The sequence below is a fragment of the Homalodisca vitripennis genome, chromosome 8 (assembly GCF_021130785.1).
Source record: "Homalodisca vitripennis isolate AUS2020 chromosome 8, UT_GWSS_2.1, whole genome shotgun sequence".
Lineage (NCBI taxonomy): Eukaryota > Metazoa > Arthropoda > Insecta > Hemiptera > Cicadellidae > Homalodisca > Homalodisca vitripennis.
In genome coordinates, this window is record NC_060214.1 from 113,500,798 (window position 1) to 113,644,976 (window position 144,179).

Below are 144,179 nucleotides of genomic sequence, written 5' to 3' on the forward strand. Positions count from 1 at the left end.
TAATTTTTAAACTCGGCTTTGGTACTTTGAGTAACTTGGCTTTATAGAATTAAAAAGTCACATCAAACCTACTCTACGCTAAGAATAGAGTTTCCAAACTGTAAAACGTTTCCTTGAATCATTTTTGTAAATAAAAAAATCAGTTACTTATAATTTTTTTAATCACATAAGCAATTATTAATTTTTATTTCATATTCCACCCTACATTGCTGTTGTTCAAAATTGGATATAAGGTTTAGTAAAGAATAATTTGAATAAAAATAAAAGTTTATTTACAAAAGCAACATTTTGTTTGCGTATTAGTGGGATCAGTTTCCAATTCAATTAGTTCAAAATAAAATTTGAGAAATTGTGCGGTACATTTTTTCTTTTAGAAACCCTTACTTGTTTAAAATATGATTTTTCTTGTTTAATAATGCCCAATATGACCTGAATCATAAGGTTTATTGACGAGTTCTAAAATAAAGCTTGATAAAGAATACTGTACAGTATTTCCCCAGCACGCAATAGAAATAAAGGCCAGTGGATTGTGAAAGTTCCCTCTTGATTATTTGTTACCACATGACGTGGGAACATTTACATTTTAGAAGGTGGTAATAACTGCAGTTAAACAGAAAATTAAACTCGGGAGTCTCTTCATCACAGCTCAACTATGACAGGTGCCTCATCATCTTCATCTCTGTCCAAATCTTCAAAATCCCATTCGAACTTGTCTGTGAGCCGCTGCTGAAAACGTTCAGCCTTGCTCCGCAGTCGCCCCTCCACCTCACTGTCCGTCTGCATCGTTCGGAACAGCTCCCTGCAGAACATCGCATTGTAAAATATCATCCTGCAGAACACTAGCATTGTTAATACTACATATCATCGAGCAGAACACTAGCATTGTTAATACTACATATCATAGAGCAGAACACTAGCATTGTTAATACTACACATCATCGAGCAGAACACTAGCATTGTTAATACTACATATCACCCAGCAGAACACTAGCATTGTTAATACTACATATCACCCAGCAGAACACTAGCATTGTTAATACTACATATCATCCTGCAGAACACTAGCATTGTTAATACTACATATCACCTTGCAGAACACTAGCATTGTTAATACTACATATCACCCAGCAGAACACTAGCATTGTTAATACTACGTATCACCGTGCAGAACACTAGCATTGTTAATACTACGTATCACTGTGCAGAACACTAGCATTGTTAATACTACGTATCACTGTGCAGAACACTAGCATTGTTAATACTACATACGAGGTCCAATCAAAAAGTATCCGACCTTGTCGTGTATCGCGGCTTCTGCTGCTAATAATGAGATAAGATTTGTTGCGACAATAGTTCCTACTATGATAAGGAAAGGTACAAAGTCTTATCTTGATCCCCCGACTGGTTCGCCGGAGACGGGTCAGTATGTACTGATAAGTCAAGTGCACGTATCGGTTTTCTCTAACTGTGAAGATGACGGAAAAAGTGGAACAACGTTATTGCATTAAATTTTGCGTGAAATTCTGGGAAAAACAAAGTGAGACCATTCGGAAAATTCAGCTAGCATTCGAAAATGAGGCAATGAGTGTTACGCAGATTAAAGAGTAGTATAACCGTTTCAAAAGTGGTCGAACCTCGGCAGAAAGTGACGCGCGTTCGGGCCGACCAAAAACTAGTCGAACTCCGGAAATCATCGAGAAAGCAAAAGTTTTGATCTGTGAAAATCGTCGAATGACTGTGGAGGAAGTAAGTACTGAGTTAGATGTCAGTTTCGGATCAGCTGAAGCAATTTTAACGGATGACTTGGGATTGCGCCGGGTAGCCGCAAAATTTGTGCCAAAATTGCTGACAGACGAGCAGAAGCAACGGCGATTGGATGTTGCCGAGGACATGCTGCAATGTTGTGAGGATGATGCGGACTTTTTGACATCGATAATAACTGGAGACGAAAGTTGGGTCTATGGATATGACCCTGAGACCAAATTTCAGTCATCACAATGGCAGTCTCCCCAGGATCCTCGGCCAAAAAAAGCAAGGCAAGTTCGAAGCAATGTCAAAGTGATGCTTACTGTTTTTTTCGACCACCGTGGAGTTTTGCACCATGAATATGCCCCTGAGGGTCAAACTGTGAATGCACAGTACTACTTAAGTGTCCAACGTCGTCTCCGAGATGCGATTCGCTGCAAAAGACCTGACTTGTGGGCGTCTCAAAATTGGCGGCTACACCACAACAATGCGCCAGCTCATTCTTCCCAGCTCATTCAAACTTTTTTGGCGAAACACGGCACTCCGCAAGTTCCTCAGCCTCCGTACTCTCCAGATATGGCTCCATGCGATTTTTGGCTCTTCCCCCACCTCAAAAAAACCATTGAAAGGCACCAGATTTGAAAGTCGAGAAGCAATTATGAAAAAAACGACGGCTGATCTAATGGCGATGCCGAAAAGTGATTTTCAAGACTGCTTCCAGAAGTGGAAACGTCGCTGGAATCGTTGTGTTGCTTCTCAGGGTGCTTATTTTGAAGAAAATTAATGCCAGCTTTTTTCAGGTAACTTCAGTTTTACGTTGCACCAAAAGGTAGGATACTTTTTGATTGGACCTCGTATCATCGTGCAGAACACTAGCATTATTAATACTACATATCATCGTGCAGAACACTAGCATTATTAATACTACATATCATCGTGCAGAACACTAGCATTGTTAATACTACATATCATCGTGCAGAACACTAGCATTGTTAATACTAGATATCATCGTGCAGAACACTAGCATTGTTAATACTACATATCATCCTGCAGAAAACTAGCATTGTTAATACTACATATAATCGTGCAGGACACAAAATTCTAATAATTATTGTATGTCATTTTGCTGAACACTTAAAATAATTACTAACAATAAAATGATCTTCTGCTGCTTAAAGAGATTTAAAAGAAAGCACATAAAATGAGTATATCCTGCCTACTGGGCACTTTTTATCAATGGAGAGATTCTGTCTGAAGTATCCAGTGTTGCCAAATTGTAAACACTAAGTGACTGTACTTTCACCAAGTTTTTTGCAGCCTACACAATATTATATCATATTAGACACTACTAGAGATAGTATTGTGTGTAAATTAGACTGTGAAAGTGGAACCTCTATGTTTATAACTGGGCAACCTTGGATAACTCAAACAGAATCCCTGTATGGTTGACAAAATGCCTAGAAGGCAGGAATATTTCATTTTTGTATGTTTTTTTTAACGTCTATATGAATGTAAGCCTGCTCTTCCAATCCTATAAAAACTTATATATTAAAGCCTGACTGTTTTGCCCTCTTAATCTGTAATAATAACAAAATTTAAAAAAATTAATTCAAGGAACTAGCATTTAACGGTTTTGAGTTCCACATGGAAATTTTCAAACATGGTCCTGCCATATGATTTATTCACACACAAAAAAAAATCTGGAACTATCTGGAAATGGAGTTTTCTTCTGTATTTTGTGAAAAATATAATATAAATATAAATTCTAAGCTTAATCATACTAATATTAATATGCAAATGTCAACATATTATTATAATATGTTCCTATATTACCCTGTTATTATTTGATAAGAATAATATCAAAACTGAAGAGAAAAAATAATGCAAAATATTGTTGAAATAAGTTTTACTTATTACTCGATTATTATTTTTGAGCAGCTATTAGACTTGGGGGTGTGGAATTCTGGAGTGCCCAGAAGGTCATAAATTCCCACTCTCGGGAGGGTACTTAGCTAATCCAATTCAGCATCAATGCAATCTTGCGGATTTTGGATTTTTGAACAAGGAGGGAGATTATATTAAACGATCAGAACAGACAACTGAGAAAATTGGGGAAGAGTTTAGTAATGCAATTAATTCTACACAAGTTTGGAGTTGATTAGGGGTTTAGTTAAGTGCTACAATTCTGCGGCAGGAATTTCTTCTTCTACACTGACCTGAGGCTGACGTAGACAAGATTCACTGAGGCTACAATATCCACCAGGAAGTCCTCGGGGATCTCGGAGAGGTGTAGCTCCAACACGTCCAGGAACTGAGAGTACAGCTGGGGTCGGCGACAGACAGCTGCCTGGCAGCTACACAACAGACGCACTAAACGCTTCCATTGGTCCAACGCCTCCAGACAGTGTCCCGTCAGGAAACAGATGAAACAAAACTGCAGCTCTCCCAGTAGATCACTGGGCCTGTTACAGTAAAAAGTTCATTTATATTATTTCATAATGTCAAAAAACACAAATTTATCACTATCTTTTCATTTCATAAACATTAGGTTCAAAAGTGTCACAATAATACACGTAATTTTTATCACTGGTACTATTTCAAAACTAGATTAATCCTCTAACTGGCCGCTCATGTACTGGCACTGGAATGTTTCGGAAATCGGTTACTATTTGCGTATTTTCAGTGTTTCGGTTTTAAACTGAATATAAATCGATGGCAGAATGATTGAGGTATATTATTATACAATAAATCAAACTTTATTACTCTTTGTATGGTTAGAAGAAACGTCTTGTGCGAACAACTGTTTTGACTGTGACCAGCTGACCGGGCCGACTGTCTTATTAGTTACGTCTGCTGTCATTGTGTTTTGGTGTCTAACTAATTGATTTATTTTTAGTTTATGTTTTCTTTTGGTTATTAGTAATATTAATGTTAGGAACAAATCGAGTGGTTTGAGAGAACTATTAGCTGAATTGGTACCAGCATCCTTATCAGGCTTGTTCAAGGTTAAATTTTTTGTAAATAAAAAAATATAGCAATGATAATCATCAAGTATTATTATTCCTTTAGTTTTCCTGAAAACAATTATATATAATGAGTCATATATAGGTTGAATTTCAGTGTTGTAAAGCAATAGTACAAAAGTGCTGAAAATACAATGTTAGAGAATTTTGCCCTACAGTTAAAGTCTTTTCTTGGTAAATTCCACTTACTGTATACATCATTGCATAGAATATACAGGAAGGGGCACAATGAGTATTCACAATTTCTTGAATGAATCCCCACAAGAATCTCTTTGTTTCAGTGTAGTTAACATCAGTGTACAATGTTTTTATAGGACAAACACTCTGTAAATTGCCTTCTCATGAGTTCCCAGCGAATTTGTATTCCTATGTCAGCGTTGTGTACCCACAACATGGTTCTAGTTTTGTAATGTTCACACAACTTTGAGATCAGTTTTCTACAAATATTGTTTTGCCAGTTTTGTTTAATTTGAGATGATTCAGTGCAAGCTTATGGTGATAACTTCAGGTGGTTAAGTGAATGTGGTGTAATCTAGTAAAAAAAAAAATTAAATTATTAGTGGATAGCCACTAAATGAGATAAGACAGTGAAAAGAAAAGGATCAGAATTAATTTATATTAATCTGAATCAAATAAAGATCAGGTTATCAGACTCCTAGATTAATTTTTCAACACATCCATTTTTTTTTTTGCTAGCTGTCTATTTTTTTCTCACACTTACTTGGTTTATTGTCAACCCATTTTCTTACACTTATTTAGTTTATTATCTGTCTATTTTCTCACACTTGTTTGGTTTATTACATGTCCGTTTTCTCCACATTTTTAGACTACCTTACTATTATTTTTCTCACTCATGCAATGGGACTTGTCATTTATTTTAACACTATTTTGTACTATAACAACTCACAGAGAAGGCTTAGTAAAGACTGCCAAATTTTCTCCTTTTGTAAAAAAATTAGGTAACAACCATTAATTAAATTACTAACTTTACACTCAAAGCACTTTATTGCAGCAGTTTTCATATATTAACTTTATTGAAAAAAGATATCAAAGAAGCGTGAACATCTTATGTCAGAAAACTTGACAATTGCAATGATAATAAAACTATTTTATTACAATAACAGCTTCGCACGCTTTTCGTAAGCTTTGCCCATGTATGATCACTTCTGGTTCAAGTGAATTATATTTCCAATGCTGATGTGTAGTTTCCTTGTTGCCACGATCAAGAAAATCTGTGTATATTTATAGCCATTGTACATGTACATGTACTTTATTATAAAGTGGTATAACACTCAAGCTTTAAGTTCAAATTTATTTTAAAGACAAATATACATCAATAGGGCCTTCAAATAATGATTGGCTATTAAATATAAATAACTGTCTCGTGATTGAAGTTTATAATGTGCAGGCACTTTAATAACTTTCATATTTGGCAGCACCGCCTGGTGGTGAGTTACATCAATGGGCATAGCATGTAAACCTTCTAAGTGGAAAAATACATATACATACAAATTTGCATAATGTTCGGTCAAATAGTTTTTGAGTCTATAAAGGATAACCAGACAAACATTAGATATATAGATTATCAAGTCCAGAAACACTGAACTATTGAAATGATTATGCAGGACGGATTGCAACGCACTTTGTGTAACTGGTGAGCAGACTGTCTAGCGTGTACGTGGGGTCCAGAGAGTGACGTGTGATCTCCTGAGGGCTGGCCCCGTCGGGGTAGCTCTGCGAGGGGTACGGTGTCAGCCTCAGTTCTGTACCAGGTGTGGCACTCAGCTGCGGTAGCAGATCGTCCTCTCTCTCCTCTGCGGTGGAAGGTCGACTGCGCCTTTTCCGCTCAGTGACTGGCGTGCTAGGACTCGCTGTGTACTCCAGTGCTGACCTGATCTGACCCGACAGAGGCACCAGACGGGACAGCAACTCCTCTATGTAAATCACATGGAGTTTCAATAATCTTACTGGTTCTTAGACTGGTGTCATAATAATATTTAAGTTTTCCGGTTCACACCACGTCAAAACTTTGCTAACACAATTATTAAACTTTTGAAGTATTTTGGCCATCTTCAGTCAACAGATGTTAAACTGAAACTGCCTACAATACACAACCACCAATACAGGTGAGTTGAAGAGGTGTGGAGCTGCACTGTAATTGGCTGAAGCTTAACAAATCAATAACCATTGTGACCAACCGTATGGATAATGCCAATATGACAGCCTGTGATAAAGGAGCCATACAGATTGCTGTTGGTGATACTGGTTATTGGTTACCTTCACAAACATACAGGTTACAATAGGTGTTCTCGCAGCAATAACCACCCACTTAAAACTGGCTGTATTTTTTAGTTCAGTTTAAAATAAAATTAGTATTAGCTTTATTAAGTGCGTGTCTTTATAATAACTTTACTTCATTAGGATCCATGGTAAACATAAACAAATAAAAGAGTAGAAATATGAAAAGAAAACAGTTATAGCTTCAGGGATTGACATATATTTTTTTAAATTATTTGATGTAAGAAAATTATATTTTTTAATCAAATATTATAATTTAATCATTTCTTTCTAAATGAAATAATCTTTTTTTTTTAATAAAAAATATGTCACTCCCTGAAGCGATAATTCATGGTAAAGATACTGTAAACATGTACAATTTTTCTTCAACCGTTTGTGTTTGGGCCTGATTACAAAACTGTATGAATTTCCTACTTTAAATTACAATACAATGCAATTTTCTTTATTGCAAATTCGTTAAGAATTACAATGGTGTCATAAATACATAAAATTCATGTAAAGAGTGATAAAAAAATGTCTTTTTCTGTATTCAAGGAAGTTTTCTTTAAGGGCTATGAATTTAGCAAACGGATATTTTTCAACCAAAATCAATATTACTGCCTTAACCAGAACTGAAAGTGACCGAAGGAGAGGACCAGACTTACGTGATATGTAACTGTTTAGTTTCAACCACCTGCCATACATGTCATATGGGTAGACTCCCAGACAAGGGTCTAGGTTTCTTATATCGGACTGGATTCGTGAAACAGTCTCTTCGGGGAGTTCTGAAAAAGATCAAATAGTTCAGTAATACAAGTTTACAAATTAAAAATGTAACAACTTAAATGTTTGTCTTTTTTTACAAAACCTGTAACACAATCAATTAATTTTTGCTATTAAAACAAATTTCTCATTAATTTCATAGACAATTATTACTACATTCAATACTATTTACTACTTTATTCAGTGATTTGGCAGTGCCGTGACACATTGATTCACAGTATGCAACCAATTATTATTATGTAAATTAAATTGCGAAGATCTACAATTTATCATTTTCAACTAAGGTGTGATGTGGGTGGCATTAACGTTTTCATTTGATCGCACAAGGACTTTCTTTGTTAGATGAAGCTTCTATCTGACATCGTCCTAAGACCTAGTCAGAACACTATTTGATAATTGGTTTAGGTAGAAGGTCTAAAGCTGCCATAGCACTCTAGGTAGTTCTGTTTCTGCAACTTAGATGATGCTAATTTATTTGTTGACAGCTACTGATATTTCGGAAATCCATAAATCATATTGGTCATTCCTTCAAATAGCTTTGCACCTTCTGGATAAATCCTAATATATTATAAATGTGAAAGTGCCTTTGTTTGTTTGTTTTGCTTTCACACAAACTTTTCAACTGATTGAATGGTAGGAGGTTTTTAACGAGAAAATTTAGGTATGAGTTGATACTTTGAAAATATTGAGTCTGGATAGCCAAAATGGTAGGTAAAGAGGTTATTTTCAGAATTTTTTTCTGAATGATTACTGTTTTCAGTGATCAAATTACAGGATCACAAAAACTGTTAAAAAAGGGAATTAATGAAGTTTATTGGAGATCAGCACATATGTTTTGCACGATCTTTAAGCCTTATCAGCCTAAGTAATGGAGTGAGAACGCCATACTTGGGAGTAAATACTGTACGCACTGATGTGTCCTTATTGTAATATAAGGCTGTTGACCAGCTACATATAAACTCATAATAATGACAAAACTTATGTTTTAGTAACATAATACATGTATCAAAACAATCGGAAGTCAAATCTAGTCTTAGAAAAATCTACTTAATCTGTCCAGTGGGCTTCCTAGTTGTCAGATATTGATGCTTAAATAAAAAGAAGTTAACATTTACATTTAAATAAAACTTACTTTGTATCTATATAATTACTGACGTGAAACTAGCCATAGATTCCATCCGTAGAAAGAATGAGAACCCGGACCTAGTTCCTAACTAAATCCTAACCTACTGTAGTTCCTGAACTTAACCGATACAAAATATTAATTATTAGTTTAATAATGTGAAAATAAATACTACAATGCAGGTTTTTCATGAAAACCCCCAAAGTCTACTTTTATTATAATAATCTCCATTGTAGTTGCTATTTTTGGGACTATAGGCTACTGATTTTACAAGATATTCTGAGAAACCCCAATAATGGTCCTGTACCTCAAAAATGTACAAACTGATTTTGACAAGATTAAGTATACACATTCAACACATAGTCTACTATATTATATAACAACCCTCATTCTTAGGTCACACCTATTTTCAGAAATATATCAAATTTAAGGCCCAAATGCGTTGTCTGTGTAAGTTATGAATGGTCCTGTACCTCAAAAAAGTGCAAACCGATTTTGATAAAACTCTATACACATTCAATACATAGTTTACTTATACAACCCTTATTTTTAGACTGTGCCAATTTTCAAAGTTATATCTAATTTACGGCCCAAATGCAGCATCTGTAAGTTATGAATGGTCCTGTACCATAAATCAATATAGTAATACCCAAAAATAGGTGGGGTCTAAGAATGAGAGTTGTATTGTAGCATAAAAGACTGTGTCTTGAATGTGTATAAACAGATTTATCAAAATCGGCTAGTACGTTTTTGAGGTAAAGCCATCCATAGGTTTGTTTTATCAGAATTTGTCCTTAAAAATCTATATAGTTCCGAAAAAAGGTTCAGCCTAAGATTGAGGGTTTTAATATCATATAGTAGACTGTGTCTTGAATATGTATAGAAAGTTTTATGAAAATCGGCTAGTACGTTTTTGAGGTAAAGCCATCCATAGGTTTGTTTTATCAGAATTTGTCCTTAAAAATCTATATAGTTCCGAAAAAAGGTTCAGCCTAAGATTGAGGGTTTTAATATCATATAGTAGACTGTGTCTTGAATATGTATAGAAAGTTTTATGAAAATCGGCTAGTACGTTTTTGAGGTAAAGCCATCCATAGGTTTGTTTTATCAGAATTTGTCCTTAAAAATCTATATAGTTCCGAAAAAAGGTTCAGCCTAAGATTGAGGGTTTTAATATCATATAGTAGACTGTGTCTTGAATATATATAGAAAGTTTTTATGAAAATCGGCTGGTACATTTTTGAGGTAAAGCCATCCATAGGTTTGTTTTATCAGAATTTGTCCTTAAAAATCTATATAGTTCCGAAAAAAGGTTCAGCCTAAGATTGAGGGTTTTAATATCATATAGTAGACTGTGTCTTGAATATGTATAGAAAGTTTTATGAAAATCGGCTAGTACGTTTTTGAGGTAAAGCCATCCATAGGTTTGTTTTTATCAGAATTTGTCCTTAAAAATCTATATAGTTCCGAAAAAAGGTTCAGCCTAAGATTGACGGTTTTAATATCATATAGTAGACTGTGTCTTGAACATGTATAGAAAGTTTTATGAAAATCGGCTGGTACATTTTTGAGGTACGGACCTCTACATGGTTTATCAGAACTTATCCTGCAAAATAAGTATAGTCACTTATTGTAAAATAAGTATGGGAATGGTGATTATTATAATGAAAGTATTACTTTGGTCATTTAAAACCTGTATTTGTAGTTTTGGAATTCTAGTTAAGCAGAATAGTTCTATATATATTGTTTTGTATTTGTCATCAAACAGTAAAATAAATTTAGTATTGTTTAAAGGACTGGTTCAGGAACTAGGTTATTACTAGGATAGAATCTATGACCAGTTTCACACTGCTCCATAATTAGGACTGACTTGCAATAATCTATCTCTGAAAACTAAGTGTTTTATTTCTTCCCTTTTATTCCAAGTAGTTCAACTATGAATGATTCAATTTTTTCAATATGATTTCTATTTTACATTACCACAATTAACCAATAAACTTGATCCACTCTTGTTCAATTAAATATTGCCAGAAAATAGTATAGGCAGTGTACCTTTGTCACTAATCTCTTCTTTCTCCGAGTCCCATCTTCGAACTAGAATTTCTGATCTCTTGAAAATATGCATAAATCCAGCTCGAGGAGTCACATCTCCGTGTCTATTTGTGCCACTGAAAATGTGTTAAACCATGAGAAACGAGAAGTTTTAAAATAATACATTAGTATTCAGTATACAAAAATCTGAAGTTATTATAATGAAAAAGCTCCATATTTTATTTAAACCTTCTTCAGAAAACATAATAAATATGGCTGTAAGAACAGAAACATCAACACAGAAAATATAATTAAAGAATCAGCTAAGCCAATTTCACTATTCAAACTTGATAGTAACAACACATTTTGTTCCAACTTTTTCTACAATCACAGAGTAAGAGAATATTCAGATAAGAAAGTTAAGAAGTTACTTATGGAACAAAATGTTTAGAATATGAAAATGTGTACAGAGTTAGTACAGATGATTTAGTTAGTGTTTAAATTAATTCATATTGGTTGATTATATCAATAAGTATAATAATTAAATATAGATTTATAATTTCAATATAAACCGTACTACCAAAAGTACTAAGACCAAAATAAATTACAAAAGCCATAAATATACTCTTTTTGACATATTTTCTTGATTATGGCAACAAATCAAACTCAACATTGGCATCAGAAATATAATCCTCTCAGAATCAGAATTATCTTTACTTATAATCATCAAGATTACAAATGGTGTCAACGTTTTAAACAATTACAATAGCCTTTTATTCTGAGGTGGCTGGTTCAGTTCTGGAATGTTCCTTGTAGTAATTCCTCGAGAGAATAAAAAGGGAATAAGGTCTTCATTCAGTGCACGCTCTTGTTCAAGCTTATTTCGGAGAGATGATAATACTCTCTAACCAGAAATGCTTATACACATGTAAAGTTTACAAAATTGTGTGTTGAAGCCATAGGTAACTGCTACTATTTAAATAAAAATATGTTTCAAGCTTTGACTTTTAATGGACCTATTAACTTAATTTATTCAAACTGGATAATAAACCTGATGCTTTTTGAATTTCAAAAATTATTTCCATTCACAAAACAGCATCAAAATCATCCAAAGATATGAGGTGTATTCAAAAATTATCTGACCTTTTCTTTGTCAACATGAAATGTTTGTAAAACTATCTTCTGAAAACGCAACCTCAAGAGATTTATCAAAGCCTGTGGCAAGACATAACTTCTTTACTTCATGTTTCCTCAACCTACACCGGGAAGGGTACTATAAGCGGACCCCGTTTTATATATCGAAATTGGCAAACAATATTACTTCATCATAAACATTGATGAACGTGCTCCTCATTTAAGTGAAGTTTTGAACGGGTAAAACAACATATTCCCAATCAAACTGCACACCACATCAAACTGTAAGTTGTAGTAATATTCACTTACCTCAAGAAAGAAATTCTACTATCATAAAAACCAAAAATTACTTACTTCAAGAAACCCAAGCAAATGTGAACACTAAGAACTCTTATGAACACTCATGTAACCATTGTCAAGCAAGACAATACAATATATATATATATATAGATATATATATAATATATATATATATATATATATAATATATTATATGTATATTTTAGCACATTTAACAACTCACTACTGACTAAGGGGACACTCTGATTAAATTAATAACAATATATTGAGAACTGTCTGGTACCATATGGTGACAACTGGAAGTAGTGCAGTCAGTGTTGACATATCACATTCCACACCTGACAAAGCCGTCAGCAGTCAGCAAACAGATCAACTGCCAACAAGTGGGTTACTGCTGACACTGCCAGCTGTGCAAATCCCATCACTGACCTTTCTCATTGGAAGCATTACACTGCATAGTTGGACACTGTCAAATTATATTACAATTAATCAAATAAATTTAGCGAATTTACCAAATATGACAAGTACAAATTTTAAGTTAGGAGACATTGTTTTTGCAAAAATAAAAGGATATAGACACTGGCCAGCTAAAATCCTTCAAGTTATCAGAAAAGAAAATAAACCATTAAAGTTCAAAATATCATTTTTTTGGCGAAAATACAACTTCAGAAGTAAAGGAATCTAGCCTTTTTTCCTACTCTGAACATCTTCATAGTTTTGGCATCTCACAACCGGACAATTTTTAGGAATAACATTTTTAACAAAGCTCTATTAGAAGCAGAGCAAGCTTTTAATTGTATAGATAATAATCACTCATGGAACAAGTAGACCACAGTACCTCAAGTAACCAGCAGGATAACTTAGACAGCGTGTACTGACCATTGGTTGTGGCCCACCTCACAGTCCAGACACAGTTGAATATGTTGAGAATAAAATTAAAACTATTAAAAAACATTTGTGACACTGACCTTGAAACGTCACTTACTTTGGCAGCAGAGGTAGGTTCCGCTCTCCTTGCTGAAAATAGTAAGCTTAAGCAGGACTTGTTTGAAATTACCTTAAAAAACTCTGAACTAGCTAAACATATTACTGAATCAACCGATTTTGTCAGATGAATTTCGAAGCTCAGATTGAAGAACTGGAGAAGGAAAAAGAAGCGTTAATAGATAGAACCATTTCTTTGGGTGATACCATAAGGCAACTTGAACTGCAGCTCTTGAAAGAAAAGGAATTACGTAATGAACTCGAACTTTTATACCTAGATCAAGACACTGAGAAAGAACGGATTATTCATAATTATGAAAAAGAAATGGCTCGTTTACAGACCCTTATAAACCAGCCAAAAAACTCATATATTAAGTGACGTCAATCTTAACAAACCCTTAGTTAGAGACTCAGAAAACACAAACCCTCTCTACTGACACAAACAGTATGAGTCATCCCTCGTCAATCCTGCTCCAATTAGCTGAGCTAAAGGGTTCGCCAGGATCAATTGGAGCATCAGCTGACTTTACATATTCACACAAAACCTTGTATTCATGCGACATCTTATGACAACTCGACCGCAGAAGTCAGCCAAATCTGCGATAAAAACACTGAACTTCCACTGACCAAAACCAGGACTCCACCTCAACTCGACCGCAGAAGTCAGCCAAATCTGCAATAAAAAACACTGAACTTCCACTGACCAAAACCAGGACTCACCTCAACTACTCGACCGCAGAAGTCAGCCAAATCTGCGATAAAACACTGAACTTCCACTGACCAAAACCAGGACTCACCTCAACTCGACCGCAGAAGTCAGCCAAATCTGCGATAAAAACACTGAACTTCCACTGACCAAAACCAGGACTCACCGTAACTCGACCGCAAGAAGTCAGCCAAATCTGCGATAAAAACACTGAACCTCCAATGACCAAGACCAGGACTCACCGTAACTCGACCGCAGGAAGTTAGTCACAAATCTGCGATAAAAACACTGAACTTCCAATGACCAAAACCAGGACTACATCGTATAAGAACTCGACTGCAGAAGCTGAATCTTCACTGCCTAACATCAAGACTAAAACCATTTTAGTGCTTCTCACAGGGCATCTAAATACAGGAAGAAAAACTGTAAAAAACATACAACAGTTTTCACTAGGAAATAAGAGTCCAGCCCCAACTCCACCCTAGTCAAAACCCGCCCAGCAGATCACCTCTTACAAACACTAGTCCTTTAACAGGGTGTAAAGGCCCACCGGTGACAGCACTGAAACAAGGAAATGCAACATATGAGGAATTCTTCATAACTAACATTGACAATTACAAGAAAATAAACTTAAATTTCTCCATACATCCTACAAAAGTCACAACAAACTCTCCACTCTCCATCCCCCCCTCATACTACAACGAGACCACCAGCGAGCTCTGACAATCCAACTGCCCAGGGCTCACCAATTATTGCCGACAAAGAGAAATCTTTTTTAGGTCATACACAGCAGGGGAAAACCACTGCCTGACAGTGCTGCACCAAAACATAAGAGGGCTATCTGGCAAAGTAAATAGACTCAACCACCTGCTTAATGAGACATCCCCCAGCATTGTAGTTCTAACTGAGCATGGTCCTTTGCCAAAATGAAATCCTTAATACAAAATTACATGGTTATACTCTTATATCCGAATTTAGCAGAACTCAGCATAGACCTAGGGGGTACAGCTATTTACTGTAAAGACAATCTTACAAGTAACACAGAGGCTATTGAAATAAATAACTTCTGTGAGGAACTCCTCTTTGAGGCAGCACTGATACGTATCACGCTAAGTTGGGAAGCAAATCTATGTTTTAGGAGTATACCGACCCCCGGCAGGAAACATAAGAAATAGCCTGGACGCCTTATCTAACATTCTAGACCATAACCAAGCTCATAACAAATTGTTCTTACTAATGGGTGACATAAAATATTGACAGTCCTTAGAAGTAACAATCCTGGCAGTGTATATGTTTAATGATGAACTGACCATGGCAAAATATGAGAAGACTTGCACTCCCTGCAACTCGTGTCACAGCTGAAACAAACACCTCTATAGACTGCATATGTACTAGTATCTCAGAAAGAAAAAGTTGCTGCAACCATCTTACAAACTGGTCTCTCTGATCATACAGGCTAGCTTTGTAGTGTGGACTTTATTCATGACAAAAATACATCCATCAGTCTTAAGCGCAAACTAGGCAAACAAAATCTGGAAAATCTCAAATCTTTACTATCCATTAAGAACTGGGACATTGTCAACAATGCTGAAGACGCAGAAACAGCCTACAACAACTTCAACGAGATACTCAGCATTGCCCTAGACATCGCCTGTCCAAAGAGGAAAAGCAAAACCAGAGTTGGCAGTAAGCCATCACATTACTACGACTCAGAGTGTGCAGAGATGAAAGCCTCATATATACGAGCTCTTAATATTTATGAAACAACAGGAAACACTAGAGACAAAGAAGAAAATGGTGAATAGAAAAGAAATTTTATGACCAAAAGCTAAAATTGCTGCGTCAACAAGTTAACCTTCAATATATACAAAACTCTGACAACACAACAAAAGCACTATGGAGTGTTTATAAAATAGTGAGAGACTTAGCAATAAGACTAGTCAAACATGCCCTAAGCTTAACATTAACAATATAACTATAGATGACCCAGAGGAAGTAGCTGAAAACCTCAACACCTATTTCACCCAAATAGCAGATATCACAATAGAACAAAATAATTTACTTACCAACTGACAGAATAGATGAGGACCAGAATCTCCTACACACTCCTCCGATACAATCATTTAAACTAACACCTACAACCTGGATAGAAGTACAAAAAGGTAATATCAGAATCTTAAAAATAAATCATCCAGTGGTTTAGATGAATACTCTTCAAAAATTGTTTAAATACTGTGCGCAAGAAATCTCCCATCCTCTCGCAGCCATAGTCCAACAAGTCTTTTGCCCAAGGCCACTTCCCTACAAAGCTCAAAGTTTTCTAAAGTCTATGCAAAGCACAAAAAAGGACTAAAATCAGAGCCCCAAAACTATAGGCCCCATCTCACTGATATCGACTTTCTCAAAAGTTATAGAGAAACTTGTGCTGAACAGGCTGATGGTTTACCTTAAACACCATAATTTAATAACAGATAACCAGCATGGATTTCAAAAGGGCAAATCTACAATTTCTGCAATCATAAGCCTGGTTGAATCAATTATTGACAGTATTGATGAAGAAAGGTATGTAACAGCTCTTTTCATTGACTACAGCAAGGCCTTCGACTGCCTGGGACACGAATCTTATTTCCGAAAAGCTCAAAACTCTTGGTATAAGAGGTAAAGAGAACATGTGGTTCATAAGCTACTTACAAGGAAGATCTCAAGTTGTGTGGAGGTCCAGGATACCAAATCTGGCCTTACTAGCTCATATATATCAACTCAAAAACCACTAACAAGAGGAGTCCCTCAAGGATCCGTGCTCGGCCCCCATACTTTTTATACTATTCACCAATGACTTCCCAGCTTTTATTGAAAACTATAGTACTGACTGTATAATGTATGCAGATGACACTACACTCCTTGTTAAAAATGACTCTACGGAAGAACTATCTACTAACTCACTAACAGCTTTTACAAGGAGCTGTTAAGTATAGTGTATCAAATGACCTGGCATTAAATACTGAAAAGACAACACAAGTGCACTTTAGCAAGAAAAAAGGAATACCTGCAGATGTCCCCAGATATAACTGTCCTCAACCAAGTCAAATTTCTGGGCTTAACACTTGACAGTGGACTTTCGTGGACTGAACATGTAAACACTATCTCCAACAAGATATGCACTGGAATTTACGTTATGAAACGTATAAAAACAGTTTGTACTCAAGCAGCAGCTAAGGCTGCGTACTATGCGCTTGTTGAGTCTCATATAAGATATGGCTTAATCATCTGGGGTACTTCTAATGGAAATCTGAATAAGATTCTGATACTGCAAAAAAGAGCAATTAGATCCGTTGCCAATCTTGAGCCTCAACAAAGCTGCAGAGAAGCATTCCAAACTCTGGGGATACTCACTGTACCAGCTCTTTATATTTATGAATCTATCATACATGTTTCCCGACTCAATCTGCAAACCCTTGGAGATGTCCACAACTACCCCTACCCGCCACGCCCTCTAGATATATACTGCCTCAGCATAGAACAGCACTTTTTGAGAAAAAACCATCCTATGCAGGAAGAAAATTTAGAAATCTACTACCGGAGAACTTACAAAGTCTAACTGGAAATGCACTAAAGGAACCACTTAAAAATTTCCTTCTTAAGAAGACAATCTACAACATAGAAGAGTTCAAAGAAGCTGCATAAACTCTCTCTCTATATGTATAATATGTATATCTTACTTTATATATTCTATTGTAAAAACTTGACAAAATTACTGTACTTAATGTTCATGTAATAAAGATATTTGAATTTGAATTTGATATAGTCAATCGATACTGATTAATTATTTTGAATTACTAACTGAAATAGTCTATATCAACAGCTGTAAACACTTTAAAATAATTCACGTAGGGTAATATTTCAATTTTACATAAGTAATTTTAATTATTAAAAATGGCAGTCAATTTTAGAAAACTACACAACATTGCTTTGAAAGACGATAAGACATAAATAAAATATATTGTTTTTGTGGCTTCAACATGTTGGACTCGTACCAAAAACCCCATTATGTGAAATTTGTGGGAAAGAAACAACTGCAACTGTGAGAGAAGCAAATGTGGTCGTCTTCAGTTTTCCTAATTTTTGTTATAATAATTTGTTTGATCACTGTAAATATTAAATTCATATTTTAATTTAAAACATGATTGTTAATGAGGACTATAAATACTTTTATATCGATTGATAGTCTAGGATTTGAGATGCGAATATTAGTTATTGAAGACTACATTCTTCGATATAAAAAACCGGGTCTGCTTATCGTACCCTACCCCCTACACCCTCCCTTCTTACATTAGTACACAATAAAGGATGAGTTCTGAACAATTAAACAAAAATTGGGTATTCCAAACTTATACCTATACACACAGTCTAAATAACTTAGAAACGAAAAGCTATCCTACCTGTAATAAATAAAGTGCAATCCAGGTGGAATCATTTTCACACCTTTAAACCTTTCAGCAGTTTCCCAAGATTTTAAATCAATTCCAAATTCAGTTCCTAGTGGAACATCCAGGACGACAAAACAGGCTCCTTCAACAAACAACTTTTTAGCTAGCTCTTGATCCATTTCAATGGTTTCTTCAGTAATGTTTGCCACAGCCATTTTAAAAATGTATGGCCCTCACTTACAGCTACACAGAAATACACTTTTGAATAATTCAATGAGACAATCCTACTAAAACATAATATAAAGGTTATGTTGACAAAACAACAAACTAAATCAAACATAAACAAACAGCTGTAGGAAGAAGATGTCGACAAGGTCTTGGACATGTTTTACACACCATCATTCCGTGACATAGAGTATAGAATCAATGTTAAAAGTCAGTGACAATATATAGAAACAAGATATCCTGGACTACTGCACAAACAAAAAATGTTATATAAAACAAATCCTTCGCCCATTCGTTCATACTATACACACTCAAAAACACAATTTTATTTAAACACAACTATTAAATACCTGTGAAATAATATATTCGTTTGGAAATATTCAACAATATAAACTCAAAAATTAACAAAACATATTAAATAGATTTAAAAATAAAGATTTACTTATCTATTAATAGTAGACCTACTGTTAAAAAAAATACTCGTATCTTACTCGAATTGTGGTGTAGATACATCGAAAATATATGGCCTGATTTAATTAAAAATAATGTTTGTTTTTTATCAATACATTGAGAACACACCAACCAATATTAATGTTTGTATCACAAAAATAAAAAGTTATTAGTATTGGTTGCTGTGTTCTCAATGTATTGATAAATTACGAATAGCCAATACAAAGCTCCATATTCAACTAAATAATTTTGTTTAATTTATTATTTATTTGTAGTGCAATTCTTGTCCGTAAGAACTATGAGGAAAATTATTATATGGTGCAATTCTTGTCCGTACCAACTATGAGGTAAATTATTAAGAATTCAATCTCCCGCTCTCCTATAAATACAGTGGAATGTCAGTGTTAGTGAACATACATGCGTTTTCGCCCAACCGTGTTGTCGTTATACCACTAGGGAGTTAAGTGTGCAGTGATGGAAAGATTCGTGGGGAATTCATGCAGGTGCTCTGAACTGTTTTAGATACAGAGGGTTTAATTAAACCTAGTCTGCTTCGCAACTGACCAAACATGTTTAGCTGGTGACACCTGTGTTGTACCGTGGATAGTTTTGTATGGTAACAAAAATTAATTTAACACTAGGGCTACATTGTCTTGAACCTAAGGTATGTTTTAGTAGTTTTTTTTACAGAATTTTCTGCTTGGCCATTGCTGGCTGGATGATGCAGTGGAGTAAGCGTGCGGTGAATACAATTTACTTCCAAGAAAGAACTAAACTCATAGAAACAAAAAGGTGAACTTTATCCGAGAAAATTTGTTAAGAAATTCTAAACCTTGCAAATAAAGGTCTTACTTTAGATATTGTTTGTTTAGCTGAGATTGACGCAACTTTTTCTACTTCTAACCATCTAGTGCGAGCGTCTACTATTATGAGATACAGTTTGGAGTTAAGGGGTTCTAGAAAATCTATGTATAGTCGTTGACACGGTTTTTTGCGGATAGTTCCATACATGCAAAAATGCTTTTCCTGGTGCTTGTCGTTCCGTAAGACAACTTACAGTAGGCAAATATCTAGCAATAAATTCAATTTCTTTATCAATACCAGGTTACCAAAGATATAACACAGCCAGTGCTTTAATTTGTATTACGCCCAAATGTCCAGCATGTAATTAATTTAAAATATTTTCCTTTAAAATTTAGGTACAATAACGCTATACCTCCTAATTAAAATGTTTTGTTCCACAGTTAGTTCACTTAGTCCTTTGTCTTAGGAAATATGCTTTAGTGCACTGTTGTCATAGTTTACTGACCACCAGTGTAAAACAATGACTAAGATTTTACTAATCCCTGGATCTTTATTGGTTTCTTTTCTAACATCATGAAAATGTAAAGGTATTTAATTTGTCTTTTAATATTGAAGGTTAGTACCAATACAATATATCTAATCGATTGTGCTATACGGTTCATTCAACTCTTGCACAATTAACGGTAACCTAGATAGACCATCGGCATGATCATTCGTTCCAAATCTTACATATTCAATGTTAAAATCGCAACCAGATAAAAATAGTGCATATCTTTGCAATATGCATAACAAGAAACCCTTTCTTAGGACCAAAGATAGATAAGAATGGTTTGTGGTTCGCTAACAATGTAAATTCTTAACAAAACAAATATTGGTTGAATTTCTTAATAGCAAAGATAATCACTAAGGCTTCCTTATTAATGACTGAAAACTTTAGTTCAGCTGAGGTTAATGACCTCGAAGCAAAGTAGATAGATCTCTCAGTACCGTTTGCTTCTACTTGGTTAAGAACACTACCGAGGCCATAGATTGAACTATCTGTATACAATCGTACCTCTGGATAATAATTTGCTAAATAGGTGAAGTCACTATTTTTTTCTTAATAGATTCAAACGCCTGTTTAAAATCAGCCAGCGAGGGGTGTGGCTCCTCTCCAAATTTTTAATTACATTTTTTAGTGAACGATTATTATTACTTAAATAATTCAGTATAACTGACATGTACTGCTGAAAGATCCTTCTCAACAAAGAAACGGGTCAAGAACATTTTAAGGGACAAAGTGGGGCCTTACTTTCTTTCCACTCCGGGAAAATATCAGTTTTCTGGAATCTCCCCAAAATCATTCCATGCTACGTTCTTGCAAGCAGCGTTCCGAATATATACAGTAGCAATAGTTTAAACAATGGAACAGCAAAGATAGACAAGTTTGGTGCAATCTTAGCATAATAATTTACTAAATCTAAAATCCATTTAGTTTGGTTACATTCTCCGGTTCTTGAGCTTTCAGAATCGCTTACCTTTTACTAGGTTATGGGTAAAATGTGTAATAATTAAATGTGTTATAAGAACTGGCATAGGCGAGTACATATATATATATATATATATGTGTGTGTGTGTGTGTGTGTGTGTGTGTGTGTGTGTGTGTGTTGTGTGTGTGTGTGTGTGTGTGTGTATACGTTTCTCTTTTGTCGAATAAAACTAATGAGCAATTAAAAATAAAATAAAAGTAAATTTACTAATAAGATTAAAAAAAAAATCATTTCTATATATAATAAATTTTTAAAAGTAGAGTTAATTTTGTGTATCTATGCTCATGCTCAGCAACTATACATTTCGCAAGTCTTTGGATATTTTTTAATTTTAAATTAAAACGCCAAGTTTCCTATGTTGTCTGTTGAACGAAATTCGTCTTCAATGTTTCTGAACTGAAAAATATGTGCTAGATAAATAAAAACAAATAAATTATTATATTTTAATAAAGATTTTGTTTTAAAATCGTAGGAAAAAGTTAATGCATTTGAGAAACATTATTAACATTTTAAATTTAATTATTAAACTTATAGTTAATTAGGAATAGGCTAATTACAAAGGAAGGATCATTAACACTTTTAAGGTAAATATCTTGTCTTGTGCAATTTAGATGGAACTCTATTATTATTATTATTAAATTTGTATTTCATTATTTACAATAATTGATAGTAAGAGTTGGCTGTTGATTGTTCTGATTTTTATTAATTGATTGGGACATTATATTTAGTTCTTTGGTGGTATATATTAACTGGTATTATCAGACTTTGGGATGAGGTTAGGAAAGGCTGTGTTGCAATAATTTACAATAATTTGTTATTTTAAACCTAGCTATAAAAAAGAACACAATGAGCTGCAGTAATTAATTGCAAAAGAGTGTTATTAGAATAATTAATGGCTCAGCCCCATTAGATCATTGCAAGCCTATATTCATTACTTTAAAAATTAACACTGTTGTCAATCTTTACATTTTTGAATTTGCTGCTTACTCCTTAAAAAAAGTACCAGAAATGATACTTAATGAAGAACTACATCCATACAATACACGTAATAAAGACAATATTAGTTTTCTACAATGCCGATTAAGTAAAATGCGTACCAGTAAGATTAAACGCCGGGGCGGCAAATCACGAATTTGACGTTACCAACGTATTCTGCTCACCCTCCTGAACAAAAAATATATATAGTACTATGGGGTGCAAATGACAAATAACATGATTTTAGGGGGTATATTGATAAGTGGTTAAGTTCCTAATGTTTTAATGTTCAGTTTGTGTGCTGTGTCTGGATAATCTGTTTACTTGAATATTATCTGCGGCCGGGACTGATAGCAGCCTGATAACGTACCTGTTATCTGAGTTCTCCGGGGCATGGGTCAGTTCTACACAAGATATCGTGTTCAGTAGGTTGGATTGAGTGAGTGCGTTTACAATGATGAATCAACCATCCACTAGTTCAACCAACCCTAGTGAATTGTGTGTGTGTCGGAGTGTTTCGTAGGGCACGTAAAGAGTTTACGTTTTAACCGAAACGAAATTATCTCTTTTTTAATTGAACATGGAATTTTAAAAAATGAGTGTATGTGTTCGTCGTGCGGTCGAGTGGTGTTTTTAAACCGGGAGACTTTGTCGTTTCGTTGTGATAGACGACTTTTTTGTTGCTGCTTTTCAGCTGTATCCGCCAACACACTAATGGTATGTGTTCTCTGATCCATCTATATATTTGAGTTTTTCATGATTTATATAGTTTTTTAACTTTACATAATTGCCTTTGCATTACATTTCAATTTATATTTTTGATCAGCCCCTCTAGTATTTTATATTTATATAAAGAAAAACATCCCTCGAGATAGTACCTATCAGTAAAATATATACTGATAGGTATACTATTTATATATATTTACTACTTTTTCTATATATATAAAAATGAATGTTTGTATGTTTGTCCTTTATGGAATCGTGAACTATTGGACCGATCATGATGAAAATTTGTACGTATATGTATTTTTCCACGGAGAAGGTTTATAAGCTATGCCCATCCCTTTCCCGATTCAGGATTCCGCCCCACTGGTTACAGAAATACCCATAAGAAATGCATTGCAGCAAACATATGTTAACGTCTTTTCAAATTTTTAATCAGCTGTTCTTTGTAAACATATATTACACTTATAGTTTTAAAGCATAGAGTAAGCTTAAGAGAAACGACAAATTTTGTTTAAACTGTTTTTGCAATCACTGTTAAACATAGACTTTACTATCCAGATAATACAATTCAAATTTGACGTAAAAATTCACCTTTAACTGCAATATTTATTTAATATAAACCATGCTCATGCTTGATCAGAAGAGTAATGCAGATATCATAATTACTATCTTACGTTGGCTACAAATATAAAGAATGTTATAAAATCAACCTTAGTTGTTTTTTTTTGACAGAAGTATGGTTCTCAAAACTCCGTGTGTACATATTCTCTCGATCGAGACAACAAAGCAAGCTCAATCGTGGCATCGGAGATATAACTAATTTAATCTAAACTTTATTATAGTAAAAAAAAAAATTTACTAAGTAATATAAGGACTTCGGTTCTTAAGATTTGCGTGCGAAGCCGTGGGTAACAGCTAGATAGAGGCAGGAATATGGTACATACCTTCATAATACGCCCAAGAGGCTCACGATGGAACGACTATCAATTATCTCAGCAATGTTTAGAATGTGATAGAAAAAGAATAAGTGAATATAGTGTACTGTTTTCAACGGGAAATTGCGTGCGAAGCCGCGGGCAACTTTTGCAAAAAATTATTGAAATGCGCAGCAAAGCGCGCCGGGCCCGCTAGTACTATATATATTTTTTGTTCAGGAGGGTGAGCAGAATACGTTGGTAACGTCAAATTCGTGATTTGCCGCCCCGGCATTTAATCTTACTGGTACGCAAAAAAGTCTATAATATGTTAAGTTATTTTTTTAAATTGTATAGCTGTAAGGTTTTTCTTAAAAAACTCAACAGCCAGTCAGGCTGTTAGCAAATCCTTTTTATAACATTGAGGAATTCCTAGAACACCCTGGCATAACTCTGTAATGTATTGTTCGTTGATCAGTACCGTTTTACTTTGTTGATTCTTTAAATAGTTTATTTTTGTTCTTGTTCACTGTTCTTACTAATAGTCTTTATTTTTTTGTTAACTTGTTGAATTTTTTATGATGTTATCTATTTATATACTTATTTATTTATCAATTAATTATTATCAATTTTACATTGTTTTTACAATAATTGTTACATTCATTACATACATGCATTGTTACTATTTTATACAGCTAAGTGTTTTTTTTTACTGCTCTAGTATGACTAAGAACAATGTAGGCTAATGTTCAACAATTCTGACATTGTATATATACATGTATATATGTCCATGACAATAAAGTATTATTATTAATATTAATAAGCGGCCACCAACACAGCCAAATCGACTATTAACTTTCGAATGAACATACTATCAATTAGAATGATTTAAATGCTGTCAGACATGTTTACCCTTTAAAGTATAAGTGTAAAGAGCTACACTGCTTAAACTTGGTATAAATAAAGTTGTATTATTTGTTATAATCTTAAATGCTTATATTTTTTTACATATAAAAATTTTGCTTCACATAATACAATCTTAATATTTTATAACAAATTCAGTTCCAAATTAATTCAAAGTTAAATCATGTGTATTCCTGAGTATTAGTCACTAGAAATGAGAAATGTTGTAGTTTGCCAGTAACCTATTAAAAATAAGATGTTGATGTATTACATTCCAAGTAACCTGTTCCCGTGGTAACATGTTAGTATACACATTTTTGCTCACTGTAAAGTAACATTTATACTGATAAATTATAAACAGTGTTCTCGAAATAACACAATTAGTGGGTACTACTCAGTCCTTATAAAATCTATTTTTGTTATTAGTGTGTACATATGTACGTATTATAAAATTACACTCACTATTTTTTTTTTTTAAAAAGGAAAAGCCGATCCCCTTTTATGCCTTATTCTGCCCGTCCTCATGGGCCACTGGCCTGTGCGAGGATCTTATCAAGCAGAATAAGAGGGAGAGTCGATACAATACAAGGTCAATGGTACTGATAAAAAGTGCAACGGTCACAGATAGGATTCGAACCTGCGCTATCTCTAACTCAGACTCGGGCTATCGGCACTCCCACCAGATATATATATACCCCCCCGGTTACTATATATTATAATAGCGCTCACTTGTGCGCTTATTTTGGTAAATAGGTTAAAGACGGGTATTTCCCGTCTCTAGCAACCATTACTCAAATATAATTGATTTTATTTTGTTTATATAATTTGGAAGAGTAATGTCGAACAGACTTATGTCATAGGCTTTTAAGATTGTATTAAACAATATTGTTAGTCTATGAAATGAAAACAGCTGACAATTATTAATAATGAATATCTATAGGTCAAATGTATATATTCAATAGGTAATCAAAATATTTCTAATCAATATTTGATTCAGTTGTCATGGTGGCCACTTATTGCACTGCATCCTTAAAGTGTTCTAAAAGTGAATTTTTTTAGAAAAAATAAACATAATTTTAAGTATTGAATACATTTCTTATACAAAATAAGTAAAAGTGAAATGTTTCACAATGTTGTCAAGTGTATTGTAATCTACTACTATGTGAATTTTTCTTTTAATTTTCCATAACATTACTCTACTTTTTTTAGATGGCCAAAAAAAGGCGTATGACTGGAATGGCGAGTCCAAGCTCGTCCAAGATGAGATATGAGGCGCGTGGTAAGTTTTCAGAGAGAAGTTGTCTGGCTATCCCTTTGACGACTTTATTATGTTAATTATGTTCCACAGTATACTGATGTGCAGTGCCCCAAGTGTTTAGTTGCTAATTAATATTTTAAATGTTGGTAGAGACAAGAATCTGTTTCCTGACATGTTAGTAGCGGATTACATTGCAAATAGTATAAAAGTTATTAGATATTGTCTGCTTGTTGTAACAATGGTTGAGTATGGAATCCGGCTTTTGCATCATACAATATATAACTTCTTATAGTATTTATATGACCTCACTATCATAATAAAAATAGTAAATGTTAAAATTTAGTTACACACTGCATAGGCTACATAAAAACTTTTTAGACTATTTGAACATTTTATATATAGTTTGTGTGCATTGTTATGTGAGAGAGCATGTATGCTGATGCTTCTAGGTGTCGAACGAGGCGACTCATCTCTTGTGAATTACATTACTGTATTCTCACCCCAAAATGTTGTTAATTAAATGATTATGATTAATGATTATGATATAATGATATATAGTCTAGTTTGGCCTTTTGACGGTGATCTTCTGATATAGCCTATTGGAAATCATTCATAATTATACCAAAACATAACACATTTTGGTGAAATGTATGTGAAAATTTGTAGATGGATAACAAGATTAAGAAAATATGCTTTGTAAGTAATGTGTGATTTCAAGTATGTATTTTCTCTGTCTATGTTCATAATTATGTCTTTGGAAGTCTGCTAACATCGATGGGCAGACTAGCTGCTCTGTAATAAATAAACAGTAAACAGATGTGATTGTTGAGTTCAGCTCCATTTCACCTTCCGCCCAATGCAGCATCCTGACTTGTGACTCCTGGAATTTGGAGTCTATGTCCTGACTTGACCCCTGGAATTTGGAGTCAATGTCCTGACTTGAATCCTGGAATCTGGAGTCAACATCCTGACTTGTGACTCCTGGAATTTGGAGTAAAAGTCCTGACTTGACTCCTGGAATTTGGAGTCAATGTCCTGACTTGTGACTCCTGGAATTTGGAGTCAAAGTCCTGACTTGACCCCTGGAATTTGGAACCAAAGTCCTGATTTGACTCCTGGAATTTGGAGTCAATGTCCTGACTTGAATCCTGGAATTTGGAGTCAATGTCCTGACTTGACTCCTGGAATTTGGAGTCAACATCCTAACTTGACTCCTGGAATTTGGAGTCAATGTCCTGACTTGACTTCTGGAATTTGGAGTCAACGTCCGTCTGATGATATAAAAAAAAGTAGTGACGAAGAAGCTCAAAATGAACAATTAGCATCATTTTGATATCAGAAACACCTAGACTACAAAATAAAGTGCAATATAGTTGAAGAGGTACACTCATTGTCTCATAAGGTGCACAACTGAGTGGATTATGATCCCAAAGCAGAGTGAGGCAACCGGGGTTTCAACACATAACATAGCTATGGTGGGAAATGTTGATTCAATGGAAACTGAGTGTGTGTGAACTCAGCTGAGAATGTCAATTGTAATGTAGCTGAACTCAACATTCGCATTTAACCCTTTGCACGCCACTAATAAATCCATTAACTTTCCTGTAACACCAAGACAAATAAACAAATTTTGTAGTTTCTTTAAGTTCAAAGCTAATTTTTATTGTAACTAAATTATAAAAGGTAAAAGCAAAAAAAGTATAAATCAGGGCATTTTTATTAAAATTAGCGTATTTATTGATAAAAATAAAATAGAACTATTTACAAAAATGTTATTGCAAATAAATTTCTATTTCATTGTAAAATGTAATTGTACTGAAAAGTTTAATTTAATTTTACTATAAAACAGGATAAATATTTCAAATTAATCACAACACTACTACACGAAGAATAATAATGAGATACGTAGTAGAGGCGCATGCTTCTAACAACCAAGAAAGCAGTAATACACGCAATGGATATGTTTGGTTATGGCTCTGTAGGAGATGCATAACTGATGAGCAGGTGGTCAGAGTTAGACAAAGGGCGCTCCTCTCCCTCTGCTGTAGAGTGAAGGTCGTTTATAAATACTTCCTTGGCAACCGCAATAAGCACGGAATATGCACCAGGCATTTCAAAAGCCTTTCGTGAATTAATAAACTCTAAAAGAGACATAATCTATAATATCGGATATAACTGTATTTGGCGTTTTGGTCAAAGTCTACCATTCCAATATATCCGTCTAAGATGTAGGAAGGATTAATTAACCATAATTATGTGTAGTAAACAGTTGGTAGTTAGTTTTTGTTTACACTGTGCTCTATGTATCTGTACATTAATATGTATTTATATAAATGTAAAAATGTTATATAGCTTTATATTTTGTTTCATGGGTAGGAAAGGTGGTTAGAATTTAAACATATTAAGTTTATGGTACGTACTATAAATAATACAAATGTAAACATATATTTTTAATGTGTTTTTCAATCCAGTAGATATTGAATTATTTAAGACCAGTGAAGTGGAAACCCTGAAACCTGAGTCCCCACTGTCCTCATTGAGTTCTTTAATAGAGAATAGATGAGTTGAAAAGGCCAGGACTGGAAACTGGCCCTGATAAACGATATCTCGTAGTCCGGAAAACACTGTAAAGCTCACAAGTGTTGTGTTGGTTCCACTGGTAGTACATTGTAATGTTATACAAGAAATACTAAATCAATAGTCCATAGACTATATTTTGCTGCTGACAATGTGGTTGGTGCATTGGTGCTTTTGAGCAGGTGATGACGTGATGATGGCCAGGGACCGGTTGAAGGGTGCTCTGCAAGAGCTTATCAACAGCGATGAAGACTCAAGTTCCAGTCAAGAGGAGATAATTTCTACACCCAGCAAACCTGTTCAGATAAAGAAGTTAGTTGAGTTTAGATTCACTCATTAAATTACTACATTAATAGGGGTTAAAGGAAAGCCTATTAGAAAAAGAAAGAGGGTGGAAAAATTTTAACAAGTTTTAACATTGCGTTAAAAAGTTATAAAATAATTATAATACCAAAAACATTAAGTCAAAGACTCGTTAAATTTTTAAAAACAACACTTCAGGTTTTGTCACACCAGATTTAGGATTAATTTCCAAGGAAATCTTGCACGGTTTCAATTTGAAATACAAATAAGTAATATGTTAAATTATTGTTTTAATTAGCCTTAGAATGATGTTTAATATAAACTTAAAATATAAGCTGACCGAACTATTAAACGGTCACAGGCCGATATACTGGCTCAGGAATTATGTTACCAAAATGGCCGTGAGACAAGATCTCCGCACCCTTCATTTGATTACATTTTTCTCTTACTTTACTTTTTTTGTTTGTAATATAATATCAAATGAAACATAAATAGATATCATTTCAGATTATTATAATTAATTTGAAGTTATCAAATATTTTTTGGCTCAGTAGAGAGATGCAATTTGGAAGTTGTATCAAAGAAGTACGTTTTTGGAAATATATAATAATAATAATGGTTTCCTTACAGTATGTTTTTACCCAATTTTATAACAATTAAGTATAAAAAACGAATAATAAAAAATAATACATTAATAAAAGTAAGTTTCATAAAAAAAATATTCATATGCTTTTATATATAATACTAAGTCAAACAAAACAAAAGTTATTAAGATACTACGATTTATAGGTTTATACTTTTATAGGAGTATACCAAAAGTGCCATTTTGAGGTTGGCTGTTTGGGTAAATAAACTGAATTTAATAACTGGGGTGTTTATTGAGTTTATTGAGTAGGCTTAATACAAGATCTTCAAGATCTGAATTGGTGTCAAACAGTATAGGATATAGGTGTTTATAAATAAAAATAAATTTATGGCCTGGCCTTCAAAAGGCCAAAAGTAACCTATAATTATAACTAATAAACTTCATTATAAGAATCTTTTACTTGTTCAAGTGTCTGGATTGTCAATTAACACCTTTTTTATTGTATTTCAATAAATATAAAGATTTTAGGTACAGTATGTTATACTGATAAAAATTGATTTTGAGTTTTACTATTCATTGTATTTATAACAAGTCATTCAAAATGTTTATGTTAGTATGTATTCCTGTAGTTAAATTTTCTTAGAAATTAAAATGTAAGAGAAATATATGTTGTGTTATAACAATGCATTGTAAACTACCATTCAGTTAATAGACTATACTGATTCCTAAGGATCAATATTGCTAAGGAATCAGATCACCACTTTATATTGATATACTTTTGTGTAATTATTTTAAAATGTTAAAAAATTGTACCTGTGCAGAGAAATTAAGCCCACGATTATACGTCGGCGCAAGCGCAAAGCAGCCGTGGATTTGGAGATGGGATTCCACCACACATTTGTCATGAAACTCTTTGATCGTAGCGTAGATCTTGCACAGTTCAAAGACGACACGCCACTCTATCCGATCTGTCGTGCTTGGATCGCTAATCAGCCACGCGTACCACTGCCGTACCCCCCACTGTGAGTATTTTGTGACTTGTAAAGGATAGCCTTTTTCAGTATTAGGGGTACTAGTTGGATGGTGAGTATAAAAGTATTTCTACAGATGAATAAATGGTTCAAAGCAAATTGTCTTGCACTTACTGGACAATCTTGGACTATTACTTATGCAAATTATAACAACAGCTTTTGATATTTCTTCTTCCTTGCTGCAACATTTAACATAAATTGTTGCCTTAATTCTTTCTGGTCGGTAATTTTTTAACCTGTTTGCCCCCTCAGCTCATATTTATTTTAGCATACTTTTAGTGAAAATCCCATTTTTAAGAAAACAATCTTTATAAAAGTCTATGCATTGTTAATATGTTTACTATGCTTGTTTAATTTAATGTATCATGGTATAAAATATGGTACGCTGATAAATTTTGTGTTATGAGATGGTATATCTTTAAAACATTCTGCAGGATGAAGACCAGGATTTTTTTGAGTAGGTTTTAAAATAATATCATGCTTCTGGACGTTATAGTTACTTCACTTCTACTTCGTATTCAGCAAGTCTGTGACAGTTGGATAACGATTGGTTTACTGGTTTTTGTTGTGTAGTCAGTTTCCTAACCTGATGTAGTTTATCAGATCGTCTTAGCCAGGAAAGTTTTAGTAGTAGAGATTAGTCTCTTACACTGGCTGAGATGGCTCGCATGGGAACCATGTGTTGAGCGGAGTAGACACTATGACTAGTGAAGCTGTTTCAACGTTTTTTCGTCTCTTCAGACACAGATTGCAGGTGTCATTACACCGTACTTAGTTGAAGAGTAATAGTCAATAGTCAAACTACTTTATTCTGTAATATGTACAAGGTACAAAGAATAGCGTCACTACAATAAAACTAAATACTAATATTAATTTAAAAATATAAGTAAAAAAATACAATTGTAACATCTTAACAATTTATCTTCAATTCTTCTTTAAATGAATTAATTGGTTTTTGTATTGAAATATTCCTCAAAAGAATATAGAGACAAATTAGTTAAATAATATTTAACTTCTTTTTTAAATTTTAACAGATCTGTTTCCATTATAAATTTTGTTGGTAAATTATGTAAATATCTAACACCTCTGTAATATGTTTTCTTTTTGTAAAATTCAAGATTGTGTTGATCAACATGTCTATTAAAACGAGTATTATATGTATGTTTATTGGTTTGTAGTATCGGATCAAAAAATTGTTTTACATAAATTATTGATTCAAATATGTGTAAACCATACACTATCAGAATTCCAAGTTCAGAAAAAATATGTTTAACAGAATCTGTATATCTTAAATTTTTCATGATTCTCAAAGATTTTTTTGTAGGACCAAAAGCCTATCTAAATTACTTATTGTTGTTGCTCCATAAATGTTTATTCCGTAAGCTAAATGTGAATGGATCAAAGAGAAATATGTTAATTTCAGTGTATGTAAATTACTAATTTTTGCCATTTGTCGCAATGCATATAGACCAGTAGACATCTTCTTAGTAACATGATCTACATGTTTATCCCAAGCTAAATTTTTATCTATTATAAGTCCTAAAAAATTTGTGTGGTCTACTTGTTTAAGTCTGTCATTGTCTAGAAAAATGTCACAGTTTAAATTTGATCTGGATTGCTTTGTAGAAAAAGAAATATAATTAGATTTATGTGAATTTAATAAAAGATTATTTTTGTCAAAAAAATCCTTAATCCTACTTAGTCCAATATATGATGAAATTTCAATATTTTCAAGCTTCTGACCAGAAAACAAAACATTTGAATGTTTAGCTTAGCAGTAAGAGCTTAGCTGTCTCTTCGAATACCATCGCAGCCAGTGTAGAAGACTAAACTCTATTACTAACTCAAAATATTTGTTATTGAGTACATATTTTCTTTCTGATTTCAAAGTTATTATTGGGTCAGAGAATAAGGATGATTCTTGTACTGAAAAATACACAAAGTGGTGATGATGACATTTTAACAACACTGAAAAATGTAACAGACTGTGACAGTGATAGCCTAGGCTTAGGCCAAGCAGCAAATATTGATATTGGTGAAGATAGATTGTACAATAGCTTATCTGTTTATGAAAGACCTGATTTATCTAATTTTTCTTCTTTACTCATAGTTAGGTGGGAAGTCACCTAAGATACATGAATGTGTAGAATGATGTGCGATTATAACACCAATCGGACATCGCAGATCGGCTGAAAATGAAGTAAAAGTGACATAATTATACTGTTGGACGATGTCTGATATACAAATCATTTCATAAAGATAGCAACCTCAACTGGAAAGAGCATGACCATTTTTTAATTAAAAATATAGTCAAGATGTTCTAAATTTTTGTTATCATTGTAAACGCTGTTAACATGTTTATATATATATTGAATATCGAGGTGACTTGCTAGAGGTAAATAGATTAGTCATCAAAGGTAAGATCGGGCTAAGACAGCTAATTACATGCTAATTCACGTAAAACTTTTTATTGTTTCTTTCTCTACGTTACAGCAATGAGATTTCAAATGAAATTGTTTGTTTATGGAGTAAGTGAAAACACCATGTTTCAATGTCCTTAACCGTGGAATTCAACAATTTCTTTTTGTGTTTCTATTGTTGATATGAAACTGCTAATATATTCAATGTTATTCCGCATTTGTGATCTTCCGTGAGCATTCATGGTACCCATTGCAAATAGCATATCTTACAATAACCCAGTTGCTTAGTCAAAAACTGTTTATAAAATTTAATTAAAAAATATGTAATTATTCAATGTGTTTCGGCATATTGAGTTGTTTATAATTAAATGGTTTTTCTTTTCAGAGAGAGTCCAGAGATAAAGAATGAAGTGGAAGGTGCCTTTGAATTTGATACAGAGGTTGTAAGAGAGATGGAAAAACTTCCCCCACCCATCTCTCCACCTTTGGGTTGTCGAATACCTGCTGTTGCACCTCCCCAGCTCACAGGAATCTCCTTGGATTACGTGAGTGGTGATTCTTTAATACTTTTACAAAGTGGGGACTATGAGATAGTACCAACTCTCCCCCAGGAAAGTTCTCTTGTGGTTGGCAACTCCATGGATGTCCAAGAGCCATATTGGGATGGAAGGGTGGATTGAGAGGTCTAGTCCTCTGCGGAGTTTGACTATTGGAGTTGGTGGGGCTTTCTTAGCGTCAAAGGCTCTTTCTAGCCTTAACATGAGGGAGTGCGTTCCCCTACCTGCTTTGACAGGAAGAAAGCTAGCCTTCTCCTTCTTGCAAGGTGACTTGACTGAAATATAAAGCCTGTGATAACAGGCTCCTCGTGATCTTGATGAGGAGGCGGCCTCAACCACAAACATCCATCCTGAAAATACTGTCACTTCAGAAGCAAGCGTGTATACCCTTTCAGGACTAAGAGCAATGGAGGTTTTCTCAACTCCTGCATAAAAAGAAAGTTAAATTTGTCACTATCATTGAAGGGTATTTTTTGAGAAAAATACCACAAAGGTCGGTACAAGTGGTGGGAAACCAGTGAGATTCTGGCAAAGTTACATGTAATGAGTAACGATCTTTATATTTATCTTGTTACTATTTTACTTGCTAATTTGTGTTAGTTAGTTTTAGTGAGGTATCTATGGACATCATTGAGGATCGAATTTTAACTGATCTCCTAATAACTTTGTTTAAAATAAATTTTAAATTATATATAAATTTCTCAATGAATTGTGATAAAAATTAGCAGTGAACTTGGCTAATAGAAAAACCAGCATTAAAAGGTTAATCATGGTTTCCCAAAATAATTTCTAGAGTGGAGACAATTTACCGACAGCTGAAGAATTGCTCAAGGGACATGTTTCGAGATGGACAAACATCCGAAAACAGTGGCTAGACGCAGCTCAAATCAATGAGTCCAGATTTCAGAACAGTGGGAAAGTACTCTCCAACATGTATAAAAGGTATTTATTTTACAGTGTTATATATTTATTTTAGTAAAGATTCTTAAAAAAGTAAAAGTTATAAATTTAAAAAAAAACCCGGTACTTTGGTATTATCCTGGGGCCACTCTGTCCCTATCTACTACACAGCACAAATAAATTAAGTTATCTTTTTTTTCCCCTTGGGGTGGCCTACTGCCATGCACTGCACTTAAGCCTCAAGGGCTTTTTGCGCACCCCGGAAACACACCATGAGGCCCACCAGTCTACAACTTCACCAGTTCAACAAACCGCCGAAAACAACCTATCAAGTCCTCCTGGGAAAATTCACCACCCCTGTCCAAACTACCAAAGATGGCATACCGCTCTCTTGCTATTGCAGGGCAATCAAAGAGCAGATGCTCAGCAGTTTCCTGAAGGATGCCAACTCTGTGAAGATGCTTCCTCAGGTGACCATGCCCCGTAATGAGACCAATGACCTTAGAAGACATTGATCTGTTTAATGAGAGAAGGTCCGAAGCCACCTTGGAGGAAGGTGACTGTAATACCATTCTACTCACTCTCAAACCCGGATGCAACCTCCACCTTCTCCCATGCTCCGCGCGAATCCATTTCGAGACAACCCTAGAGGATTCACACCCTGGAACACCGCAGAACGGTTGAGGGCCCGTCATAATTGTCGCTGAGCCCTGGTTGGCCAGGGCATCAGCTCTTTCGTTCCCAAGAATCCCCTCATGACCAGGAACCCAACAAATGGTTACATTGTTGATTCTGGCAAGGGGCAACAATAATTATAAATTATTGAATCAAAGTTATCATTAATATATTACGAGCTGTACCAAAGTTCAAGTTAACCTTTACAAGTGCTCACATGATCTGAGCTTGAATTTGTGTATTATCTCCAAGTATTTTTTTTTGTCAAAATTGCTGTGTGAAAAGGTGCCACTTAAGTCCGAACTGATGACCAGGGGCATTTCTGATTGGTGCTTTCCTGACCTCAGATCGTCCAATGAGATTTAAGGTCGAGAGAGTACTCATCGGATATGCTCCTGGTCATCAGTGCGGGCTTCAATGGCACAGAAAAAGGAAAAAACATCCCTCGAGATCTACTTAAATTCAAGCACAAATCACTTGAGTGTTCGTAAATGTCAAATTTAACATTTTATTTTTATAATACTTGCATATGTATTTACTTCCTTACATAGACTCTAACTAGTAGTAGATAGGAACAGAGTGGCCTCCAGATCATATTAAAGTACATAAAAACTTCTCAACCGATATTTTTGCTCTCGCCATCATCATCTTTAACCCTCTCAGTGCCAAGTATTTATTGATTGGGTATACTGGGTACTAGGTATTTTTCTATTGGGTGTACCTAAAAGTGCCAGTCCTTTGAAGGCTTTTTGCAAGGTTTCAGTTAAGAAGTCACAGTTTGATTACTTAATAAACTATCAACCTAATTTTTTTATTTTTCTCTAATAATGACCCAATTAAAATGAAATAACAAAGTTACCATAAAATAAAATTTAGGAATCCATAAATGGATATACCTAAAAAAGTTTTAGAATTTATTTAAATTTAATTTTTCAACCAAATGATCATTACCAAAAAATTCATATCCTTTGCCCATATCATTGGAAAGGGTATTAAATTTTCTATAAATCTTGAAAAAATGTCTATCATTATGTTCAATAATGAGTGATTTATACAACTTTTAAAAACTAATGTCACATTGTTGTTTCTGGTAGCCATGTCAACCAAAAATGTTTATAATATGTGAGTTCTAGATTGATTTTAAAGTCAATTGATTGGAAGTGTTCTATAACAATTTATTTTGAAAAGAACAGTTCTTCACAAACAATTTAATATGACATTAGTTTAAAAATATAAAGTTTTTAATTTTCAGTGATTTTTTTTTCTGAAATTGAACGTTCACTTTTAGGCCAACTTTTGATGTCTGGTAGAATCGGACATTGGCACTCAAAAGGTTAAATAAATATAACCAAGCTCCTGTCCATTTAGCTGTTCAATCTCATCTTGCCTGTTTCCTCATACTTTTAGTCTTGTCCACTGATTTTTTTCACTCTTCTATCTTTGTGTACTGTGATTCCTCTTTTGGTAGGCCTAAATGCCTAAACAATTTACCTTATGTTCAGCAAAAAATTTGTTGTAATTTGAGTACCAAATTATGTCTTAAACAATTTAAAATTGATAAATACTTTGTTTGACTTTGATGGCACCTTCAATAGAATCAGTTCCAGTGTGAGCAATTATTTTAGTGAGAACTAAAAACAAAAATCTTTGGTTGTAACGTTTCAAAACGCTGCCTCTGAAGTACATAGCTCCTTTTAGAATCGTGCATTTAATAAATCTTCAGTAGTTTCATCTTACGATGGAGGCAAAACCATAATGGACACATGCTAAGTAATCAGCTGACTGACGATGCAAAGCGAACAACAATGCAAGCCAATAAGCGTTACCATGTAAAACAGCCTAAGTACTACAACATTCATATATTTAGCAGTGAATAAAGAAGTCTTAAATCTTAATAGTATTTAGAATACTTAATGGTTTTTATTGTTCAAAAATTGTAGTGAAAACATTTAACAAAACGAGCACTTTTTTGTGAGTGAAATTGTGTTGTGGTTCCTGAATCTAGTATGATGCAGCACTTTGTCAAGATTTGTTTACTAAACCTAGTTCGACTACATGTTAGCTTACCGCTTCAGGAACAGACTAGATTTCAGAACATGGTAATTCTGTTTTTACAATGCTTGTTTGGTAATATTGAGTAAATTATCATCCTCAGTATGGATTTAGAATTTAGAAAACATTTCTGTTTGATAACCACTTTTTCTTTCAACGCTTGTCAGTAATTTTCTTATCTTTAATTAAAATCAAATCAAATCAGTTTGATTGCAGTGACAATAGTACGTTGTATAGCATCATGGATTTTAATCTAAATTTTTTTACATTCATATAATAAAATTCTCATTCACACATACAATTTTATAACTAAGCGCCTTTAATTCTTCACCAATATAACATAACCCACTTAAAACAGTAGAATCAGTCGTATAATTGGGTTGTCTCCCAGTCAAATGCGAAAAACTCCCCTGTATTATAAAATGCTTGTGACGCCAAAAGGCGTTTAAGGCGCATTTTGAACACCTTGGGCGTTAGGGAATTTTTAATTGCATTTAGCAGTCTGTTAATAAAATATGCCTGCGAGGGCAGATGTTCAAAAACCACCGTTCTGTCTCGCAGTTTATAGTAGTTCTCTACCTTGTGTCTCATGCATATGTATGTCCCGGCCTCTGGTTAAGGCACACTTTTACATACAAAACAAAGTGGTTTCCAAAATGTAAAGACTCTGGAGAGTTAACAACTGCAATTCCTTGAAAGCTTGCCTGCACGACTGAATTTTATTTTTGCGATTATTCAAATAGCTTTTTTTTTGCAGTTTGAATGCTCTCTGAAACTGTGAGTAAGCACACGCTCCCCACAGGACCATTCCCTCCGATTTCTACATATTTACTAATACATGTGATCTTTTTCAGAGCACAGAGTGCATTCTTAGGCTGAGTAATCACCTATGAACTGACTACAGTAATCACCTATCATCTAATTTTGTACATAAAATAATCTTTTATAAAACTATGTACTTGTGGAAAAAGTAAAATAAAATATTATAAAATATCAAGGCTTTGTATTTTAATCCAAACAAAATGTTTTTTCATAATTTACCAGAACGGTGTCACACAACTAACAAGTCGGGTAAATGCCTGATGTACACAGGCTGTTTTTCAATATAACCACAGTAAACCCCGTTAGTGCCACAGATTCATATATTTATCTTGATGATTACATCACCTCATTCACATGCTGAAGTCGTGCTGTATTTGATACAGTACAGTTTTGCTATTTTCCCACTGGCCTGCAGCAAAAATAGACACTTCAGCCTACAGACAACCAGCAGATTGTCAAAAAATAAAATTTACTTCATAAAAATAAAATAAAAATGTAAAAAGTGTACTTTTACAAAAAATTAGTGTTTGGTAAGCAACAATCGATACATCCAAAATATATAATTGTTGGCTGAGAGTGAGTGAACTTTTGTAGGAGGTCGAAGTGGGAAGATATCATAAAGGTTATAAAACTTAAATTATGATTTTTTCTCACAAACATATGTCACACTTAAACACCTGTTGAACTTAGACTGTTGACACTTAGACACTTAAATAAATGTTGAATCACCATCAACTAACAATATATAGGCCCTTAAAGTGAGGTCCTTCCATCTAATTACTTATTTATTTGGTGATATAAATATTATTTATGTGTTTGATAGTTGTTTTAGTGTATCTAGCTAGGGAAAATATAATATGGGAAAAATATTACAGTTTCATATTTTTAAACCTTTTCATAACCTCCGATTTATACCTCCATTAAACGAGGCTGACGATTAATTTTTTCCTTACGGAAAATCCCTCTACTGATCTCAAGAGAAACTAGGTTGTGCGTCTATACAGAGCAAATTAGCTTGTGGTACTAAAATGTTCTAATTATAACTTAAAATATGGGTTTTTACAATATTCTTTTGAATTTTTTTTTATGTTCTTTAATTTGACTAAAAATAATAGTGAAGATCAAACTCAATATTTTGTCTACAATCATTAGTTGTACTAATATATTTCTGATCAATATACAAATATCGTGGGAAAAATAAATAAATAACACTTTAGGAGTGTTTTTTTATCAAATATTTTGAATCAATTTGTAAATCACATAAACATAAGTAATTTTTTGTAAAACATACTCGGTCTTGAGCAGTTATAAAACACACTTATAAAACTAGAGCACTACAAAAGTACAGTTTATTTAACATTATTAACATCTTAAGCCAGAATTCCAAACATTTAGCAGGAGTGAAAAGGGGACTGGTACTCCTTACTGTATGAGCACACACATATGCGGATTTATTTCTATAAAAGCATTATCTAAATATAAAGTGTTTGATTCCAAACATGATTCTCACATCAAATAACTTCTAATGTGGTTTTTTATTACGTTTTGTAATTAGTTTTGCAGATGTCCAGAAAACTGGATGATGGTAGTGAAAGGGTTAAAATTTCAAAACTTGAATTTGTTATAATATAAATTTACAAAATATGGCCAGAGATATAACTTTTAACCCTCCAAGTGCTACTATTGCACTGTGCGATATGTTCATTTTTTTAAAATTGCCGTAAAAACGGTTTATTTAATTATTCCGTGATTTTCGTATAACAACGTAGGAGAGATTTCTCTACGCACTGGCTCTACTTTGTAAGCCTTTGAGTAGAAGGAAAAATAATGTTTTAAAACGCATTTACAACCTCTACAACATCTAAAAAAAAACAAAAAGAAAAAATATGTTGTACCACTCATCAAGACTTTTTTTTAGAGAAAAGGTAATTGTTTTGAATTATATTTATTTCCTAAAGCATGTTTTTCTGAAAAGAATGATATATAACACATGATCTTTGAATGTATATTTGTATCTTAAGAAACCATGCATTTTGATTCAAAACAGCCCAGCACTTTAAAGTGATTTAATTACCACTTGGAGGGTTAAGTTAACATGACCATATATGTGATAAATTGCGATATCTTAGATGAATTTACAGAAATGTCTGAAAGTATCTACTTACGGCCTGAGGCCGAGCCAAAACAACAGTAAATTTATAATATTGCGTGTTGGAATTCCTGCACTTAAAGAGTTGCTATTTACATAATTACACTTATGTACATAATGTTCACTTAAGTCTCTCATTAGCAATTTTGTAATCTTCATCCATGACTTCTTGAGTATGTTTCAAACCAATAAATCCTTTCGTGCAAACATCTCATTTCACTCATCATCTTCATTGTTTTCAATTTCCAGGTCCGCTTTGCTCTTCTTGCTTCTCTGAGATTTTTCTAAAACAAAATGTCACAGAATTTGTAAGTTTTATACTAAAATAATCTGAAAAAATTTTGTTGACAAAATGGGCCTTATATTCTTTAAACAAGGTATTTCCAGGTTAAAATTATTAGTGGCATCTTCTGTAATAATTGCAAGAAGTATGAAAGGAAAATACTGACAGTAGATATGAGAGAACCAAGGCCGAGCGGTTTAACACGTTGGACTTTGGATGTAGTTAGAGATAGCGCAAGTTCAAATCCTGTCTGTGACCGTAGCAATTTTATCAATACTATCGACCTTGTAGTATCGACTCCCCCCCTTATTCTGTTTGATAAGATCCTCGCACAGGCCAGTGGCCCATGAAGACAGACAGAATAAACCTTACAAGGGGATCAGTCTCTTTCTTTTTAAACAATTATTTTAAAGAAATATGTTATTAAAATATCAACTTCCCTTTCCCATTACTTTCAAACCAAATAAAACACAAAATCCTAATTTGATCGAAGGCATAACATCTACACTGAAATTAATTTAACAATCTTTGACAGGATAGTCTATTATTGAGAAATTGGTGTAATGAATTCGGTTCATGTTTATAATAGCAATTCACAGTAGTGCTGTACATAACCAATGAAATTATTTTGAACTATAACCTTCATAGTGCATTATAATGCACATTAGTATACACAAAAAATATCAATTAATAGTTCTTATAAAAAAGATGTTCATAGACGTGGACTCCATATTCAAGTCTCTGTCAGTAACAGATTGCAGATGCTGCACTACGTGGAAGGTGAGATGTAGCTAAACTCAACGATCTCACCGGAATTGTTGCAAATCTAATTCAAATCCGTATCAAAGGACTTGTAGTGGTATTAGAACTAAAACTCTAACTACTTCTAACGTGTTTAGATAATGCTCTACGAAAAAATTATCCTTCGGAACTGGTTTTATCCAGTAAAAAGCTTGCTCTACCATTGTCATTGACTCCCAGAACTAAATGTAGCATGTACCTGGACGGAAGTTGTCTGCTGTCCGCTTGCGGAGCTGTTCAACTGTTTCTTCCTGCTGCGCCCACTCCAGCACCAGCCTGCGCCCGAACAAATGGGTGCTCTGGCACAATGCCTGCATTGCTCTCTGGAACACCAACAACGTGATCCAACCAATTCTCCAAAGGTCATTCCATATAAAATCACCCAGGTCATGTCACCCACTACTTTATGTTTACATGAAACTACTCATTGATCTATATTTATGCCCTAAGAAGACCTGTAAAGTTTTATTATTCTAGGATTTATACTTTTTTTACTAGAATTTGTGAAATAACAATATTGCGATAATTTGGTTTTACAGAATCCCTTGCAGGAAATGAGTAATACATACAGTTCGTTCCAAACGAAATCAACACACTAAAATAAAACAATTTACTTCACCATCTCCAGAATTTGATGAAATTTGGTATGAAGGTAATCAACATATACATTAGGAAAATTGCCAATTTTCCCTTAAATATTTAAAATGTTTCAAAGTTATGGATAAGTAAAGTTTCTTAAAATCTACCAAAGAATCGGATCCAACACATTTTGAAATCACTATAGTTCCTGATCAAGCTAGAGAGATGGAAGTGGTATCATTTTACTCTGTTTTAAATGCACTTTCTTTTGATATACAACGCAACATACTTTGTCATAAAAAGTTTTTCTTTTAATCAAATTCAAAATTTTGATTTCCGGTTGGATCCGGGTTTTTGTTGGATTTTAAGAAATTTTATATAGCTGTAACTTTGAAACCGTTTCAAATATTTAAGGGAAAATTGGTAATCTTCCTAATGTATATGAAAACCTACCTTCATACCAAACTTCATTAAATTATGAGATGGTGAAGTAAAATTGTTTTATTTTAGTGTGTTGATTTCATACGGAATGACCTGTAAATATTACACATTTCCTGTAAGCAATTCTGTAAAACCAAATTACCATAATATTGATATTTTTAAAAGCTATAAAAAAGTATAAATCTTAGAACAATAAAACTTTACAGGTCTTCTTATGGCAAACATATAAGCAAATGTGCAAAGTTTCACGAAAATCAGAGATGGTGGGTGACATTTCATTAAAATATCGTATGATTTGATATAGAATGACCCCGAATAATAAAAAGACCTCATGCGTAGCAAGAACAGAACACTTAATTAATTTAACATGACAGTGCTCATACATTAAACCTCAAAATATCTAAAAATTCAATTTGTGTATTAATTAGATTCAATGTATTAATGAGGTGTGAAAACTACATACTTAGGACCCTGGCCACACACATAGGCCTTAGAACTAAATCCAAGAAAAAAATGTTAAAAGTGGTTCCATAGAAGTTCTAAACACTCTGCAGAAGAGAAATGTTTTTGTGCGCTAAAGAGATTTCATTCCATTTATAACGTCTTTATGAGCTACTTCATCCTTAGACAACATACCTTCGCATCGTGTTTGGTGTGGAACTCCACAAATGCAAATCCTCTATGAGGCCCTGTGCCGACCATCTTCCGAGGCAGTCTCAGCGCTTTGATCTCTCCAAACGTCCTGTAGAAAAACATTATTGAAATAACAATAAGAGTCAAGAGTCAAGAATATGTTTGAGTGCGAAATAACTGAGCGCACTAAATGATCAGATGAGTTTCTCTCATGTTCCTGTTAGATGATTATAACTCGAGGAACTTTGTAACATCCAGATGACAAAGACAAGTTGGACTGACAAATACAGTTGAACAATCACTTAATATTCAGTCACCTTAAGTTTAAGTATTTGCTCACTAACTTTATCCTTTCAGTTTATTGATTTGTAGTTTGTGTGGACTAAAAGTATAATAGACCAATGTGTACTTTGCAAATAATTGCTGTAATAGATGATTCTTTTTTGAAGGAGACAGGATTTTTCCAGACATTGACATCGTTCAGTGATACAAAAAATTTAGTATCACTACGTTTCGAGATCTGCAATCTGATCTCTTCTCCAGGTAAATAACTAACCTAACACATAATTACAAATTAGGTTAAAATAAACAAATACACACTACACTAGCTTTCACCAGAGCGTTGTGACACGCGTAAGTCAGGAATCACAATCACCATGTTGTGTATCAAACTCACTAACTCTAAAACATGCACTTAATAAAACTAAACACAACACTAATTATTAAACTGAAATACAGAATACAGGTCACAATAGGTCTGCATTCGTCGACCAACCACCTACAACACCAAATGAACGATAGCAAATGTCCGGTAAAAATCCTGTCCCCTTCACAATCCTTCCATTGTCAAAAACAAACTTCAAACAAAGGATTATTTTTTACTGATCCGCTCTGTGGAGGGTGTAATGAGCAGGAGGAGACTGCTGAGCACCTGCTCTTTGATTGCCCTGCAATAGCAAGAGAGCGGTATGCCATCTTTGGTAGTTTGGACAGGGGTGGTGAATTTTCCCAGGAGGACTTGATAGGTTGTTTTCGGCAGTTTGTTGAACTGTTGAAGTTGTAGACTGGTGGGCCTCATGGTGTGTTTCTGGGGTGCGCAAAAAGCCCTTGAGGCTTAAGTGCATGGCAGTAGGCCGCCCCAAGGGGGAAAAAAAATAGTAGTTTGTTTCCTAAACAAACATATAGTGACAGTTTTATCCTACAGTTCCAATAGAAATGTGGATTTCAAACTTTCACATTTCTATGCAGGTGACACAAGAGCAATTCTCAAATCCACTTCTAGTATTGACCTTCATAGGTTGATTCAAGACTCTCTTTTTGAATTATCAAGATAGTTTACAGCAAATGGTTTAAAATCGAATTCTACTACAACTCAATTAGTCAGTTTTCAAACTGTTCAAAGCCAGAACCATCTTGAATTTAACATCAAGTTAGAGAGTCAACGCATTGAAGTTTTGAAATCAGCAAGTTTTTTAGGAATCCACATAGACTCAAATCTAAAATGGACTGAATATTTTCAAATTTTGGGAAGAAAGCTCAACTCAGCTTGTTTCCAGATGTCAATCTTAAGAAATGTTGTTGACTTAAAAACAAAACTTATGATTTATCAAGCTATGTTTGCTTCAGTCATGCAATACGGCTTTGAAGTTTGAGGAAGTTCTGGTAGGCTGGCAGACATTTTCAAAATCCAAAAGAAATATTTAAGAATTTGGACATTTTCCAAAAGAAGAACGTCATGCAAAGGAATATTTAAAGACTGAAATCTGTTAACCTGTCCATTGGTTTATGTGCTGAGATGCTTATTGTTTTTAAGGCAGAATTTCTAGCTTTTTTTGCAAATCACTACAACCATAATTACAATACAAGAAATAGAGATATGTTGCACTTTCCAATCCATAGACTTTGTTTGTTTGAGCGTCCACTACAATATTTTGGAAGAAAATTATACAATAAGTTGCCTACTAGATTTAAATCAATACAAAAAGACGATTAATTTAAAATAAAAGTTTCAGATATGTTAAAAGAAAAAAAAATTACTCTACTGAAGGGTATCTATGTGATACAATAAATTAATAACATTTTATTTTTGATTTTTATAATATTATAATAACATTGTACATATTTAATTGTATAACATTATACTTGATTAATTACATTTTTGACTTTGACGATGTTTCATAACTGATATAATATTAAGTTCTATTTTATATCTTGACAATGTCACCCGTTCTTCTAGCTGTGCCGGATTAAAAGAATATATGTTATGTAAACTGTTACAATAAAGAATTTGAATCTATAAATTGAAAATCATTTTCAGGAGATACAAGAAAGATTAGAAATATAGTTGTTTGATCTCTTGATACATGGTACCCAATTTGGATTACACTATCAAAACATATAATATACTTACTCGAACAGTTGCTGGACCTCTTTCTGTGTAGCCTGGAAGGGAATGTTCCTCACCAAGATCTTAGTCCCGGTTTGTTTCTCCACATTACTCTTCTTTCTATTAGCATCTGCACTCTCTCTGTGAAACAAAACCGAATGGCATTGTAAGTCAGAATAAACACATTCATCATCCTCAAATTAGAGGATATCCATCTTAAGGCAGTCTACATTTGCAAAAGGAACACCTCTTTAATTGGAAGTTCCAAAGCTATGGATACTGGAACATGGCCGATATGACTGATCCTCACCTGAGAGCCAGTTGCAAAGTCAATATGTTTGCTAGTGCTACTGAAATCCACCGAATGAGTAGTTTATAGCGAAAACTTTATGAGTGATGTCAGTGTACATGAACAGTGTCAAAAATTTAAAAAGAAGGGTGTAAGTCTTGAGAGTCTTGATTAGATAGCCCAAGGAAAATGGAAATTTACGATAAGTGCATTTTTTACAGGATTTCTTGAAATATCAACATCAAGCAAGAGTGATCCAGAAGAAACAAAGAGACATGTTCTGGTTGGGTGTGGTTATAAGTATATACAGTGTCCAAAAAGTCCTAAACTAACCCAAAACTGTTTACAATTAATTTTTGTTGTAGAATAATAAGTTTCATTATTTCTGAGAGGGATCGGAGTTTTGGGTTACTAAAGTTAAAATCAAAAAGCTCATCAGTTTATTTTTTACATTAACCTAAGTTGCAAATTCAAGCCATCTTTGAACGGCTGCCATTTTTGACTCGGTTATCCGTTTTGAGGTCGGGTTTGCGGCTCTGTACTCTACTAATAAAAACCTTTTATTTGATATGCATATCAACCTATGCTTACATTTAAGATTTTCTTCTGACTCCTAGCAGGCCGCCCCCCTGAGGAAGTAGCGGATCACTGAATATGCGATAAAATAGATTTTTATGTCCAGTAACTTTGTGTAAGGTTTTGTAGCTCTATTTTAAATATTTTGAAAAATATTTAACTGACCCGGGACTTTTTGGACACCCTGTATAATATATCTCAAATAAGTAAATCTGGCACTTTTCGATCATCCGTTGTAGAGTCTAGAACAGTTTAGGCACTGAGTCATCAACACCTCTCTCAAGAATTGAAGAAATTATGGGGTAGATGACGATTTGCCACCAACAGAGAATTTCCAAATAGTGTAAAATTCAATTACAGAGTGTAATTTACTAAATGACCTCATTGTTGGCAAACTTCTTTGAAGGCGACAACAGAAAGCTATGTGGTGATATGGACTGTTATTTTGCCCAGGGCTTTTCCTAGGGTTGGTGGCGTTCAGGGCAATCGTAGCCTCGTAGCCCTCTCCCCAACCAACATAAATATAAAAAGTTAAATTGACATAGTTATCTAACCTATGGGACCTGTATCTAATATTTGGAATATCATATTTATGCCTGTAAGCTCAATGCTTTAGCCTAAAACTATGGTGAAATGAAATGAAAAATGTCTTTATTGAACAAAAAAGAAAAACATATTCAATTGGTGAGTTTAGGACTATTAAATTCTCTCTTATACCTAACCATAAATTTATAAGCCATATTTTTAGTGTAAAACAAAGCCACAGTATAGTCTACATTACTGGTTTACATTCAAAAATTATAATCTATATTTATATAAAATAAGCAAATGAAAAGAAGGTTATTCATGAAATTATGAAAATATGGTGCTCCCTCTGTCAGAGCCTATAGTCGCTGCACCCAGGGCAGCTTATCCCTCTCCCTTCGTCTGGCCATGGTTTTTTATATAGCAAAATAAGTTACAAAACTTAAATTGTAGAAATAAAATAAACTTGTATACATCTGGTTAAAACAACAGTTCTCATGTATTGTAAGGTATCAGCAAAACCTAAATTTATAATAGTTTAAGTTATAAAAGAATGTTGAATTGAAATAAATGTAACGTTATTGATAAAAACAAGAACGTGCTTTTGATGCTTCCATTTTCAAAGGATTTACAATGTGCTGGTAACTCTGATAAAATTGTAATTTCCGATTTTATTCAATTGTAATTTCAATTCCCAATGGAAAGTAAAAATAAAAAATAAAGAAATGTGTTTTTCAAGTTTTAAAAATTGATAATATACCCAGCAAGGATGCCTTACATTCACACACTAATAATAAGTAGCACTCACTGCAATGTGCGATTTGAGCGTTTGAGTTCCAGCTGGTGATCATCGAGTGTGGAGTGTTGCAGTTGTTTCAGCGCACGGTTCACCTCAGCCTGACGTGTCATCTGTACAAAGCCGAACCCCATGCTGAGGAGCTCACCCGGTCGCGAGGGATCCTTCTTGCGTGCAATCGTCACACTCGCTACTCGGCCACACTTGCTGAAGTGCTACAATAACACAACAAACAAAACAAAATTACAAATGTCACAATATATTGATGACATATTGACAATTTACGACAGTTTAAAAGCAAAGTGCTTAATGCTACCTATCAGACTACTTAAAATAGTTGCAAAAAACTCAACTTTTCCATTTAAACTAACCACAATGGAACTAAAAATTTTAAAGTTTAGAGTTTTCCTTTAGAACAATTATCTTTTCAACCATAATTCATAACTTTTTTAACTTTAGTTTTTGTGGACTGGTAATATTGGGCTTGAACTGAATCGAAAGTTAGTTTGTTAACGAGAAAAATGAGTAGTGTTAACAAGCGTTGTTCCCCTGTTCCTATACTTAATCTGTTATTCTTTATTAGGGTTACGAATTTTAATTGCTATTTATAATAGCTTGTGAGCAGTGTCGTAATTAAGGGCAAGATTAGGGGGATAGAACACCCCCCCCCCCAAAAAAAAAACAAATCCTTAAAAAATAAGTATTAATATACAGCATTCAAACTTGTTAGAACAGTGGTTCTCAACCTTTTCAACGCTGTGACCCTCTTTTTAGGTTGAGAATTTTGGCGATCCCCTTCTTGTAACATCGTAAAGTAAGCCTTTGTATGCAAAAATACAGCAATAATTAGTTTTAAAAAACATAAAAAACACTATTCAAAACTATATAAAAACGTTAGTGAGCACTGATTTCTTAATAATTAATAAACGATCCGGTAATAAATGTAACGAAAGTAATTTTAATCATTTTTAATTCTTCAATATCAAAGCAGGCAAAGACTTTGCGCAGTTTATTTACAGAACTGACGCGTGGTGTATTTAAAGCAGCCATCGCACGGCGCAATTCGTCCTCCGACAAGCCACTGTGCCAGTGTGCCAGTCGACTGCCTGACGTTTTGAGAAATAGTGCGTACTTTGATCTTCAAATTGAACACTCAAGTTTTAGTATTAATAATGGATAAGTTTTTAAAAAGAGAAGCTTCATGTAGCGAAAGTAGTTCCGAAGTCTCAAAACCAAAATGCCGAAAGTATGATAATGCATATCTACAGTTTGGTTTTACTGAACTTGAAAACAAACCTCAATGTGTTATTTGTAGTGAAGTTTTATCAGTTGAAAGCATGAAACCTTCAAAAATGAAGCGCCATCTTGAAACTAAGCATTCTGCGCTGAAAAACAAACCAGTCGAGTTTTTCCAGAGAAAACTGCTGTCCCTTCGCAGTCAACAGGTAAATATTAAAAGTCATACTGATGTTAGCAAAAATGCCCTCAAAGCTTCGTACGAGGTAGCGCTAAAGATTGCTAAAGTGGGGAAGCCACATACCATTGCTGAGGAATTAATTCTTCCTGCCGCAATCGATATGGTTTCAAATATGATTAATCCTCAAGAAGCTGACAAGCTAAAAAATTCCACTATCAAATGACACTGTGTCACGATGAATATCAGACATGGTGAAAGATGTTCAGAACCAGTAAAAGATGCAAATAAAAGAAAGCACGTTTTTTCGATTCAATGCGACGAATCAACTGACATTGCTATCTGTGCTCAGTTTATGTGTTTTATTAGTTATGATTGTGGTCACTCTATTAAGGAAAATGTATTATTTTGCAAATCTTTGCCAGACCACGCCACAGGTGAAAGTCTTTTTAAAGTGTTCATTGAGGCAACTGAACCATTTGAAATTGATTGGAACAAATGTGTTTCAATTTGTAGTGATGGTGCAAGAGCCCTTTCGGGTAAAAACAGCGGATTGATTGCCAGGTTGAAAACGTTAATGCCAAATGCAAACTGGGGGCATTGTTTTTTTACATAACCAAGCTTTGGCAGCTAAAGGAATGCCGGATGACTTGCGTCAAGTTTTGGCTGAGCCTATCAAAGTTGTTAACTACGTCAAGAGTTGACCATTGCAGAGTAAATTACTTGAAAACTTGTGTGAAGAGGTAGGAGCCCTGCACAAACATTTGCTATTCCACACCGAAGTGAGATGGCTGTCCCGGGGTAACGTGTTGAGTAGGCTGTTTTCATTGAGATCAGAAATTTTGCTTTTTTTAATGGACAGTAAACATGAACTTTCCCATTTTTTTCAGCGATGAAAAATGGTTAATAAAGCTTGCTTACTTAGCTGATATTTTTTCTCATCTCAACATTTTGAACTCATCCCTACAAGAACCAGAAACAACTATTTTGTGTGCTCAAGACCGAGTAAATGCATTTGTAAGAAAACTTACTCTTTAGAATACAAGAATAAAAGATGAAGACTTTGAAAATTTCCAACTTACACAAGAATTCAAGGAGTATGTCTCAAGTATTGGTGACACATCCATTGACACATCATCTCTCTCATTACTCATATCATCACATCTTGAAGCCTTGATAAAGCAGTTGAATGATTATATTCCTGTTAAAGATACAAGTGGATCTGTGTGGATAACAAAACCATTTTCCGAAAAAGCTGTTCAAAAAGCTGAATTTAATGCTGGCCTCCACGATGAACTGATAGATATATCAAGTGATCAGTCATTGAAACTTTTGACGATGTTTGTCCCGACAAGTTTTGGCTAAGTATAAAGAAGGAACACCCAGAATTGACCAAAATAGCATTGAAGATTTTGATACCTTTTTCTACTTCTTACAATTGTGAAAAAAAATTTTCCACAATGGTGAATTTAAAAACCAAATCAAGAAATCGTTTGGCACTGGAAAATGATATTATTTTGTGTTTGACAAAAATCAACCCAGACATTCTACAGTTAGTTAATTCAAAGCAAGCTCAAGTTTCTCATTAAGTCATTCTGCTGGACTTTAAAAAAATGTATTTTTTGCAATGTATTTTGTGTAGTGTGCCTTTTTTAGAATAAACAAATTTTGTCTCACAACAATAAGGCCTACGTTACGATACAAGCGGCGCGGCAGGCACCATCATTTTTAGCAGCGATTTTGAGTCATTTAGAGCTAAATTTGTTCCTTTTTGTTAATTATAGTTTTATTTTAAAATAGTATTTATTAATTTTAAATTGATTAAATATACTTATTGTATTTAACAAGTGGACTCAACTCAGTTTGTAAATAAGTTCATGTCGCTTCATTTGATATTCGCCGCTCATATGGTATATATGGCCTGAGTTTTTTAGTTTTTTTTTTTCATTTATCACCTATCTCGCGACCCCCCCAGACCCGTCCCATGACCCCCCTGGGGGTCGCGACCCACCGGTTGAGAACCCCTGTGTTAGAAATAAAATAGTTTAAATGAACTTTTAGTCAATTCTGTTTTTGAACTAAAACCAAATAAAAATAACTATGTATCACCACCCAAAGCAACTGACATCACTCCATTCTTTCAGCAAACTTCTGCAATGAATAAAATGGCCTTTGAAGCAAATATTCTTATAATTGTTTTTTAAACCTACTCAAATTTGGCTGTAGCAAAATATTACTCGGTAGTCTGTGTATAAACTTTGTTCCAGTATAACAAATCTGTGTAAAATTTTGTTTTGATAATGCAGAACTACTTTTACACCAAAGTGTGTGATGCAGTGACTATTGTCGGTTGAAGAGGCAGTATAAAACTGCTTAACATGACAAACTGTCTCAATACTGTATATAAGTTAAAAACAGTTAGAAATCTACACAGCCAGGTGCAGATTCATCCCCCAAAACCAAGTCTTAGTTACGCCACTGTTTGTAAGGTCTTAATCTTGGATCATTTCTGATTAATTATTATCTTCAATATCATCCATGGTTTATATACTGTTAAATACGTCTGTCTACTTTAGTATTCAATTATCATACATCTTCTGGCCAATAATCATATTTTATATACCGGTAATGTTAACTCACAGTTTCTGTAACTGGAAACATAATTAATAACAGTTTGCGGTAAAAAAATAAAGTAACTAAACTGGAAATGACTATGTTTCAACTGTAAATGCTACCTTTTTAATGCTCTCCTCTGTTGTGTTGAAGTTGAGATTCTTAATATAAAGCACAGTGTCAGGCTCGGGTTCAATTTCATCTTCATCCTCATTTTCACCCTTATTTTCTCCCTCTTTTTCATCTTCTTTTTGTTTATCATCATTATCTTCTTCCATTTTATCAGGGTTCTTTATATTTCCTAAAAATAAAAATAATTTAATTCGCATAAACATTTCTTTATAATTTTTCTAGTATATTGACATCCATTTAAAGATTATTATGCTATATATAGCAGTGTATGCAATAAAATTTAACTCTTATTTGTTTAAAGTTTGTTATTGACAATGGAAGGTTTGAAAGGATAATAGGATTTCGGACATTTGTTATTGTTGTATGTTATATATACATTACATTTTGTAATATAATATAACATTTAATTCTTATAATGACACAAAATTGTGAAAAATGTTATCAGAATCTTATTTCCTATAAATGTTGTAATAAAATATTCATTCTATGAAAATAAATATTACCAATTCTATTCTGAATTTGAATTTATTTTTACATAACATTTACATTGTTTACAAACATATTACATTTGCTAAAGTAACAAAAAATAAAACCTATTACAAGGATATTTATATATTCATGAAGTTTTATTTAGGTTACTCAGTATAAGAGATGGTGTGTGTGTGTGTTGTGTGTGTGCACACACGCACGTGCGGGTGCGTGCACACAGAGTATTCAACATTGTATAATAAACTGAGTATCAATCATCGGACAGATGTTTCCGCTTCATTGAAGTAAATCTTACTGGTTTATCTTTCTTATTGTGAGAACTTGTTGATTTCGATTTAACTTTTTCGAATTTGTGTGTAAAGTTTCATATTACTGTGAATTCAGACCTCAATCTCAAAATAAAATACAAACACATTTTGTAATCATCCTTTATAACAGTCATAACGAGTTGAATCAGTGTTATATGACCACTCTGTATTTAAAAGTTTGATCTTACCTTTATCGGTGAATGTGTCATCTGGGGCCCACTCCAGGTACAGAGGCAGATTCTTGAATCTGGTGTAGGCCAGAGAGTGGAAAGACTTCTTGGCCTCCGATGGCTCTAAAAACTCTACAATCGCTGAAATAAAATATATTATTAATACAATGGAAAAAATGAGTTCAGATAAAACTCATAACGAAACCTTCCAATTGTAAAGAGATTAATGTAAAACTATTTTATTTAAAGTTAAATAATAATTAATTTTCACATATTGTGAAAATAACAACTTTTATAACCGATATTAAAATATTCATCAGTAGGATTTCAATTTTAGATGAAAGTTCATTTCTACTTCTACAAAGACAAAAGTAAGGATTTTGCTTAGCACCATTGAAGATTATCATCTTATCACTTAAGAAGACATATCACTTAGTAGATATTAATATATTCATGAAGTTTTATTTAGCTTACTCAGTATAAGAGTAAGCCTTAGTAAAACTGGCAAAATATTTTTTCTGCCTGCCTAAAGCAGTTTCTTTGCTGTACGATTGTGTGTATGTCTGTTCGGATATATCGAGTATGAAATGAGCTACAGACTTGAAATTTTGCATGCAATCTCGGTGAAGCCTGTGTGAGGTGCTCCTATATTGCAGTAGTCCGAGGTGGTACAGAACATGCGAATGTAGTTACCAGTAACTCCACTGGGAGGCAGCAGTATCCTCCCCAGTTCACCAAACTTGCAGAAAATCTCTCTGATTTCACTGGCTGTGGTTTTTGCTGGCAAATTCTTCACAAGTATCACAGTCTTCGATCGCACTTTGGGGGCCTGGAATAACCCATCAGAATTTTAGTACCAATTATACATTTTTGTATAATTTTTAAACATGCACTTGATAAAATTTAATTTATTACATTATTAAAATTTCAATTTACTTCCATTCATATAATTTCAACCATTACTGCTAATAAACCCATTGAACTTTTTTGATGGAGCTTTTTTTTGGCAGACTGCCAACACTGCAGTTGGAGAAGGGAAAAATAAACAAATGGCCGACTCAGTGACAACCTGGCTCAAGTAAAAAGAAAAAAAAATAATTATATCTGTACAACATAATGTCTTGGGCTGAAGATATATGTATTGGACATTCTGTTGAGAGTAAGAGGTTAATTTCCTCATTTGTTCAGTACAATTATGGCAAAACTGTAAAAATTGAGTTTGTTTTAGCAGAAGAGATGCATTTTATTTTGAAATTAACAATAACATGACGTTTTTCTAAGAGACACTATTAAATTATTAGAAAAAAAAACAAAACAATAGTTTCTGCCTAAAAAAACTTAATATCCTTAAATTAACAAAAATAAATATTAAATAAAAATTTTTATTTATTACTATTTTTATATTTAAAAAACTATTAACCCTTTGAGTGCCACAGCATTTTTCCCAAGTCATACGCATAAATTGCAGGAGCATTTCCTTCTGTTTTGCAATTGTGTGGGGAAAAAACTATATTAAAAAAACTATTCAACCGATTTGAATAATTTTTTTTTATAGTTTGTGAATTATAAAACAAGGTATTTTTCCATATAATATTATAATTTTATTTTTATTTACACAAAAAGAATATAGGTTATAACAAAAAACTAAAAAATGAAAAAATACATTTCAAGTTTGAACCAAAAAATTATACATACAATATTTTTTAATATTTTTTTTAGCTATACCATATGAAAGAGCATGAAAAACTTAACAAAAATCATGCATAATATGGTGTGTTACAGTAATATTTAACCAGATACTGCAATATATACAAAATACAACAAAAAGCAATTTTTGTTCAAGTTTGTCAAAAGTTTAGAAACAATATTATAACTATTCTATTTCACTCAATGAAATAAGACGACTGTAAAATACTAATTATATAAAAAGTATATAAAAATATACACAGGCCTACAATATAACCTTACTTCACCTAAAATCAATAGTTTGATTGGAACTTGCGTTTTACTTCATCACCAATCCAACAATAAAATATACATCACTAAACAAATAAACACGAAAAAAGAAGTTTATAAATGCAGTGTAAGTTTTACTGAACACAATTGCAGAATAGCAATAACAACAGTTTTCAGCATAACACACAAAACTAGCACAATGTAAACACCCAACGAACCAAACTGTGTAGTTATGGCAACAAGTAGCAGCTGACCAACTATTGCGTCATCTGTTTGTTTCTGATGGCAAATAACTACAAGGAGGCGCGGTGAACAATAAAAATCAATCACAATCGATAGTTCGAAACTTGTAGATTGCCGTGAAATAGGTTATTTTTCAAAACAAAAATGAATTATATGTAATATTAATTAAATACAAATCGTCTACTGGGTAGATGCCGGCAATTTATGCACATTTCACAACATCTACTATGTAGACGCTGTGGCACTCAAAGGGTTAATAACAAAATTGGTTTTATAATTAACATAAACGATTTAAATTATAAATACAGAGTGAGTTAAAAATATGGATACACTTGGTTTAGTTTTGGATGGATAAAGATAGACTCAGGACACTGTTCTAGGAAATAGAAGTGAACTTTTTAGTCACTGTTAAAACTTTGCCCATTTTCCCAAAATGGGATTTGGGGGGGGGGCTCAAAATGTTTAAATGTAAAGACCCATTAAGTGACACCTCATTTGAAAGGTCTTGATAACAGAAGAACAGTGGAAACTAGAACTTTCTTTCTTAACCTACTATAAAATGGCAGCTCATTGAAATTAATTAAAAATTAATCGAAAAAAAAATATGAACATCCACATTTAGAAGGTAAATCACTTCAATAGACAACCACTTTCCTTACAAACTCAAACCTGCTTTACAGTTATTACTTGCTGCAGGGCAGGCCTCTCTTATCTTATCAGTTTTGAGGAAGTCCAGTATCATGTTCAGTTTCTGGTTGGAATTAACAAAGTTAAGAAGTGTTTTTGTGATACTTTACGTTGAAATGGAGTGTTTAAGTGAACAAGAGCATAATATGATCCTGATGATACGAGGCTACAGAGACCAGGTGAATGATGAAGTAAGGAATTTATTTAATGGCACCTATCCCAATCGAAACCCTGTATCTAAATAATGAGTTCAAAAAAACAATCCAATGTTTCCAGGAAACAAGCAGCGTTAAAGACCGCCCCAAACCTGGGTGACCAAAATTGGCTACAAACGAAGCATTGTCCCTTGATGTTTTACAGTCTGTTGTAGAAGATCCTCATGCCTCTTCTTCTTTTATCAAGACCTTTCAATTGGTGTAACTTAATGGGTCTTTACATTTAAAAATATTTAGCCCCTCTGCCAAAAATCCCATTTTGGGGAAATGGGCAAAGTTAAAAAGTTCACTTCTATTTCCCAGAAAGGTGTCCCGAGTTGCATCCCTCTATGTTTATCCATAAAAAACTAAACAGAGTGTATCCGTATTTTTAACTCACACTGTGTATATGTGGTTTAGAATGATTATATTGAAACTTCAAAGTTCCGTTAAAATATTAAAAGCACAACTAAAGTAATAGAGTTTCAAGGAAGAGTCTCATTTTGAACCAAATTAATTGGATTTACTGTGCAGTTCAAATCTGTATAAACTAGTAGATCAAAGAGTTAACTCTTCTAAACAGACATTTTAAATAAATATACAGTTAAAATCAGTACTGTACAATTTAGCTTATGATATGTTCACATTAAAATCTCTGAAAGTTGACATGAAAAACGAGCTAACCTGATTGAAGGCATCCAACGAAACTCCATTGTTTTCCAGGAACTTCCGTGTGTCTGAGACCATTTGTGTCTCCGCCAGCGCCAATCTTACAGCAACCGCAGAACCTGTCAGTACCTGCACAACAGAATAACGAGTAGTGTTAATTAAAACTGAATTTAGAAGTAACAAACTATATATGTTAGTGTAACAGTTTAATATGTTGATAAATGCAAAGAACCAACCAAGTGACTACTCCAATTTTGTGATGTTTTGTTCCAAAATGTTGATGTATAAATACATACAACTTCTTAAGTAAAAGGCAAAACATTTGTAACAAAAATGATTGTTCATACCCAGTTATTGTGCACTTTTTGTTGTTTGTATGGAAAAGGTTAAAAATACAATTTTTTTTGCTGTTATCAGAAAAATAAACTTGTATGTTTAACACCTAGCTTTGAACAATTAAAACAGAAATGAAATGATTTAAGTATACTTTTACTACTTTAGATTATTGATTCATACTGACCTCTTGCTTGGAAAGCTTGTACTTGTCAGCTATTATATCAACAACTGCGTTTTGGCCCAAAAAGAGTGTATTCCAGTTGTGACTTTGTCCTGCAGCGGCTTTCTGTTTATCCTTTTTCTTATCCTTGAAGTTTTTGTCTTCGTCCTCTTCTTCTGTAAACACCATTAGGCTTAAAACTAGTTTGCTTTCATTGTTCATAACTTAACCCTTCCCATGCCATAGACGGATATATCGGTTTAATTACATTTTTCAACGGAATTAAAATTTATTTGAAATAAACAGTTTTGTTAATATATCTTTTTTATTTTTTCATCAATAAATATGCTAAATTTAATTAAAATGCCCTATTTTTCCTTTTTTTGTTTATACCTTGTATAATTTAGTTACAACAAAAATTAACTTTGAACTTGAAAAAAAAACTAAATTTTTTACTTGTCTTGGCGTTATAGGAAAGTTAATGGATTTATTAGTGGCGTGCGAAGGGCTAAAACATATTTTTATCACAACCCTAAGTAATATACATTGCATACATGCTATAATACATATACAGTATATTGTATTGCTATATACATCTAAAATTCAATATTATAGGTTATACCTAGCAAAAATAGCATTATTCAATTTAACAATATTTTACATAAATGAATAAAGAAATTTGAGTGTTTACTATTTCCAAGTTTTACTGCTGCAACTCTTTAAAATATGTATTTTTTCAATTACGATATGTCAGTGATGTAACTAAGGGGGACGGAAGAGTTAGAGGGGGATAAAATTCCCCCAAAGCCCTAAGAGGTTTAAAAATTATATGTATAAGGGCAATTCATTTTGCCAATGGTATAGTATAGCGAGTACGGTGGCGGTTATCGCAAGATAACCGGATAAAGCAAGGCCGAGCGTGGCTGCTGCTTGGTTGGGTGACTGCTAAGTGATCCTGTCCTTGCAAGCAGCCCGCCTGCCCGGCCATTGGTGGTGGTTCGGAAGTAACCTTACCGTTGGTCCCCAGGTTAAGTGTTAGAGAGGGTTTCTTAACCCTAACTTCGCTTTGTAAAATAAGACATCTTTACTTTACTTTACTTGTAAAGTTTTTAACTAGTTTTAAATACAGGAATTAAATATTTTAATTTGAATTAGTCCTTTCTAATATATTTATATTTAGATCTATTCCACAACCTCCAGTGTAGTGTGATATTCAATCAGATTCACCCTCTCCCCCAAACCCAAGTCCTAGATACGCCACTGGAATAAGTTGTGTTGTCTCATGCACTTATTCAGGTAGGTGTTCACTCACTGTCAGCTGAAGCCTTTGTCTTTGCAGGGAGCAGGTGTAGCATGCGTCCATGGAACACGGAACCATCCAGTTTGGTGTAGGCGGCTACAGCGTGTTCTGGCATGACATATGTTACTGTCGCAAACCCCTTCATCTTGCGGCTCTCTCTGTCCACAGGCATCGTGACATCGGCCAGGGGACCTGCAGTAAATGGTTAATCTCGACACAGACATTCAAACACATACGAAGTGCAAGCAAAATATTATATTCAAAAGTACAACAAAAAACAAGTTTTATTGGTTGGTAATTTACAAACTACAATCAGCTGTCAATGCAAATGTACGTAGCAGATTCACGGCAATAAATGATCATAAATATAGGAAATACTAACTGCAAGGTAAATATTGTTTATAAAGCTACAACAATTTGATAACCCCTTAACGGGTTTTTAAGTACCTAAAATTATGTTGTTTTGCTGAATATTTTTGCTGTTTTTTTTTTTTTTTACAGAGACAGGTTTGTAGAGTTTAGATATATACTTTATATGCAAAAAACAGTTTAGTGTCTTATTTCAAATTTTTGTTATTTTTTATATATTGTCCACAAAGTCATTTTCACTATCTGTAAGCACTACACAAACATAAGAAAACATAAAAATTATATAATTATAAGACGTTTTTAAAAAGACAATCACAGTACTGTACTTTTCAGTCGGAATCACTGTCTGTTATCGCCAACACTGGTGCTTTGATGACATGGACTAATAAGTTCTTTAACTAATAAACACCCAATAATAGATCATGTTGTAATGCGTATATACTTATTTATTGTATTTCTATTGTTTAAACCATATTTTAAAGTAAGACCATGATAATCCGGCATTGCCAGATTCCCGAGCTTGCCGGATTATCAAGGTCTTACTGTACATGTAATTCTTCATATTTTGAAATAATTTCTTCAGAGTAATATGATTACATTTTTTTTGTGGGTGGAAAACACTGCAATTTTCCTGAAGAATTCCAATTTTAGCTTAGAAGAATTATTAGAAGAATTCAAGGACCTATGTCAGTCATGTCCTTGAAAATTTCTCACTCTCACTTCCCTTTCTTCAATTGATAACGTGTTCTAACCATGGGCAAAAACGAGAAATAATGCTTGTTCAACTAGTCATGAAAAATTTTCTGAGCAACCTCACCTGAAATTCCATGTTTGAAACCAATTAAATTAGAATTCATAGAATATAGACAATAACATCAGTAATTCCTTTACTGCACATGTGGAAGATTTATAAAATCCAACATCATTGGATGGATATGTTCATTTTAAAGATCATCATCAATGTTTACGCACTGCCGTTTCTATCATCAAATTTTCTCCAAATGATCTTTTCAGGATCTCAGATGGTAGTTTCTAAAGAAAAAATGGAATTTGATGTTAACACACTGACATTTTTAAATCCGACAAAAAAACTCAGTCTTCTGTCACAGAAGACTTGTAGCTTTTGACAGAAGCCTAGTCATATTTTTAATTGCAGGAATAGGTGTTTTCCTTTTGGAATTGTTTCTTAAATACAGGCTATGATTCTGACAACTTTTAATTCCATCTCGTATTACAACCGATGTGGAATATGAGTAATATCTTACCGAATGTAGCAAAATGTGCAGTCAACTCTTCCTCCGATATGGTATATGCGAGGTTCCGCACGAATATGCTGCCAGACTCGGCTATACTCTCCTCCTGCATCAGTGCGGCTTCTTGTTCCTTCCACCTGTGTACACAATCAAGTGAGCCACCGCAGAGAGAAAAAAATTCAATATTTTCAATGACAACAGTTTCCATGTCATTATTACACTACATCTTTGATAGTGTTAAATTTTGATATGACCTGCATTCTTTATACAATATGAAAACTTATTACTTTGAAAATGATTACAATATACTGTAAAAATAAATGAGAAGTTAAAGAGTTAACCACACTGACGTTTAATTCTGTCAGATATGGTCAAATTGTCTGAATTTATTCACCGGTTGTTTGATGTAGCAACTTTATAGAGTAGTACGTTGTAAAATCTACATTAGAGTTAAATCTACTAACTCTATTAGTTTAAAAAGATTTTAAAATGTTGTAAGTAATTGGCTTGTTGATAACCCATTTTATTCTTTAAATGACTACTTAACCTGTGATATTAGTACTTTAATTTTTTTAATAATTAAGATTTTGTTAATAGTTATATCTCCTTTTATTCACTTATTGTTGTAAAACTTATTTTATTGTTATTTTTATTTGTTTTCTTGTTATTTATTTACTATTTAATTTATACTGTCTATAATGTTTTAGATATGTTATATATTTAACGAGATGCTGCTAACACCATATTGACTTTTATTTTCTTTTTAATGAGCAAATTGTGGCGTTATTCACATTTACCTTGTACATATAAAATTTACTTTGACTTATTGTGTAAATGTCTAATAATTACACTTTTTAAGGTGTGATAGGAGTAGGCCCTTTAGATATAAGAAAAAGTGATGTTGTCCATTGCATTGTCATAAGTGCTTAAAGACAATAAAGATTTCTTGATTATTTGCTACTGCTGTACCATTGGCTACTGTGTGACCCTTCAACATGTTGATTTCCAAGAGCTAACCTCTAACCTCCTGTTCCTGCTAATAAGTGTATAATCACATGTTTTAGGTATATTTATATTGAGTATAAATAGTGGAGAAATGTCAAAAAGTCAGAAATAATGCAACCCTAACCCAAAATTGTTTACAATACGCAAAACAAAACTAACCTTCACAGATAGGCCCATGACTACAACACTCACAAACACACATCATCACTTTTGTATCATTATTATTTTCAACTTACCATACAGTTAAATAGTATTTAGACTAAAACTGATAACCTATTAATTTGTTCTTGATTATAAACTTATTACAAAAGTTTAATATTGTTTCAACACAATTGTTGAAACATAATATGAACACAAACCGGTCTGTAATAAACAACAGAGCAGACACAATGTTGCAACACAGCTGATTTGAGCCATTTATCGGTTTCTACAAACAGCTCTCTTTCTACAAAATCTCTTTTAATACACATGTATAAAAAATTAGATGATTTATTTGAAAGAACTCAACACACCCATAACACATGTTATTCTAGATCAACAGGAATTCTACCACTGCAATTAACTAAATCTTATTCTAACACCAACTCATACTATCTAGCTCACGTGCTTTTTATAAATATGAGTAAACAGTTTCCAAATTTTAGTTTTTTCAATGAAATTTCTATAATTATCTTTAAAAGGAAAGTTAACCAGTGGTTATTATCATTGTCTATTGAGGAGGCCGAGGCAGTGTTGTCTACGAACTACGGGCGGACAGTTTGACATGTAAACAGCCACCACTCCTATCACATCATCATTCATTCTCACTAACCTATTATAATCTGCGGTGACCCTGCTTATTTACCATTGTTGCTAATATGTATATGTTTTAAAATTAATAATATTCAATGCTTTAAAACAGGTAAAAATCAAAATTACGCGGTTTTTTCCTTTTAATATATTCATTCCATATTCACGTATGTATGTGCATGCATGTATATATGTATGTGTGTGTGTATGTATGTATGTGGTATATAATAGTGTATTATTTTGTATTATATTAATATTCATTAAAAAAAAAAAATTATATCCAGTCCGTTATTTCTTCAGGCGTGAGCAACTCGAGTCTGCGCACAGGCATCATAGCCCATGCAGGCTCATTTCCCGAGGACAATGTTTTTATACATGATGTTATTTTTATGATGTTTATTCTATGATGATTATTTTTTATTCTTTGTTCACATTTCAAACTTCGTTCGGTATTGTAAAAATTTAGAAGTTAATTGTACAGATTGTATTGTAATATTGTACATATATTTGGGAAATAAATCAATTCATTCATTCATAGCTAAATAAGAAGAAAAACACTTTCTGTGAAGACAAAAATAAAGTAAGCAATGTCCTCTTTGTAACAATATAAAATATCGCTGGAAGTAGTTCACACTGATGCCTTTATGTCACGTATGCTTACGGTCTGCACTCAACCGTGATGTTCTTGTAAATCACTGCAGTCGGCCTCGTTCGTAGGCTGTGATTGTCTCGTGAAACCATGTAGAAGTGTTAACGGACTTCCTTTGTGTTGCTTATTATAAGTATGCTAATATTTAACCTAAATTACCTTTTTTGTTTCTCATTTTTCGTTTCTGAAACTTTTTGGTTTTCATCTTCTTTTCCACTATATTCTTTCACACCAACTTGTTTTCCTTCTGTAAGAACCAAAAGATAACATCAGTAAAGTGAATAACATATCTGCCATAAATCACTGTGATACTTGTTCAATTTCAATCACATAACACATTTTCAATACTTATCTTCTTTTAGTTAAAAATGTATTTATTTCTTGAATTAAGCTTTTATTTTTGAGATTACCACATTGACTGTGGTGGACTTGATTTACTACTATTTCGGCTGTTGTAAAGTCGGTAAATGACTCGTGTTGCAGTGAAGGTGTTATATATTTTTAAGTTTAGTTTTAAACATAACATTAAATACAACACAAAAATGCAGAACAACAAAAAAGGAACAAAATAAAGTCTACTGTCAAAAAATGCTTTCTAGCTCCATTTGACTTCCTGCAAACTGATTTCTAAATTAATGGTTTGATCTTTACAAGAAAATTATATTAATAGGGTGGGAGCCAAAAGCCAATTTGCAATGCATAAGCACATAACCTAGTTTTTTAAGAAATCAGTTGAGAAATTCCCTCATAAAGAAATTGGTCACAAATTGCTCTTGATTTTAGTGGTGTTTGAAATGAGAGGATAGATATTGAAAGAGTAAAAAAAATCAAACAATACATTTTTTACAAGTCTTTTTAGTAGTTTTAAATACTCAAAACCATCAAACAAGTAATTTAAAAACGTAAAAGTTAAATCAGTGTCAGCCAAGATAACAAGTAACTGCATGGCTGAAATAGCAATTAGAAGTCTTTTATCTTGTTTGCTCATGCTAATATAACTGTTATGTAACTGTCTGATGAATGGTTGTAAGATGTAAAGTTAAAAAAATGTAACTCTCCAATACTCTTCTCTGACATCCTCCCCCTGCCAAAACTAGCACGGTTGATAATCATTAAAAAAAAAAAAAAAAGTAAAGAATGTCTTATTTTACCAGGCGAAGTTAGGGCTAAGAAGCCCTCTCTAACACTTAACCTGGACATTTTCTATCTTAAAGGACAATTAGTGATTTCACGAAACACTAGGTTATGTGCTTATACAATGCAAATTTGTTCTTGGTTCCTGACTATTCATGCACGTTGAAATATAGCCATATTTGTCTGATTACCCACATAATGAATTTTAATTACATGGACATAATATTTCTTTTGAAACACTCACCATACAATGTATCTTATTTTGATATACAATACGTCCTACTTTTAAAATAAACTTTGTGGCATTTAAAAGATAATTTGTTGTTATATCCTTAAAAATATTACGCAGTCATATATTCTAGAAAAAATAAATATTCAAAAGAATCGAAAAATGTAAACCTAAAGATTTTATCCTTACATTAAATTATTATTCAGCGGGTAAAAAAACCATCCTAAAGAATTAAAAACCAATTTTCCCTAAATAAAAATTAACATTGTTGAAATCCCTTCAAATATTGCCATTTTGGACACAGTATCGCAAATATTTAATTTGACAAATTACACTGTACAGAAAATAAGAAATTTAAGCACTACCTAGATAACATAATAAGTATACTTAGAAACATTTTTTTAAATTTAACTTACTCAGAAAACTTTTGTTTTTATTTAACGCCTTCCTCATTTCCTTTGAGCTTTTGAAGCTGATGTAGGCAAACCCTGCTGATTTAGGAGGGATTCTAATACCCACTGCTTTCAGTGGACGGAAAAAAAGTCTTTCAAATCCTTCTTTTTTGTTTTAAACCCCAGATTGGTTATTTTTACTGTAAAATGTTTGCTATCTTCTTTCTCTTCTAGTGGTTTCACTTCAGGCTTCTTCTCATCTTCATCTTCTTTTTCTATTTTTGCTGATTTTTTCTTCAGTTTTAAATACTACAACAAACAAATTACCTGAATAGACATGGTAAAAAAATAGAGATAATGGCATGAAAACTACCTTTTACACAGTATTACCAACATTTGAACATTTAAATTGAAAATATCACTATTAAAGTAACTTTATTCTAGAATACCCTTCTCAAAACATATTTTAAAGCCCACACTGAGTGCAATATATTTATCTTCATATATGAGGTTCAAATTAGGTAATTATATGGGCCCTGGTCCATGCTCAGCTCACAAAACAACATTTTGAACATGTTGAAAAAAATAAAATCTGTTTTCTTAAATAACATTATTTTTAAATATTTCTTTTCCTATAAACAAGTGGAATGAATATCAATGTTCAGTTATTTATTTAAGTCTATTTTTTATTCTATTTCAAAGGGTAAATGCTTTTATTTTAAAAAGGATACACTATTTTCTACCCTTGATACTGTATAATTCTTCAAGCAATGATATTACTTGAAAACCATCTTTATATTGCTAGTTTATTGATTATAATACTCGGATATAATGTTCTCGTTAAAATTAAAAAACTATTATTTTCACTTAGGCTACTAATAAAATCTAAAAATAACTTTTAATTAGTGTTTATTACACTACTATAAAATACCCTACCTCCAAATCTGAAATTGCCGCAAAGGCTGATGACTTTTTCTCCTCAACTTCTTCACTTTCTTTTGCCTCGCTATCTTCACTGGCTTCTTCGTCCACGCCAGAATCCTTGTCTTCAGTTAATAGTTTCAAGGCGTCACTGCCCAACGCTCCTCCCTCCTTCGTGTGGGCCTCCATAAACTCCAGGAACATCGGATCATCTTTGTGCTATAGAAGAAGTGAGTTATTAGTGTTTAGTTTTTCCAATGTGTTTCATTTTCATTTGTTTTGCCACCGCTTGAATAAAAACAATCACTTACACAGTAAAATTCAAGAACCAATAGAAATATATACCTTTATGTTTTTTACTTTATTCTTACCCTATTACTAACATATCCAGCGTATTATTTAAATTTTATGTTGGCGGCTAGATGCAACTAGGCCTACGCACAGGCAGATTGCCCATGTAGGCTTTCCAGTATTGTTATATTTATTGTGCTATTTGTTACACTTCTCTTACATTTCCTTCTGTATATAAGCTGCTGTATATATAATAATAGCTATTTCATCTAAGACAATTTGTATATATGTACATATACACTGCTGGAATAGACATTATTCATTCATTCATTCATAACTAAATGCTGAGTTGACTTACGGAAACAGTAAACAAGATTTATCCATAGGTTTTACAAAATATAAAATACCTTTTTCAATTTGTCTGCGATTGATGGATCAATTGTATCTTTTTTGTCCTTTTTCTTTTCTTTGACAACCAAATCTTTGTCAGATGAAGGTTTAACCTTGTCTTCGCTGGGGTGAAGTTTTTTATAAGCTGAACTGTCAGGTGCATATTTGCTCCAGGCTTTGGGCTTACTCGCATCACCTAAAACCAACACAGGTGTTCTCAAAATTTATTTTATTTATTGTGATACAATAATATCAGATACAATTATTTAGATTTCATTTCATTTCTAAAATCCTATTTAAGCAATAGAAAGCAAAAGGTTTATAACAATGGTAACTGGTCTCAGGAAATAAATGTCACATATGGTGTCCCTCAGGGATCCATATTAGGCCCTTTGTTATTCTTGGTCTGTATTAATGACTTGCCAACATCAGTCTCTAACACAACAATTTTGTATGCAGATGACTCAACATTTTTAAATACAGACAATAGCATTGAGGAACTGAACATTCTAACACAAAATACTTTATTAGAAGCTTCAAACTGGTTAAAAACAATGGTTTCCATCTAAATGTATCTAAAACTCAAAATATCCTGTTCAGTTTAAAAAAAATCTGTAAACTCTCAAAGCAATCAAAATACAAAATGAATCATGATCTTAAAAAATGTAAATGTGGCATGATCTAATCATGCTAAATTCTTGGAAATCTTTATTGACAGAAATTTAAATTGGGATGCCCATATTAATTATCTTTCAACAAAGTTGTCTAGAGTAATTTATCTTCTCAGACGGCTTTATCTGTGTTAATACAAATTATGTGAGAACGGCTTATTTTGCCTTTTTTCAATCCATTATGTAAGGTATGGACTAGTAGTGTGGGATAATGCAAGTAAGATTAATAACATTCTTATCCTTCAAAAAAAGTCCATGAGAATTATTACTAACTCACAGCCACTTGAATATTGGAAACCTCTTAATTATTGTAAATATTGTAATTCCCCAATACCATGTATTTTATTATTGTAGTATATGTTTGCGTAACACAAGATATAGATAATCTAAGATTTATAACTGACTTGGCTATATTTATAATGAAAGCTGTAATGAGATTTTGTCAATGATATTTCTTTTTTGGTCAATGATATTTCTTTTTTGGCAATAACAAATGTTGATTGATATGTGAAAAATAATCTTTTTAAATATTGTAAAATGTAACAATTATACTACTTCAATGTTATAGAATACACTCAAACAAATTAAACTTACCTAACTCTGCACAGTGTTCGACAATGATTTTCGACTGATTTATAAATGTATTATTGAAATAGTTGACAGCTCTTTCGGCTTCTTCAGGTGTCTGGAAACCGATGAAGCCAAAGTGACGGAATTTCCCACTGGACGTATACTTCAGTTGGATATCTGTCACGACACCCTGTGTGGAGAAGCGTTCTTTCAGTTTTTCAGACGTTATCTGAAAGAGAGCAATGTTTTAGTTTCATTTTAGAGATGAATATATTTTAAATTGAGACTATATTATGACTATGGGTCCATCACAGGCAGGACTCGGATACAGATGAGATATGGGGATTTTAGATGTTGGCCACACAGTGTATATGAGAGATCAGTGATATCGGATGACAGACATTGGAATGAAATTAATTTTGGTTCCTGAATTGAAATATTCTATTTAAATAAATACATCTATATTATTGTCAAACCTTACAAACATACAGCTTTAGTCAACCATAAAAAGAAACAATACTTCGCTGACGTCACAACATTATTGTAAAAGCAGTACAAAAATTAAAATATTTTCAGCACTTGGAATCATCTTTATTACTAATTATTAAAAAACAAAATACTAAAAACACACATGAACATACAGATATGGAATAAACATTTGATATCCTGTATGATGAAATAGATAGGGTAGAGTACGATAAGCGGACTCGGTTTTTATATTGATTAGTATAGTCATCGATGGGTAGGGTACGATAAGCGGACCCGGTTTTTTATATTGAAGAATGTAATCATCGATACCTAATATTCGCATCTCAAATCCTAGACTATCAATCGATATAAATGTATCTATAGTCCTCAATATCAATCATATGTTTTAAATTAAAATATGAATTTAATATTTACAGTGATCAAATAAATTATTATAACCAAGATTAGGGAAACTGAAGACGACCATATTTGCTCCTCTCACAGTTACAGTTGTTTCTTTCCCGAAAATTTCACAAAATGGGTTTTTCGGTACGAGTCCAACATGTTGAAGCCACGAAAAACACGTTCTATCATCTTTCAAAGCAATGTCATGTAGTTTTCTAAAATTTACTGTCATTTTTAATAATCAAATGTTACTTATGTAATATTGAAATATTACCTTACGTGTATTATATGAAAGTGTTTACAGCTGTTGATATAGATTATTTAAGTTAATTGTTCAAAATAATTAATTACTATCGATTTATTGTATCGATGGTTATGATTAAGTAATATCGTTTACCAATTTCGATATAAAAAACCGGGTCCGCTTATCGTACTCTACCCAATAGATAATTTAAATGAATACAAATTTACACACACAGTGCGGGATTTGGTGACGCCACTCCATACTTCTGGTGAAGTAAGAAAAACTTACTAGAAGATAGTACCCAAATTCAAGCTCAGATCGAGTGAATACTTGTAAAGGTTATGTTTCACTTTGGTACTTACTACTAGTACACATTTACGATAGCCTATTCTAAACCTACTTATCACATAATAACATTTCATAGTGTAATATTTCCATTCCTAGACTCATTACTTGCACGCAATGGCCTTGGCTGTTACTAGTTACTGAGTAATCTAAAACCAGAAAATCATTATGAGAACACAAAATCATTCATTTAAGTATTTATATCGAGGATTCTTTTCTTATGAATATCGATGAATCGATATCATCGATCATTCAAGTGTTGAACGCTTATTATACTGCTGCCACTAATTACCCAAAAATTAACCCATAAAGCAATTAAGTTAAATTGCAAAATAATAAAGAAAACATTCTCAAGAAGGAAACTAATTAGGGGGCTGAGATTAAGGTCTCTGGCCATCAATGTAGGGCAGCATAGAATAATTAAATTAGAATAGGTAAACAAATAAAAATTTTAACATGCGCTAACTAATATATAAACTAGTGTATACTTCGTTATTTTTAATATTACTAGGGTTCTATTTATGAGATAACATGATTGAACCACCAGTAAAAAGATAGGTTAGGTCTACTAAGTTTTTTTTTTTTTCAGTACAGAAAATTGAACCTTAACATTATAGTCAACATACCGTGTTCGGAAGGTTCTTTATAATTAACCTTGACATGATGGGAAATATAGTACTGATCGCTGCACTTTTAAAAGAAAGTAATCTAGTAGCACATGTACATGTACTACAAGGTAAAGCGTTACGATAAACCTAACCTCAATCCACAACAAATGCGTAACACAAACAAACAGACGGCTCACATTGCCCTTTGTATTTTTTTACCTCATAGTTACAGGCTTTGGATTTTCACCAGGCTGTGTCACTGTTCTCTACTGTGTGATTGCTTTGAAATTTCAAACGAGTCGCTTCGCTATATTTGTATCGATTATTTAGTTATTTAAGTTACATTACTCCTAAATTTACATTTATTTAGATTTAGTTAATTGAGGTAGTTACAACATATTCATGATTTCATCTTCTTTATTTCAATGACAAAAAGCAATTAATACAAGTTTCACATAACATGCTACATTGTGATTTTAACAAACACAACTTTAACACAAGGCAACAATACAAAAATCAGTGAGAAGTATAACTATAATGATAGTTTTTCAAGAAGTTAAGATAATGCCGGCGATGCGCTTACACATTTAAATACACAAGTCTCAAATAAAATGGTTATAGGTGACTTTAACGTAAATATCCTGGCCTCATTGTTCTAATATGAAAAATATTATGCCAACTTATATGTTGTATTGCATCCAAGTATTCTAAAGAACGCATCTACATCTATAAATTGTTTGAGGCTCTTTAAACATATCGTTCACACTTTAATTCTTTTATTTCTAAGGTGAAAAAGTACGAATCAGTAAGAATGAAACGTCATGAATATATTTCTATTTGGTTTATGTGTGTTTACTTATAATATATTTCTTAAAATTTCCTCTTTTTATTGTTGCTTAGGCTGTTATTACCACTTCTATCAAAGAACATTCCGAGGACCTTGTATAAATTAAGTTCTTTATTAGTGGACTGTATAATTGTTTATAGCGATATACTGAGTTTGTTTTCTCTAAAAAGATGCAAAGAAAAGCCTTTTTGAGGCATTATGATAGGTTTCAGGATTGTACTAGGCGCGTTCTCATAATTTCAGACCATATTCTAGCTTAGAATTTATTAACGGATAATATACTTAATTTCAACAGATTATTATTGCACATGAGTCTTTTTAAGTAATTTGTCTTTAGGTAGTTAATGTGGGTTTTCCATGCAACTCTCATCCAAGACTATTCTAAGATATCTTGTCTCTTCTGCTTGTTATAAAGAGGAGAAAGTACAATTTAAGCTATTTATGCAAGATGGTTTTTGATACTTCAGTTTATCGAGAAATGTATTCTCCTTGACACACTGAAAAACATGTATTTTATTGATAATACAGAAATTATAAATCCGCCTGCATGCCATTATGTAGCTGCTCTAAAGAATTTGCCTTATAAAAAGATGTGTATCGTCCCCAAAGGCAATGAGTCTTACCCTAAATGATCGATTGCATAACAGATTCACATATATAAAAAATGGTGGTCCTGACAAAACAGATCCCTGCGATATACCATTTTCAATTGCTTCTTGTCTACTAAGAGCATTATTAACTTTGTTGGTATCTGTTTGATAAACATGAATGAAGCCAATTAAGTGGTTTGCCTCTAACCCCTGCATCGTTCGTTCTAGATAAGAGCATGGGACGATGAATTATGTCAAAGGCTTTCATGATATCAACAAAGATACCAGGCCCCTTAATAACCATAAACCCCTTTCGTTAAGTATATACTTACAGTTATACACTTTGATCGTATAATGAAGAAGGGCATTGCTTATACTTATACCTGATTTGAAATCGAACCAATTTCTGTTTAAGAAACCTTGACTGTATAAAAAAAGATATTAATCAAATCTTTACTACATTCTCGAGTATCTTAGAGAATAATGACATAAGCGGAAGAGAATGGTAGTTTGTAGGATTATGTTTTATGTATCTAATTTTTCGTGTAATGGCGTTGTAATTGTTTTTTTATGTGTTAGCTTACCAGAGGTCATACTCAAATTAATTAGATTGAGCAAAAAATCAGAAATGGTTAAAAAAGACCAAAACACTCAGTCAAAATTTTTCTACAGGCTTAAGAGAGATTATGAGCATGGAGGATCACCAAATTTATATAGAAATAAATAAATGTTTATTTTCCATCAATAAAAGACTATAAAAAAATATAAACAATACACTTACTTGTTGTACTTGTTGTGTAAAACATATATGTGAAACCAATCCCAGAGTTCTTCTATCCGTGGCCCACCCTTTCGGGTTAGGAGGATACTGCTTGATTGGCCCCTGGCAGAGAAGACAAAATCCATTTTTTACCTTTGTGCTGTTATATTTTTTTTTGTAAATAATATCTGTGATGTGTGTATATATGTGAATGGATGCTGATTAGGTGTATGTATTATAACAATCAAAACTATGATGAACAAATGGACAATAGTGTACATCGAGGTCTCATGGTTATTTACACCAGACCGCCTTTTAGGCAAAGAAAAGAAAAAAAAAATCAGCAATGTTTCCAAGTATGTACAGGTGTTACTGTCAAACCATGGAGATTAGCGATTCATAAATGAGTTTATAACGTTAAGTAATTAGTTCATTAACAGTAGTTGGGTGAAAGGACAGACTATTTTTTACTATTGTATTCTTAAAATACTCTTTTGCTCTCATTACTCTGATCTAGTAATGGGATATCTGAGTTTATCTGTTCCCTGAGGTCCTTTGTCATTGAGAAAAATAAATTGTTAAACATATTTGTTACCTTCTAAGCGCTTTCAACTAAAGACTTTTTATTTTCATTCTTAAAAGAAATATTTAGGTTACCTTAACTGTCATTTCCTGTTATATGATTTAGTATTTGACATTGCTTTTTCCGGATTAAACCTATTAATTTTAAATAACTTACTGTAGTATACATTTTTTGTATTGTTACTTGATTATATAGAAAATCTCGTACAACATTATGCATTTTAGCTCAATGTTTTCTGGATGCTTTAATAATCTTTTATATGACACATTTTTCCTATCAATGTGTCGCAAGAGATTGTTGTTTATCCATGGGTTTAATTTAATTTTAGGTTTCTTTTTTGTTCATTTACTGTCTGATGCGTTTATGCATAATTAAATTGTAATTTATTTAATAATGCGTCGAAACTCACCGACCTATCGACACATTCAGATGTCTTATTCTAATTAATTTCCTGTAATAGTCTTGAAAGAAGTTTAAAACTTAAAAGCTAGAACCAGTTTCGTTCATAAAATGTTTTCTAACAGTATTGTAATGCAAACACTCTGCGGTCATTTGAGATCGGTATTACCAATTACGTACCAAGGCAGTATTGGATATTATGAGACTGTTTATTTTAAATACTGCCTTGGATTTGGAAGAATAAAGTTGGCGAAAAAGTGGGCATTTTCCCGATGTAATGGACATAGCTACTAATCACTTCCTACAACATTCTGAAATCTAATTTGAAGAATAGGTCGGACAATAATCGTACTGTAAACAAATCATCCATACATTTTTTTAATTGATCTGATGTTTGGTAGCGTATTCAATAGTTTATCAATATTAAAAAGTAACAAAATATATGATTTACAATCATCATAACCTCACTTTTAAAATTAGATTCTAAGTACACCACAATCTAATATCACTATATTAGATTAGTGACTGACGAGTTAGAAATGCCGTGGAGACTGGTATGCATTATGAAAGAAGAAATTTATTAGTGCCCCTTGTGTGATATACAATGGTATATTTTGATAAGGAAGTTAAAATAGCTGTTTTAGTGCAGTGATTATTCGGTTTGGAAAGAAGCATCGGCTCGCTCCGCCAAGCTTCGTGTAGTGGGAGCAGGGCTCCCCACCAAAAGTTCCATCTTTCGTTACCATTGTTTGTCTGTTCGACATTTGGACTTGGTCGCTCCTGCAGTTTAGTCAGGCCTGGTTAGTTCGAGTGGAAGTTGTATTTTCCGTGTGAAGGAACTCTTACTCCGGAACTGGTAGTCATTTTGCTCTAGGCGATTTTCGTGCTGTATTCAGAGTGAGGCAGATCACCCGTGTGTATGTATAGCTGTCACACTAACTAACTTTAAATATTTTTTTTCTAATTTCTCCCTAATTTAACCCCACAGAACCCAATTACATTTTATTTCACCTTTTTATAATGTTCCAAAAAAGACCCAATTTGGGAAATTTTCAAATGTAAACATGAATTGTGTGATTCATCAACTTAAAGGTCTATTTACACTTAACACTTTGGGCGCAACAAAATTTAAGTATACTGAACCGTGAAGAATAGTTCTTCATTAATACTAAAAGCGTAATTATTAGACCATTATTTGGCATACAATTTGATTGTACATTGCTATTTAATAATTAATGAGTTTTAGGCTTTTCTTTACTTCTTTAATAATTGGAGAAATTTGGCGCAATTCCTTATTTAGTTAGGATACCGCAGAACTTATTTAAAAGACATATTTTAAAACGTTTTGCTACATCCTGTAAATAAATAGACTTTTAAATTGAACCATCACTCAATCCATGTTTACATTTCACATTTCCGCGAAAGGATCCATATCCACCAAATTGAGCAGTTATGAGGCACTCTAAAAAGTTGAAAATAATTTCTGTGAGGTTGAATTAGAACAAAATGAGAAAGAAGCTTTGCTAAAATTAGTACGACTGACTCTACATAACATACGGGTGGTTTGCCTCACCCTATATAAGCTTTTATTTGTGACTATTTATTAATAATAATGCAACGAGATACTCTTTATAATTCACACACCGCATGTTTTATACTATATATATTACAAAGGCTTCATTCGTATATATTCGATTTTGTTAATTATTAAAGTTTCTATTTAAAAGATGCAAATAGAGTTTATCCAAAATTAGAAATTAGAAATAAAATACTTAAATAAAATAAAGTTAGACCTACACAATTTTTGATAGAAATATTTATACACAATATATTTAACCTTTCGGTACTTTTGGCACTTCACGAACCACACAGTATATACTTTAGTTGTTTTATATTATGTAAGTTGAAGATAAATTACCAACAGAAAAACAGTATCTATACAATTATACAAATAAAACATATTCTGCTCATAGAAACGTGATTGTTAAACTGAAATTTGTATATATTATTTAGTCAGAAAGTATATGATAATTGAAAACCACACATGTTATATAAAAGCATTTAAGTTATCTTATATTTTACAGATTATATTCCATACCATATTATACTTGGTATAGTTTTTTCGAAAGAACTACTTTTCTTAACTGTTTTTGTTTAACACCCATTGATTCGCTTTTAATAGCGATTCCAAAATATTTAAAAAATGTAGTTATGTAGCCAATGTTTCGATGCGGTGTTAACCGGCAAACTTTTGCGTTAGTCACGATATCGGCAGCGTTAATCTAAGTACAAAGATTTACAACAATAATCTCAATATTATTTATTATCATATTGGTGATTTATATATTTACGGCAACTTAATTTTAATATTTTAATTTTATATATGTAAAATAAATGAACCAACCCAAAATATTTTGCTCTTATTGAAGACGGGTTTTGTTTTCAGCTACAAGTTTTAAATAAACACCACCACATATAAAGGGTTCTGAATTATACTCGTATAGTAAATAACAGAGAACTATGACATTTCCAAGTACAGAAAAATATATTAACATTGATATCTAGATCAAAATAATTGTAGGTTATACATTTTATGAAATTATCTCGTAAGCGTAGTTTGAAATAAATGGACACTACTGATGGCGAGAGAAAAGAAGAGACCTGGATTCTGGCCTATCTGAAATTTGCAGGCGTTACTACTAGTATGTTGCCGCGCCTTGTTTCGTAATTCCATTATTGTTTCACTGTTCCATTGCTAGGATAAACAATTCGCAGGGTTGGCTGTGGGGCGAAGCGCCTGAAATTACCGCGCGGCAACACACTAGTACACAGCTGTGCGCCGGTACGGGCCAGGTCTCTTCTTTTCTCTCGCCAACAGTATGTACAGTTGTTCACTTTGAGATCATTTCGACTCAGCATTACATACAATTTTGTAACTTACCCTCTGACCAAAAAAGCATAGATGACGAGATCTAGAGTAAACTAGTAAGCTACAATAGCTCTGGCTGTTTGTGCGTTTAAACGGACAGAGGGCCGGCTGCAATAAATGAACAAAACATACTAAAAATTAAACTTGTTCAATAATAGTTTACAATATTTTTACACAAAAAATAATGACTTTAAAAACTGCACAACATGACCTATGCCAAATGTTTTAAACCCCTCGGTCAAAAATAAAAATTAGATTGTTAAAAATTAGTAACAACTTTTAACACATTTCTAAAATTCTAAAACTGTATACTAGAAATAAACTTGTACTTACTTTCTATAAACATTTGGTCTTAATCGGATCATAAGATTACGAGTTATGAATGTTCAAAGTTGCAGTTTAGTTTAAAGCGCCAAAAACCAACACCTTTCCTTGTTCTTATAGATATAAAAACTTAAAGTTATTTGCAATTAATTTGATTTATATATTTAAACACATTTAATTTTCGATCCATCTGGTTTTGCAACAGCACTTTATGATCTATCTGGTTTTCTAACAGCACATTATGATCTTTCCGGTTTTGCAACATAACCTTTAAGGTTGGGACACACATAACCGTACCGTGCCCGACACGTCAGTCGGCCGTGTGCTGGCCGTCATACGGTGAAAGAATTGCAGCGCAGTTTTCAACCAGCAAGTCCACCACATGTCCGCACCGACACCAGACCGTCGTGGCCGCACCGTGCCCGCACCGTCACCGATATGTGGGAGTTTGAATTTTGACGGGCACGGTTGCGGTCTACGAGCGGTATCATATGTTGTTTACTGTTGCGTTCTTCTTTTTTAAAACTATTTAAGTAGTCTACACGTTCTATTTTATTGAATTATTTAGTATAGCCTACTAACTCTACATCTTGTGTTCGCGTACAAAATCATATTTATTGATAAAAGTATTACATTTTCTTACCTTAGAGTAAACTAGCCATAATTTTCTTATTGTGCATATTTTCTTCTTACAACAAATTTGAAAACCATGTTGTACATTAGGTGATTTTAAACAACTAAATTCGAATTATGAAAAATCTATATACATTTTTCATTAATTAAAAAATAACAAGCATGTAATTATTTGCTAAAAAATCTATTTTTCTTTGATGTATTGAAGTTACTTGATAAATTTATTCCGGTATTTTGTAAGGGTCATATTTAGAATGTTTCTATGACATTTTTATTTTTTTATTCTTTTTCACTTCAGTAAAGTAAAAATAAAAATATTGTATTTACAATAAGATTTCAAGCAAGAAAACCCCATGTTAAAAATAAATAATTAATAAATAATTTATTTCCGGTAATAACAAACTGAATATTACAAATAAAATACTGTATTGTTGCCAGTGCTTAATAATAAATAATACTATGACATAACGTATTTTCAATATCAGAAAATAAACAAATACAAAACAAATGTAAACAACGTTGTACAATTTTCTACTTACTTTATTTCTAATTTATGTACTTACAGTAATAAAATATAAAAAGTAGGTTACATCCTTTTAGGTTTTTCTTTTTTTTAACTAATAATTAGGCCAATAGATTTAGAAAATATGGGAAATTTAGGTACCCCATAAGGCTGTGTTTGTGTTGGGAATATTATATACAAAAGGGTAAAAAATAAAAAATAGCGGAAACTAGCAAGAATGAAATGATAAAAATGAGTTATTGTAGCTCATGTAGTAAATAATGTACTATTACGTTTCAAAGTTTAAATTTAGTATAACTATTGTGCTGTATTAAATAAAAAGGATTTTTATGCACGATTTACAATTAAAATATTAGGATTTAAACATGTAACATTAAATATTATATTATAAATAATTATTTTATAATGCTCTAACGAGTTTATTTAATATTATTATAACTTAGCAGACAAGACTAACCATACACTAATTTATTATCTTAAACATATACTCAATATCATTTTGTCCGATCAATCGTACTCTAATTTTTTTTAGAAAATATATTTATGTTTCTACTATTTTTGACTAATTCTGGAAATAAATTATATGTCCTCGGAGCTATAAAAGAAAAAAAATTTTGTAAAATGTGTTTTTTGTATGTTCTCCAGTATATATTTTACAAAATATTTACTATGTTTTTACAAATTATTATAAAACGGGCTTGCAACATGGCAAAACTCTGGCATCACACCATAGCTCTTGGGTTTAGCCTAATACAAAAAAAAACCCAAATATACTGTTTATAGTGTATTTGACCGAAATTCACTGCAATGAAACACAATGAACAAGAAATTTTAGGGATAAAAAATATAACCAAGATAATGATATTTACAAATTTTACATACTAGCTGATTGTACAAAGCTTTTCTGTAGCATTGCAATGTTTCGTTCACCACAGCGATTAATAAAAAATAACAACAATGAAATTAACAATTATCACAATCAATACTTAATCTTCCGAATATTTTTTAAGTGCCTGTCACTTCGAATTCAAAAGAAACATGCTCTAGTACAAACAGTGAGATTGTTGCGTTCCGGACTGCATACGGACATGTGTGCCTCACGGTAACCGAGCCGAGCCCGCACCGACACTCGGCCGACTCACGTGTTCGGGCACGGTGCGGTTATGTGTGTCCCAACCTTTAAACGTACATGAATACAGAATTTATGAATATCATGGTTCAAATGATTGTGTTAAGGACGTAACCTAGTTTTGTCATAAACGGTTCCCACTTTGCAATATGAGGTCATATATAGTTTTTCTTGCTGTTGGTTTTGTCTTGTAGAGATCTTTTTTCATGTATTACTTTGAAAGGCCATCCCATTTCAAAGTTTTGAGATGCCATAATTTCTTCCATTTCTGTAATTTTGAAATCCATAAAAACACTCCTGTGTGATATTATTACATATTCTCTAAGAAGGTTTTAAAATTCTCGAGCATTCTATAATTAAATTAGGGGTTTACTATCGAAAAATGAAACGCCTATAAAAGGTACTCTTAAATTAATCAATGAATACCAGGCGAATAAATTTAAACAAAAAAGATGAATCTGATCAGACTTGTTGTTTTTTTTTTTAATTTTTGAAAAGGTTCATTCCAGGTAAATAGTAACCATTACAATTGTTTAAACTTTAAAAAATAAAAACGGGAGATATTATAGTAAAAACATTAGTCATAGTATATCGTTAACTCTTCATAGCTCCGACCAGATGTATATTGCAGCAAGCCGAAGCCAAATATTCACTCCAATAGTGACGAACAAAGTTCGCAAAAAGAGTTTTTGTTGACTTATGCCTTTAATGTGTTAGTAGCTCCTGAAGAACAATAACGCAATTTAAAGTATACCTAGTATAATAGAGTATTGGTAAATTTTTAGTATGTTTGAATCATGTCAGATGATGTTCTCAACAAAATGTCTAGTAGCTGAATCATAATGAAGACTTTGTTATTATATTACGCTAAACTAGCTTATGTATGATAATAAACATCGTTCATTCGGAAACATGCCAGTTACGTTTAAATTGCTTTTTCCGTATCAATTTTAGTATCTTAACAGAATTTCAAAATTGTGCACAATTTGATTCAGGATTTAGTTTAAGTTTTCACTGGTTACGCAGACTAGTAAGTTGCGGGAAGTTTACAACGCACTGGAAATATTTTTACTCTACACATACATGAGTATAGAATCTATGAATATCATAGTCAAAATGGTTGATATCAAGGACGCAGCCAGCGAGGGGTTTAAGGGGTCCGAACCCCTCCCCAAAATTTCAATTGTTTTTTTTAACTAAACGATTATTATTATTTAAATATTTCAGTATTACATATGTACAGCTGAAATATCGTTCTCAACAAATAAACGGGTCAAGAACTGTTTAAGGAACAAAATGGAGCCTTACTCTGTCCACTACGGGAAAATATCAGTTATCTGGACCCCCCAAAGTTTTTCCTGACTACGTTCTTGAGTTGTACATGTATACGGAGATATCGTGCAAACATATGCCACCCAAGACATTTTGGTAGACAATAAATAACAAGATAACTTAATAAGAAACCTCAAATGTATAACGTGCCCTTGCAGCACATTGTCGAAACTAGTAACTGTGCAAAACATCTTGGTTAGGTACACGCTCGAACAACAGCATAACAGACACTAAAGTTTGAAATATTTTGGGAGTGCCGATGGCAAGCGGTCTAAGATGTCAGACTTTGGATCTGAGTTAGAGATGGTGCAGGTTCAAAATCTGTCTGTGACTGTTGCACTTTTTATCAGAACCATCGACTTGTACTGTATTTACTCTCCCCCTCATACTGTTTGATAAGATCCTCGCACAGGCCAGTGGCCCATAAAAACGGACAGAATAAGGCTCAAAAAGGAACTGGGCTCTCTTTTTTTGTTAAAAAAGTATATGCATTTTTAATGGTTTCAAATTCAATATTAGTTAAGTGGTGACGCAAATATTGGTTATACATAGCACAACATTATTTAAAAGTAATATTATAAACAAGGAAATATTTGAGTTTATTTTAATTATTACTAGTTTTAACAACAATTTCAGATGGTCTGCTGGTTGTGTGTAGAGCATTATAAGTTAGTTTGCTAGTTTCGGGGTAAATTAATGTATTTTTTTTATACAGATTGGTCACGGATAGGAGGTATAATGCCAAAGCGCGGAACCAGGAACCCTCCAGCTAACAGGCCCAGACCGTAAGTTTTAGAAATAATATATATTACATTGTACATAGTTACACAGAATTATCTCGGAGCATGGAAAGTGCATTGTTACACAATGTACAGCTATTATACAGATCGTTAATCTGAAGTCGATGATAACCGGGTCGACTGTTGTATTTTACATTTATGATACTGACCTCTCATTCCAGAGGATTGACTCAAATAATTTCGAAGCTGACTCCTTATTGTTTAATCTTACAAATCAAAATGAATTTTCGTTTTTTCCATTCTAGCAGAACACTTTATGCTATTCTCTATAACAGAAACACGTTTTAGTTGTTTTTAACCGAATAAAAAAAAGAATGTGTTATCCTTTGATATCAATGTTTTATTTTATTTTACTTTATTTCCAATTTTAAATACCAATAATGTTGGGCACCTCAACAAAATAAAATGTCTTTATTTAGAAGCGTTTCTCAGTCCATTTACTGTTTTCCGAACAACTCAAACCATTAGTTACTATAAATTAATATTAAATAACAATTAAAATACACTTAAACATTCTTAACTAGATTATAGGCTAAATAAATAAATAAATATATAATAAATAAATAATGTAGTTCATCACTTAATATTTGTATACGAAACCCGTTAACTATGTTCGTTGTCAACAATAAAAAGAATCCTTAAACAATCGTTGCAATGTGACTAAATGTTGAAATTATAATGTTATCATTATTTTCATTTCTATATTTATGTTCGAGAGAGGGGGCAGTCTGCACTTACCCTGGGTGCCACCAAGGCTAACTACGGCCCTGATTGGTCATAAATTGTACAGTAGTTACGCAACCGAGGCACTACGGTTGGTATAATGCACGAAGTGGAATGGTGTAATATCAATAGTACAAAATGGTGTAATAGCAATAGGATACATGACCTATTCGGATAGTTTACAGGACATAACAATAAGAAAAGTAATTTTGTTCATTGCAGTACAATTTGTACCTAATAACGCCCTATTTCACTTAATCTCTACAGTAAAACCTGTGTAATATTTATAAATTACTAGCAGTTGCCCGCGGCTTCGCACGCAGTTTCGTAGGTTTTGCACCTGTAGGAGCATTTCTGGTTGGAGTAAATTATATATTATATTATGTTTGCCTTCTTCCCACTATCAAGAAAATATGTTAAAATTTGTATATCTATAGTAATTTTAATTTACTCCGGTCTTAGTACTGTTTGGTTCACAGCTTATTTATTTACGCTCTCTCGATCAAGAATATATATATATATATATATATATATATATATATATATATATATATATATATATATATATATATATATATACAGTTTTGAGACACCTAAGTTTGTAAAACGTCCACTTGGATAGGTTACATTAAATTCTTTAAATGAATAGTAGAAGTTAAACTATATTGCCTCTTATATCTGCACTCCTAGCAGTTACTTGCCGCTTCGCACAAAATTTACTAGGGGTTCGACATTTATGACCACTGCTGGTTCGAGCGAATTATATTTCCGAGGTCAATGTTGAGTTTGCCTTGTTGCCACGATCAAGAAAATACGACAAAAAGTGTATAATTATGGTTATTGTAATATAATTCGTACTCAGTATGATTTGTTCCATAGTTGATTTTGTTTTGTTTCTCGATCACGAAGATATACTTTTTTTTTTGTACATCACGCACCAGAGAAGTCTCTTTCTGTTCAAAGAGAACTCGTATGAATGATTTTAGTAGTATTCTAAACGAGAAGTCTAAATGTACAGTAAAAGTGTTTTTTACTATTTTAGTACAGTCAGAACTGGAATTGGTCGTTCGGAATTAGTTCAAAAGAACAGTCCAGCGAACTTTCATCTAGCATAGTTCTTGTCGATTGCTTCAAAGGGAGTCTTCGGAGTCAAATTCTAACCTTCTATGTTTTAGGACATTTTCTAAGGTAGAACCTAAACGTTGAAATCTAGAACTGCACGAAGAATTATGGTTACTATTTAGACAATTTAGTCACTATAAATGTAAATAATTTGGAAATAATAAACAATGTTTACACAGATCAGTTGACAGGCTCATTCGATTAATATTACACAACTTTAGAGACCAGTGGGGCGTAGCCCGGAGAGATTTCCGAACTGAGAATAGGTCTATATTCATCCCGGAACCGTGTAAGAATGTCCATGTAAAATTTCAGTACAATCGGTTAAGTAGTTTAAGCGTGGAAACGATACAAACAAACAAAGGTACGTTTGTATTTATAATATTATTCGTATTATGATTAACAATATTGTATTATAATAAGGTAAGAGTGCGACACACTACGTGTTGCTTTAACATTAGTATAAACTTTTATGTCTCCCCGGGAGACAAATGGAATTGTGGCAGTCTACTCAGTGATAAATCTAACGAAAAAGTCAAATTCTATTGATAAATGTGCATCTTAATCGAACCAATTCCTGACTATGTAGATATGAAGTTTTATCCAACGTTATGCGTTCATAGCTCAACGAACAAGACTCTGCTCCTGAGATATCCAGCGGGAACCAGACTCACAAACGGACAGACGATAAATTTTGCCACAACCCTCAGCGATATAAATAAATATAATGTATTTATTTTCTTAGTCTGCCACAAAACATACACCAAATAAATGAAAAACTTATATAATTAATAATGATAAACAATATAACTATAATTGCCAAGACTGACTAAATGCACGAAATGAAAACTTAAACATGCATTTAGATTTAAAAATAACGTAATGAAACTTAAAATGTAACTGAATATAACTTTTTCAACTTCTTTCAGTCCCTTACATGTCTTATCATTATAAAAACTTGTAAATACTCTGCCTTTTGTAAATACAGAAGAGAAAATTTTCTTCCAGAAAAAGAAGATGTGAATGGACTGCCTTTCCTTTATTTAATATTTATCTAACTTCATGTTTTGTTGAACATATATTTCATTCACATAAGTATCGTATGCACTGCCCCAAAAAGTGATGCCATAATAAATTCTGCTCTGAATAAATGAAAAATACAGCATACGCATAACTCTTTCATTACATTATCTTTTAAGAAAATAAAAATACCTTACAACATAATTAGGCCTACATTTATTTTTCAAATGATTTATGTGAGTTTTCCAATTAACTTCACTGTCAACAAAAATTACTAGGTACTTTATATGCGACTTAACCTTATGGATATCTAGGATGGCCACATCACTAACTGCAAATGTCGAGATTCTGGAGTTCATGGGCAATTCGATAGGTCTAGTCTACTGTGGGAGATGACTATTGGAGTTGGTGGGGTTTGTTCCCTAACCTCAGAGGTTCTTGCTTGCCTCTTGCCCCTAGCTTCTTGCTAGGATGTGCCACCCCTGCCTGCTTTGACTGGATAGGCTGGTTCAGAGCTGGCCTCCCCTTCTTCCGGGGAGACATGACTGAGATGTAGTGCCCTAATTCTTCCTCATGTATCTCGATAGGATGCGGTCCCTACTCCCTAACCTTGCTCATCCTGAATATCTTGTCACTCCGGAAGCAGCGCAAAGGTTCTTATAGGACTGTGTAATTTATAAGCTTCTTATCCTAAGAAAAAAAAGCAGCGCATTGTTGGACGTTTCTAGCTTTAAAGTATTTGATGTTAGTATGGTAAACTATAATTGTCATTGCTCTATTATCCATTTCTTTGTTATAGAAAATAGGTTACTATGTTCTAAACTCGAATATGTGTGCAGCTCATTACCACCTGGTCAGACACAGACATTGGAGCTGACTCCAACTCCTATTAGTAAGCCGCCGCCTCCGAAACAGTCCTCCGGTCTCTTCAACCAGGTGGCCTCCACCGCCGCAGGAGTAGCCGTGGGCACTGTTGTTGTAAGTTTACAATTCCTTAAATGGATTGAATGAATGAAGAATGAATGAATATTTATTTCCTCATAGAAATACAGATCATACATTTATACAAAAACAAGAAATGATCTGGGCGTAGCCTGTGTGTTGAGATCGAGACGCGATAACCTGCATGAATATATAGTAATTAAAAGAATTCGTACTGTAAAATCTTCGTATGGAAAAAATAACGCAATGTAAACGTGAAGTTTACAATATAAATATGTATTAATGTAATGTATACATACTCGTAAAAAAGAAAAAAAAAACAATTACATCATAGCTACAACAAAGCAAGTGTTAGACAATAAGATGACTACCAGATAACAACGGCGAAATGATAATGTGATGACGAATGTTTACTAAATAATAACAACAATATTAACTTAATTTAATCGAAAAAAAAAAATTATATCGATAACAACAGTTTATCAGGAGGCTTGGAACCTAACTAACACACATACACACACTCTCTCTCTCTCTCTCTCTCTCTCTCTCTCTCTCTCTCTCTCTCTCTCTCTCTCTCCCTCTCCCTCCCTCCCTCCCTCCTCCCTCCCTCCCTCCCTCCCCTCCCTCCCCCCTCTCTCTCTCTTCCTGTCCTTACATGTACCACCATCAAGAGACACTCTCTCAACACACAATCCTACAAAGATACAATATCGTGACACTATCACACGCCAACCCACTGTCAATGCTCCTGATGAAAATAGGGTCAACAATTAATTAAGCTAGTGTACATACAAAGAAGTTATACAATATTCTTACACTATTTAATTTTACACTATATTAAGACATATCGTTCTCACAGTAAATGTAAGTAATAGTCTGCGAGTTACGAATTACAGCGAAGTGAATTGTGGCCTAAGGCGAAAGTGGAACGGGTCTCTACTGAAGGCTCATGTTGAAAGTGGTTTAAAGTTAAAACCGACAAAAGTTTCAAATTTGTAAACCAACTTGTATCTTTCAAGTCCTGTTTATCAGTTTTGATGATAAGATTGCCACTGATAACATTTTTCTGTATTGAAATAAATATTAATCTCATGGTGAAGAACAGTTGTGAGAGATGGTGGATATGTTGGAACATAGGAATTTGTTGAACGTTCCAAATGTTGGTGTACGCTGTCCAGCTTGAGATCGCGGACCTCAAATCGTACATCTTGTGGAATTTACGATATTCTTACGTTAATTATATTACACCTACCACCTTTCCACCTATGCCTGTGCCAATTTCCAGGCGTTGTAAATTGACAGGACTGCTCTAGTTTTGCCATAGCAATTGTTGATTAAAATGGCTCCACAGTGAGGACGAAATTTTTCAAGATTTTGATTGCGCGGCTAGAAGATAGTCACTAGGAAGATTAGTTCACTTGTTTAGTAATACAACTAAAACCGGAATCCCTGGAGTTTGTAATCCATATAAATTCCTAGGAATTCCTTAGTTGCCATTACACCTTATAGAATCTACTAGAATTATAATCCCCAGTAATGTTTGCCAGTAAGCCCCTGACAGTTGCAGGTTTTATAATCAACCACAATATTTTATGTACAGGCTGACGCAGTCACAAATTCACTGTTCGGAGGAAGCGAGGGTGGAGCCGTCGCCGCAGAACCAAATCCGTCCGCCGTCCTTCAACAGCAACAACAGCAGCAGGCGCCGCCTGGAACATGTAGCCTGGAGGTTCAAAAGTTTTTGAAATGCGCGGAGGGGCAGAGCGACCTCTCACAGTGTCGGGGGTACAATGATGCGGTGCGCCAGTGCAGGAAAAACAACAATTTGGGTGAGACCACAACTGTACCAAGTTCACAAACTCTGTATTCTAGAACTGAAAGACTGTAGAGGAAAATGAAATTTCTTTTGTGGTCGTTCTCTTTGACGGAACCACAGTTTTTACGTTACGATACCATTGCCAGACTTTAATACAGCTGGAGTGGGGGCAGCACTCTTGCCTGTATTATAGTCTGGCCATGGCTGTACTGGTATATTGGAGCGATCTTCATCAGAGGCTACAAACCTTTTTGAGAAGACGCCATCTTTGTGAAGCGGTTCCTCTTTCTCTTACTATATAGAATTGGGTCGAGGGAGAGTAATAACTCGTAACAGCAAACTGCAGAGAAACAAATGCTCTATACGACCTAAAAACTAATTGGAATTGTTAAAGTGATCTTATCAATCCGATATTCATTGTTTGTCCATTAATTTAGTGGTTTGAATATAGAGTAAACATTATTTAGAGTTAATAATGTTTTGGGGTGAAACTACCAAGTATTAGTGAAAAGAATGGAAATTTTATTTTCCTTGCACCACCCATCTTTGATTAATGGAAATTAAACTCGTATTGTGCCGTAGTAAAATATTTTTACTGTTTATACCATTTTAACTTACATTTGTTCACCTTGTGAAATAATTGTTTTAAAATCTACACAACATTAAACAAGCGTAGTGAAAACCAAATTGAGTTAATTAGAATTAAGTTTAATACAAATATATTTTGACGAAATTCAATTTCAAGTAATAAAGTAAAAAAAGTATACAGGCCGATTACTTCCCTGTTTTAAGCTTTAAAATGATGTAATACAACTTTCATCCTCGTCGTCTAAAGATTGATAAACCCTTTTTTTGATCATAGCGTTATGGAAGATGTCTCACTAAAAATATATTATTAGTACAAATCCAAACAATTGTTAGATTTTTGTAAATTATGTACTTATTAATTATCTAAATGATGAAGTACAAACAAGTTTAAGAATTTTTTCTGAATAACTTCTAACATTATCGGAAAACCAAAAAGGGTTTTAGATGCGTATTAATGATATCTTGAAAATGATACATCTGCCATAATGCTGTGACCGAAAATTGTGCCATAACAGTGCATGTTTTTTTTAAACTGTTCTTATGGGTCTTCAATGGATATGTAATGGCTGCCAGTGCTGGTGACTGGTTGGTTCTTACAAGTTTCGTTGTTTTGTTACACGGATTGACGTAGTGCAACCTCTCAAAAAACACACTGTTGAATTATGTTGTTTTCTGTCCAGGGCCATAGGTAGCTCTTCCGACTTTACACCTACTAGTTTTGACTCCTACTGGAAGGTATGTACAAACTTGGAAAATATCAAACCAGCAGTAAATCTGAAAATTAATCCTCGAGTACTACAATATACTGCTGATTAAAAACATCTAACAGAAAACTCTATACCTAAATTTTTAAGTATTCTAAAACACTCAATTGCTTTGATTGCACCTGATGATAACTTTGCACTGTGTATTCTGTTTCAGAATTTCAGAAGCAATACCTACATTATGCTGAACCAGAATGTAATACAAGACTCGAAAGTAACGACAGGTTATCAGCTATGTTCGGAACCCATGTTAAATACTGTTAAACAATAAAATTATTACTGCAACATGTTTTTGATTAATATTAGTATTTGTATGTTACTGATAAGGTATTTGTTAAAATTGTGACTTTTGTGATGAACCCATTTTGCTCTGTTAGTGTACTCAGTACTTCGATTTAGAACAGCATTTACTCTCTGTTTGTGGTAAATTGGTACAGTACGATATTTCCGTGACAGGAGACTGCTTCATAGTGGGTGGCTATATTTCGTTCAGGTAATTACTGCACCTGCTGTTCAAAGTAAGTCAAATTATATTATATTGTCCAGTATTGATTTAGGAATATTTAAAATCGATAATTAGAGGCAAAATGAAATTCATTTCCTAGTAGCTAAAACCGTCCAAGGTTGGATAAAAAGTAGATTTTTCTCTGCTTCCATACTAACTCATATGAGTATTATCACACAACTAGTTATCCAGAGGTCTATGATGTGAAAATTTGATTTCTCTAAATTTTAGGACGATGGATTTGGAGGATTTTCAGATTTCGAGGAGAAATATGTTAGGTACGGAACACAAAATTATTTTTCAAAGTTTATGAAGAGGAGAAGAGCATTTTTGGGGTTAGAATGTTTCAAAGTCAATAAGGAGTCTGCCTTTGGAAAATTGTTCCTATCCAACCACAATCTTCGCTGGCCGTTGAAATCCTCAAATCTCCTCTTGCACAACACTCTCCTCCTTCTTCCTCTAACGCTTCTCTACAACGGAGAGGGGAGGGTCGCATCGTAGCATTTTACAAGAGATCAATCGTCTTACTGGCAACGCGGTTAGCATGGTCTTAAGTAAACCTCAAAATGTGAAATTGTAAAAGAATGGAAGACTAAAATCATTACCATTATGATTTTTTCTTTAACTCTTTAAGGAATTTATAAAAAATGATAAGTTTCGAAAAAGAGATGAAGCAGTGGTAGTAGTGTCTTTAGGGACCACACAACACGCGGAAAATTAATGAAATCGTCTGTGAAGGGTTTACTTTTTTATATCTTTGCACATTGTATCAAATGAAGTTATACATTTCATGCATTTTTAAATGTATAACTTTAAATGAAAACAAACGATTGTTTATGAGTCATAAATTCGCATTGGTTTGTCATTGCTTATGACAAGAACCCCTGAACAAGACGGTTGATGATAGGTTCAGTGTGGCCTTGTAGTTTGAATAGTAATACATTATTAGACTACTCTTAGTTTAGACAATATACTGGATGATACAGCTCTCCTAGTTGAGCCACAGTCAACAGAATAACTGCAAATGCAGCATTTCATCGACTTAAATTTGCAATACAACTCAAACAAGACAAGTTGTTTCCCACTCGATCTAAGATCAAGAATCATGCCAAGTTCCTAAACATGAACCTAGATCGAGGTTTGACTCGAACATGTCACATGAGTGCAGCTTGCTACTTGTTTTCTCAAACACTTGTGCTTTGAGAAGACTCTAAATTCTGCCCAACAAAAGTATTACTCATGGTATTATATGAGCCCATATTTCCTCACATCTCATATGGGATTTTAGTGAGGGGACGACAAACCCAAACTCTGCACACACAAAAATCTCCAAATTGAAAATACTGCCAGAATAGTTTCAAAAGTGCGCTTTAGGCAGTCGTACAAACCAGCATTTCTTCAATTAGGGCTATTAAAACTTTCCTGTCTCAACTTCAATCAACCTTTTTTATGTCCAAATGTTACCTTACTCTAAAGAGTAGCGTACATAATACCTACGCAGGCTAGTGTTGCATTCGTCAACAGTCTTCTCGAATCGTGGAAACAAGATCAAGTGACTGAAACATTACATTTTTCATTAAAGGCTTTTTGTTATAAAGGATCTTTTACTCTGTAGGAGGGTTCCTTCGGCACAATTTGGAGAGCCGGACCAAGGTAGTCCAGTAAAGAGTGAGAGTGAAGAGTCTGGAATTACCTGTAAGCTAAAGTACCTGAGGAGGAGTGGAACCACTTGGTGGTTTTGTCTTATTTTACGCATTCTATATCAATGTACACGTTTCCATTCAATACAAAAATATTCTATTCTATAAGCCAAGCATAAATCTCAATCAAATTGTATAGAGTGTCACGTGGGCAATGCTGGTAAACGTACTCCGGTCTCAGAAATGGTCTAAACACTCGTCTCCACTTGTGCCATCATTCGTAAGATTAACTTTAGTCCTCCATGAACAGAATAATGAAGAATATCATCAGTTAGGTCATAAATTTAATGATAAGTCTCATTCCAATATGGTGAGTTGCAGTAACTTCATGTTCATTATTGTGACCAGACGCCACGTTATCAGCGCTATAATTGAAGTGGGTTGGCATGTCTAATCAACAAGTTAGTGGCCCCGTCTTACGTAAGAATGGATGACTAAGTTAAACCGACCAACTATACTACATTAAATTGAAATGAAGAGAGTTTTTCTTCATCAAATTTTTTCTGTTTATACCGCATTGAAACTTTGTTAACATAACTAAAATCATGGCACATTTCCTCCTTGCAGTGGAGGACCACTTTCTGCTCACAGATGCAGATCTGTTTAACAACTGTTGACTTAGGGTTTTCCATAGCAAACCAGGAAATGTAGCTATAGTGGGAAGGGTTGATTCCACGTGAATGTCAGTTAAACTCCAATTCACTTTCCTCTTAGTGCAGCGTCTGAGACCTGATGCTGCTACAGACTTGGTTCCTGAAATCTGGGGTCATGTTCGTCTGAAGAGATCCAAAAAAGTCGGCGAAGAAGGAGCTCGAATGAAATTATGCATTTGATGAGACAATGAGAACATCTCTTCGCCTATATTCCACTATATCTTGTAGTCTAGGTGTCTCTGATGTTGAAACGATGTAACAAGTTCATTTCAAGCTTCTTCGTCGCCGACCTTTGTGGGTTTCTTCAGACGAACAGGACTCTAGATTTCAGGAGTTAATTATGTAACAGCGTCAGATCCCAGACGCTGCACTGTGATGAAGGTGAATTAGAGCTTAATTCACAGAGCAGAAATGTTTAATTGTATTTAGACGCTGTGTAAACAGAAAACTTCTGGGTGATAGTCATATCACCCTGTCATAAACAGTTAGTGGGTCAGTTAATATAATCATCTCACGAGGAATTTCTTCAACAGGAGAAGCTTTAAAATAATGCAATCCTTCCACCCGATGATAATGAAATGAATATTGGCTTATAAGAGGCGATGTTAGGACTATTATTAGTAAGTCCTCTCTTTCTATTTATCGCATTAAAGGAACAATAACTGAACAAAATAACATACATATGAATATCTTATTGACAATAAAACTTAAAATAATAATATTAAACGTCAGGTCAGTATGTATAATTGCGAAATACGAAGCATAATCATATAGTAATCTTAGTACATGTATGGCAACAGTAACACAGCCCGTATCATATCCATCCAACATTTCAACGATTCCTGCCCTGAAACGGAAACAAATGCCAAGGTTTCTGATGTCTCCGGGAATTTCATTCCATAGTATCACAAAATAATAAGTACAAATTATCAATTGTAGCTATCTATAGATCATGTAAATTCAGTTTATTCTCAGTTTAGAGAAGAGTTTGAAAATGTTTTAAAATTAAATAATGACCCTATGATTATTATAGGGGATATAAATGTTTGTACATTAAAAGATAATGGATCTGGTCCAAATTATATAAATTTATACACATCATAATGGCTTTGAAAATTACATAAAAGAACCAACTCGAATACTTGGAATAAGTAAATCATGCATTGATCATATTTTGATTAGAAATACTAGTGCATTAGATTTCAAAAGTTATGTTTTACAAACGTACATAACCGATCACTTTGCTTTGGAATTAAATGTTTTTAACTTGAATTTAGAATTAAGGAATAAAGTAAAGTTCTCTAAAGTTGTAGATTATGATATGCTTAGTGGTTATTGTTATGGTTGTATGCTTATAGGTTAGAAGGTTATTGTCTGCTAATTGGTTGCCGTTATTCAGGCATGTGATGTAAATAGCTGTGTTAAAATATTATATGATACATATAGTAATTGTTATAATGACTCTTGTAAACTCAGAAAAGATTAATAGTAGAAATAGAAGACGCAATCCTTGGATAAATGATCACTTGGTGAAATCTAATAAACATGAAAAACCATTTTTATAAATTATACATTAGGGATATAGAAAATATTTATTTGAAATCTAGGTACAGGGAACTATCTCATACTGTGCACAGGCAAATCAAAAAAGCCAAACTTGAATTATTACTCTACTCTTTTTGATTATAATGGCAGTAACACAAAACAGTACTGGAAAATAATTAACAGAGCATTACAAAAAAGGAAAAAATAGGTATAAGTAGAATTAATTGTAATGGTACTCTGATTGATGTTAGTAGGAATGAGCTGGAGGTAGCAGATGTGTTTAATGATTATTTTGTAAATGTTACCTCTCAGCTGAGACAGGAGCATTTTGGTAGTGATATGTTTCTTATTGACAGTTCTGATAACTGTGTTGTGTTTTGAGCATTTCTCAATTAGTCACGAAAACGTTGCAAGAGCTATAAATACAATGACAAATAAAAAAAGCTGTGGGCTGGATGGAATAAGCATCATTACTATTAAGCGTAAACATTAATGTGTTTTTAACCGCTTTCTTCTGAATATTTTTGAAAAATCTCTAAGACACGGTATATGTCCTGATAAATTTAAGATTGCTTGTGTAGTGCCAATATATAAAGCAGGTAGCCATACAGAAGTTTCATCGTATAGACCTGTATCGTTAATTAATACTATAGCTAAAATTTTTGATGGTAATTATTAAAAGAACAGCTACTGGATTACTTTTTTTCAAGGTCTTTGTTTTCAAACAATCAGTTTTGGGTTTTTGCCAGATAGAGGTACAGATCTTGCCATTGAGAGGCACGTTAAATGTATTGCAGATTCAATTAACCAGAATAAGTATGTGTTGGCTGTGTACTTAGATTTTAAAAAAGCCTTTGATTTAATTGATATAAATATTTTATTAAATAAATTAAGAAATTTACGGTATTGGAGGCAATGCATTGAAATGGCTTAGGTCTTTTTGTAATGGCAGAAAGCAGGTTGTAAAGGTGAATGGTGTCTTGAGCAAAGAATTGCAGTTAAATTATGGTGTTGCACAAGGGGGTGTTTTGGGACCTTTAATGTTTATTATAAATATAAATGAGATATTGCAAATTCCCTTTTACTCAACAATATTTGCATATGCTGACGACACAACAATGGTTTGTTCTGCAAATAATAAAAAAATACATTAAGACAAATGGTTAACCAAGACTTAAAATCTATTTCAATTTGGCTAGTTCAAAATAAGATAATAATAAATAGTAATAAGTCAAAATGTATATTATTTTTTGACCGAAATAAAGAATGTAGAGAACTACAAAATGAAAATAACTTTTTCTGTCATCAACATTTGTGCCTTTATAAATGTTTTATGTGAGGGTATTGAGGTAGTTGATAATGTCAAGTACTTAGGGCTTATAATAGATAGAAATTTAAAATGGGACTTCTACACAAAATATCTAGTAGGAAAGCTCAGAAAAATAAATTATGCTTTATACCATATGAGAGAGTATCTAAAGTCTGACCATTTAAAGAAACTATATTTGTCTTGGTTTGAGGGAACCATAAGGTATGGTATTATACACTATGGTGGGACTTATGACTCAGTTTTGAGGCAGGTGATAATGTTACAGCGATTTGCAGTGAGGAATGTGTACCATATAGGAAAATTTGATAGTGTGTCACACTTATTTCAGCAGGAGAAAATTTTGACTTTTTCTCAGCTATATGTATTGAGTGCAATAATGTATATGAGAAAGCATTTAATAAATTATGAATTACAAAAGTTTAATCGTGACACTAGATTATCTGCTAGAATGGTCATAGAGACTCCAAATTATCTTAAAGAAATCGGACGTAGACAGTTTTGCTACTCAGGGATAAGATGGTTTAAACCGTTTCGTACTTGAGTGTGGCGACAACATATTGTATGAGAGGAAACCCAAATTTAAAATGAAGGCCTTGGAATTTATAGTTAGCTTGGGTTTGATGTGATGATACCAATAGAGACAGATAAATTTATTGCAAGAATTGCGGTTCATAACATTAATAGTTGATAATGGATTATGAGGTATAATTGTTGATGCTTATTTATTGGATTTTTGGAGTTTGTTGGCAGGTTTTGATTTTAGATATGTATTGGTAATTACTTATGTTTGTTGGATATTTATTTAATTATTTATTTTATTGACTATTACAAAAATTATATCATAAATTCATTTAATTATTGTTACATTATTGTTGTGTTGTCTTTATAGTTATTTATTATCATGTTGGATTATATACATTAATTAGTTATTTATTTTTTGTTAGTAACTTATTTATATGTTATTCTGGTGGTTATTGTACGTATATATGAGGTATAATTGTTGATATTTATTTATTAGATTTTTGGAGTTTGTTGGCAGGTTTTGATTTTAGATATGTATTAGTCATTAGTTTACTTATGTTTGTTGGATATTTATTTTAATTGACTATTACAAAAATTATATCATAAATTCATTTAATTATTGTTATGTTATTGTTATGTTATGTCTTATAGTTATTTATTATCATGTTGGATTATATACGTTAATTAGTTATTTATTTATTGTTAGTAATTTATTTATATGTTGTTCTGTTAGTTATGTATACTTAATAGAGGTATGGGTATATTACCGTCCTGTAATTCACATGAATGTTTGGGTGGGACTGAAAGTAAAAACGCAGCCAGCTGAAGGACTCTGATGAATATAATTTGTATAAAATTTGTATATGTTTTTTTCATTTCGCACGTGCCATGTTGGCATATGAAATGTAGTAATACATGTAAATTCCTAAATAAATAAAGGTTTTTTGAAAAAAAAAAAAAAAAAAAAAAAAAATAGTCGGCAAGGAGTAACGTTTCATTGAAGAAACTGGAAAGGATAGTGATGGATAGAAGAGAACCCTTCGAGTAGAGCTTTCACTGAATGGTCAACTTAGTGTTTCAATTTAGTAGTAAACTGTTTTATCACTCATACTACCAAATTCGCTCAGTTAAAATAATGGCCTACGGCTAGACTGTTAGTGTAGGGACAAGAGCCAATTAATATTGTATAACTTTAACCTAACCTAACATAACCTAAAATACAACCTAGTTTTTCTTGTAATTGTTGAAGACATCGATCGACAGCCGCACTAGTTTTGATGAGGGTAGAACAATGAGGGCATCAAAAGAATTAATAATATGAAACGATAGTATTTTCTCAGGTGATATTTTTATCAAATTGAAACACAACCGTCAGACACACAAATAATAATAACATAACCGTCCGACGAGTAGATAAAGATACATAATTTACCATTCTCGCCCAAATAGACTGTACATGATTAGATTACGCTGGTTTATCATTATGCAGCGTCTAAAAAGACATTATAAGTCAAACTAATGAGTAAGATTATTAAATTGTGAACAAATTCCACCGCCTAATAAAAAATGTACGTAATGCCACCATAAAGTTCAAGCCTGATAAATTCAAAGATTAAAAGTTTAAAATATTTCAATTTTACTGTGTCGGGAATCAAATGTGTTCTACAATGTTAATAGTACATTTACAAAATAATGGAGTACGAGTATTATCAGGAAATAAATATTATTACCACGTTGAGACATGCCTTACAAAGAGAACTACCAGGTCCAAGAGGTTCTTTGACTAATAATAAAAAGTGAACCAGTTGCATACCGTAACTAAGGAAATGCACAGGGTGTAAAAAGGGCCGCACGGGTTTGATAATTGCCGAACGATTACAGGTAAAGTAATAAAACTTAGTACATCATTACTGCACGTACTAATGTACTTTTTGAAGTAACTACCATATGTTTGTCGTGTTAGAGGAATGGCCTGCAAGGAGTCAGAAGGAATTCTTAAATGAGAGCATAGGTTGAGTTGTACACCAAATTAAAGGTAGATTACAATGCCTCAAATCTGACCTCAAAGGGTTCACTCTTTAAAAAACGATGCTGGTTTGAAACATTTACAATGTAGGCCCTGTTTTAAATGGTTTAATATCCTTTTCCTGGCTTAAGTTGTGAAAGTTAAACTTAGAAAATAGTTTAAATTACCCTATTTAAATACCCTGTCCGAGATCTGAGTACAGGCCTGCTGCTAGAGACACAAGGCAGACCATTTTTGTTATCTAGATGTTTCTGATGTCGAAAACATACGGAGTTCCTTTTTGACAGCCTTAATCCGCCTGTTTTTTTTTTGTATCTCTTCAGATCGACGAGAATTCCAGATTCCAGTAAAAGTCTGTACAGTGTCGGATTTCAGGCACTGCACTAGGCGGAAGGTAAATTGAGGTAAATTCAAAGTTCGCATTAAATCAACCCTTCTCCTACACCTACGTACATGATGTGCAGGTAATGAATATTATAACACTATATTAAAATTACTGTATAATTTTATTTCTAGAGATTTAAATAATTTTCATGACGAAAAGAATTTGGATTCTAATAGAATTATTCAATCTCAGAGTCCAAGCTACTACGACTCAAGTTGAGTAGGTCTTCTTCAATAAAGGTATCTTCAACGCTTCACGATAGTGGATGTTCCTGTCTATAGAAAAGCCAGAGTGTCATTACGTTGTCTGAGAGGAAGTAACTTATAACTTGTCACTTCAGAATAATATACAAGGATTTTAGTTACTAAAACTAAAATAAAAAACAGGTTTATACTTAAGTTATGAGTAAAAGTTCACTGTTGTCAGACGATTTTCTTTCTTTGAGGAAGGAAACTTCTCGTACTACTTGAATACGCTTCTATCATTAGACAGCAACGTGAAGTTTTATTTGATTTGTCGGATTTTGAATTCTCTCCGCATTGAAACCGAGGTCAGACTGAGAGTGGGTAAGGAGTGGGGCGGTCACGCTGCATCACCAGGAGTCTTCTTTTCAATCCACAAAAGATCGGGAAGGGAAAGAGGAAAGTAGTGCCTGTAATGTAGGAACTATCTGGAATTCATTAAATTAGTGATAATAATGCACTGTATCAACTCTCGTTTTATATCTATATATCCAAGACATGAATAAATGAATTTTATTTCTCTTAATAAAACAATCATTGTAATTCATACATATACACGTTTGAGAAATTAAACTGGCCACTTTAACACAAGTTGTGTGACCAGTGTTGTAAAAAATATATACATTACAAATAAGAATCATTACAGTCTAGCATTACTTGAACGTTTTTGTATCCGCCCGCTGTGACATCTGATGGTAAATAATTCTGTTTAAAAAGTATTATACAGGGTTTACCCAAAACTGTTTACAATTAATTGTTGTTGTAGAATAATAAGTTTCGTTATTTCTGAGAGGGATCGGAGTTTTGGGTTAGTAAAGTTAAAATCAAAAAGCTCATCAGTTTATTTTTTACATTAACCTAAATTGCAAACTCAAGCCATCTTTGAACGGCTGTCATTTTTGACTCGGTTATTCGTTTGAGGTCGGGTTTGCAGCTCTGAACTCTACTAATAAAGACCTTTTATTTGATATGCATATCAACCTATGCTTACATTTAAGATTTTCTTCTGACTCCTGGCGGGCCGCCCCCCTGAAGAAGTAGCGGATCACTGAATATGTGATAAAATAGATTTTTACGTCCAGTAACTTTGTGTAAAGTTTTGTAGCTCTATTTTAAATATTTTGAAAAATATTTAACTGACCCGGAACTTTTTGGACACCCTGTATATAATTTAAAGTATAGAAAACATAATTGTGTAAAAATGTAAAGAGTATATATATATATATATATATAAAATTTTATATATAGTATAAAAATATAAACTGTTATATTAAGAAGCTTGTGAGGTAGCCTATGTCCTGTTGAAAAAAAAGTCAAGTGATTGCCATTCTGAAAAAATATTTATCACTTGTTGCATTGTTTATTTGAATCGGAAGTTGATTAAAACATTTCGGACCCAAGTACTTAAAGGAATGACGAAAAATCGATTTATTTACTTTGGGTAGTTTAAAATATTTATTTTCAAAGCTTCTTGTACTGTAAAGATGATTTGCCATGATATTTTCTCTATTTCAGCTCCGAATAAAAACAATCTCAGGACTTTAAAAATGAAAAGATGCTGGATCGGTAAAATACGCAACTGCTGGTACAATAGAAAAGAGCCTGATAGTTTAGATTTTTTAAGAATTTTATGCAAGAAAAAGTTTTGAGTAGTTCTTAACTTAGCTATTAATGTTTTGTAAGTGCCCCCCCCAGCATGGCAAAGCATACTGTAATCTTGAATTAATATAAAGCAAAATAAAGGGTTCTCAAGAGAGATAAATTTCAAAAATTCCTTAAAGAATAAAAGTTTCTGAATTGTGATCTTAATTTTGAGTGTAAGTCTAGGATGTGAGGTTCAAAATTAAGTTTTCCATCAAGCAAAACTCCCAGATATTTAATAGAGTTTACTTTTTCTAAAGGTTGACAGGTACCTTTGTCGGTATTGCAGGTTGATGAATGAAAAATTATAGGAGAAGGAATGTCAAAGCCAAAGAAATCAAAATTAATAAATTTTGTTTTACTAACATTTACTTGCATTTTGTTTATTACACACAATTTTCTAACTAGCAGTAGATCGTCGTTAATTAATTGAATTAGCAAGGTTAATGTAGTCTGTTTGAGAATAAAAAAAATCCATGTTGTAAATAAATATTTTTATTATTTCTTTTGATTTTGCACCCTTCCTAACATGGCACCCCCCCCCCTAACACAGGCCTAGAGCCGCCCCTGGTTTAGCTCCCGCTTTTATCTGTGGCACCCTCTTTTAAAGTGATTAATCGATCATAGCGGCATATATTGCACTGTTAATGAGTATAATAATATTTATGTAATGTTCGATATCACACAATCAATTGCACTTTTTCAGCTACAAAATTACACGTGGTGTTGAATTTATAGACCATCTTAAGTTAAATCTGCTTTAAGTATGCCCAATAGTTTAAAATGTTTTCTCTTTTATCAAAAAATGCATGTTGAAATCTCCAATTATAAGTTTAGATTTATCATTTGGCTTGAATAGATCATCGTTGTAGTTTTGCAATGGATAGATAATATGTCAATGTTGCTATTCCAAATGTTTAAATTGTCTACTGATTCTTTTTTTTCTCTTTTTTAAGCCTCAGCTACAGCTATGTAGGCTTCGATGTTCACTGGTTTATCTTGTTTTATACATGATTGGCCCTCCCCGGGATTTGAACCAGTGATCTCTCAGTTAGAAAGCCGAGACTATAACCATTAGTCTACGGAGGAGGACGTCTACTGATTCATATAGGCCAAACAATTTAAAACGTTGTGGTACTAGCCGGTTGGCGTAAGTTATAAAATTAAAACTTGCGGGTCACATTTACAACAAGCATATTATTTAAGCCTTCTTACAAAAATTATATTTCGATTTGGCTAAGCAAAGCCTACAGGATGAAAAATATCTAAATCATGGGTTGCAGTAAAACAGTAAGACATATTTATGAAAATTACATTTCCATTAGGTTGATTATTCTTATGTAAAAATAAATTTTTTAATTATTGCAAAAAAGCCATGTGGAGTCCTCAATTGGACATTTCTTGGCATGAATCTAGGTAAGACCCTGTCCTCTAAAAATCTAAAAATCGATTAAAATTAAAAAATAATGCACGCATTTCTTACAACTGAATATTCAACGTTACATTAATACACACCAAATTAAGTAAAAAAGGTTACACTTAAGCTTGCCGTATAGAATTTAAATAATTATTGAGTAGTATAAAACCATACAAAAAAAAAAAAAAAAAAAAAAAAAAAAAAAAAAAAAAAAAAAACACACACTCAAACATTATTAACTTTAAATACACTCACATTTACTACTAACTTCCCAGACAAAATTCATACAAATACGGACCACAATTAAAGTGATGTAACAATGTCCATTCACTATCACAATAATAAATATATGTTTGTAGCTATATAAACTTGGAACATTAAAAATTAATTTATACAAAATCGTTTTTAAAACAAAGTAGGAAACCACATGTCACGTGACAAACTTTGATGAAATTGCAAGCAAGATTGCAAGCCTATAACTCGTTTCATACTTGAGATGTCCTGCGGACGGATAGACAATTTATCTTCTATAATATATATATATATATATATATTCAAATTAATTGTAAATTTTGTAACAAACAGTACATTGGACAAACATTTAACCACCTTAGAGTCAGAATAACAGGGCACAGATTTGATATTTTCCATAAAGACAAGGAGAAGCCATTGGGCAAACATGCTGCTGAGCACAAAAAAGAAAAAATTGAAGAATGTTATAACCTTAAAGGAATTAATAAGGTCTTCCCTTGTCATGAAGAAAATTTAAATAGATTAAAATTAAAAAATCTGAAACAAGCACATCAATTACTTTTAAAATCAAAATACCCAAATGGTCTAAATTTAAGATAATTTTAACTTTTCCAAATTTCCATCTGTGCCATTAATGATATATCAGCTGGGTTTTTGAATGTTTTAGTTGCGTATTTACATTTTTGGTTATTTCATTTGTTGTGTTTCTTGTTTTCTTCATTTATATTATGCTTCCTGAGGATGTGGGTATTAAATCCCACGAAATATATAGAAGCCTTGTAATCTTTGTTTTTTCATTTCAATAAGTGAAATAATATATATATATATATATATATATATTCATATATATATATATATATATATATATATATATATATATGTATATATATATATATATATATATATATATATATATATATATATGAATGTTTGTGTGTTTGTCCTTTATAGACTCAGAAAATATTGAACCGATTTCGATGAAATGTGTGTGTTTCCAGTGGAATTCGAGAATGGTTTAGATTCACAATTTGGTCCAATTTAAATAGGTTATTTAATTATTGTTTTAATCATAAATTGTTTTTTTTTTGACGTGACAACGTCTTAAATTAGGTTGCGGCTCGGAGTCACTCATGAAAAAGTGTAACGCCCGGTAACGTTACGATGCCCGTCCAGTGGGTCCGCCGCACGGGATCCGCACGGGATAAAGCAGATAACTGTGGGTCCGCCGCACGGGATAAAGCAGATAACTATGTTTATTCGTGAAAATGTGGAGTGCTTAGATTCGTCATTTACAACAACTACAACAATAAAGGTAATTGTACACTGATATTTCATTATCGTAAACTATGATTGATTGATTAATTGTTAGATTGACACAAAAGTTGAAAAACTGAGTTTATAGGTTATGTCATACTATTGACAAAATGTTGATAGTGTTAAGTAAATTATTAGTTTAAATCACTCTGCAATCAATCGTAATTCAGTCGATTGAGAAGAAACAGCGCGTATTGCTAGTCAAACATTTAAAATAACAAATTATAACCTCTAACCTGTCATAACAGTGCGACCAAACAAACGAACTAAACCGACCAATCACCACGCGCGGAGTTAGAATTTAACTGTGTTTAGCAAGAATTTCAAATTCCAATTTTAGTAAATGTTTTATTCAACTTTACCATTTACAATAACAAATTTTAATTAATTTCAAATTATGTACAATGTTTTAGTAAACAAAATATATATATATATATATATATATATATATATATATATATATATATATATAGTAAACAAAAAATCTATAGTTAAAATTTGTGCAATTCTTATTTTCATTCAATTCCTTGTTCCTATTGTGCAATTTAATAATATTCATATCAATAAATATTCTACCGAGAAAAAGACGTTGTCACGTAAAATCTTCGCCCGTAAAACCGACTTTACAGGCAACCATAATTTTTTTCTCTCTCTTCGTTTAATTAAACAGGCTTGGGTGAATTCTGTTGTTGATGTTGGAGTGTTTTATATTTACAAAACGAACTGATACTTAACAGCTGTTAATACTTTCAGCTGAAGTTCATCAAAGAGGCAGAAACATTTGTTTACATTTAAAATTTAGAAAATTTTTATTGTAAAGTGCTTGATCAGTAGTGTGATGCAGGTTGCATAGAAGACGTCATTGCCTAATTTTAAATTCAGTTTGCACCAATGATCAATAAACTATATAATGCAATGAAAATACTATTAAACGCTATTATGAAAACAACCTCATTGTACAAATCCGTGAATGTTTGCACATAAGGTAATCGAATTTGGTTACATCGAAGGTAAATGAAAAGAGCCGAAAGAAGACACTTTATGATCGAAATTGGGTTTCTTTGATACATTTTCTTGAAGGCACACTCCTAAATAATACTGGAAATATCTTAGACAGAAAATTAATTTTAACAGACCGAATTTGATTCTTTATAATCTAATTAGTTTACCGAGATTCATCCATATACATTAATTGTTCTGAATAACTTATCAACACCTAGCAAAAACCACGAAAGATAGAGGCAGGAATATGGTACATACCTTCATAATGCGCCCAAGAGGCTCACGAAGGAACGACTATAAATTATCTCAGCAATTTTTAGAATGTGATAGAAAAAGAATAAGTGAATATAGTGTACTGTTTTCAACGGGAAATTGCGTGTGAAGCAACTGCTATAGTTGAATTAAAGACAGAAGGGTATTGGGACGAGCTCGACCGAAGACAGCCGAACTGCCTCACACGAAGGCTCGCCTTATACCGCTCCACCAATCACAGCCGGGCACTTCCCTTTTCGACGGAGGCAGCGTTGTCACGTCTCCTCTGTTGTAGCTGTCATCCGGTAGGTATCAGCTGGGTGATGCGCAGTAGCAAACCGTGCTTCATTGCGTCATTGGTTGTTGGTTATGTATGTTGTTTCGTGTGGTGTTATTTGCGCTACTGTGTGTACGTGGCCAAGTGTTTTAAACAGTCTTTTTCAAGACTAAACCTTATTTGAAAGACAAGTGTACGCGCGTACTTTCTAGTGTTACATTTTTGTGACAGACATTATTTAATTACTGTTAATTCCGTATCATGTCTTAGTGCACTGAAACAGTGATAAAAAAAACGTGGTAGGTCCCGCACGTCGCGTGTGATAAGTGTGCCTTACAACCAAGGCTGGAGAAAAAGGCGTTTCTATTGCGAGGCAATCCCGGTAATTGGTTTGTCGAGTGAGAGACTACTTCCAGCGAGAGAAAATTAACAAAGGACAGATACTTCCAGTAGAAAAAGTTACCGAAAGAACTGCTGCGGCTTTGAGAAAGGAAAAAATATAGTTGTGAGAATTGGAAAGGAGAAAATACAAAGTGAACAGAGTGGCTTGAAACTGAACACTCCCGATAAGAAATATTCGAGGTTTAAGCCTGTTACGGAGCTGGAACGCCTTTCAAAAAGATGCCATCCGCTCCATGTCTACGGATTCTTCGTAAGAAGAGAGTAATCCCACAGTAAGGAAGCTACAAGTAAGTCTTTTTCTCTACAAGGAAGCTCTTTTTTCGTGGAAGCAAATTATCTGTTGCCATTATATTGAAGAGATTGGGTTTCAAACACAAGAAATTTGGGCAGCCGTAAAATATTAATGGAAAGAGGAGACACCATTGCTTTGGAGGTGCAGATTTCTTAGAGAAATGAAAGATTTAAATTTTTTGAGGAAATAGTTTGGCTTGATGAAACTTGGGTAAATTCTGGGGACTGTAAAAAAATTGGACGAACTGATGATTCTGTTGAAGGTACGTATCCAGTTCCCGTTGGAAAAGGGGGGAGGATAATTCTTTTGCATGCTGGCAGCTCTGCTGGATTTATTCCTAACTGCGCATTACTTTTTACATCAAAGAAAACCAACGAGTATCATGAAGAGATGAACCACAAAGTATTTTCAAAATGGTTTTCAAGATGCTTTACTTCCAAACCCAACGAGGCCCTCGCTCATTGTAATGGACAATGCAAAGTACCACTCAAAAGTAGTTGACAAACCACCTAACAGCAGTTCTAGAAAGGATGAAATAATAGAGTGGTTAAATAATCATGACATACAGTATGAAAAGGCGATGTTAAAAGCCGAATTGTTAGAACTTATTCAAAGAAACAAACCTCAGACAAAATATGAAGTCAACGAAATTGCGAAGAAACATGGTCACCGAGTACTTCGTCTGCCACCATATTACCATTGTTACTTCAATCCTATAGAATTAATCTGGGCTCAAGTAAAGGAATATGTTGCAAGAAGCAACAGGAAAATGTAACATAACTGAAATATTACAGTTGACGAAAGAGGGGGTTGGAACGTGTAACAGAGTCTGATTGGAAGAAGGTAGTACACCACACGAAGAATATAATCCTAGATGCTTGGAAAAAATGAAGGGTTGATGGAAGACTGCATTTTTACTGTGCAGCAACGTCAGTTGGCTTTTTGTATATGTAACTGTTTAGTATTTAATTTACTCAGAAATAAAAATAATTTCCAAAGAGGTTTTAAACCGATTATAAAATGGGGCGCTATTGAAAAAATAAATGAAAAAATTATAAGACTTAAATCATTCTTTATTCTTTATAAAAATAATCGACTCAATAAATCTTACATTTTGTAAATAGATCCACGTTTTGTATATATCAAACTGATTTCCAAAATTGAATGATAAGAAAATTAAAAAAAAAACATCCTTCATCACAAATCTGTGGTTTAAAGTTAGTAAGATTTAGTAATAAATTAAAAATGTAACAAGTTTCGAAATATTTTGACAGATTATTTGTCAAGTAATTAGATTATATTAAGTTGATCGATAAAAGTCACACTGAAGGAAATTTCATATCATAGTCGGATTGACGCCCTAGTCGCAAATTTTGCATTTTGGTCACCCTAGCAATAAGTTTAGGACTCAACAATTAACAATTATTATTCTATAACGGTTTTAACAGGATACATTTTATTGGTTATTGTTTAAAAATACTATCCTAAACGAGCTTTATCAGGTTCAAACTACAGTATCTTTATTTGTTTTTAAGTTGATTTTTGACCGCGGCACAGAGGTCATTTCAATGGATTTGCTAAGACTGATAAGACCGAGAAAATAATTATAACTTAGCAGACTTGCATTTACTTAACGAATATAATTTTTAGTTCTTTTCACTATACTCCTTGGTGTTTTGAAGGTAACTATTAATAACAGTAAAATGTACCCATATTCAAAATTATTATTATTAGGCCTATGTATATATTTTCAATAATACACTCCGTAGGTTTCAGTAAAAATCCTTTACAAGGTTTTGATTTCTGACTCAATTACTTATAAAATAACAAATTCTCAAAACAACGAACGCTATTAATTTATCGCTTCGATAAATGTGTCCACATATTTCCGCTGCGAACCACCCCCTACCTAGAACCGGTTGATGTGAACGCTGTGGATGATCGAGTCAGACAGAACAACTTGGCAACACTGTAGCCGACCGTCCCGAAGAGCCCCCGAACCTCGGCCATCGCTGCCGGGTCTCAATACCCTTCTGTTCTTTAATTCAACTATAGTTATACATAAAAAAAAACTTTAACATGCAACCACAGGCTGTAAGTGCATTTTTTGCCACCCTACTAAGTGATTAAATGAGTGAGGCTTAAATGATGCTCAGCCAAATCCCATAGTTGTTCATGCATCAGCATAAAACTCATTCTTGCACCCAATTTGGCCCTACTCCAGCAGAGCACAAAATAGTAAGTAAACAGTAATATCTTAACTTGATATCTTAACTATTGAATGACAACGGTTTGAAGCCAAATACAGTATAAGATTTTGTACAACTCCTCATCAATATGGGGTGAAAACAAAAAAGAAAATGGTTTGGACCCATAAAATGGACACGATGGCAAACCATTGACCTAGAGGCCTGTGCTGTTATATCTCCACATATCAAGAAAGATTTTATTTAAACAGAAACCTTTCCTTATACATATTTTTTTCATAGAAATATATGCTGTGATAGTGTAACGTCACTTTGTTTGTTGAGCATCGTATAAAATTTAATTTAACATCCTATAACGATTTTGGCTGTTCTATTATTGTCATAGATGATTTTCATCAAGAATCTAGATTGCTAAGTATTGTAATTATCATTCTGAGCCTGGAATGGATACTACAGATAGTATTAGCCTAAAATAATCTTCATATTGTAATCTTCATTGATGCATCAAATACCAAGAGCGAAGTTTATTATCAGTAGCGGTTGTGGTTGACAAAAAACTATAACGTATTGCTGTCACTGAAGTACTCAATGGGTTTTTTTTTCTTAAACACAGTTCCTGGAATTTCACAAATAAGGCTGAGCTGTCATCTTAAAAAATTTGGTTTTTCAGTTGTGTTTCGCTTATTCTTTGACCACTCTGATTTTGAGGCAAAGAAAGATCCGAATTAACTGAAAATAAGCTAAAATCATTAATAAAACTATGTTCTGTTCTACGCATCCATGCTATATGAGAGTTGAAAACACAAGGAGTACTGAAAAACTCTTTATTACTGCTTCCGACGAACTTGAGATAAAAATAGCTTCCAAATAAACTTGTTTTTGATTCTAATCTTTACTTATAAAAGAACTGAGAACAGTTTAATTGTAGATAAATTAAATTCAAAATAACGTTCTGGGTTAATGCTAACCGGTGACAGCCTAGAGTAACCATATGGACACAGTTGTTCGCTTAGTACTTACACAGAACATAGTCACTATAGGATTTAGTCAGGGATATGACGGGTTAAAGTATAAGTAAATAGTGTTGGACATTTACAATTCAATGATCATTCAGTCGTGAAACATGTTAGTTTATAAAATATCATAAAGTTTAATAGAATTAAGAAGTTATTGAGTCAAGATTTAGACATCACGGCTTTTAATTTAACGACGTCTTTCATTTAACTATGAACAATGAAGATCTAAAATAAATGAACACATACAAATTGATGTACATTAAAATGAAACTATAAAACAACACCCAGTTAATAATTAAAAATATAAAACAAAAACAATTATACACGTACAGTTATACAATTATATTCGTTTGTGTGCATCTCTTGTATTCCAACTTAGGCTATATGAGCTCAGACTAGAGTTGTCATATGATAGTGTAGAAAAAGGGGAAAGTTTAGTTGACGAGCCCAGCAACCTGGCTAAAGGGAGAAGAAGAACTTCCGAAGATGTTCCTTAAGAAGCCTTCGGACGATATTTTAATGAAGCCGTCGGAGGGTAAATCCTACACCAATGTGCTAGGGAAAATCCACCAGATGGTGAAGCCAGACAAGAGGGGCGCCGTAATCATGGTCTTCAGGAAGACCCATGCCGTCAATCTTCTCGTCGAACTCGGGGAAGCCCACCGGGAGTAAGTCCGCTTTCAATGCCGACCTTGAACCCATCTTGGGTTGTGACGCGACAGTCTGCGTCTTCGAACCCAAGTCGACTGTCCTTGGTGACACCACCTAAGTAAAGACCTTCGTATCGATGGTCAATTCTCGTGGGCAGAAAATAAAGATTCTTACCCTGGGTGCCAGATGTGCGGCAAAAAATCTAGCTGAGGACCACATCACTTCCGGACCTGCACAGGGTTCAAGTTCAAGTTCAAGTTCAAAAACATTTTGTTCAAAAAATTACATATAATACAAATAAACAATATTCTCCCAATGCGCAACATGCGCGTGCGGGAGTACAGTTGGTTTTTTAGTTTTTTCTTACCTTTTAAATGCAAAAATCAAGCTCAATACTTTAATACCACATACTATGATTGTTTACCACTATGAGGCACAAGCGGTACAGGCTAAGCAGTCTATATCCTTTATATAATTACTTGTTTCATACAACTATAACAAATATATAAAATATATAAATATAAAATATACTAAATATAACAAATATACAAAATATAACAAATATACAAAGCATAACAAATATAAAATATACAAATATAACAAACACAAGCATAACAAGTAAAAATAAATAGACAAGCACGTATCACAAAAACAATTTGGATCAAGATAACAATTAACAATACTTTAGGTTTATTCAACTGGCATACTTTTCAAATATTCAAGTGCTTTCATCTTTACCTTGGGTTTCTTTTCAAACATAATTCTATCGCCATAGTGTAGCAGGAACTTATTATATATATAACTTGGGCAGGGTTCGATTCTTGAGCCCGATATTTGGAATGTTCCTTATGACAGCTTGCTAAAACTCGAGGTGCAAGACGAGAGCCTCCTCGCTGGCTACACCGAAGACGTTGCAGCGTTGATCGCAGCGAAAAACGTTGAGCAGGTGACACTCATCATGCTTGGCCTGGATATGGCTAAAGTCAACGAGTAGATGCAGGTTCATGGTCTGTTTCTGGAGATCAGCAAGACAGAGATAGTACTACTTATGAAGAGGAGAATTCCAATCGCGTTCCCCTTGCAAATGGGCAACGTCCAACTAGAAACCAAGCCTGCTGCCTTGGCGCGATTATTGACAGCATGATTTCCTTTGGCGGGAAGGTGAAGCGCATCGCCGACAAAGCCGCTAAGGTTGTTGCAGCCATGGACAGGCTCATTCCTAACGTCTTCCTTGCAAACCGCTTGTTGGTGTCATCAGTTGAATCTGTCCTTCTGTATGGATCAGAGGCCACATTATCTAAAGCTACCCAAACAAGATTTCCTACAATGGGAAATAGTCTCTTAAGCTGCTCAAAGCATATTTCAATAATAACTCTTTTTCTAGCTTGACACGTTTCATCTTTTTCAGCTTCGTTTTTCATAGCGTTTTAAATGGTGTTATCAACCATGGCGATATTACGTACTCAGAATTTTCAAGAAGACAAGCCGCACTATTAGAACGGGACAAGATTTCCCGCACTTGACTCGTGCTCCAAAATGCGGGCTCACGGGCGCTTCCTGAAAAAATAACAGACATGAAGGGGTGAAGCCGCTATAATTTGAAAAAAATACTTGTTGGGGAAAACAGATAAAAATTAGTGTAATAAATCAGTTAAAGAACAACAAAAGCATTTGAAAAACAAAAAATAACAAAAATGACAAACATAAATATAAACCGAGCAACAATGACAATAAACTTAACAAAAACAATTGGTAAACCGGCAGTGTTGAATACGTCTCTCACTTTAACAAAAAGAGAACAATTTAGCACCTAACAACAAGGGAAAAAGAATAAAAGAAAGTTAAGGCTCAACATCAAAATCCTAGCAATTGATAGTTTTAAGATCTACACATTTTCTTTATTCACTTGGATTCACAAGCGGGTGCTAGGTCTCCGAAAAATTCGTAGCAGTTGCTAGCCCTTAGCAAGTGTCAGCCTTTTATTAATTTCAAACCAAGCATGAGGTATCCCTAGCACAGGTGCGTTTAGTTAGCACAGACGCGTCTAGTGAGTTATTTGGTTGACAGTATTTGATCTATAATCATTTAGTTAAGAAAACATATCTACTGCTCTGAAAAAAGATTATCTCAGTCTCTCGAACGGTGTCCAGTAAGGGATTCTACGGGTAATGGAAGAACAGGAAGTGATGCATATAGTATCATGTACACTTGTTTGTGTACCTCATCTTTTTGAATAAATCATTATATGACAAAGAATTTTTGAAGTACTCTTGAAAAGAATATTTAATATTGAATAAAGTATTAATCTTAATGTTTACAACAGCAGTTTGAAACAGCTGTGGATTAGGCATTATTTGGAACAACCTACCTCAATTTACAATATGGCAGCATTGGACAAAGCTCTTTTTGGAAATATATGGACAAGGCACGGTATGAAACAACATCTGTAACGATAAGGAACGTTTTGGAAAAACTCTTGATTTGTAACAGACAATAAATTGGATAAGGAATTTTTTGGAACAAATCCACATATTTATTCAGATCCTTCTTCAGCAGACCTATCCAGTGATGTGCATAACTTAAAAATGGATTTTTTTGGATAAGGCACTTTTTGGAAATATAGGATTCATATGTAAAAGCTATATTTGACCCATGAAAAACTTTTATTTAAAGTTTGTTATTGATGGATGATTTGAAAGGATAATAGGATTTCAGATATTTATCATCGTTATATATACCACAATGTATAACAATACGTTTCGAGTATTGAAATCTATACTAAAAACGTAGTCTTATACATTTTGTAATATAAGACGAGGGAAAATTTCCGAAATCCTATTATCCTTTCAAATATCTTCAATAGACACTACTGAAGTCGATACTGTACAAATTAAAATATTTATTGAACGAGATCTTATTTTGTTTAAACCTTATAATAGTTTTTGGGAATATCTTATACAATGTATGAAAGAGTTCTTACCTTACAAAAATGTACAATGAAAATTTACAAAAACAAAAAACTAGACCACTCAGTGTATTAGATTATTAGCTCAGAACAAATAATTGCACTGGCTGGCCAAAACCAGCCATAACTTATTTTCTCAGAAATAGGTTAAGCAATATAAAAAGGTATTCAAATGTGTTGTTAAGAAAGTGAAAATTCTCTCTAATTACGAATACATTAGCCAATCTAAATATAACGTAAAGGCATTGCAAAGGCAAAGACATTGTTAGTAAAATTGACAAACGTATGTTGCAACAAATAATTATAGTATTAACAGTAAAATCGTTTCGTAGTGATTAAATGTATTACTTTTGCGGTTTACAATATTTGAAAAACATTTTATAAAATATAGTTTAAATGAACTAATATGCATTTCTTACAGTGATCAGATTATTCTACAGATTTTTTTCAACTGCCAACGTATCTCCTTTACTGTCGGCATGCCGCCCACGCTTTTATTCTAGAACTAGCAGAAGCACCTTACCATTTACGTCATCCGTTCCATTGTTCAGGTTGAACTTCGTATTAAGGCTCATTCATTCGTTGTCCTTCAAGTTTGTTCTGTGATACTAGCCTATTTGGCCTGTGCAAAGAATTTTCATATTTATTTGATAAAACAGTTATATTATTTCAAAATGCCACGACGTGGAAGGGCTCCTCCTCCAGCAAATAGGATTAGGACGTAAGTTTTAGAAAAACTTAAAATATTTCAAAAAAATATCATACACGCTGTAGTAGTAATAAATTGCGCAATCATCTAGTAAATTTGAAGTTTAAAACTGAAACAGAGTTATTACATTTTTAATACATCTTATAATTTTAAGTACAAACTGTGTTCTTTAATGTTTTTAGTGAATGAAGTCAGCTATGGAAGACAAGACCTAGGCTATACTTTTTCTGACGTAATTTAACCCAATATGCCCAGCAAAAGAATCTCAAAATAGTAGAAAGTAACTCATTCAAAAATTTCTGTTACATACATATCTAACTGTTATATGCAAAATATGGATAGCTATGTGTAGGTCTAAGATTTTGTACTAATTTTAATGCTAGCCTTATACAAGTCTTATGCCAAAATAAACTCGCTAAACTATGCTGTACAATAAAATCTGTAGCATGAATGTCAACTCAGAAGCATCATAAAACAGATGACTAAATGGGGAGACTAATAAATGGCCTACACTCAGTATTTGATTGTTATTATCGAACCATTTCTTATATTATTCAGCTTTGCCATTACAGTATATGATCATCATTGCTTTTAAAGATGATAAGACATGTTTTTCGTCGCTTCAACATGTAGGACTCATACCGAAAAACCCATTATGTGAAATTTGTGGGAAAGAAACAAATTAACTGTAGGGGAGTAAATACAGTCATCAGTTTTCCTAATTTCGGTTATAATAATTTGTTTGATCACCGTTAATATTAAATTCACATTTTAATTTAAAACATAATTATGTTTGTTATTGCGGACTATAGATACTTTTATATCGATTGATAGTCTAGGATTTGAGATGTGAATATTAGGTATCGATGATTACATTCTTCGATATAAAAAACCGGGTCCGCTTATTGTACCCTACCCGACTTAACTACCAGAAAAACTACAATATTTCCAGCTTGCTCACATAGCAGGAACCAACCGTTTGTATGGAATGAAGTTAAGGATTCTCCTCATGGGTTTCACTGGGGGACAAATACACATCTGGAAGCCACTTAAACAAATCTCATCTCTTAAAAGATATTTCACATAATTCCCAATATTCATCACCATTTTCAAGTCCTCCAAAAATTAATTACTTCATATAGGCTAGTTTATTTTCAACATTATAACTATTGTAATTAATGAGTTGAAATCATATAGTAAGTTAAATAAATTGTTATTTATTGAATTATTCATTGGATAAAATCAGTTGAAACATTCGATAAAAGCAACTGAATAATAAGTGTAGGCCACTTATTAAAGTCTACCATATTGTTGCTGATTGAGACAATACACAGTAGTAACTTAGTAAGATCAAAGTTCAGAAAAATAAAGCAAATTTCAATAATGAAACTAGAAAATGGTGCACCTACATGAAATTTTCATTATTGGTGCTGCTGTGGCGGTTGATTGTAATTTGTTTTACCCAGATTTATAATATAAAGTTGTTTTTAAATGTAAACTTCAAGTATCTTATCAAACTACTCAGTATTTATTTTTGAGTGCAATGGTTTTTATATTACATCCTAAGATTTATTCACATGGAAATAAATACAAATTGAAAAGCCCTCTTTTAAAATACAGTACTCACAGTGAGTCTTTTTTTCAATGGAGGAACGCATACAAAAACTGGCCACTTAAGTCTTTAGTTAGTTCTAGGGTTAAATGTGAGTACTTGAGGAAAAATATTACTATCTGAATAGAACTTAGTAAATATTTATGAATTCAGTTGCTAATATGAGAGTATTATTCGTGCAATTAAATTAAGCTGTTATTTATATGCGGATTTAGTTCATTTTGTCTTACATTGTATGCTCAGTGTCGGATTGTTATAAAACACTAAAAAGTACAAATAACCTGTAATATAGTAGTTATTATAAGGTCCAGTTTTAGTATTAAATTCCTGATTACCAGCTTTTAGGTCTTATGCATGTTTTATTTCATCCATAACTTAGTATCCTTTCATATATTGTGTAAATGTGTACATTTTCAAAAATTAGGCCTACATAATATTTGGAAATTTATAGCAAAAAATTTAAATAGCAAAATTCTGAGAAGAAAATCATTTCCAAATCATGATCCTACCCAAATAAAGTTTTTGAACTTTTCAAGTTTTACATATTTTGTATTGATAAAATATATATTAACTATACCCACAGGATATTGCTTTCCACAATTAATTTATGAACGTTACCAATAATGGTTTACTTTAGTATTATGCTTTGTTTATTGCTACAATACATATTGACCTTACGTTCAGTATAATTATTTTAAGTTGTATTGTCAATAAGCTATTCATATTTAGCCTATGTTATTTTGTCCAGTTATCATGTTCTCATAAATTAATTTCTATATGTATTTAATATGTTAAATCGTGCTGAGTATAAGTGGAGGAGAGGACTTTGTAGTTGTAAATTAACCTCTAATAAAGCTAAGTTTCATTTAGTTTCCCTTCCTTATTTTTCACTACAGGATCAATATTGATTCAATTGTTATGTTATAAAGGGTCACGGCACCGAATCCAACCCCGACATTGCAGACTAAAGCCCCAGTTGCTGCCCCACCGGCACCTGCTCCAGCAGTCCCCTCTCAGCCCATGATGGCCCCCCAACAACAGCCCAGCATGTTCCAACAGATGGCAGCTACTGCCGGAGGTGTGGCTGTGGGCTCGGCTATTGTAAGTTTGCAAATGCTAAAATGAATTGATAGAGAAGGAAACATGATTTTTCCGGACATTTCCCATTGTTCAGTGAAACAAAAAATCAGTAACACTACGTTTCGAGATCTGCAATCTGATCTCTTCTTCTGGTAAACAGGCCCGTTTTACCGAATAGGCATGGTAGGCACGTGCCTAGGGCGCTAGGCAATTGTAATTTTTGGGGGGGAGCAAAAAATGGAAAAACACATTGCCGTGGTTGTATCTGCACGCATAATCATCAAACGGACTTTTTCTAGGCTGTCTTGAGCTGATAAGTGAATTTTATCTATTTCTCGCGAAACACATAGCAATACATGGTAACAAAGGCAAAGGTAGTGTATTATACTTTTCGTCTGAAATTTGCAGTGAATTTATTGAGATTATAAGCAAAGAAGTACTGAAACAAATCTTAAATGAAATTAAGAAAGCTCGCTATCTCTCTTTAATCATAGACTCCACACCTGACGAGTCGCACACAGACCAATTGGCTGTAGTACTGCGGTATGTTTCATTGCCCAATGCTTGCGCCAACGAACGCCTGATACAACTCTTACCAAGTGTATGCCACAAACAAATCTGGAAGTTTGGAATAAGGAACCCTCAGTTTACTAGAGAAACTTGAGCTGGATTTCGATAACTGTTGTGGACAAACTTACGACAATGCATCAAACATCTTGGGCATATACTCAGGTCTTCAGACAAGGAATAACAGCAAAAATGATCTTGCTGACTATATACCATGTGCAGCTCATTCACTAAACCTTGCTGGGTGTTTTGCTGCCGATAAGGCGTGTCCAGATAACACACAATATTTTTTACATTCCTACAAGGGCTGTATGCTTTTTTTCTCGGCATCCACTTACAGGTGGAACATCTTAAAAAGTCACATTGAAAAGAGTTACGAAGGAAAATCAAAGAAAGATTAGGGAAAGCCAATGGTAAAACCTCTGAGTGACACAAAATGGTCTGCTAGGGTAGACGCTCTTCGAGCTTTAACAATAAGTCGACATGAATTAACAGTTGCTCTTGAAGAGCTAAATAAAGCCGTTACTCAGACACTATAAACACAATGCACAGCCGCTGAGTTTCTAAAAACACTTGGAAATTTCTAAACCACATTATTAACTGTGATCTGGGACGAAATTCTCGAGACAGTTGATAAAACAAGTAACAAGTTTGACTCTTCAAAATCAAGATTTAGACATATTTGGTTCTACAAAGGAACTTGAAACACTATCCTCGTTTTTGAGGGAAAAGAGAGATGTATTTGATGATGTTGAGTCCAAAGGATTGAAACTTGCAGAAAAAGAAGAAGCTGTATTTGACAAGGTAAGAAAAAGAAAGCTATTGCACGATGAAAAGAAGGAAAGAAGCATGGAAGAAACATCTCCTCGAGAAAGATTTCGCACTGGGGTGTTTATTGCCATTGTTGACAACATAGCTTCGCAGCTCATCAAAAGAAGGGAGGTCAATAAAATTTCGACACAAGATTTAAGATCTTACAAAAACTAGAAGAGAAAAATTCCAAAGAGGTGGCTTGTGAAGCTAAACTGTTAGGAGAAGTATACAAGAACGATATTGATGGACAATACTTTGCCCAGGAATGTAACCATTTCAAACAATGCATGGTCTTGGAGAACCTTTCTAAGATCAAAGATATGAACGCCTATATAAAATCAAAACGGATTGGAGAACACGTTCCCCAATTTGGAGGTCGCTCTCAGGATATTTCTAACCTTACCTGTGACGAACTGCACAGCTGAACGTAGCTTTTCAGCTTTGAAAAGAGTGAAGTCAGAAATTAGATCATCAATGGTTGATGAAAAGATTAATGGCTTATTGTTGCTGTGCACCCTAAACGACATTACTTTAAAATTAGACTAACAAAAATTATTGACGACTTTCAATACAGAAAACCGGAACAAAAGCTATTGCATGAATGATTCAGTCTAGTGGTAAGCCAACAAACCAAAAACAATCCAAAGAAAATGTGATTAAACGAAGACTATAAATAATGTAAATACTTCAAATGTAAAGAAAGGAGAATGGGTGTAACAGGTAAATTACACACATTCCCACCAGAGGCCAGTAGAAACCTCACGGCTAACGGTTACCAGTCCGGGATACGGCGAGTCCATAAGTGGTGGATAATGGGAAGGCTCTCGAAGAGAATCAGGATAATTTGTAAAGGAAAGTCAAGGGACATTAAGTCCCTCCGAACCAAAACTGGCATTTCAGACTAAATCTAAATTTACGGGGTATAGGCGTTATGGTAGGGCTGGTGGGGGGGGGGGGCGTAGTCAGCTGGCAGGGGTATAAAAAGGGGTGCAACTCTTAGTTGTGCCTAGGGCACTGGCAGGGTGTAAAACGGGCCTGCTGGTAAACCTTTAGAAATTTTAACCTAGTTTGTAATTATGTATTAGGTTAGTCATTTACCTGAACAAGAGATCAGATAGCAGATCTCGAAATTTAGTGTTACTAATTTTTTGTTTCACTGAACAATGGCAAATGTCTAGAAAAATCCTGTTTCCTTCACAATCCTTCCATCGCCAAAAATAAACTTCAAACAAATAATTGATAAGAGTCATAACATAGAAAACTCTTTCACGTTCTAGCTTGTGTACCAAAGCTTTCAGGAATCCAGACTAGTTTTTAATCACAGATTCTTGTGAAAATAGTTGTATATGTGAAACATGTGAATTTTAAATATAGGCTAGTAACAATCACCTAATGCTAAGTTATTTAACATTTTTTGTCACATTCAGTACAATTATAGCTGTGAGTATTGAACAAGTATAGAATTATGTAGAAGGTTTAAAGTGGTTAAGAGCTAAGAGAAACATATTGGCACATATTACAATTTTACTAACATGTAAATTGTGCCTGTTATTTGTTTATATGTTTCTAATGATAATTTCAGTTTATTTTGCATTTGTACACAACTTTAACAAGGTATGTAGATTTTACAGTGTTTCTAAGATCTTTGGAAAAGCTCAACATAAGTATAAAATCACTTTTGTCATGATATTAGTAATATTCTATCAACCATCAAATATTTATTGTAGCCATTTCTTGCAGAGCAGCCATTAACAGTTTTACTAAGTGACATGTCTAATGATTGTAATAGTCAGCTGTCTATCTCTTTAGGCTTCGGTAATAATATTTTATTCATTGACAACTAGTTGTAGTTGGGTTAAAAACATATAAAAAAGGCGTGTGCTCTAGTTTTTTAGCGTCTATTGTTTTTTTTTTGTTTTTTATTAATGGGTTATCAACCAAAGTAGCCATAAATATTGAACTTTGCCTCTACGTTAATATGGCAAATATGTAAAATAATGAATTTAATTTCATTTATAATTTTTAACCCATTTGGTGGGACAGGTTGATAGTACATCATATACTTGTATTGTAAATTTTTGTTTATATTTTCACAAAGATTGGTAACTGAATTATTGTGATTTGTTAATTTTGTAAAAAATTATGTTGTAATTAAGTCTCACACAAATTATTTAGTAATTGGGGAAATAATATATATATATATATATATATATATATATATATATATATATATATATATATATATATATAAATAGCAAAATATTATATTATGTAAATGAGTTTTTAATCCTCATAATAATTCAGTATTTTGCAGAGAATTAAAAACTCATTTACATAATATAATATTTTGCTATATATATACGAGGGCTGTTCAGAAAGTAACCTCCGGTCGATTGAAAAAAATACACCAAGTTAAGTAAAAATATTTTAATATATACATCTTACAACTACATCTTTGCACTATTTTTCGACATAGTCTCCATCACGATTGAGGCACTTATCGTATCTCTTCACAAGCTTTGAAATTCCTTCTGCATAAAAATCACCCGCCTGTGCCTTGAGCCAGCCTGTGACCGCATCTTTGAGCTCTTCGTCGTCATCAAACCGCTGGGACCCGAGCCATTTCTTCATATGCATGAAGAGGTGATAGTCGCTTGGCGCTAGATCTGGGCTGTAAGGTGGATGGTTGAAAACGTCCCACTTGAAGGACTTAAGAAGGGCTGTTGTTCTGCAAGCAGAGTGAGGACGGGCGTTATCGTGCAAAAAAAACGATACCGGAAGTCAGCATACCACGGCGTTTGTTCTGTATAGCCCGTCGTAATGTTTTTAGTGTTTCACAGTACACGTCTTGATTAATGGTCGTTCCACGTTCCATGAATTCAACCAACAACACCCCTTTGGCATCCCAAAACACCGTTGCCATCAGTTTTCTGGCAGAAAAATCTTGCCGGGCTTTTTTTGGTTTGGTAGGCGAATCTGAATGTGCCCACATCTTTGATTGTTCTTTTGTCTCAGGGTTTACGTACTTAATCCAGGTTTCGTCACCGGTCACGATTCTGTTTAACAATGGTTCTCCTTCGTCCGCATAACGTGACAGAAAGTCTAATGCAGAGGCCATTCTTTGAGTTTTGTGGTGGTCGGTAAGAATTTTGGGCACCCATCGTGCACATAACTTACGGTAACCCAATCTTGCTGTCACTATCTCGTACAAAAGAGTCTTAGAAATCTGTGGAAAATCAGTAGACAACTCCGCCATTGTGAAACGTCGATTTTCACGAACTTTTGCATCAACTGTCTGAACGAGTTCGTCAGTCACCAAGGATGGTCTACCACTCCTCTCTTCATCATGAACGTTTTCTCGTCCACTTTTAAATAAACGTACCCATTCACGGACAACTCCTTCACTCATAACTTGTGGTCCGTACACGGCACAAAGCTCACGATGAATAGCTGCTGCAGAGTATCCTTTGGCTGTAAAAAACCGTATAACAGCACGCACTTCACATTTGGCGGTATTTTCTATTGCAGCACACATTTCAAACTGCCACAAAAACTAAACTAGCGCAGGTACGATGTTCACTCGACTACAGCTTGATGCCGACTGACCTGCTTAGTGCGTGAATGCACAGATGGCGCGCTACTCCCCTCCACTACCCGCACTGTGACCAACCGGAGGTTACTTTCTGAACAGCCCTCGTATATATATATATATATATATCAATGTTGACTGCAATAATTAGTTTTTAGCGTAAAATCCTACAAAATGTTTGTTTTTTAATACTAACCATGCTTATCACTCATTTAAAATGCAACAGTGAAAAAGTAATGAAAAATATGTTCGTCTTAAAAGGTTTATATAATTTATTTATCAACCAGAACCAAAGTTTGTATAAGTTCTTTCGGTAGACCATGTTGAAAGAAATATCTTGAGATATCTTGGTCTTGCCTTGAGGCAACAGATTTCAAACCGTGTGATTTAAATCACATTGTTTGTTGTATGATTATAAATTCAGTTAGTACTGAGGAGTTTTGAGAGTAATTTACAAGACAACACAAATGATGTCCAGGGTCACACCGTGGGCCACGCGATGACAGGGATGTTCAGCGGTGGCGGTGGCGGTAACGATGCCATAGCGGCCCAGCCTGCCCCTGCCCCAGCTGCTGCTGCTGCTGCTGCACCAGCTGGCGCGCCAGCGTGTGCGTGGGAGGTCCAACAGTTCCTGCAGTGCGCGCAGGGACAGAGTGACCTTTCACTGTGTGAGGGCTTCAACGAGGCGCTGCGCCAGTGCAAGATAAACAATAAGCTGGGTGAGTATTACAGCATACTCACGAGAAACTGTGGCCGAACAATTTGTCGGACGTGATATTTCAACTCGTTGAAAATCCAAAGAAACATTATGATAAATAAAAATTTCATCGGGAATGAGTTTGCAACAGAGTTCCTGCTGTGTGATCTATTCTACTTTTCTACTCTCTCATTGGGTTATTTCTTTCATAAGTACCAATTATTGTCTTTAACTTAAATTGCACCTATCTTTGCCATCAAAAGGATTTGTCACCATTTTAACAAGTCGACATGGGTATAGTGTATAATAGTTGTTTGCTAGCTGTATCCTATTATCGTTGGTTCATTTCGTCAAGAAGTACTAAGTTTCTTGTACCTTATAATGTGAGTCTGTTTGAACAAGTCTATACATGTAAAGGGATATCTGTTACCACCACTCATGTTAAGTAGTTGTTTGCTAGCTTTACTCCCATCGGTTCATTTCATGAAGAAATACTAATGTCTTGTACCTTATAATGTGAGTCTGTTTGAACAAGTCTATACATGTAAAGGGATATCTGTTACCACCACTCATGTTGAGTAGTTGTTTGCTAGCTTTACTCCCATCGGTTCATTTCATGAAGAAATACTAATGTCTTGTACCTTATAATGTGAGTCTGTTTGAACAAGTCTATACATGTAAAGGGATACCTGTTACCACCACTCATGTTAAGTAGTTGTTTGCTAGCTTTACTCCCATCGGTTCATTTCATGAAGAAATACTAATGTCTTGTAGCTTATAATGTGAGTCTGTTTGAACAAGTCTATACATGTAAAGGGATATCTGTTACCACCACTCATGTTAAGTAGTTGTTTGCTAGCTTTACTCCCATCGGTTCATTTCATGAAGAAATACTAATGTCTTGTAGCTTATAATGTAGGGCTGTTTACAACAACACCATCGTAGTCATCACAAGGGTTTGCTTGCAGTCTGAATAAGTGTATATACATGTATAGAGTATATGTACAGTATACAGTGTAACAACACCACTCGTGATACGTAGTTGTTTGCTAACTTCAATTCCATTGGTTCATTTCATGAAGAAATACTAATGTCTTGTAGCTTATAATGTAGATCTGTTATACATCACCATCGTAGTCATCACAAGGGTTTCTTGCAGTCTGAATAAGTCTATACATGTAAAGGGATACCTTTATAAAGTGTAACACCACCTCTCATGTTAAGTAGTTGTTTGCTAACTTCAATTCCATTGGTTCATTTCATGAAGAAATACTAATGTCTTGTAGCTTATAATGTAGATCTGTTATACAAACCCCATCGTAGTCATCACAAGGGTTGCTTGCAGTCTGAATAAGTGTATACATGTATAGAGTATATGTACAGTATACAGTGTAACAACACCACTCGTGATAAGTAGTTGTTTGCTAACTTCAATTCCATTGGTTCATTTCATGAAGAAATACTAATGTCTTGTAGCTTATAATGTAGATCTGTTATACATCACCATCGTAGTCATCACAAGGGTTTCTTGCAGTCTGAATAAGTCTATACATGTAAAGGGATATCTTTATAAAGTGTAACACCACCTCTCATGATAAGTAGTTGTTTGCTAACTTCAATTCCATCGGTTCATTTCATGAAGAAATACTAATGTCTTGTAGCTTATAATGTAGATCTGTTATACATCACCATCGTAGTCATCACAAGGGTTTCTTGCAGTCTGAATAAGTCTATACATGTAAAAGGGATATCTTTATAAAGTGTAACACCACCTCTCATGATAAGTAGTTGTTTGCTAACTTCAATTCCATTGGTTCATTTCATGAAGAAATACTAATGTCTTGTAGCTTATAATGTAGATCTGTTATACATACAACCATCGTAGTCATCACAAGGGTTTCTTGCAGTCTGAATAAGTGTATACATGTATAGAGGGATATCAGTATAAAGTGTAACAACACCACTCGTGATACGTAGTTGTTTTGCTAACTTCAATTCCATTGGTTCATTTCATGAAGAAATACTAATGTCTTGTAGCTTATAATGTAGATCCTGTTATACATCACCATCGTAGTCATCACAAGGGTTTCTTGCAGTCTGAATAAGTCTATACATGTAAAGGGATATCTTTATAAAGTGTAACACCACCTCTCATGATAAGTAGTTGTTTGCTAACTTCAATTCCATTGGTTCATTTCATGAAGAAATACTAATGTCTTGTAGCTTATAATGTAGATATGTTATACATCACCCCATCGTAGTCATCACAAGGGTTTCTTGCAGTCTGAATAAGTGTATACATGTATAGAGTATATGTACAGTATACAGTGTAACAACACCACTCGTGATACGTAGTTGTTTGCTAACTTCAATTCCATTGGTTCATTTCATGAAGAAATACTAATGTCTTGTAGCTTATAATGTAGATCTGTTATACAACACCATCGTAGTCATCACAAGGGTTTCTTGCAGTCTGAATAAGTGTACACATGTATAGAGTATATGTACAGTATACAGTGTAACAACACCACTCGTGATACGTAGTTGTTTGCTAACTTCAATTCCATTGGTTCATTTCATGAAGAAATACTGATTGTCTTGTTAGAACGATTATGTGTTTGAATTACGTATTGCCATTGTATGTTTTGAAGTTGTGCTATTTGATCTCTTCCTCAGATATATAACTAACCAATCACCTAACATTACACTAACCTAAGTTAATGAAAATAGTAAAGCTACTCCATACGTGGTTAAAAATTAGAAAACAAACATGTCATCTCTGTGCATACTATCATTAAAACATGCACTTAATAAAGAACTAAAACTAATTCTTGTAAATTTTTTAAAGATCAGAGGCCACAGTGCATCTTCTTTACACTTCTAATCTAAAAAAATATCTCTGTTAAATATACAAATAGGTATGTTTCTAAGTAAATCTATCTGTAGATTAGCATTTGCAGTAAATTTCATTGTCAGTTTTGATCACTTAAAATGTTATAAACTATAATTGAGGACTAATTTATACCCTTGTTCTCTAAAACAATTGTAATTTATAGAAATAAAAAAAGACCATTCTTTTTGTACATAAACAAGGATAGTTAAGCAAATTTTGGGATGTCTGATACAAACACGAGTTAACTAAAAATCAATTATTTTAATTTAAAATTTACAATTTACAGTAATAATTTGTAATTTTTTGTAGTATAAGTGAAAATGCATTTATATAATCAGTCGTGAATGCCACCATTAGAAACAAATTTCTTTTCATTGTGTCATCATCCATTTAGAGATAAAATGAAATAGTTAATTTTCTAACATCAGTTCTAAGCTCTTCTGTAATGAAAACATCAAATATTTTTGAATGGTCCAATGTTTTTTTAAAGATTTTTACATTTATGTCTTTTTTAACTTCATAGCTATAGACAAATTTTTCGTAAACATTCTGTCAAAGTAATTACTTGTATTATTTTCTTATGAATGTTTTTTGTAATGTTTACTTAAACAATTTTTAATAAATCTTATATTAATAACTGAAAGTGAACAGATTTTTTTGGAGTATCCAACATTTTATTTTCCCTTGGAAGTTGTGACATCCAAGGAGGGAGGAACATAAACATATTATCTTTATGTAGACTTGGATTTTGTCTGTGTTATGCTACTAGATTACTTGCAGATTATTAGTGGACTAGATGGTTTTTAGGATGTTCAGATTGCATTTTGATACTGGTTTCCTTGCACATTCTGGTATTGGTGTTTTGCTGGAGCATCCAAGAGCTGTTTTCAGTCACACAGATGTTACTGATCTGTCCGTCTACCTATTCAATAAATCTGACATTTAATTAGGTCCCTGATAAGCTGTGGATTTTTCAACATTCCGGACCTGTTGGTCTGCTGAATTATTAAACCTGCTAATAACTCCCAAGGACGGTGGTGTTCTTTATTGTTTCTACCGGAGGTTGTTTTGTGGTGGAATGTCTCTTTCATTTCTGTTGTTTCTTCTGTTCAGGGTCAGGGTTAAATCAATGATAGGACAGGGCAACAAAATACTGATTTGAACTCCTACAGCCAGGTATGTATTAGTCTTAATCAGATCTTGGAAAGCATGAATTTATAGTAGTAATAGGTCTTGATACATCATATGGAGGTAAATAAGCAAGATTATGCTTCAATGTAATTAATCTTGTAAAAATTACTTTTAAGAATTATTTTGAATTTAGATTAATCTGCACCAGTAATGTGCTATTAAAAAAAAAAACATGAAACAATTAAATATTATATATATGCTTCTGGCAACTGACATACTTACCATGCCAGAAACAGGGAAGAATATTGCAATTATTGCTCATTACAATATAGAATTTTTTTTAAAAACCCTATGTATCAGAGTAGATTTTTAATGAGTAAAAAAATGTTTTTAAATTAAAAGAGGATCAAGATATTTTAACTTTAAAAAATATTCATTCTACATCATTTACATAAGATTTTTATGAAATTGTAAAAATTATGCATTTGTTGAAAATTATGATTTACAATTATATAAAACAATTCATTGAGGGATTATTTATTAAGTTAACCTTGTTACCACATATACATCTTTTAATTTCTTAAAAGCTAATCGTTAACAAAAGAACTTGACATCATTCTTGTACATAATACAAGTACTTTGAGGAATATAGATTGTTCAATTCAGTTCAAACTGTCATATCAATTTCAAAACTGTTGTTTTATTTAACTATATGCTATAAAACCATGTTTTATTTAACTGTATGCTATAAAACCATGTTAGTTAATTCCAGGAAAATCTTTTGACAAAAATTGTATTTCTTAGTAAAAGTTTTTGAGCTTGTGATTAAATTGTTTCTGCTAACATTTTGTGTTTTATTCTGTTTCAGAACTTTAGAAACCAAATCTCTAGGATATCAAATTAGATGCGACAAGATCAAGACGTTAACCAAAACCCAAATCAGCAGTGATTTGAACTATATTCCATAGTCTTTTTAGAAAATAAATCTTCAATTTAATGTTTTTCTTCATGTTTTTACCTTTTTTCTCTACTGTTGTTAAAATGTTTGTTAAATAATGTTAATTGTATTAAAATAACAGTGTTGAAAATTTGAGTTTTATTTGTTTGACCAATTTATTGGTGTAGCAAAGCAAAACTGTAGCAAAGCTTAGAAGCAGTCAATTACAATTTGATAGTTGTTTTTAATTCAAAACTATTGTTCTGACTGTACAGAAAATACGTTGGAATGTTACATAACATTATTATGAGCCACGTGGTCAGGGATCCAATACGTCTGGCTATTTATAAAGTTGCAACTTCTGTTGAAATTACGTCACAGAGAGGCAAAGGCAAAGGGCCAAATTCTGTGATGATTCTGTGGATTCTGTTTTTAGGTCACTCATCACTTTCTTACGTAATTTGTACACTAATTTCATTTTGCTGCAAATCATGTATGTCTACATACCACAGCACATAGCGTTTGGATTGTTAACTCTCCTTTTGTCTACTGGAATTTCTGCAGTCACAATAATTTTAGTGGTTTCACTGAGTTTTTATTTTATTAAAAATATAAAAATTATGTATAATACGAAAAATATAATTTTTTCAGACAAAATTTGAAAAACAAATACACTTGTTTGACATTTTTTTTTTAAAAGTTATGTTCAAATATTTTAAAAATTGTTTACTTATCACATTCATATCTTTTTTAAATTTTATGGTAATATGAGAATTTCCAATTCATTCTATACAAAAATGGGATTGGCCAAATGATTTGTGAATAAAAAATATAGGGGTTTATGTATTTATATATACATAAAAGTAATATATAAATAAAACAAAAGAATTACCTGGCAAGAAAGCTGCCAAACAAGATAGAAGAAAAATGTCACATAATACCAGAATAGTAATTTTGTCCGGAGATGTGGGTATTGGGAAATCAAAGACCTACAAATGTATGTACTGTGTCTTTAGCTTTCCATTAATGTAACTTCTGTGCCTTTGAATTGTTTTTGGAATTATATGACCTGTTAAGCCAGTTTCTCACGTTAGCTGGTGAAAATATCACCAGTGACTGTAAAAACGATTGCATCGGCAAAAATGTTACGTTTGACATCCTGATAGATAATGCTATTTTGTAAATTACTGTAAGGTTTGTGGTCAGAGCTCACATGTGAAATTATCAGAATATTTAATGTGGTGATTTATCACTCATAATGTGATCAATTCATTTTTATATGTGATAAACTTTCACACGTCTTGTACTTATTGTTAATATCTTATCAGCAGAGAATTCTGATATAACCCAAATAGTGATTATATTGTAAGGTTGGTAATAATCAATTCTTTGGTTATGCAATTGTCAGTTTGTACTTTGAACTATACAAGTTGTTGAAACAATGAGTTTTACTTGCTTGTGTTTGTCATGTTGATTGAACAGAACTGCTGAATAAATCATCTCTTATAACAACCTAATTCCTTCGTGTTGTGTCAAAAATGTATTGTAATACATTTTCTCAAAGAAAACAGTGATTCAAATCACTTCTAAATTGTACCAAAAATTTAGAAATGTGGACATTAATTTTTTAAAAGGTTTCGTTTCATTTTATTTTAAGCTTTCACTGTATTTTCAATTATAAATGGCTGTGTCTATACAAACTTTTTTTAAAGACTTCAGAAAATCAATTTAACTATAGTTGTGTCTCAAAATAGCAAAATTTGAACGATAAAAAAAATTGTATATCACAATATTCTTCAAAGTTGTTTCATTTAGACTAAATGCAACAAGTATATCCTACAAAGGGGTTGTTTAAAATGAGATAGAATAATTAATAATGAATATAAATTTAAATTTAATGTTAGTTTTCAAAATTATTTTCAACATCAGGCCGTACATCTACACAAACATTATTTAAAATAGTTCGAAAATAAAATGCAAGTACTAACTGGTAGTTATAATGTCTGGAGTTTCTTCAACTACTAGTAATGCCTTTACACTTAATTACAATTGTATCAAGTTACATCAGTGTTTTGTTTGCTATTGCACATTCAGCAGTTAGTAAACGCAAGCTGTCAAATTGAAAGGTACATAGAGTTAATACCATCCACTGATTATATAAATGTGATTTTCTTAAAGTATATTTCGTAAAAAAAGTTTCCTTGTCAAAAAATTCTGAAAAACATGTCAATCCTTGAAGCTATAAATTCGTGTAGATATTGTAAATATTTTATTTTTTATCTTGAACTGTTTTTATTTGGGCCTAATTACAAAATTGCTGTGGAGTTATAAAAAAATTATTTTCAAATTTTTCTGTATTCATGTATATTGGCTTAACCCTTTGAGGACTGTGACCAAAAATATTTTTTTTCAATATCACAGAATATTTTTTATCAAGTTGCATTGGGTATAAGTGAAAACGACTGTGTCCAGAATGAGCACATTGCATACCACAAAATAGTTCATAACTTGAGTTATAAATTTATATCTCTATAATTCTTCTACTAAAATGTTTTAACTAAACTGTCTGTTGACATAGGTTTCCTCCTAATTAGGGATTGAGCAAGTTTTTTGTTTTTTAAGTTTATTTTTTTGTAGCATGAAAACAAAAACAATTCATGGGAAGTTACATTTTTAAAAGAACAGTAAGTATCATAAATCGTATTTTGAGTTGGATCAAAATAAAAAAATTACTTTTTTTAATCAGTAAATATAATTTATAAACAGTGTAATCATTGTAACCATAATGGTCTTACAGGTTTTTTTTTGTTTCATAGTAAAAAATTTAGACAAACCCAGACATTCAAACATAGTTTCGAAGGCCATAAGTATTTGTGTCAATCTGCTTGTTTATAAGAAAAAACAACTGGATGGTATATTTCTCAGAGGTGTTTTTTAAAAGAATATAGTTGGAATGTATTCTTTTTTGACAGAACATCATTTGATGATGTATCGTCCATTGAAAGGGTTTAAAGGGCTATGAATTTAACATAGAAAATATTTTCCAAATTGTAACAACTTGGATTGTAGATATTAATATTCCAGAGTATTAATATTTAAATTATCAATGAGACATCCAAAACGATACAAAATATTTTTTTGATTAGTAAGCTCCTAGTGAATATTCAGTACAATTTATTACTAAATTGTTTAACTATTAAATATTATCTGGTTTGTCTAAAATAAAAATCACAGTTCTAAATAAAAACAATGGATTTATTTTAAGCTGGCAAATTAATAAGTTCAACATTTCAGAATTTTCATCACTCTATTTTCCACAAAGAATTGACAAACCGTTTAGTAAATTTAAAAGTTCCTTTGGCAAGAAATAAAAATATTAATCAAATATGTCAAACTAAAAATCAGAGCTCTCTTCTAAAATAAAATAATAAAGTTTTAAAATAAAAATGAAATACCACTTGGAAATAACTAAAATAAAAATGTTCACTTCTAAGTACACTCTCAATTCAAAAAATAAAAATTTAAACTTCTCTTTACACTAGTTAAACCTTAACTTTCAAGTCTCTGCAATTCAGATTACAACTCTCTCAAACAATTATTAATGTTCAATTAATTTCCAATTAATAATTCACAATAAAACAGTTCCAGTTAAATATTAATAAATTACTACTTTTCCAAATCTCAATTAAAGTTATTAACAAAGTTCAATTTTAATTAACTTTTCTTGTAAGCATGAACCAAATGTAACTTGTATGATTCTATTATGCTCTATTGTTCCTCGAGAATAAGTTATTCAGATTGCTATGTAGTTTCTATGAATTTAATTTTTTCCTATAAAAAAGACAACAAAATTAATTTAATATCAAATCAGGAAGACTATTTCTATAAAACGTACAATAAATTTGGTGCTTACCTCAAAATCCCTCACGGAAAATAAATTTAAGAAACACGGTGCACTGTAATCAACTTAATCACGAAAATAACCAAAAGAAGGGCGAAAATTATGAACGGGCGCTTAAATACTTCCCTTTTTAATCAACTTTGCAGGACATCCGCGGTGTTCTCTCATTGGTCCAGCTGTATCAAACAAGGAGAACAATACTCGCAACAAGACAAGTTCTAATCAATTCAAGGCAGTCAACCTGCCTTCCTAACAATTTACAAGTACCAGTACTAACTTGCCAAAGGATTACATGTTCGCTTTTACCCTGACTTTTCACAATCTAATCTAAAATTAAATCCCAATATTTCGTTCCAAAAATTTTCATTTAATTTAAGTTTTAATTAAAAAAATAAATCAATGTAGCTTTAAAAACGCTGCACAAATCCAAAATCTATCATGACCATGATGAAATACATGAAAAGATATGATATTTGTACAACGTCAAAAAAAGACCAGATGGTCAGTTATTGAGACTATTTTTTCTTTACATTCAGCGGAAATTAGAAATGATTTCATTATAGAAAACATGGTAACAAACAATAATCATTTGGAACAAATGTCTGAATTCTCATAGGCTGTGATGGAAGGTAATTGTCATCTCAATTGTGAGTTTTCATAGAATTGTAGACATTTGTATTTTATCACAAACTATTCAAGTTTCGTCAAGCAATTTTAACTAAGGGTTTCATATACAAATAGGAGTAAAATAAGTTGGGACTATATTTTTGTCAAACTACATGGTGATGAATAAATATAAATATCTTTGGAAACTGCAAATACTACCTCTGAAACAATGACAGCCAATATTTATTTTATCTGTAATATCTGTTGCCTTCAATAATGGTAAATAGTTTCTATATATATAGCTTGCATTTCATTTGTACCAATTTAACTTAACTCTTGTAATAAAAGCACTTTCATAGTGCTAAGTTGTATTCCACAGTAGCACTATGAAATAGAATATATGAAACTAGAAATAGCATCCTTTATCGCTCTAAATACAGCAAAACAATATTGTAATCAGAATGACTTAGTATTAAACGACCATAAGACTCAACAACTAAACTTTGGAAGAAGAACAGTTGAATTGACAGGACTCGCAGAAGTTGACCTTGATAATAAAGCTAAATACTTGGGAGTAACTATTGATGACAAACTCACCTGGACACCACATATTGATCAACTTTGTTCAAAACTTAACTCCTGCATCTATGTCCTTAAAAGACTAAAGGCTACCAATACTCAGGAGATAACTAGAATTGCCTATTTCACACTTTTTGAGGCTCATCTCCGATATGGCATAACAGTCTGGGGCAACTCCTCAGCAAAAAATGTGCAATTTATCCTGGTAATTAAAAAAAAGCGATTAGGATCTGAGCCAACCTCAATCCACTTGACTCCTGCAGAAGTACATTTAAAGAACTAAAGATACTCACATCAGTATCCCTCTACATCCAGGAAGTTATCCTTTACACTACTAATCAAAATCTAACAAGAACAGGATAGCTCCATTATTACAACACCAGGCATGGAAACAATTTCATTTTGCTGAACCACCATCTCAACCTATATGAAGAGAAGCCAAGCAACATGGCACCAAAATTGTTTAACTGCCTTCCTGACTACTTAAAGAAGATCTCCAGACAAAAAATTTTAAGAGGAAACTTCAAGAATGGCTCCTGGAGTGGTCCTTTTACTCGATCAAAGAATTCACTGACTTAAAACAACAACATCAAAATTTGTAAAATTAAAAAACCACTTTTGTATATTTATATAAAATATGACTTTACTACCATGACGCCATTGTATTTCTCCATGAAATTACAAATAAAGAATTTTTGATTTGATTGATTGATTTGATTTGATTTGAGTAATAATGTTTCTAATTGTAATACTTTTCATGGTTAACAGTTGATTTTTTAAACTTTGATTTAAAATTTATTCATACATTAAATTGATAAATAAGTAAAAATTTCAAAGGGTTACATAAAGAGAGAGAATGTGTTTCATTCTAACCATTTTGATGAAAAATTATTAGGATTATAATCGTTAGTATTTTAATTTTTTCAAAACAAGTGGTATACAAATGTATTTTTTCAGTATAATAATGTGGGCACACAATTTTACAGTATAGAACTTTTAAGCCCAGTCCTGAAAAGATCACTTTTGATTAGTGTTGAAAGAATATTGTTTATTATATTGACAGTGACTGTAATTTACAAATTGATTTGAATTAATCTTAATGTTATTGCTGAAAAAATCGGATGTAGAAGAAATAAGAACTACTTAAGTTAGGCACAAGAGTTTTCTTAACAAAGATAGTTATACGGAACTGTTTGTTCATGTAAATGTAGTGACTGATAACTGGCTGGCATTTAGTGTGTTTGTTTATGATGATCATGTAACCAAGGCTTCTGCTGCAATAGTCCATAGACAATTGTGAGATGATAGCCCTAAACACTATCATAAACGAGTATCATCTGTCAAATATAGAACGTAAATTTGTTCAAGAGGGTATGACTAGCTCCTAAAGTATGTGATAAAAGAATGGAGAAGCATAAAAATGAATTCTTATTCAAGCATTAAATCTTAACCGAACTATTAAACTTGTGTACTTTCTAAACGTTCAACAATAACGAATGAAATATTAGGATCTTGCATGGTGTAACTTTCAACGTATATTTTAGTTTTTTAAACAGACTCGAGCTATTCTCCATGGAATAACAATAATCTTTACTTAGACCATGTATTAATAAGAAGATTCTTACAACAATAAATATAGAGTAGAATGAACTTGCAACAATTTTTCAAAAACCCATGTAAAGATGGACAGTGAGGAAATGGGTCTGTAATTATCACAAACTTTTCTATTTTCTTTTGTTCATAGCAGTTTACCTTGGCCTATTACATAAAGGTTGGAAATACACAAAATACAAGGGAACAGATCGTTAAATAAATAAGGAGAAAGGAATACAGACAAGAAATATTTTTCTGCAGTTTCTATTCCACCACATTGGATCCACCAAACTAAATTTTATTAAAGGATTATACCGTTGGAACTACCTTTTGTGTGTTAGTTGGATATAGAACCAGTGGTGAAGCAAACTTTTGGACAACCAACTACAATAACCTATAATCATTGTAAACTTTGCAATAAAGGAATAACAAAAATGCAGCGAGTCACTAAACAGATATACCCATCCTCTCCTGATAAAGAAAGATCAGGGGCTCATGCTTTATGGCACTAATTTTAACTATTATAACTATTTTCTACTGGGTTTTTACCAAATATCATAAGAAAAATCCTTTTTCTTGTTAATGAATGAAAACACGTTTTTCTCTTCTCTCTTTTACGTATTCAGTTGTTAAGTTGAATTTTAGTATTTTTTTTACAGAATTTTAAAATATTGTATTAAAGTTAGACTAATAATATTGTATGCACATAAATTTACCAAGTGAAGTAAAAAACATGGAGGGGGACTGCAATGTTTTTTTTTTATATAATAAGGGTGAAATTATGTTTCTTTTATTACGAATTTTAATTAGTTCTCGCATCTTATTGTCTTATCTGCATCTAAATAAATATCTGAGACATTATTAACATGAGGAATAGCTGAGGTTATCAACTTCTACTGGCTTCTTTGTATTAAAATCTTCTTAATCATAAATTATGCAACTGTAGTTTCTTTTAGTTCATTGAGAGGATACACTTTTAATAAATGTTTTTCGTATGAAAGTACACACTGTTAAACTACTCCCCAAGAAAATTATTCATAACATTAAAAAAATGTATGTTCAATGTATGTCTTTTAAAACAAATAAAAAGGTTTTGAATATTAATTATATTTCTTTGTTAAAAATTGCTTGGATTTCACAATTTTCTATACATTATTGTTACTACTCAGTATGCAATATGATATTACCTTACAAACAAGATAATAATTTACAACATGTTTCTGACTAAATATAGAAATTGAAGTGAGAATATATAAATTAGGTTTTATATGAATTTGTAAGTAAGTCTTTATAATTTATACATTTTTGAACACAAATAGAGTGGAAGACAAGATTGACTTATATTGTTGACAGAGTCAGAGTATTTTCCTACCTTAACTATAGTACATGTATATACTGTACCATAGTTAAAATTACAGATACCATGCAGAAAGATTGCTAGTAAAAAATCACAATTTTTGGTTGGCTAGTATTTTAAAGTTTTAATTATTTCAATATGCCAGATGCTATATCAAATTTCATTAGCAAGATTTGGTCACATTGTAATTTTATTATTTAATAATGTTTGCATTCACTGTACTGAGAAATATGTAACTATTATGCCAATTTTGTTGGCTTACATTTTTCAATATACATTGTATGGAAATCAATTGAAATTGAAAACAACTTGTTCGTAAGGAAGCAACGTAGATCAAAATCAGTGCAATAAACTTTTGGTAGCATATAGTCATAGTACTCATGAATTGTAAATTAACCCATTGAGGTTGGTGCCAGAAAATAAGCTACCCATTGACAGACATTTTTTGTTCTCTTCTCTTAGGACAAGAAGCTTAGAAATTGCACCTAGTCCTAAAAGGACCTTTCTGCTGCTTCCGGAGTATTGATGGGCATACCAATCGAGAAGCATGAGGTAGGTACTACTAACTATAGGAGTTCACCCAGCAGGGATCACTTCTGGCTGGTTTATACCTACCAGTTGAACCCACCACTGGGCACAGCAAAAACCGATGTGCCAATTCAATCTGGGCAACCTTATGGATGTCCAGTAGCGGCACATCACTAACCGCAAATGTTGAGATTCTGGGGTTCATGGGCAATTCGATAAGTTTAGTCTACTGTGGAAGATGACTGTTGGAGTTGGTGGGGTTTGTTCCCTTACCTCAGAGGTTCTTGTTCACCTCAACAAGGGTGTGCCACCCCCTTCCTACTTTGACTGGAGAGGCTGGTTCAGAGCTGGCCTCACCTTCTTCCGGGATGACTTTGAGATGTAGTGCCCTAATTCTTCCTCATGGATCTTGATAGGAGGCGGCACCTACTCCCTAACCTTACCCATCCTGAATATCCTGTCACTCCGGAAGCAGCGCAAAGGTTCTTACAGGACTAAGTGCAATTTATAAGCTTCTTGTCTTAAGAAAAAAAAAAAAAAAAAAAAAAAAAAAAAAAAAAAAAAAAAAAAAAAACTATAGGAGACTAGAATAGAGCCTCCTCCCTACTAAGAATGAGATAAATAAAAAACTAAGTAATATTTATATAATAACCTACAAAAATCAAAAATTTTATACAGAGTGTCCCGTAATTCTCTGGACAAAGGTATACAACGTAATTGCTCAGGTCAAGATAACCATATTTCACCATATAAACATGAGTCTCCGATGCTAAATTTCTCACCTGTCTGTATGAGTTTTTGTATAAAAAATATAAATGTCTTAAAAACTAATAAATTGAATTATAATACATTTGGCTCTAATTTTTATGATACCATGGCCAGTTACTGAAAAAAACCATAGTATTTTAAAAATGGTGGCCGTTAAAACTTGTATACTTTCAATATCTGAGAAACCAGCAATTTTGGCCCACATTGAGAGCTGCCGGTTATTTAGTTTATTTATGTATTGTTCGCTATTCGCTGAGAACCTCAATGTGGGCCATGTCTTGTCACAGTAATAATATGCTCTAAATCAGTTGTTTTTTGTTCGATTTAAATAATTTTGGTGTCATCAAATTTGTAATAAAACCTTCTAAAACTGTTTTTTTGCAATTCTTGGGAATAAAATGCTGGTTTTTAAGATATTGGAAGTATACAATATTTACGAAGTATAAGATATTATATTTTTACGATATTGTTTCATCATGGTATTTTTTCACTGACTGACATTCGTATCATAAAAATAGAGCCGAATTTGGTAAAATGTAATTTATTAGTTTTTAAAATATTAATCTTTTTATAAAAAACACATACAGACAGGCAGATGGGAAAGTAAGAATCAGAACCCATGATCATATGGTAAAATATGTTTGTCTTGACGTGAGCAATAAGGTGGTATACCTTTGTCCAGAGAGTTACAGGACACTATTATAATCAATTGAAACCAAATCTTTGAAATCAGCGTTTCGTAAAGCAAAATCTAAAGCTTCAGGGAAACTAAAATGGCAAAAGCTCTAAACCATATCCTATGCATCTGTTAGTACTGACCCCTCATATAATAGTGCTGCTATATTTATGGGCGGTGTGAACATGCATCTATGAGAGCAATTAGGCTACATATACAGAGTGAGTTTTATGTCCTGGCACACCTGGATATAATTTAAACGGCCCGAGATATCTATGTGAAACCTTGACCCTACCTATTATAACATATTTTTTTAATTTTTAAAGTTGTTGAAAATGTTGCCCCCCTTTTCTAAAGGGGGGTAAAGGGGGCAACTAAAAATTTTCAAATACAAACCCCTATCATGTGACCCCTCATTTTAAAGGGAATAAAAAAAGAAATCCAATAATGCAAACTAGAGGTCTCTACGTTTATTTTAACAGATTTTATGACAAATTTACAATTGAGTTAAGGGGGGGTAAAGGGGGGCAACTAAACATTTTTAAATACAAACCCCTATCATGTGACCCATCATTTTAAAGGGAATAAAAAAAATAAATCCAATAATCCAAACTAGAGGTCTCTACGTTTATTTGAACAGATTTTATGACAAATTTACAATAATAAAATCAGTAACTATCTTGTTCTGTTTATCGTAACATGAGTCAACACTAACGCAAATTCTAAAAACAGTTACCTGTTTTAATGTAGCAGGTGTTCAAACTGTTCACCTTCGGCTGTTTGACAGTGTGCTAGACGTGTGTAAAAACTTGAGACATGATAGGGGTTTGTATTTAAAAATGTTTAGTTGCCCCCCTTTACCCCCCCTTAACTCAATTGTAAATTTGTCATAAAATATGTTAAAATAAACGTAGAGACCTCTAGTTTGCATTATTGGATTTCTTTTTTTATTCCCTTTAAAATGAGGGGGTCACATGATAGGGGTTTGTATTTGAAAATTTTTAGTTGCCCCCCTTTACCCCCCTTTAGAAAAAGGGGGGCAAAATTTTCAACAACTTGAAAAATAAAAAAAATATGTTATAATAGGTAGGGTCAAGGTTTCACATAGATATCTCGGGCCGTTTAAATTATATCCAGGTGTGCCAGGACATAAAACTCACTCTGTATAATAGGTATATACAGCGCGTACGGTTGACTAGTACCGCTTTGGCGGCAATCTTTGGTACTAATTGTATATTTACGCTACAAGCAGTACCATTATTATTAAAAGCAGTGCTGTATACGTTTAATCTACTTTAGGGTATATACTGAACTTAATAATGTGTTCCGATTAACCCTTGTGTGGGATTTTCCAAGCAGTTTTTGCAAAATAACTTACTGCTTGATACGATATTATTATTTATGCACCTTGCACGAGCATAACATTTGTTTGACTTTAGTAGTAAATAACAGTTTGTACAAGAGCAAGGATACTTGACTTACCAATGCGGTTTGCTAAAATATAATAGACGTAAATGGACAAGTGTTTATCATAATGTTTGTAGCCATCGGCTAGCCAAAATGTGGTAATGTTGAAACATACAAGTTATTTAGGGAAATAATTTAACATTTAATATCAGCTGTATGAATACCAAACAATCACTTTTAGTCACTATCGTAATTTATTAACAACATTCCCTTGCTGGTTCGTTAAAACAGTTATTCCTAAGTGCGGATCACACTTAAATGATTATCTTAAGTTATATTCGTTTGAAAGATCAACACACACCGTATGTGTTCAAAACTATGTAATGCTCTTCCTACGAAAATAAAACAAATCAATAATGTTCTCAGCGAATCTTAAACTTTAAGACGAAATATTTATAATAGATAATATGGCAAATCAATAATGTTCTCAGCGAATCTTAAACTTTAAGACGAAATATTTATAATAGATAATATGGCAATGTAAAGTTAATATTAAATTTGCAGGATTTCTTTTACACAATGGGTAATATTTTAAAATGCAACAATTTATTGATATATCACGAGTAAACCTTTATTCGTCAAAATGAAAAATCTTAAAATAAAACGTTACTAATCAAATAAATACCATTTAGTTACTTGGCGATGTTAGCATTTTAAACTTTAATAGTACTTATAACGTGTTATTGTAGTGAGATTAAACAACATCTCAACACTTTGAATTGTTAAATATAACATTCTATAAAAGTGCAATATTTTCTTATACTTTTTTACCACTAATTGTTATTTTAAATTCCCCGGCAATTGCATGTCCGAAAGATTACAAAAACAATATTTTCTGATTATAATTTTTGTAATATTTATGAAAATAGTTTTGAAATACACTTAAATAAGAAATGATGGGTAACTTTTTTACATCCTAACGTAGCACCCTAAAAATGGTTGTACCCAAATAAAACGAAGCTCACTATATTTAATATAGTGAGTCATGACAAATCTTTAAACAATTATTGTATAGTAGGATTCCTTATGATGTTTGAACTTGTTGACAACTAAGTCGTGTTAAATATTTTAATCTTCACATTTTTCCAACCAAGTCGGCGAGGCTTGGTTCTATCTACAAACATGCACTTAATAAAAAAATTATGGTTGCCTGTAAAGTCGGTTTTACGGGCGAAGATTTTACGTGACAACGTCTTTTTCTCGGTAGAATATTTATTGATATGAATATTATTAAATTGCACAATAGGAACAAGGAATTGAATGAAAATAAGAATTGCACAAATTTTTAACTATAGAAATATATTTTGTTTACTAAAACATTGTACATAATTTGAAATTAATTAAAATTTGTTATTGTAAATGGTAAAGTTGAATAAAACATTTACTAAAATTGGAATTTGAAATTCTTGCTAAACACAATTAAATTCTAACTCCGCGCGTGGTGATTGGTCGGTTTAGTTCGTTTGTTTGGTCGCACTGTTATGACAGGTTAGAGGTTATAATTTGTTATTTTAAATGTTTGACTAGCAATACGCGCTGTTTCTTCTCAATCGACTGAATTACGATTGATTGCAGAGTGATTTAAACTAATAATTTACTTAACACTATCAACATTTGTCAATAGTATGACATAACCTATAAACTCAGTTTCTCAACTTTTGTGTCAATCTAACAATTAATCAATCAATCATAGTTTACGAAAATGAAATATCAGTGTACAATTATTTACCTTTATTGTTGTAGTTGTTGTAAATGACGAATCTAAGCACTCCACATTTTCACGAATAAACATAGTTATCTGCTTTATCCCGTGCGGCGGACCCACTGGACGGGCATCGTAACGTTACCGGGCGTTACACTTTTTCATGAGTGACTCCGAGCCGCAACCTAATTTAAGACGTTGTCACGTCAAAACTAAGCACAACACCAATTATTAAAACTGAACTACAGAATACAGGTCACAGTACGTCTGCATTCGTAGACCAATCACCTGTTTTAGAGTTAGTGACGATGACACACAACATGGTGGTTCCTGACTTACGCATCTCACAACGCCCTGGTATGATTTGTTTATTTTAACCTACTTTGTTATTATGTGTTTGGTTAGTTATTTATCCGAAGAAGAGATCTCAGATTGCAGATCTCGAAACGTAGTGTTACTGATGTGTTTAGCATGTGTTTTTGTATCACTGAACAAAACGATGGCAAATATCCGGAAAAAATCCTGTTACCTTCAAAATCCTTCCATCGTCAAAAATTAACTTCAAACAAAGAAAGTGAGATAGACCGAATGTTGAATTTTGAAATTAAAGAAATCTTATTGATTATGATGCAACAAGTTTGGCAAGATTGTCGGTTCAATTTGGGAAAACGTTGTTTAGCAGTAAAACTTTTTAGTAAAGATGAAACTTGTTACTTTATGAACATCCATTTTGATTTATATGTGATAAAATGTAAACATTATTTATCTCTTGGTCTCAAGGGAATACCCTCAGCTAACTGCGGAAATAAAGAAACTTTACCAACTGATTCTTCCCAGTGACAAAGTTTGTCTTGTTTTATGTGCACGACCTCTCGAGAGGGCAGTAACTTACAACTTAGGCAGAGAGCGTTATAGCTGTACACTTAGTTACAGTTAGTTGACTGTCGACCCGACCCGTTGTGTAATAACATCTTAGAATATACGTAGTACGAGTGGACCCTTTGACAAACTTCACCCTTAACAGAGAGTATGTGAAAATTTATTACTGATAGTTTGTTGAACTTTATTCAGAATTTTAATTGGCTTAGCTTTATCGAGACCTACTACTCGTGGGGATGCAAAAAATTAATTTATGTCTGATTGTCTGTTCGAACTGACCTAAAGACCGGACAAAAAACCAAAGTGAAATCTGTAATGCTACTGATTGTAGGCAGCCCAACGTCATATTAATACTCAACTTTCATGCAAAAGTTAAATAATATGGATAAATAATATGGATTAACATCTTTTCCCAAATAGTTTGCCACATTATACTTCACATTTTTGTTCATTGTTAGGTTTCATAACATTTATTTATCTCAACGGCAAACGCCAATTTTATACAGTAATAACAAAAAATAATTATGGACAAGATGTACTAATGTTTACTTAGGAGCTAACAAGACAGAGAGCAAATAGTCACATACAACAAGGAGGCATGACCGGCAAACAACACAGGTAACAACTGTACAAGACTGGAAATTGTAAGGCTAGTACTAGGGCTAGCAATAGGACATAGAACATAGAGCCTAAGGAGAGCTATTAAAATAAGAAACAACAATTAATTAAATACTATGAAGAAAAAAACAATAAATAAACTATATAAAAAGGACTAACATCAGTAAAGAATCTAAGATAACAGTAGGATAAACTAGAGTGCGATTGAGTTAACAGTGTATAGGGCTGCAGGTTTTATAATAGCTAAGAAATAAACTATATATATATATATATACTAACAACAATATAAATATCAGGTAACAATAACAAGAATAGAGATTAACTGAAAAGTGTGAATAGAGCTACTATTTCAACAGAAAGACTATAAATACCATAACAAATAAAGATACAATAAACAACAACGAAAAGAACTTAAAACAGAAACTGAAGAGGAGGCACTAGCACTATAATGAATTGCACTATATGATCATTGTTCATTAAATAATAACATTCCAGTGAGTTAGGGAAAGTACTACAATGCAAGATGGCGCTAAAATCAAATCTTTTTATTGATTTTTATTATTTTTTTCGAGTTACTCTGTGAATAAAAATGTAACATGTTCTAATCTCATATAACTGTTAGTACTGCGTCTGCTTACAAAGTTATTTATCCTGATATATTCTCGTTGCCAACGTAACCCATAAGATCAATGTAAAAATATTATATGATGCTTAGCCAAATCCCATGGAGTGACATGGGCCATCATCGAACTCAATGTTACTACAATGTATAGAAATGAAGGTTCATGCAAAATGTCAAGTCTATAAATTATCCGTCATTGTTTCGAGATATTTGAACAGAAATAATATTTTTTCCAGCCTCTCGAATGAAAGACTTCGCTAACGCTTAGTTGTGCGTTAATTTCAAATATGTGCTAAAGTTTAAATTCTTACCGCCTCTTGACCATTGACTCAATGTTTGTCCCATATAAGTTACATGAAGTGTTTGATAGGTTTTATGATATTTTTGGATGACTCAGTTGTTAAAAAAAAAATCAAATTTGTGCCAATGAGGACCACACTTTCTAGTGTATTTTCCCTCAAATTTACCATGTTTCACTCTATGTAGCCCGTTAGGTTTTTGTGTTCGTATGGCAGATTTTATTATTTATTTAGAAAAATAAATACTTAGTAAATAATCGAGGAGCAAATTGACTAGTGTATTCTCACTTCGTTTTAAAAATGTTTTGTCATGCAATTGGGATGTACGTTCTACTTGGTGTAGTAGGATGATTTTTGAGTCTCAACTAACATTGTGTTTGCCTATTACATTATATTTTTCACACTCAATAACTAATGTTAATGTTTTATGAACCAGAAATGTTTATGCGGTGGGATAGTTATATATGATACTAGCTGTTCCCCGCGGCTTCGCACGCTTGTTGTAAGCTTTGCTCGTGTATGAGCACTTCTGGTTCAAGTGAATTATATTGTCAACGCCGATGTAGAGTTTACCTTGTTGACACTGTCAAGAAAATCTACCAAAAGTGTATGTTTATAGCCATTGTACACGTACATGTACTTAATAATAAAGTGGTCTAACATTCAAGCTATGAGGCCAAACAGAAATTCATTTGAAAGACAAAATATCCATAAAAACTTAGCGCCTTCACATAGTGTGTGGTTATTATACACAACTATCTCGTAATTGTAGTTTACAATGTGCAGGCGCTTTGATAACTTATATATTTTGCAGCGCCTCCTGGTGGTGAGTTATATCAATGGGCATAGCATATAAACCTTCTACGTGGAAAAATACAAATACATCCAAATGTTCATGATGATCGGTCAAATAGTTAGAGTCTATAAAGGACAAACACACAAACATCCATTTATATATATATTTAGATTAGAACTGATGCACTTTTTATTTATTTATTCGGATTCGAATACCCCTCTATTATTATGAATTACTTGAAAACTCAATATCAGTAAATTTTAATAGCATTAGTAACAAACAGTACCTGCCATCAGTTTTGGAATTACTTTCATACTTGTTGAGCATAAGGCTAAACCACAAGCATTTCAAGTTCTACCATTGGTTGAATTTAAATATCTGAAATCTCAATTAATTTGAGCAAAAAAAAAAAACAAAAAAAAAAAACAAAAAACACGATAATCCAATTTGAGGATACATCAAGGTAAGTGGTGGCAAGGTAGACCTAAGATTAATAGTTTTAAACTATTTTATTTATTTATTCTTCTTCCAACGGAATTACACCACTTGTACATGTAATAAGTTAAAAAGAATATAAACTATTAATAGCACTAATATAATGTATACATATATAATTAAATAACAAACAGTGTTAAAATAAGTAATCAAAAACAGCGAATTAGTAGTAAATATAAGTTAACAAATAATCAACAAAAAGGTAAAAAAAACAAAAAACAATAATAATAATAATGGTTAAATATAAAAACGAAGCAACAGTAATAAATATGTAGTGTATGAAAGAACTAAATAACAACTAAGTGATAACAAAATTTGACACATGCAAAAGTAACAATATATAACTAGCAACATGCAAGAAAAGATAAATAATCAGGAACATGCGTGAACATAAATAATAATCAACAACATCTTAAATAATTTAACATTAAAATAAACATAAACTAAATCCACTACACGCATACCAGAATAGCATGCATATTATAGAATTGTTCCACTGATTTTAAAGAGTCTCGTTTGGTTTCATGTGTTCTGGAGTTAGCATTTAAAACATTTTTGGATGACCTCAAACAATGATGAATGTTGTGTCCAATATCACAATGATATATACAAGTTAAGTGTACATCGAGGTGGTAATGGGGTATCACATTCATCGTACCTTTTTCACTTCATGTTTTATTAAAATCTCTATTGTTAAATCCAAACGCAGATGCAAATTCGTACGCATTTTAATATTTCCTCTTGAATATAATGCAGTATTTGACATCAAACATATAGTTTACACTTTAAAGCTACTCACAAAATAATTCACTGACTTACGTAAAGGATTACTCAGTGCCTGTTATTGTTACAAGTATCAAGCAAATCCAGAATATCTAGAATTTTGACTTTATTTCTGTACATGGTTCTTAAACAGCTTGAAAAATAAAATCACCCACTTGTTGATAGCCTCTATGGGGTAAAGAAGTTTCTGTGGATTTATTCTTATTAGGTAATCACAGAAAAATAGATTTTAAGGCTTCAACAATTATTGTAAAATGCATACATTAAGATCGCCACAAGTACGATGCAATTGAAGGGGGTCAAAAATTAAATTTCTGAAAGAGAATAGCATTTCTACCGTATATTTGATCCGAATAATCAAACGGGGTTTCAAATCTTTATATATATTTCAGAAGCTAAAAATAAATATAAATATAAAAAAATAAATAAATATATATATTTAGCTAAATGTATATATACTTAGTCTAACTACATTTCTAACTACATTCTTTCTGTATATATATTTCTTGTGTGTGTGTGTGTGTGTGTGTGTGTGTGTGTGTGTGTGTGTGTGTGTGTGTGTGTGTGTGTGTGTGCGTGCGCGCGCGTACGTCACTGAATTCCTCCTCAGTGATAAAAACGGCTGGACCGATTTTAATGAAATTTGTTGTGTGTCTTCAGGTGGATTCGATAATGGTTTAGATTTGCAATTCGGCCCAATTTAAATTCTTTATTTAGTCAATTTTTATTTCTAAACTGTTGTTGATTTTGGAGTGTTTTATATTGGATCCGTGTATTGGACTGTTTATTATGTAGAAAAAGAATACATGAATATATCGTCCAGTTTTTCAACAGGATATTGCGTGCGAAGCCGCTGGTAACTTAAATTAAATTATATAAATGTGTAATCTTATATAATGCTGAGGGCATTCCCTTAAGACCAAGAGATAAATAATGTTTACAGTCTATCACGTATAAATCAAAATGTATGTTCATAAATTTATACATTTCATCTTTACTCAGATTTTTTACTGCTAAACAACGTTATCCCCTTGCCAAAAAAGTTGCTTACGTCAAAATCTTGAATTTCAAAATTCAACATTCGGTCTATCTAACTTTCCTTAACGTTTATTTTCTTTTTTTCCATCTTAAGTTAAAAATGTAAACATCACGACCCAAATACAAAAATGATCAAAAACTACCCAACAAGAGATCATAGGAAAATATGTACTTGGATGAGTCAAGCGTGTGAAGTCCTGTTTATTGATTTAATCGCCGCTGGACGTTATTCAAGCATGGCTATCTTTTCGCTGAACTCACGCAGTAACTGAAACCTTACATCGCCGCTCGCACACCCACAGCAAACCATCAGGGAAGCGCGCGCCCATGGTGGCGAACGGATGCCGGATCAAAACTAACTAGGTGAAAATAAGAACACCGTGGTCAGTATACTCAGGTTCATTCACTAAGACAACATAACATAGGCCTATCCAGTCAATATAAAAAGGTACATAATTATACTATAAATAAAAAAAAATAAATAAATAAAAGTGCCTGCAGTTGTATATACCTCGAACAATTCTTGTCAGGTGCACCTGCATACAAAAATTGGAAACGCCATAATTTGAAACAAGAAATGCCAATTCCACCCGGTATCCTTCGGCTAAGGGCGGGCTCCTAATGAAAATCCAAGAAATAAACTAAATAAATATCTAAAACTAACTTAAAATTAAATAACAAAATATAAACTATATAAATGGCAACAATAACAATAACAAAATAATAAAGAATATGAGTAGGGTATCACAGATGTTGACTAGCAGTAATGTCCATCATGGTGGCCGTCCTTCAGCAGAGCGCAAAAGAGAAGGTTCTCTGCGACCACGCAATGATGGAGAGATGACAGAGAAAAAAACAGCTCATCTCTTGGACCTCATCAGTGAGGGGCCGTAAACTTAGCCGCACATGTTAGAAGGAAATCAGCTCAGCAAATAAACAAAAACACTTAATTAAACTAATATATTAAAACTGGAGCTACTCCTAACTTGTACACCACGGCTCGGAGTCTTTGCCACTCTGCCGAAAGGCCAAACGCCTTCAAAAGGTCAGTCGCCTCTGCAGCCAATAAACCACACACACACTATATAAAACACACATGAGCCGGGGAGATATAGGTATTGAACCGGCTCAGACTCCCCCCCCAAAAGGAGGAACACCCCTCTGTAAATTTCTTCAAAAAGAAGAACCAAACGAAATGCCTCCCCCCAATGGTTGAAGAATTATAAACCGGAAACCCCTTAAGTCTGCAGAAGGGAAAACCAAGAAAATCCAGTTGGAGGCAAGAAATCCCTCCAAGAGTAGCGTGGGTACAAAGAAGAAAACAGGAACCTTGATCAGGAAGAAGGAGCAGAGGTGATCAGGTCTCTGGACCTAAAAACCCTCCTGCACAGACTAAAGAGAAATCACGGATGACTCCGGCAAAGCCTCAGATGGGATATGTGCGCCTTCCTGAAAATCTTCCCGGACTGAGGATCTCCCAGTCGGGCAGTCACCGGAGTCAGAAACTTCAAGATGCGGTGGGGACCAGTCCACCTGTAGCAAAGTTTAGCAGCTCTTTTATCCACAGCTGAACTGGACTGGGTGAGCCTTGCAGTAAACTAGATCCCCCACCTGGAAGGGATTGGCAATACGACCCCGGTTGTACTTCCTCCTTACTAAACTCCCTAGCCCGAATGAGATTCCGCCTGGCTGCCTCCCAAGTGGCTTTCACATTGGGAGTACCAGGAGGTGGCAGAAGATCGCTAATTTTCCAAAGGTTCGCCAAAGGTTGTTTGGCGGAAAGCCAAATAATAACTCGAAAGGTACCGCCTTGTGACTTTCATGCTGGGCTGTATTAAAGGCAAATTGGATCCAAGGTAGTTGTTGATCCCAGGTGGTCTGATTTTCCGCATGAAAGGCAATGAGAGCAGATCGAAGATTG

General features: G+C 33.1%; 5 protein-coding genes across 6 annotated transcripts; 3 read left to right on the top strand and 2 right to left on the bottom strand.

The window, feature by feature from the left end:
- Nucleotides 1-255: 255 nt before the first annotated feature.
- On the bottom strand, nt 256-18,915 carry LOC124367926 (protein AAR2 homolog). Its single transcript, XM_046825132.1, has 6 exons — nt 18,547-18,915; nt 11,005-11,120; nt 7,712-7,831; nt 6,412-6,703; nt 3,963-4,208; nt 256-799 (listed from the first exon to the last, which is right to left on the bottom strand). Exons 1-6 carry the CDS (start codon nt 18,747-18,749, stop codon nt 640-642), a joined length of 1,137 nt encoding a protein of 378 aa, XP_046681088.1. The 5' UTR covers nt 18,750-18,915; the 3' UTR covers nt 256-639.
- Nucleotides 18,916-21,878: 2,963 nt separating this feature from the next.
- Nucleotides 21,879-38,412, top strand: LOC124367930 (protein lin-37 homolog). Its single transcript, XM_046825137.1, has 7 exons — nt 21,879-22,126; nt 26,270-26,339; nt 29,078-29,207; nt 30,606-30,806; nt 33,621-33,780; nt 34,586-34,734; nt 38,274-38,412. The coding sequence occupies exons 2-7, from the start codon at nt 26,270-26,272 to the stop codon at nt 38,296-38,298; spliced, it is 735 nt and encodes a 244-aa protein (XP_046681093.1). The 5' UTR covers nt 21,879-22,126; the 3' UTR covers nt 38,299-38,412.
- Nucleotides 38,413-39,476: 1,064 nt separating this feature from the next.
- LOC124367929 (probable RNA-binding protein 19) lies at nt 39,477-69,286 on the bottom strand. The gene is given in 19 exon segments (XM_046825136.1): nt 39,477-40,674; nt 41,674-41,797; nt 43,131-43,236; nt 45,538-45,654; nt 47,712-47,914; nt 51,849-52,027; nt 52,844-52,966; nt 53,519-53,654; nt 56,590-56,703; nt 57,095-57,246; nt 58,383-58,562; nt 60,005-60,129; nt 62,595-62,682; nt 64,215-64,338; nt 64,341-64,499; nt 65,127-65,330; nt 65,810-65,988; nt 67,058-67,262; nt 69,122-69,286. Coding segments are annotated over 19 exon segments (2,622 nt in total). The 5' UTR covers nt 69,158-69,286; the 3' UTR covers nt 39,477-40,606.
- Nucleotides 69,287-72,934: 3,648 nt separating this feature from the next.
- Nucleotides 72,935-87,227, top strand: LOC124367931 (coiled-coil-helix-coiled-coil-helix domain-containing protein 2-like). The gene is made up of 6 exons (XM_046825138.1): nt 72,935-73,082; nt 79,868-79,937; nt 83,657-83,795; nt 85,360-85,588; nt 86,844-86,898; nt 87,085-87,227. The coding sequence occupies exons 2-5, from the start codon at nt 79,891-79,893 to the stop codon at nt 86,849-86,851; spliced, it is 423 nt and encodes a 140-aa protein (XP_046681094.1). The 5' UTR covers nt 72,935-73,082; nt 79,868-79,890; the 3' UTR covers nt 86,852-86,898; nt 87,085-87,227.
- Nucleotides 87,228-110,031: 22,804 nt separating this feature from the next.
- Nucleotides 110,032-123,697, top strand: LOC124367932 (coiled-coil-helix-coiled-coil-helix domain-containing protein 10, mitochondrial-like). 2 transcript variants are annotated; one of them, XM_046825140.1, is made up of 5 exons: nt 110,032-110,244; nt 112,774-112,945; nt 118,372-118,612; nt 122,597-122,659; nt 123,483-123,697. In XM_046825140.1, the coding sequence occupies exons 1-4, from the start codon at nt 110,198-110,200 to the stop codon at nt 122,614-122,616; spliced, it is 480 nt and encodes a 159-aa protein (XP_046681096.1). In that variant the 5' UTR covers nt 110,032-110,197; the 3' UTR covers nt 122,617-122,659; nt 123,483-123,697. The 2 variants fall into 2 exon arrangements, with proteins under 2 accessions (XP_046681096.1, XP_046681097.1); XM_046825141.1 differs by lacking the exon at nt 122,597-122,659 and having other exon boundaries at nt 110,034-110,244.
- Nucleotides 123,698-144,179: the final 20,482 nt, after the last annotated feature.

What these genes read in the sequence shown, in the direction of transcription:
- LOC124367932 (XM_046825140.1), top strand. Translation starts at nt 110,198, where the DNA reads ATGCCACGACGTGGAAGGGCTCCTCCTCCAGCAAATAGGATTAGGAC. An exon ending in CCAGCAAATAGGATTAGGAC is followed by an intron (nt 110,245 to 112,773) that starts GTAAGTTTTAGA and finishes TATGTTATAAAG; the next exon opens with GGTCACGGCACCGAATCCAA. An exon ending in CAAGATAAACAATAAGCTGG is followed by an intron (nt 118,613 to 122,596) that starts GTGAGTATTACA and finishes TCTTCTGTTCAG; the next exon opens with GGTCAGGGTTAAATCAATGA.
- LOC124367930 (XM_046825137.1), top strand. Translation starts at nt 26,270, where the DNA reads ATGGCCAAAAAAAGGCGTATGACTGGAATGGCGAGTCCAAGCTCGTCC. An exon ending in CCACTGCCGTACCCCCCACT is followed by an intron (nt 30,807 to 33,620) that starts GTGAGTATTTTG and finishes TTTTCTTTTCAG; the next exon opens with AGAGAGTCCAGAGATAAAGA. An exon ending in CAGGAATCTCCTTGGATTAC is followed by an intron (nt 33,781 to 34,585) that starts GTGAGTGGTGAT and finishes AATAATTTCTAG; the next exon opens with AGTGGAGACAATTTACCGAC.
- LOC124367926 (XM_046825132.1), bottom strand. Translation starts at nt 18,749, where the DNA reads ATGGCTGTGGCAAACATTACTGAAGAAACCATTGAAATGGATCAAGAG. An exon ending in TTGCACTTTATTTATTACAG is followed by an intron (nt 11,121 to 18,546) that starts GTAGGATAGCTT and finishes ACACATTTTCAG; the next exon opens with TGGCACAAATAGACACGGAG. An exon ending in AGAAGAGATTAGTGACAAAG is followed by an intron (nt 7,832 to 11,004) that starts GTACACTGCCTA and finishes GATCTTTTTCAG; the next exon opens with AACTCCCCGAAGAGACTGTT.
- LOC124367931 (XM_046825138.1), top strand. Translation starts at nt 79,891, where the DNA reads ATGCCAAAGCGCGGAACCAGGAACCCTCCAGCTAACAGGCCCAGACC. An exon ending in CCAGCTAACAGGCCCAGACC is followed by an intron (nt 79,938 to 83,656) that starts GTAAGTTTTAGA and finishes ATATGTGTGCAG; the next exon opens with CTCATTACCACCTGGTCAGA. An exon ending in TAGCCGTGGGCACTGTTGTT is followed by an intron (nt 83,796 to 85,359) that starts GTAAGTTTACAA and finishes TTTTATGTACAG; the next exon opens with GCTGACGCAGTCACAAATTC.